The following is a 121,896-nucleotide window of genomic DNA, read 5'->3' on the forward strand; positions in this document are numbered from 1 at the left end:
CTGGCCACGGCCCTCAGCCTCTCCGAAACGCAGGTACGGGGAGCGGGGACTGGGTCTGGCACCTGTCCTCACCCCTCATCCCGTCCAGCATCCCCACATGCCGAGGAACATCCCCTGGATCACTTCGAGCATCCCCGCATCCCCTCCAACATCCTCCGAATCACATCACCCCGAATCCCCACATCCCATCCACTCAGCATCCCCCGGATCACTTCCAGCATCCCCCGGATCACTTCCAGCATCCCCACATCCATCACATCCAGCATCCTTCTTCCTTGAATTTTTATCGCTTTTTCTCCCCTTCGTTTTTTACTCAATCCTTCTCCCACTTTCCCTCCTCTCCCCAGGTGAAAACCTGGTTCCAGAACCGCCGCATGAAGCACAAAAAGCAGCTGCGGAAGACGCAGGACGACCCGAAGCAGGCGGGCGGGGAGGAGAGCGGCGAGCAGAGCTCCCCCGAGCCCGAGCTGCCCGAGCCGGCCGGCACCGAGCCCCGCAAGGGTCCCCCCGGCCCCTTCCTGCTGCAGGACCCCGAGGACGAGGTGGACATCCTGGAGGAGGGGGACATCTGCCCCCACCGCCTCTAGGAGAGCCGGGGCTCTGCTGCCTCTCCTTGGCTCTGCCCCGGCCCCGCAGGTCGCCCCCGCCCCCCCACCTCGGGAACGCGCACAGGGCAGGGGGGCACGGCTCGGGAAGGGGGTGCGGATGCGGGGGGAGCCCCCTCCCCTGCCCGGTCCCCGAGGGGCCGGGACCCCGCCGTGACCCCCCAGCATCGCCCCAAGGCTGGGCTTTGCTCGGAAATCTGGGGCGGGGGGGGAAGAAAACGAGCCGGGTTTGCTTTAGGTTCCCCCTTCCTTCCGAAGTGTCGGACTTTTCCTCGTTCCCCGAACTTTCCTCGGGTGTAAAATAAATGTATACTCGTGGCAGCATGTTGTGGTTCCTGGGAGCGGCAGGCAGGGCGAATTTCACCCTTTATTCCCCGAATCCTTAAATCCTCGCCGCTTTTTCCACGCTCGCCGTCTCCATCCCCAGTGCGGGAGGTCGGGCAGAGCTTCCAAGACACGCATAAATAAAAAGAATTGTAAGAAAAGCCCTCCGAAGAAACAGGTAAGGCAAAAATTCCCGTTTATTTCATTCCGCTACGGGGAAGTGAAGGGGGAGCATCACCAACAACTCGATCCCACCACGGCTGCATGGAGCAAACGGCGCTCCCAGCCAGAAAAAAAGAGATTTTCTATAGCTCGGAGAAATGTCGGCAGCCTGATTCCTGCCCCGGCTTCCAGGTGTGGATCCCGGATAATTCCCTTTTCCTCGGAAACAGCCCCGGAGCGGGTCCCGCGTTTGGTTCCTGTTCCCCCCGCCTGCATCTCCCCCGTTCTCCCTGCGCTCCGAGCCGCGCTCAGCTGGAGCAGCCCCGGCCGCGCTCGCTTTGCCTTTGCCTCCCTGCCAGGGAAATGGGGTTCGTTTCCAGGTAAATTCAGATTTTCATAATTTATTTTTTTTTTTTTTGTTTTGGGCTGAGCTGCTGGCTGGGAAATGCGCCGGGTGCGCGGCGGAGGCTCAGCATCTCCGGGGAGGAGATGTTGGGATTGGGAATTTCCCCGGGAAAATCCTGGAGCTGGAGCTGAGCTGCTTCAGGTATTCCCTGCTGACGGCGGCGTGGCGATATCTCGTTATTTAATTTATTTCCTTATTTTTTGGTTTTTATCGGGAATTCCATTTGGTTGTCTGGCGTTCTTAGCACTTTCAGGGCATTTTGGATTATGGGACATGTCGTTTTGTGAGGGGAAAACGTTTAATTTTCTTGTTTAATATATAAAATATAAATGATTGAAATGTGTATGTTTGCTTCCTTTTCTGTGAGTCCACCTTCCTGGTTTTTTTACATGTAAAATAAAGATCACACCGTGTGTGTAGAGAAAAAAACCCCAATCCACCTCTCCAGGAAAAGCTGCTCGTCTTTAATAAATCCTTTCAGGACAATAATTTCCACCAACAAAATGCCACCCAACTCCCTAAAAATCCTGAATTCTGAATCTGAATCCTAAAAATTCGGATTCAGAAGGCAAAGGAATCACTTTGCTCCTGAAAGCTCGGCGCGGTTTGAGGCGGAGCTGCCTGGAAATCTCCCAACTCCCGTGGGCAGGGATGCGATGGGAACTGAAAAACTTGGAATTTTCACACTTTTTCTGTGCTCCCCCACCGAGTATTTTGCGCTGGGATTATTGTCAGCCTCCCCCCAGCACGTGTTTTATTGGGAATTATTAAAAATAAATCAGAGAAAAGATCCACATGAGATTTCTGGGATAATATTTTTTTCTTTTCCACGCCTGCCGCTGCTGTTCCCAGGGTCGAGGGTGGCTCGGGGCTGGCCTGGCTCTGCCCTGGGGTGCCAGAGCTGTGAGAAAATGTCAAAATACGAATTAAAGAACCCTCAAATCTCTGCTCTTTCTCCCCTGCCACTCCAGGAACTCCCTTCCCAAAATATTTCTGCTGATCAATAAAACAAACCCCACAACCGCCTTCACCTCCGGGCGGTTTTAGGCACCTTGGCTGATAATTAAATCTCCAAATCAGATTAAAAACGGATCCCTCAGTGACAAACACAGGCAGAGTGTGAATATTCCCAGTCCAGGGATGCTCCCATCCCAGCTGGATAAGGAAGATTTGGGAATCTGCTCATCCCACAAAGTTTGGTGTAAAAATCCCCGAAATTGAGACAGCTGAAGCAAACACTGACATAGAGAAATCCTGTGTTAGCAGCCAGCTCCTGGCCAGCTGGAGATGGGAAAATGTCATTTCCAGAGGGTCTGGACAAGGGTTTGGGTTATTGGAGAATGGAGATGGTCCTGGGGAAAAGGAAGGGCTGGGTAGGCGTTTTTTTCTTGTTCCTTTCAGAGATTTTCTCACTTGGAATAAATGAGTTTTATTCATGGATCCTGACTGATTCTGTGACGGCAGCCGACTTTTCCCTGCTCTTCCTAAGAAGCTTGAGGAGTAGGGAAGATCTAGAGCTGTTCTCTCTCTCTCTCTCAAAAAAAAAAAAAAATTGAATATGTTCATTTAGGGAATGCTGGAGTGGAAGTAACTTGCAGGAAATAATTGCTGGAAACAGGAAATGTCGGTGGATTTCCTATTTTCCAGGAAAATTGATTTTCATCAAAATTCTTCAGTGAGTTTCTCTGAAATGAAATTGTGTCCTGGTGATTAATTTAAGACTCAATTAAGACCAAGATCCAAGTGGTTAATGCTTTTTTATTGTTGTTGTTTTCATTATAGAAAATCAAAACCAATCTATAAAATCCAGCCATGAACCTTTGCCTTCTGTTTTGATTTTGAGCATTTTCCTGCATGCTGCCTTAAACATTTAGAACTTTTATAGGTTTGGAAAGCAGTTCCAACCCCAATTCTTCCATTCTATGGCCAGACCTCCATAAAAGCAGATCAGACACAGCTTGTAAGGGCAGTTATAGAGCAAATAATTTGAATTTCTTGCTTATTCACTCACATGGAGGGTCACTACTGTGGGGAAGGAGTAAATAACCCAAGGCCAAGCCCAGCAACGACCTGGGCATGATGTAAAATTCTTTCTATGATTCCTCTCCTCATTTCTCTCTGCTGACTGCTGGATTTGGGGCATTTTTTAATCACTGATGTCCTGAAGTGAAGCTCCTGCAGGTGTGGGCTGTGCTGAGGAGCTTCTCCTCTCTTCTGGTCACAACAAACTGCATCACCTTCATCAACTGCAAACTCCTGCTAGGATGGTCCTGGCTTAGGAAGTGGCTGATTTTGGATTTATCTTGCTCCTAGATTTCTTGTTTCTTGGATTTATCTAGTTCCTCTATTTCTTAGACTGATCTTGTTTCTAGATTTCTTGGATTTATCTAATTTCTAGGTTTATTGTTTCTTGGATTTATCTGGTTTCTGGATTTCTTGTTTCTCTTGTTTCTAGAGCTTGGCTGAGCCACTGGTGGCTGCACTGCAGGGATGGGGACAGCTGCTCCCAGCATTAATGCCTGGGAGGGCAGGATGGTGGAAATGTGTGATCCTGATCCCGATCTTGATCTTCATCCTGACCCTGACCCTTATCCTGAACCTGATCCTGATCCTGATCCTGATCTTCATCCTGATCCTGACCCTTATCCTGACCCTTATCCTGACCCTGATCCTGACCCTGACCCTGATCCTGATCCTGATCTTCATCCTGACCCTGATCCTGATCTTGATCCTGACCCTGACCCTGACCCTGACCCTGATCCTGACCTTGATCTTCATCCTGACCCTGATCCTGATCTTGATCCTGACCCTGACCCTGACCCTGACCCTGACCCTGATCCTGACCCTGACCCTGACCCTGATCCTGATCCCACAGGATCTTTTCTACCTGCCAGGGTGCATTTTCTCAAGGAAGAATTTGGTTTTAAGGTTTTATGGCCCAGGTTTGTGATGCCAGCAGTGCAGGTGAGCTGCTCACATTTCAGCAATTCCTGAATCCACTCCAGGTGCTGCCCCAGCCTGGGATTCTCTGGTGTTGGCTTTGCTGGAGCTGCAGGATAAACCCTGGAGTGCTCCCAGGACACAAACCCAGCTCTGAGCAGCACCTGCAGCTCCCACTCTGCACCTGGGATTGGGCAAAGCTGGAGATGCTCCTTTAGCTCCAGGATTTTGGCTCAGCATCACTCCTGACCCACCAGGATGTTCTTACCCATCACTGGGCTCTGTGTCTCCAGCTCCTGCTCACACCAGAGCTGCTCCTTTCTCCTCATTCCTGCTTTTCCTCACATGGGAAACGCTCAGGTTTGGGCACCAAGGAACAGATTGGATCCCTGGCAGGAGAGAACAGCGATCAGGTGCCTGGTTTGTGACAGCTGAGCTCCTTCGTGGCTGTTTCCAGCATTCCTGGACTGGCCAAAACCTCTTCTGGTTTCAGTCCTCATCTTTTTTTTTTTTTTTTTTTTTTAGAGCTGGAATGATGGCTGTGATGTTTTGCTTTTTTTAAATGGATTTAACTGATAAAATTAATGTTTTTGAGGGTGTCAGCAGCCTGGGAGTGCCTTTTGTGAGGTGCTGGGAAGGCAGCTTTGGCTATTTTTGGAAGGAATGTAACTGGGATGTTATTACAGCAACATTTTTTAGATAGAACTGACACCAAGTCTTTGCCCACTGAAGGTGATCTCAGCTGCAACACCTCCAGAACCTCAAATATTGAGAAATGATGGCACTGGGAAGGTGGTGCCAAGAAAATGTTGGGAATTTCCTTTGGGTGCACAGACACCTCTCTGTGCCCAGTGACACCACAGGACCATGGCAGGTCCTCAATACTTAATTCAACATTTAAAGCTGATTTTTAGTTAAATATTTTGCCTTCCTAATCTGAAATCCATTTAAATTTGGCCTTTGCCTTTAACCAGGTGGATGCTCATTGGTTCCCTTTTTGTATCTGTGAAGTGCAGGGAAAAATCTGAATTTGTATTGAGGTAGGTTGAAAGATTTTTCTTTCCATGTAAAAATGTAATTTTCTGGGATTTAAAACACCCAAAACAGCAGGACAGACAGAATTTCTAAATGGTTTGTGAGATGATCATGGTCAATGTTTATTTAAAAAAAAAAAAAAAAGGTTATTAAAATAATAATAAAAATATAAAAAATGTGCTCCTCCAGATGCAGCATCATAACCAAGTTTTGCACAGCTTTAGTATTTAAACGCTTCCTAAAAATTCATAATTTTATTAAAAAAACCCCCCTAATGAACACATTTCTCCCCTAATTTCTGGCAGGAGGATGCCAGCAAGGGAGGAAGGTGATCAATTAAGACATTAAGCATTTTGCACCACATGGACACATCTGCATGGCAGCCAAATAATGCAGCCATCAGCTCATTTTCAGGGGGCTGTTGCCTACTTCAACTCAGCCCTCAGATCAAAGAGAAAATGTCTGCTTGCATTTTCTCATCAGAAAAGGGATGCTAATTTAGGTTCCTTAATGTGTGGTGATAAGAGACTTCTTCAATTAACTGAATTCTATAGGCCAGAAAAGCAAAAAAAAAAAAAAAAAAAAAAAAAAAAAGGGGGATACAAAGGGAGTCAGGCTGGAAAGGCAGAAGTTCTCATTAAATCAAAGGTCCAATATTCATTACCTCCAGCATCTGGGGCTAAACACTGAACATGGAGCTCATCAAAGGGGGTTTAATGGGTTAAATTGAGAATATAATCTAATTAAAATATTAGATACGAGTAAATAGCTCTTTGATATTCATCTGAAGGTTTCATTAAAACAGGCACTTGAGGTTTGGATTAAGGGGGGGATTATCACTTTTAAGCAGGAACAACAAGTTGAGGTGCCTTGAGCAGAAATGCTTCAAAGTGGTTCAGTTTGGTTTAAAAAGAAAAGTAGGAAAGCAGAGCATGGAACCATTTCCCAGCCTGGCAGTGCCCAAAGGAAAGGGGAAAAGAGGCTGAGGAAGAGGAAGGTTCAGTTCCAAAGCTGGGATTGGATGCTGTAAGTGACAAAAATGTCGTGGAAAACATTCCCCTGCAGCCTGAGCCACGCTCCCATACTGGACAGTGCTTCTTCCACCAAGGCTTCCCAAAATATTCTGAATATTTCTCAACATTCCCCAAAATGTCCTGAACTTTTAGCTGGGAGTTCAAGGGGCTGATTCAGCAGTGGGGAGAGGTTCCTGCCCCTCGGGGGGGTTTTAAAGCAAGGCCAGGTCCCTTTTCCATGAGGAAGAGCAGAATTGGGATCACTTCTTCCAAAATTAAATTGGGATCACTCCATGAAAAAGAGATCAAATAAATGGGATAAAACAATTCCACTTCAACACAAGGTGATTGGGTGGAAGGGCAGAATCAAGATCACTTCTCCCAAAATTGAATTGGGAGCATCCCATAAAAAAGAGACCAAATAAATGGGATAAAACAATTCCACTTCAACACAAGGTGGTTGAGTGGAAGGGTAGGGTGGGGATCACTTCTCCCAAAATTAAATTGGGATCACTCCATAAAAAAGAGACCCAATAAATGGGATAAAGCCATTCCACATGATCACAAGGTGGTTGTTGTTTTTTTTTTTCCTTTTATCCAGCCTGTTTTCCAGGGGATTTTAGCCCAAATTCCCTCGCTGTGTGCTCTAATCACATTTCATATGGTGACTTAATTCATAATTTACCAAGTTAAAGAAATGGAAGCATCCTAAGAAACCCATCTGTTTGTTGTTATTTTTACAGCTTTAATCTGTTAAAAGCTGTTTCCTCTCAACCATGCAGCTCTCAATTATCCTCAGTTACTCAATATATTTTCCAACTGCTCCTGGCTAATCCCAGATTGTCTGCATGCTCAGCCAGGACTTCTTTGGATTTTTTTCTTGTCCCAGACAAAGCTTCAAAATTTTGATTTTTTTTTTGGTGGAAAATCTTCACTAAGAGATAACAGTGTAACAGTTAAATAATTAGCATTGTGTCATTACCAACTGCTGTGTTTGGAGCATATTTTTGTTCTCTTCTTTAGTAGCAATGGATCATTTTTGCTTTTATTTCTGGCCAGAAAGTTTCTTCTGCACCTCAGAAAGAGAAATATTGCTGGTGTTAAGATCATCAGATGAAACAGAAGTTTATTTTTAACGTTTTGTAGACATGTCTGTGGGTTTATATGTTTAAAAGTGATGCAGCTGTGACAAGCCAAGAGTTGATTGGTCTGAAAGATGCAATTTTCACATCACTAATTTCAAAGAAAAAGAACAGAGGACTCTATTGAAAGTGCCTTAAATGCAAACAGTCAATTTATTAAACAAAATAGGAACAAGCAGAACCAATTCTAACATTTCAAAATAATTAAACCAATTTAAATTGCAGTGGACTGGGAAGTCAAGATGTGATGGTGACAGCTGAAAAGAAAACAATTCAGGCGTTTTTGCCTTGATCCCTGAGATTTCCCATATTTCTAGAAGATATGAAGGGATTTGAAAGCAGCCACAACTTCCTTCTCCTTCTTGTGCCTGTTCCACAGCGACTCCAGGGTTGGGATTTGGGGTAAACTGGTTCCAGTCTGAGCCCGGGGCAGAACCTCTTTCACCTCTTGCTCTGGTGGCCTTGAAATGAAAGTCTTTGGTCTTGGAATCTTCTTGGCATATTCCAGAGCCTAAAAACAGGAGAACTGAGGTGAGTGAGTGACAGAAAACCTGGCCAATGTTCCCAAGAATATTTGGGTGGGTTGGGGAAGATATCTCTGAATTCCTGATCCTGTTTCTGACAGAATTCAATCCCAGATTCTTCAGTGGTGACAGCAACATAACCCAACCCAAGATTTGCTTCCTGACACCACTGGAAGCCACCTTAGACACTGATTTTATTTTAAAAAAGAAAGAGCAACACGGGTCTATTAATTTATAAATATTTTCTCCCAGTCTCATTAAGCTCTCTCCCTCAGGCAGGGAGCTCTGCAGGTTAACAGGACAAGCTCAGCTTCTCCTGCAGGATGCACTTAAACCATCAAAATTAAAAAGCAAAATGATGCCTGGAACGTGGGAGGCTGTCTTGGAGAGGGAATGGAAAGAATATCACAGAAATTCTGGAGCTGGCAGAGCCCTGCTTTAACCTGGGGTGGGGTTTGGTGCCTGTTTGTTGCACAGATTTGGAAACACCTCCTGTCTCCAGTGGAAGTTGCATTATTTCATGTTGCTGCTGAAATCTCCTAAAAGAATCCAAACCCCTTTTGGACATCCAAACAATAAAGGTTTGCATTTTAGTGGTTTATGTTTGGGAATAAATGCAAGGAACTGAGGAATTCTGATGCTGAACTGCAGAGTTTGGTCCTGCAGCCCTCACTTGTCCCCCTGCAGAAATCCCCTGGGCAGGGACCCAGCTCTTACCTTCTGCCTGGACACTGAGGACACCTGGGCCTTTGCAGGCAGCCTCTGAACCACAGTAATATTTTTCATGTTATATTCATTAATTTGCCTGGAATATTCCTTTTGCAGCTTTAGCTTTTCTTTCTGAGAAAAGCAGAAAAGAGATGGAATTTAATGGCTCGGGGGATCCATCAATGAAACCTTTTCCCACCAATATTCCATTTCCATTTCCACCTCTGCTGCTGCTCAACCTGGCTTGGCCATTGATCCTTCCCCAGCACACAACAGGAACCCCTGATAAATGGCACAGATTTTTTTTTTTTTTTTTTTTTAGTTGCTTTTCCCTTTTAAGAGCTTTTCCCTGGACTGAATAGAGGATGGAGCTCAGCAGAAAAGTGACAGGTCCATCTTTATCCTGAATGTCCTGAACAATCTGTCTCCATTTCACCAGAGTGCAGCCAGACATTTTCTTGTGTTTATACAACTTTTACTTCCCCTTTGAACATTTGGTGGATCTTTACACTGGGAATGACAAGTCAGCCACTTGAGTGTGTCATTTCCTCATGTGCAATTAGCCCTGATTAATTCCTATTTCTGGATTTTAAAAATTAGAGGGTTAAAATTATCCCCAGGACAGCTGTCTTTGCTTTTATTTGAATTTTCCTGTAGGATCTCCAGCTAGCCAAGGATATAAAGTCACAGATAATCATAAATTATGATTTCTCTGCCACTCTCCCCTGCCTAATTTTGGTTTACTCACTTTCTCTTTGATTGTTTCATAGTCAGGTCCAAGGCCTCCAAGTTTCATATTCAGATTGATGTAGAATTTGGAGCCACACATCTGAAAATCAAACAGCAGACAGATTTTCCTTGCTAGGATTTCACAGAGAGAATAATTCAAGAAAGTCTTGTAGTGGAAAGCTCAGGATTTAATTTGCAATCTCAGTCCTACCCCTGGCACGTCCCATTTGAAATAAGTGACCAACAGGACTGAGTTAATGGCAAAAGTCAAATGACACAGAATTTTCTTTTGGAACCAGGTGGGAAATTGCCAATTATCCCAATCACAAAGTGATATTTTCTCAGTCAAAAATGACCTTTATTTTGAAACAGCTTAAAGCCATTCATTTGACTGTGATTAGAATGAGACTCCACAGAATTTTTTTTTTGTAAGAGAAGCAGAGAAAATTACCTGACTTTGGTGGCAAAAATCAGGCAAATGATGTTAGTGAGAATAACATTTCCTGCTTCTCAAAGCTGCACTGCAAAATTGTCCACAGGCAGCTGAAAAATTCATGTTTTGCTGCACAGCAAAGGCTTTACAAATGCAGAGTGAAGGTGGGTGATGCCATTCCAATACTTCAGGACATCACACAAAGATTCCAATGCCTCCATAATATTTTTATTCTCTTTCAAGGCCATTAAATTATTATTAGAAGGGAATTATGTTTGAAAAACTTGTCAGTGAAGCTCATTATGATCAGCTCTGTGGTAATTTCAACCCCAGAGTAATGCAGGAACATCAATTTCTATATGCAAATAAAATGGGCATTTCTTCAAAACACAGGTTCAAGTTAAACTCAACTGCAGAGAAATTAATTCTATGCACTAAATTTCCTATTTGAGGTTTCTTTATGCCAGCCACGCCTGTTCTTACATGCTATAACTGACTGATTTTTAATTACAGGTACAGTGAGGAGTTAATTTCCTTGTGTCCCCAAAAAATCAGGGTTTTTCTCACTTCTAGCAATGAGCACGAGTGCATTTGTTTATTGGGAAAAGCTGGATTTTCCTGGCAGACACAACCAGCCTGATTCTCTGTGCATTCCTCACATGTGGAGCGTGAGAAAACTCCTGCAAGCACAGGATAAAAAAAAAAAAAAACAACAAACCAACAATGGTTTGAACAGAAAGGGAAGAAATCTGCCCTTCAGTTACCATCATAATCCTAATTCTTCTTAAAGGCACTCAGGCAGCAATAGCCAAACTGGATGAAATCATTATTCCAGCTTAGTTTGTCTGCCCTGAGACTTGGAGCAAACTTCTCAAATGTTGAATTTGTCATGGGCAGCTTTGTGCTGTCCCCCTGCAGCTGGGCTAAGTGGTGGCACCAGGAATCACAGAGATCCAGGTTTTAACAAGGAGCATCAGGAGCTTTGGGATGATGTTTGTGCTGTTAGCTTTACAAACCCTCCAAGTCTTGGGGGGTGCAATCCTTTGGGAAGCAGGAGATTTGAGCTGGACAATAAAATGAGCACGAGCAGGATAATGAAGGGCTCAGATCTGAGGCTGCTGCTGCTCCAAACCAACAACCTGACCCCAAATAATTTTATCTGTGGATAAATTACAGGACAAACACTGCTCTGTGTGTTCCTGGAGCTAAAGCACACTGATCCAGGTGGATCCCTTTGCTCTTTGGATTAAAATGATTTCAGTGTCTGTTTGTACTTTTGTTCCATGATTTTTAATGCTCTGCTGTGTGTCCATGTGCTTTTACAATAATTAAATATTTCTCACTCCCCATTTATAGTTTTTTAAAAAAAAACTTTTGGATTATTAAGAAAAAAACATTAGAGGAGGTTTAGAAATGTTAAACCACCCAACCCACATTTATTTTCTCACCTTCTTGCTGGCTTTGGGCTGTTTTTGCTTTTCCATTTGCAGGAGAGATCCTTCTGAGCTGCTTCGTCTCATTTTCCTTGGATTTCCTTCAGCTCTTCCTGAATTTCCCTGTGAACCCCTCTGTACTTGGGGCAGGGGAGGTGGGAGGAAACCCCAGAACCACATATCAGCAAAATCATCTCTAAAATCAGAAATTCTTGGCTGATGCTGCTTCATCTTTTCTTTAACATGAGAGGTTCTACAAGAAGCTGTTGGTGAACTGTGAACAAAACAGGGAAAAGGCCTTAAAAAGTGAGGGGGAAAGAGCAAAAATCTTAATTTTAATAATCTGAACATGGAATATGGGAGCAGAGAAATGGGAAGATGAGGATTTCACAATAAATGACTTTGCTTGCACCCAAGTGTATGGAAAATAAATGGAAAAAAAAAACCAAACCAAATGGGGAAATTTCAGCCTGATGCAAAAGAGCTGAAGCCAATGAAAGGCTTTGGCTCAGGCCTGCTGAGCACTGATAAAATTATTTATTTATGTGAAATAAAACGTTCATTTTTTTTTTATTAAGACAGGTGAAATTCTATATAATTGAGGCTTTTCCTGCTCTTCCCTTTAGGGACAGGACTGACCCTGGATATCCACCCTGCAAAGCCAATTTTGCTACAAACTCTTCATTTGTGCACAACACCCTTTCCTATATTTTATATATATTATAAAATATAGATCCTATATTTTTTATATGTGTATATATATATATATATATATATATATACACAAAATTTTCTATTTTAAACTTTCCCTCCCAGCCTCCTAGAAGGAAATTTTCAATTGTGGAATATTCCATACCTGGAGGACAGAAGTGTCCTTTTCCAATGCCATATTTAAAAATCAATAATTATAATGAATCTTCAATTAGCAGTAAATGATAATGGCAGGTTTGTAGCAAAATAACTTTTAACTTTGGACTTTGAAGCATTTTCTTATCCATTTGTTTATTTTCTGGGCATCACAGGGTTATGATAATATCATTTTATCACTTAAATCCTTACCACAAGGTGTTTTGATACCTGTTATCCTCATGAATATGATTTTTGAAATCTTGAAGTGGTTCTTGATCCTTCACCCTTTCTTGAAAAATTGCATTAAAATCAGATGAAATATTCCCCAGTTCTGGATGTGCCTGGTCACTGGTGCTGTTATTCCTGGAAAAATGGTGCCCAGGGATGCCATTGGCTGGGGGTTGATGTGGAATTCCACTTGGAGAGTCAGGCTGGAATTTCTTCTTCTCATTACTGGGATCCTCTGGATTTAAAACCTCTGCTGGGTAAAAATTCTGGAATATTGGGAGAAAGTGAGAGGTAGGTGAGGTAAGGAGTGAATTTGGGAAAGTATTTAAGCCCCTTTGGGATTTTTCTGCTGAAGAAGAATTTGGATTCAGATATTCCTGCAGTGCTGGGCTGGGAGTGGGAGCAGCCTGAAATCCTGGGATTTTCTGGTGACTCCTGTGCCAAGATTTTGCTTCTGCTGCTTTTCCTGGGGGTTCTTGGCCATCATTCCTTGGGAGAACTCTTCCACTCAAAGTCTGTGTTTTATTTCTCTGGAAGAACTTGTGCTGCTCCTGAAACAAGTTACCACCAGCTGGGTGAATTTCATGGTGGATATTTTCGATATTTATTTAGAAGTTTCATCACTCATATCAAAATCCCTTTGTGCTGCTTGGATCTAACTCTGCTCATGGCTGGATTTAAGCCAAAATTCAAATATGGAGGAACCCTCAGTCCAGAACAGGAGCAGAGATGTTATTCAGTGTTGGACAATGAATAATTCTGCATCAAAATTTTGCTTAATGGCCTGGGACAGATCCTGCAGCACTGGACTATAAAATCAGGTCCTTGCAGATGCAAACCAGATGTGGTAAATGTGGATTGAGGGAGTTTTATCTGCATGAGGTTTCAAAAATGGTGCCCTTAAGATGTAACCCTGTGGATAAGTGATACCTCAGTCAACCACCTGAAAAAAAAAAAGCTCCAAAAATCAAATCAGCTCTTGCTTTTTATGTGCCAAATTTCAGGAGAAAATGGCTTTGTACACACAATTAGACTGGCCCACGGTAGAACAGCCTGATGCCAATTATAGAAATAATCTTATTTCTAAACCAAGCACTCCTCCCTGCAAAACACAACCCAGAACTGGAGAATTCAAACACCCCAGGACTGCTAGAGCCAAACTGCCACAAAATCTGTCACCTCCCAATTACAGCATCACGTGCTGCCCCCTTGGAGGAAAGACTCGGATTTCCTTCCCAAATCCATTCTCTGCCCATTAAATCTCTGCAAGGGCTGAAATTCTCCACCTCACCCTCCTGCCTCTCCGGGGTTCTTTTGTGAGCAGCCCCTGCAGTCAGCACGTGGCAAATGCACTCAAATATCTCATTAGTGGAGGTGGGAAATGCAAACAATTGCAGGAGGTTTTGGGAAAAGCTTTAGCCCTGGGAATCCTGGCTCCTGGAGTTTCATGTCCTGGCACAATGGGGAATTATCTGTTTTGGTCTGCTCCCAGTTTGGATGCTGCCAGAATTATTCTCTGTTTAGGAGATTGTTTGGTTGTGAACCAAAATTGTGAACTGGTACGTGGTGGTGTTGGATGGTTTGGGAGGATTCTGAGGCAGACCTTCACCATTTCTGCCTGATTTGTCCCCTAAAATTAAAGGAGGATGCATTAATTAATTGCCATAAACCAGACAATGCAACCTCCAAGAATCCTCCCAAACCATCAAACACCACCAAGTACCAGTTCATAATTTTTGATTACCAACCAAATAATCTCCTAAATAGAGAATAATTCTGGCAGAATTCTGGCATGAAAATGTTTTCCCAATTAAATAAATAAATGAATACTTCATTCTGAAATTCCACGGAGAAAGCAAATCTCTCCCAATGAACAGCAGCATAAAATCCTGTTTGTATTTTACAGCAGTGCAGCTCCCAATCTTTAAATTCAAGAATTTAAACAGTTCCTGTTTAATATTTGTAGTGCACAGAGACTAACTGGGATTGTCAATAATAATCCTTATTTTTTTTATCAGTGTTGATAACCTGGATCCTTTATTGCCCCAAAGACTGAACATTGGTTTAAAGGCCAGCACAAATCAGATTTACAGATTTAGGAGTGTGGAGGAAGTGAGTGCAACTTCTACTTGGCACTTTTTCTGGTTTATGGTAATTAATTAACTCTTTTTTAATTTTAGGGGACAAATCAGGCAGAAATGGTGAAGTTCTGGCTCAGAATTCTCCCAAACACCAAACATGTACTAGTTTGTAATTTTAAATTATCAGCCAAATCATCTCCTAAATAGCCAATAATAGATTCTGTGAGCTCAGAATTTCTTGGCATTTTGCTTTCAATTAATTTAGTACCTAAAGCACACATACATTAAATTACAGCAGTTATCTATTGATCTATTTAAGGATTTCTTGTCAGTAATAGTTACTTTAAAAGCAACAAGATGACAGCTTTAAACATTCCAATTCATGGCTTTTATAGACATATTCCAACTATGAAACTCGATTGAATTTCAATTATTAAATTCTCTCCAAAAGGAACCTTGAGCTGCTGTCCTTTTGGGCACCATTTGTCTTCAGGCTTCATTTTCCCAGTTTGGAATGCTGGGACACTCTGGAGTGATTCTTCATCAACTGGTGTAGGATCTATGACCTAAAAAAACCAGCAATGTTCATGGTCACAGCAATCAGGTGAATGGATTTTAAAATTCTTGGGAAAATAATGAGAAATAATTTGTGGCCTATTAAAATTAAAATGCTCAAGTTTGGCATTATGGAATGGATGACAAGGAGAGAAATGGTTAAAGGAGAAAAAGAAGCAAAACCCAATTAATGGGAAGGAAGATTCCTTCTACTTTTAAGAGGAATAAAAGAAAAGGAAAATTGCAGGAAGTGTGCAACACAGAAACTCTCAAATGTCTGGGCTCCTCCATTTCCATGAGAGCCACTGGATGCACCTAATAACAGAAAAACAAGCAGAAACCATCCCTGGCCAGGCAATCACACACATCCCAGCCTCAGCAAGAGAGCCTTGCAGGAAAAGCTGGCAAAATACAATAATGGGGGTGAAAAGCACAGGAGGAGCTGCAGAAATAAAGTGTGGAATACAGTGCACAAAGCCAAGTGGAAATACAGCAATAATTCCATTTTTTCTTGAAATAAACTTTTTTTTTTTAATCTACAAAACTGCAGCAAATCCAATTTTTAACTTTTTTTTTTTTAATTTCTATTTTTTGTCCCAAATTATCCTGCTGAGTGTTTTAGTTGCTGAAGTGTGTTGGGCAGTGTCACTGTGCCAGGAATCTCTGCTCCAATGCAGAGTGGTGCCACAGGAGAACCAGCAATGAGAAGATATTTATGACCAAGAGAATTATCAACTGACAATCATGAGTGGGAAGAAAATGTGGGAAGCTGAGCCTCTCACTTTGGGGGTAAGAGATTAGGGCAGCTAAGAAAAGGTTTATTGCTGAGTTTATGAGTGATCTCATGGCTCCAAATTCAACATAAATCCCTGGAAAAAAATTCACCAGAAAATGAGAAAAAAAAAAAAAAATACCACAGAGGTTTTCCTGAGCTGTGGACAGACACAGCTTTGCAGTGAATAAGATGTTTTTGGTGGAACCAAGTGACTGAGTGCATTGATGGAGTGCTGGGCAGGTAAAACATACTTCTACATTATCTCTTTGAAAGAGGAACAGGACACAACCTCTGCCAGCAATTTTTTTTTTTTTTTTTTTTTTTTTTTTGTGAACCATTCTATTAATACCAATCAAATTGAGAAAATGATCAAATGAAATTGCATTTTGAGAATCATAAGCTGTGTAATGCCTATTCTGTTAAATTGAGGCCCATAATTGCTTCTCCACTGAAAAGATACAACAAAGGCAGCAATCATGGCATGTCATTATCCCAGACTGGCAAACCAGCCTTTGCAGGGAGGACTTCAAAGGCTTGTGGTTCTCGAATTGCATTTGGCTGCTATTGTTGAAGCACAGGCAATCTTGATTAGGTGTTTACACCGAGGGAAGGCTCAGTGCACAGAGAGCCTGAGTGCCTTGCTCTAGAGCCATTAAAAAATTGTACATTATGTTCCTGGCTTTGAAGTAAGGGGCTTGGAGGTAGGAAAGCAACTCGGATTGAGCACAGCTGAGCTGGATTGGGCCATGCTTCTCCTTCTTGTGCGTCTCTGTCTCTCAAAGAAACTCATCGTGGGGGTCTTTGAGAATCAGGCAACACTGCAAAGAACTTGCTGCTGTATAAAATGCGATATAAATTAGTAAATATACAGATCAGCATCAGGGTTTATGGTGGGTTTTGGTACCTCCAGCACAGGGAAAAATCTGTAATCTGTAAATCTAAATCTTGCAGAACAAGGCTGGAAATATTTTAACTCGTGTTATGTCAGCTGTGCACGAAGTCCTGCCCTCAAAGCAAACACTGTTTCATTACCACAACCCCTGGCAGTGATCTGATCAATAAATTCAGCTTCAACCCCCTGCAAAGCTCAGAATAATCAGTTTAGCAGAGCACAGTTTGATTGGTGACATGGGGCTCATTTGTTTCTTCACATACTTGGTGGATCGAGTTTTTCCAGGTGAGGTGACCAGAGTTGGCTCCTGGATCACCACAATTCTCCCCTCAGGAGTTTTTTCACCCTTTCCAACACGACTGAGCCATGGATACCTTGGTTAGGAATCAATAAATTAACTGTAAATTAACAGCAAATTAATCAGTCACTTCTGCCTGCCCTGCAGCAGACCCAGAGGTGACAGCAGCTGGTGATGCTGCTCATGGAATCACAGAATTCTGGAATGCTTGGGTGGAAGGGACCTTAAACTCATCCCTGCCATGGGCAGGGACACCTTCCACCATCCCAGGTTGTCCTGGAACACTTCCAGGGATGAGAAGTCCACAAGTTCCCTGGACAACAAGTGGTTGAAGCTGTATTCAGTGGTCCAGGTCAGGAACACACTTTCCTGCACACCCTCTGCCTGCTGTGTCACCTCTCTGCTGTCCCCACGGCCACTTCAGCAAGAGAATCTTATCTCATAACCCTGATTTTAACAGATTTCTTTGCCTATTCCATATTTTTGAACACTGTCTGCACAATGAATTCCCAATCCCAGCTCCAACACTTAGACAGGAAAGATTTCCAGAATTCCCTGAATAGCAAACATAATCATATCAACATAGCTCTAATTAGCATCCATCTACACTCATTATTTTTACCATCATCTAAATTAGAACTGAAAAAAACAAGTGCTCTTAATAGCTCTAGTAGAAAAAAAAATAAAAATCCTGTCCATCATTCCTGCCACTGGAATGAAGTCAGCAAATTCCCTCTAATGTTGTGTCAACTCTTCATTAGCCTTGGCAGAGGTGTCACTTGAAGCAAAACGTCCCAGGAGCTTTCCAAGGTAAGAATTTTCTGTGTGGAGTGATTCAGTGACCCCCGCCCCCCCCCCCCTTTTCCTATTATGCATAATAAGTAGCAAGGAAAAGCAATAAATTCGTTTCTAATGGTTCATTAGGAACTGTAATTACATTTCCACTCGAACCTTGGCTCAGAGTGTGCACTCAGTCAGGAATTCCAGACACAAGTGCTGATGTCCAGCATCAGATTTGGGCTGGGATCCTGACAGGTTTGGGACATCACCTGTGGAAATCTCATGGAGTTCAAGGCCAAGCACAGCCCAGAGGAAACCACGGAGCTGCTGCAGGGCTGGAGCCCCCCTGGAGCCAGGCTGGGACACCTGGGGGTGCTCACCTGGACAGGAGAAGGATCCAGGGACAGCTCAGAGCCCCTGGCAGGGCCTGGAGGGGCTCCAGGAGAGCTGGAGAGGGACTGGGGACAAGGGATGGAGAGACAGGACACAGGGAATGGCTCCCACTGCCAGAGGGGGGGGTTAGATGGGATTTTGGGAAGGAATTTTTCCCTGTGAGGATGGGGGGGCCCTGGCAGTGCCCAGAGCAGCTGTGGATGCCCCTGGATCCCTGGAAGTGCCCAAGGCCAGATTGGACACTGGGGCTTGGAGCAACCTGGGACAGTGGAAATGTCCCTGCCCATGGCAGGGGTGGCACTGGATGGGCTTCAAGGTTCCTTTGAACCAACTTTGCATTTGCTCCATTGAGAAAAATCTGGAATAAAGCATTAGCAGAGAGAATCATGATCAAACTCATGTTGTCCAAGCAGAAAAAAAATGAGAGGCAGCATAAAAAAAAGCCACTGATAAGGGACAGTGCAGATGGCAGGAAAGAAGATAGAATTTCTTTAACATCAAGATTAAAAAGCAGTGTGAGATCTGGGACACTTTCCTGGCCAGGAGCAGGCAGCTGGAATGTGGCCACCACTGGGCTGGGGACTAACTGCACATTTGTCAATTATTCCATGAAGAATGAACAAGATTCTCCCTGGAAATCCAACGTTGTCACTGACATGATGGATTTCAAATCTGCTCCTCCCCTCTGCAAAGCTGAGAGTTTAACATCAGACAGACCTAATCCATAGAAATTAGGGAATTTATAAATTTACCCACCTGCCCTTGAAGAACTTGCTTTCTATTGTGCAGCTCCAGATAGGAATTCTTCTCTGACTGTAACCCTAAAGTCTGTTTATTTTTTTTCACAAAGTTTTTTTTTGCTCTCTGGGGTGGATCCTGTTGGTTCTGAGGAGGAAAAGCACGGCCAGGATTATTTTTGGAATGAAATCCATCTGCAAGTTCCTTCCTTTTGGTTTGTGGCCCAACAGATTCATTGCTGGCCACATTTGCTTCATAAAAGCTGAATAATTCTGGATCAAACTCTGAGAGTGAATCCTGGGTCTTTGCCTCTTGATTATTTTCTGAGGAGTCATCAGAATGGAGATAAAATGAATCCACTGAAAAGTCCCCACTGCTTCCTCCAGAAATTTGGGATGCTTTCTCTGCTTTCAAAAATTTTGCTCCCTTTTTTGCACTCTTCCAATGAGGATTGTACCTCAGGTTGGAATATTTGTCCACAGGCAGCATTTTCCTAATTATAAAACAAACACCAAATTATTTCTGCATAAATTGTACAAACTCTGTGTTATTTTCAGCGTGCAAACATGTCCTGCTGTGGCCAAATGAATTATTTCAGTGCATTCAGTATGGGATCAGGATCAGAACAGTTCTACCAAAGATTTTTAGGAAAAAAATTAGGCAGGACTTCCTCTTCCTTTTTAATTTTCATCATCAGTGAGTGATAAATTGGTCCAACACTCAGATCACAGTGGAATACAATCACTATCCTAAATTTGCCATAGAAATTTTTAAATCCTAGTAGAATCAGTTAAAAGGTGAAATGATAAATTGCAGTGTTCTGTGTCTCCTTAAAAATTATGTAGTCTACAAAAGGCAGTTTGTGTTGTTCCTTCTTCAAAGGCTCTGCTGAGTGAAATAAAAGTGAAATTGCTGCTAAAATCAGATTTTCAAGTATCCTTTTGAGACTGTCCAATCAAGAACAGCCTCCATCTCTGTGTTCTTATTTTCTCTCCTCATTCCTGTGAAACATCATGATGCTTTGATTTAAAAACTCCTTCTAGAAAAGATTTAAAATGACTTTTTATAATAAAACAGGCAGTGATTAGATAAGAGTAGAAAAACATAAATGGAAAGTCTGTCTGTTTGACCATTTTTTAACAAGTGGCCAAATTAATGCTCTGAGTTACATCTGTCAGAAAGCAAAGCCAGATGCTCTGCCTTAAAAAAAATCCACAATTGATCCAATTTGTGATTTAAGATCTGATCCAATGGGAGGAAAACCAACTGCAAGAGTCAAATCCATCCAAGCAGGCTGCCAGGAGATGTGCAGGCAGTGGCAGGAGGAAGGAATGGGGCAGAAAAAAAAGCTTTTAACACAATTTTTTCTTCCCTGGACCTGCAGTACAGCTCTGGTGACTCTGCCAGAGGGACATTTAGAGGCATTGAAACCTGGTTAATTCTTCAATAAATCTGCTGGATTCCCCAACCTGTGGCCTAGTTAATGATATTAACATTTCCACAAATCATTTATTCATCCTTTCTCAACGAATTCCATGCCTCTGCCTATATTTCAAGAGGTTCCTAATAACAAAATAATCTGTTTGTCTTTGCTTTTCAGGTGAGCATGGATGCCACGATCTCCTGGAGCTGATTTCCACCAGGGAAAACATCTTTATTCCCAGCTGGCAGGGGCTGCAGGTAAACAGCACAAGGTGAGGCTGTTGTGAAGTGAGTACAGAAATATGTGAGCTAATTGCAATGATTGAAATGGCAGAGGATAATGCTAAAGAGTCCCTTTGTGCTGAAATGTGTGCACAGAACCCAACTGTGGGACTCAGCCCAGGTCACTGCACGGGGACAAAATGAGTGTGAAGAGCTCCTTCATCCCTAATCATCCTCAGACAAAAAGGGCACCTTTTATTGCTGCCCCCAGCTCCATGGGGAGGTTGGATGGACTCTGTGCTCCTCAACAAAAGTGTGGTGAGCAGACAACAGCTGCAGCATTTCCTCTTCAAATTCCCAGGTTGGTAATGGATGTAGAGAGGGGGTTTCATATGTATGTGCTGTGATATTTGCTCTGCTTAATGGACTGCACTGGAGTACTTACTGGGCTAAGTTCAAACAAAATAAAATCAAATTTCCATTTAATGAAGAGCCTCACATTCAGCACAGTATTCAGTCCAAAAAAATTACTAAAAATTAGAGCATGTTTCTAGTACAATTAACATCATTTGCACTCACAATAAAATATTCAATAACTGGCCATTTTGCTTGTTGAGGAGGTGAATAAAAGCATGCTATTAATCATTTAGCCTTCATTTGTTTGCCATTTTATTTTAAGTAGACTATTAAATTGAAACTGCACATTGTTATTACTTTGGGTTTAATGTAATCCCTTTAAACTCGAGAATTATTCCCAATTTATCCAGAGTTAAACCTTCCATGCATATGACAGGATATTCATTTTTATTTTATGTACCGAGTTAACGCTTTCTGAAGGGAAATGTCAGAATTATTCTACTCCACTGAACTTTTTGCCTTACCTTCCACTGCCATAAACCTTTGGTTTTCCTTTCTTATTTGGGTCATACTCAGCTGCTTCCTCTTCAGAACTCATCTCCTCCAAGCTGTCCTCTTCCAAGCTGTCATCCTCCAGGGTGTCCCCAGGATCCTGCCCCATCATCTCTTGATTTTCCAGGATCCTCTGCTGCAGTTCCAGCTGGTACTGCCTCTCCTTTTCCAGGCTCTCAGGGTTGGATTCCTGGGAATCCTCCAGGCTGGAGGAAGAGCTCCTTTCCCTTTCCCAGCTGGCAGGTTGGAAAACGGGTGGCACGAGGATTTTTGGAGGGACGTGGATGTTGTTCATGCTGTGAGTGTGTGGGGAAGGGAGTGGGATGTATTTCATGTTTGAAGAATTCATCCCGTGTTTTGCACTGATGGTTCACACCAGCCCTGTATTTGGAGAACACATAAACATAAAACTTATAATAATAATTAAAAGCTGCATTTTGGGTGCCACCATTAGGCTCAGAATCTGACCTTCTATTGTTCAAACAATTCTCTATTCTCATCTCTCCCACTGATTTTCCTTTAAGCAATAATGTCAAGGTCTCTACATATCAAATACAGGATTTACTGCTATGAAATCTCCACTATTTGTGGTAATAAATAATGCAAAACCAGCATGTGACAAAGGAAATGAAGCTGAGACAAAGCAACACGATGTTATCTGTTAACTTCTGAGAGCCAAAATAGATTTTGTTTGTTCTCTTCGTGCAACTTTATACCCTCTGGACATGTAAAATCAGCAGGAAGGTGGGACAGGGAACACAGTGAGAACTGGAGCTCCTTCTAAATTAGCATGAGAGTTTCTTTACTCCAGGTTGAAGTGCTCAGAAGTCGTTTGCTCTGCCAGATATTCCCAAGCTGAAGTGGGAGGGAGGCAAAGGAGTGTTCAGTGCTGAAATGTGTGTCAGCCACAGCACATCCCCGGGACCAGCACGGCTCCAGGGCCACAGGCACTGGCACTTAGCACCTGGGGATAAATCATTTCGGATATTTCGGATATTTCGGATATTTTAGCCCTGCTGGTCCCATCCTGCAGGCAGCTGTGACACCTGGACCGTCCCGTGTGTCCCTGTGTCCCCTGCAGTGTCCCCTGCAGCGCTGGGAGCAGGGTCTGCCATGGGCAGGGAAGCTGGGATCTCCTGGCCTGGAGCGGGACCTCAGCCCCCCGAGGAAATCCACTGTGTCCCCCCGAGGTGTCCCCTGTCCCCAGCCCCCTGTCCCTGCCTCCTCTCACCCCCAGTCCCCTCTCCCATGTCCCTTCTTCCATGTCCCTCACCCAGTCCTGTGTCGCCTGTCCCCAGTGTCCTCACCCACTCCCAATCCCACCTTCCCTGTCCCCTCACCCAGTCCCCTGTCCCAGCTCCTGTCCTGGACCCCCATTCCCTAGTGCCCTGTCCCCTCTTCCGAGTCCCCATCCCTGTCCAGTGTCCCTGTCCCTCTCATCCGCTCTCCCGTCCCATTCCCGTGTCCTGTGTCCTATTCCCTTGTCCCGTGTCCCTGTCCCGTGTCCCATTCCCGTGTCCCATTCCCGTGTCCTGTGTCCTATTCCCTTGTCCCGTGTCCCTGTCCCGTGTCCCGTGTCCCGGTCCCGTGTCCCATTCCCGTGTCCCATTCCCGTGTCCCGTGTCCCATTCCCGTGTCCCTCACCCGCTGTCCCGGCCCATTCCCGTTCCGGGCCCATTCCCGTGTCCCCGCTCCGTTGCCACGGTAACCGCGGAGGACGCCGGCCGCACCCACCAGGCGCGGGGCCGGGGGGGGGAGCGCGGTTCCTCCCCTGCCGCTGGCACTGTGGTAGCGCCCGGGCGCAGCCGCTTTCCGCTGAAAACTGGAATTATTGCCATTGAAATATGGAATTATTGCCATTGAAATATGGAATTGTTTCCATTGAAATATGGAATTGTTTCCATCTGAAAGCGGAATACGCATGGTCTCCTATCTCATTTGGTATTCAAACCGCAGTTTCCATGATTTCTCCCTACTTCCAGTGAGAAATAATAGTCTCAAATTAGTTTTATGTAATGAGATTAATGAGATTTACAGTGTCTGGTTCTGGGTTTCTCGGTGCAAAATAGACAGGGAGGAAGTGGAGGGGAAGAACTTCCTTCCATGGAGTTGGCAGAGCTCTGAGCTGCCCAGGGCTGTTTTGGATTCCTCATTTGGGGCCATCCCAACCCCACCTGGATGTGTCCCTGTGTCCCTGCTCCAGGTGTGACCCTGCATGGCCTGGGGGTGGCTCTGGGTGATCTCCAGAGCTCCCTTCCCACCTCAACTATTCCATGAGTCTGCAAATGACAAAAATCGTTGTAATTCACATTTCCTTTATTTTAGGGATTCATTCCTGTAAAGTCCTGGAGAACTCCCAGCTCTCTGCTGCCCTGACCCCAGGATTTGGGCAGTCCCATGTGGAACATCTGGAGACTTCACAGAATCCTCAAATCATAGAATAATTTGGGTTGGATTCCTGTTGTATTTAATTTAATTTAACCCTTTGGACATCAGGTTGCTTGGTTCAATGCAGCTGGAAATTCATGATTGGGATGACACACAGGGAGAAAATAAAAGCCACAGTTGGTTTGTAGCACCTGGGATTCCCTGGTGTCACAGAGGAGGTGACAAAACCAATCTTAAATCTCTTTATTGGGGCTGGGTGTTTTCCCAGGCCCCTGTTTGGGGGGATGAGCTGTTGGTGGCAGTGGCTCCTGAAATCCCCTGAGGGTTCCAGGGGACTCAGTCCAGGTTTCCAGTCCCATCTCCCTGCCCTGCTGGGTGACAAAACCAGCCCCAGGTGGCTTTGGGATGGAGCTCTTTGTGCCTTCTGCTCCTTGAAATCAAAATCCTGGAAAACTTGAATACAAATATCAGCAAACTGCAGTTTCCTGCCCCTTTTCCACAGTTATACATCTGTCTCCCTTCCACACTGAAATATTTTCTCACTTATTGCCACTGGATTGTTCTCTGGGGTTTCTGGATTCTTCTCTGGGGTTTCTGGATTCTTCTCTGGGGTTTCCACGTGCTCTTCTGTTACATATTGCATGTTGGATTTGGGATTTACAGCTAAAACACAACACATATTTATTAATTATTATTAATGGCTGCCACCTGCTCTGGCCACCGTCGGCAGCAATTAAATAAAACAAGAATTATTTCTGTTAATTAAAGTTTTTTACCTTGTCCATTCCTCTCATGGCCTGGACTGTCTTCGTTAGATCTGGATTTATAACTCTCCAGTGTCTGCTCTGAAACATCATTTTCTGTAGAAAAAACAAATTGAATTACAGAATGAGATTTTTTTTCCCCATGATTCTTTCTCACCCTCTGCCTTGAGCATAAAAATCCCGAGAGAAAAGTTATAAAATAGGGATTTCTTGAGCCAACAATTCCAAACCTCACCTCTCTTCCACACCCCGTGGGCTTTTTTCAGCTTCACCATGAAAAGCAGGACAATGATGAGCAGCACAAAAATCAGAGCAGCCACCAGCATGGGCAGCAGGAGGTTCTTCTCCTTCTTTACAAAGCTCTTGGATTCAGGATCTTGCTCTGGAACAGAGATTTATGTTGTTAAATTGTGTCTGGTAATGAACACAAGAATGATTTCATCTGGATGGAAATGGTGAGAGAGCAGAATTCACCCAATGAATGGTGAAGAATTCACCTGAATGTGAATAATTCACCTGAATGTGAATAATGAATTCATTTTGTGAATATTGAACTCACATTCATTAAATCTTGGACTTTACTTTAGGATGTGAGGTCAAGTTTTTTGTGGGATGAACAAGAACTGATTGAACGTGGAGGGCTTGTGCTTTGGCATAGCAAACAGCAAAATTTAGCTGTTATTTTTTTATATAAAAAAATTATTTTTTATTTTTTTGGGGTGTTACAGGTTTCTGTGGGTTAGAGGTCTCAGGGTTAGAGGATTAACCTGTCAGAAGATTTGGAGGGGTTTGTGCTCGGGGACAATCAGGAAGCTCAGGGCAGGTTTGGGAACTCACTCAGGTGTCCATACCGAGGGTTGGGGTGCAAATCCCTGTGGTATTTTCACACGGTGCTGGCACCTCTGTCCTGGCAGGTTCCTCCTCAGTGCCATTTCCACTGGGTGCTGCTTCAGTCCCTGGAGGAAGGGAAAGGAGAACAAAATTTCTCTGGAGGGATGTTTAAGAAATGTTCATTTCCCCAGCAGCTTCAGGGCTGCAGGTACTGCCCCTGATATAAGGTCTGTGTTCACTTCCCTAACTCTGCATTTAATTTTACTCTTTGTATTTTATTGTTTAAAACGCTTGGCATTTTATTTTATTAATTATTTAATTGTATTTAAATTTATTATCTTTATTAACACATCGTTAGAGAAACAATTTACAGCCAAATTAAAACCAAGCAGAGCTTGGTTATTTTGGAACTTTCCCTGTCCATCAGTTTGCTCCTCTTGCCTGAAAAACCAGCAATGAGCAGAAATCCTTCTGCTTGCAGCAGATATTTTGCTATTCCTGTCCTTGATTCCTCTTTTCCTGACAAACCCTGTCCTTTGCCACCACCCCCAGTGTCTGGTGAGGAAATTTCTTACCATTGAAACTTCCAGAAGTCGATGAAACTCCCAATTCTTCTGCTGTTGTTGTTTCTTCAGGCCCTGTGCAGACAGAGAGGTCAGCTCTGATTTCTTGTGGACACAGACAATTCATCCTTAGGTATAATTATATATAATATATAAATATATATATATATATAAAATTATATATAATATATACATACATATAACCATTAATTTCGATCTGCAGTGCTGAAATGATGGTGTGATTTCTTATGGACACAGACAATTCATCCTTAGGTATAATTATATATAATATGTAATATATAAATGTATATATAGCCATTAACTTTTGATCTGCAATGCTGTGAAATGTTGTAAAACTTTGCATTAATAAGAGATTTTCCTTTCCTTTTCACACTCAGTAAAAGCCACAGAATTCCAGAGTGGTTTGGCTTGGAATGGACCTGAAATCCCCTCTGGTTCCATCCCCTTTTAAGAGATTCAGGTTCCCTTTCCGTGGACGTTGTCCTGACACGTGTCTGGATTTATCAGACTGTATTTATCAGGATTTATTAATTTTATGCTGTCTGCAATCACTGATATATCACTTTTAAACCAACAGAAACCAAGAGCTTGGACATGTCTAAAGCAGCAGATTTGTCACTGCTGTGCAAAAAAACTCTTGGTGAGGTTTTGGGCGATTTATTTGGGTTGTGGAGCTTTTGATTGTGCCAGAAAAAAAAAAAAATCCAAAACAAATTAAAAAAAAAACCTCCCGAGTTTGGGAAGTGCAGGCTGATGAAGAGTTGTTGCACAGTGCCATCTAGTGCAGCCCACCCGGAGCATCCCAGCCTGGCTGTGCCCTCCTTCCCCCAAGGACAGGGATTTGGGCTGCTTGCAGAGCTGGGAAATGGAGAGAACGAGCAGCGAGTGCTGTGCTCTGTGTCCCGCACTCCTCTGTGCCACGGGGTTGTGCCCGGCAGCATTTCTGTATTTATGATTTCAGGTTCGAGAAATTCAGTTTGATAAACTCACCGGTAGATGTGACATCTGGGAGGTTTGGCTGGGCTGGTGTTGGTGCTGAGCTGGAAACTTCTGCATCTTTTGGGGATAAAGAAGGGCTGGAAACTTCTGCATCTTTTGGGGATAAAGAAGGGCTGGAAACTTCTGGATCTTTTGGGGATAAAGAAGGGCTGGAAACTTCTGGAACTTCTGGGGATGCAGAAGGGCTGGAAACTCCTGGATTCTCTGGAGATGCAGAGGGACTGGAAACTTCTGGATCTTTTGGGGATGCAGAAGGACTGGAAACTTCTGGATATTTTGGAGATGCAGAAGGGTTGGAAATTACTGGATCTTTTGGGAATACAGAAAGGCTGGAAACTTCTGTACTCTCTGGAGATGCAGAGGGGCTGGGAACTTTTGCATCTTTTGGGGATGCAGAGGGACTGGAATCTTCTGGATCTTTAGGAGATGAAGAAGGGCTGGTACCTGCTGGATTCTCTGGAGAACTGGGAGCTGCTGGATTCTCTGAAGGGTTGGGACCTTCTGCACCCTCTGAAAGTCTGGTTGGTTGGTTGCAGCCTAAATAAACCCCCCCAAAAACGACAAAAGTCAGAAGAGGCTTTGCCACAGAACAGATCCTTGAAAAGGCACCCTGCCCTGCCCCATGCTCTGCATTGTTTGGGTTTTCTGTCTGATCCAGGGTTTCAGTTTCAGTCCCTCAGCTTTCCTGCCCTCAGAATATATTTGCTGCTCTGAAATGAGGAATAAAACGAAACATTTTTCCTTGGGGAGCTTGGGGCAGGCGCTGCTGCTCAGATCTGCCACCGAGAACATGTCCGAACCCTTTTTGTCCCAAATTCCTCCTTTAAAAGCAGATCCCATATGCAAAGTCACAGACTCTGGGCTCCTGGGTGTGTCTGCATCATTTTCACACCTGAGGGCAGTGGAATTGGAGAGGCAGAGCTGCAGTACCTGGGCTGGGGAGGTCCTGGAAGTGGAGAGATGCCATCAGCCTCTGTCCCCTGAGTGCAGGGTGCTGGAGGATGCAGCTGGCTGTCACCTGGGGGCTGTAGCTGAGGATCCTCAGGGTGCTGCTTGTGCTCCATTTCTTCCCATCAGCTCCCAGCTGGTGCCTGGTGTCACCTGTCACCCGTTGGGAAAAAAAAAAAAAAATAAAAAAAAAATGAGGGTTTCTAGCCCAGAGCAATAAATAAAAGCATTTTTATCACCCTGAAATCCTGTTCTCCATCTCTCCTACAGCACAGGTTTGACTCTTCCCCTTTCCCAGCTGCTGGAAGTTAAACACGAGGATTCCTTGCCTTGCCACAAGGAACTGGGGGGAGTCTGATGTGATTCCCAGTCCTCCAGGTAAACTGGTGATATGGAAAAAGAAAGTATTTGATGTGGCCAGAGATGTGCTTGAACAGCCCTGGTGGACAGGGAGGTGTTCCAGATATTTACCTGGAGGGCACAAATATTTCTGTTTATAATGCAGAGGTTCTGATTCTTCCCCTTTTTCTGTTACCCTTAAATGAAAGAAATCCCCTATTTCCAAATGAACCTTTACAGATCAGCATTTCTCAACCCTCTTTGCCATCCCCAAGAGCTCCAAAAGGATTTCAGAGTGGTTTTGCTGGGAAGGAAATCATCTTTGTCAGCACCAGCTCAGTAATTACAGCTGGTTTGCCCCTGCTGAGCCCTGGTGCAACTGTGGTGTTGCCAATAATTAAGATTTATTAACTATTTTCTGATTAGTGTAAATATTTGCAGGAAGTGATTAAAGCTGGGAATGGAAGGGGGAGGATGGAGAGTTACTCCAAGCCTTCAAAAAATGGAGAAATACACATGCAGAAAGTTGAGAAATAGTGGATTAAGGCAATAATTTTTTTATCTTTCAAACAATTAAATTTGTGTCTCCAACCTCTTGCTGCTCTGAAAGCCAGCCCCAAATAAACCAACCCAGCTCAGGCCCTGGGGGCTTTGCTGGGGGTGTGAGGTGACAGCTCAGGTATTTCCTCTGCTCCCAAGGCAAGGAGGAGGTAAAGATAAGGAGAGGTTTTTGTTAAAATGTTGGAGAAATGCATTGCTGGCTTGAAGGAGGTGTTTAGAGTCAGAACTGTGAGTTGTGATGTCACAAAAAATTCACTTTTTCAGGGTGGTCTCAGGATTGGGGAACCCCCTGGTTTTAGAAAAAAAACAGAGAAACAGAGATAAAAAATCAAGGGGGACATATTGAGGTTTTTCTGATTCCCCAGACCCTCACAGCCAACTCTTCCCAAACACAGGCAGGATTTTAAAAGCTGCTTTTCCACTGCTCTAGAGCACCTTTTTTCATTAATACCCATCTATCTGCCAACCCGATTTATTTTTATTTTTAACTCTAATTTCTATCTACATTCAGGCCAGAAAACACAAATCTCTGCTGTTTTCTAGAGCTCTGATTTTATCTATTTAAAAATAAACCATCTTGGGGCAGGGGAGGTGACAGCTTCACCTTTAAATCCGTTGTTTGATGATGCAAAACACAAGGAAGAGCTTGTTGATGTGTGAAAGAAAAGCCATTTGCATCTGTGAGTGTTGTTCTCATATTTTGATACAGATGTGCACTGGAGCTGCTCAGGCAGTGATTTTTAGAAGAATTCTATTTATAGCACTGTTAGAATGGCAGTTATTTGTGTAACAGACAGGTTAAAGGAGAAGAAAAGCTGCTGGGGCTTTGCAAATCGTGGCTCCAGGATTTGGGGTTTGTTTGATCCCAGTGGAATTCAGTGCTGAGGTTCCAGGATTATTTGGTTTCTTTTATTCCACTGAAATTTAGAGCTGAGGTTCCAGGATTTGGGGTTTATTTTATCCCTGCAGAATTTAGTGCTGAAATTCCAGGGATTTGGGTTTATTTTATTCCACTGGAATTCAGTTCTGAAATTCCAGGGATTTGGGTTTATTTTATTCCACTGAAATTTAGTGCTGAAATTCCAGGATTTGGGGTTTTTTTTATTCCACTGGAATTCAGTTCTGAGGTTCTGAGGTTCCAGGATTTGGAGTTTATTTTATCCCAGTGGAATTCATTTTTTTGTTTATTTTATCCTAGTGGAAATTGGTGCTGAGGTTCCCAGTGGAATTCAGTGCTGAAGTTCCAGGGGTTTTGGTTCATTTTATCTGGGTGAAATTCAGTGCTCAGGTTCCAGGATTTTGGGTTTATTTTATCCCTGTGGAATTCAGTGCTGAGGTTCCAGGGGTTTGGGTTCATTTTATTCCACTGGAATTCAGTGCTGAGGTTCCAGGATTTTGGGTTCCTTTTATCCCTGTAGAATTTAGTGCTGAAATTCCAGGGATTTGGGTTTATTTTATCCCTGTAGAATTTTGACTGCTCCCCAGACCTGCACCAAGCTGGAGGGATGAGTGGCAGACCCAGCTGATATTTCACCTCCACTATCTTTAAACCACCCCAAAAACTGATAAAAACAAATTTTAGTGCTTAACCCTGTTTTTTTAACTCTTACCTGAGAGCTCTATCCCATTGTCCAACAGCCAGGAAATCTGGGGCTGGGGTTTGCTCCCCTGGGTGTAGCAGGAGAGTTTGATGCCTTTTCCTGCATCCTGGGACACTTCCAGCACTGGATGGGAAGGAGCAGCTGCAGCAGGAAGATTTAGGATCAGTTTAAGGGCATTTTCTACTCGTTTTTATGAGATTATTGGAGGGGACTGAGCTAAAAGCAAAATTATGTGTTGAGCGCCATGGAAAAATGCAGGTTTTGATTTGAGGAGCTGGATCTGTGTCTGCTCCTCTGAAAAAAAAAATAATTTACCCAAAATCTCCACCTTCTGCTTCTTGCTTTGGAAGTGCCTGCTGTAGTAGAAGCAGCTGTAAATTCCTTCATCCTGCACTGTCACGTTGGACAGCTGGATGGATAATTCATCCTTGGAGTAATGCAGGAGTTTGTACCTCTGGTCTCTTAAAACTGCAAGGGAAAGAAACCACGGGGGTTGGTTCAGAAGAGGAAGTCAAAGCATGAGGAGAGTTTTTATTGTATGGCGTTTTAAAAAGTCAAGTTTTCAATGAAAGCATCTCCTAGGGCACCTCTACTCTCCTTTTCTCTCGATTTTCTTTAATTCTTTCCTCCTGCTGCATAATTTACAGGAGCCCTCAGGGTCAGCCCAACAAGTCCATGAACTTCTCCTACAATTGCAGCACAGAAAATGCAACTTTCTGCCCTTAAATTAAACTGAAACTGGGGGTTTGTACAATCATCGGGGGAAGGAGACCTCAAAAACTCTCTTTTTATTTCAATTTTTTTTTTTAAGCTGAAGTTTTGATAAAATACTGAGCTGGAAGGAAATTCCAGCAATTTCTGGATTAAATATGAAAGGATTTTGAGACCATCATGCTGTAAGACTCATGTAAGACTTTATTTGTAGATCAAACTGGAGGGAACTGATTCCCAAAGTGGTTCTTTGGAGAAGCAATGTGACAGAGGCTCCCAGTGGTGACTCAGATGAAGAATCAAAACCTCCATGTGCAGTGCCAGGTTTGGTTTCTCCCTAAACAAGGGGGAGAAACTTTCCTTTGCATTGCAAAAGGAAAATATTAAATGTTCTCCAGGATCCAAATGCTTTGGGAACTCCAGCCCTTGTGGGTGTTGCTCCAATGGACACTCAGTTCCTTCCCTACCCCTAAGAAATTGCCTACCTCTGTGGGAAAAAATACTGAGAACAAAAAATCCTAAGAGCATAAATACATGGAGATAAGTGATGGAGAGTGATTTCCTCCAGTTAGTAAATAATCAGATTATTTGACTGCAGCAGGGGATTTGGGGAGCCTGGATGTCCCAGCAGCACAGGCTGGGTCACAACAGCTCCAATTCCAAATGGATCAGCCCCATTTCCCCTGGCAATCAAGGACACCTCACTGCCTCAGGCCTGAGAGATGGAAACAAAAGGGAGTTGGGGGCAGCAAACTTGGGGTAAATGACTTCATTACCTGGAGCTGGAATTGGAAGATGAACCCCCAAAATGCAAATGGCCCAAACTTATCAAAGTGTGCAAACCCGGGACCCATTGTCCATTTTGGTTTGTCTGCCCTAAATGTACCTGAATAATTCAATTCCTAGAACTGCTTTTTATTCCCTTAATTTTGCCTGCTCTCTGTTTTTAGGTAGCCCCAAAACCCATCAGTTTCTGGTGCCCAGGAAGGGACAAAAAGGATCCAAAGGATTCAGACCCAGCTCCAGCCCCCCCAGAGCCCCCCTGGCCAGCTCAGTGTCCCCAGCCCTGGAGGGAAATGTCACCACGCTGGGGTTTCACACTTACCCCGCTGAGCATTGAAGAAAATGGTGAAACCTTTAGGGTTTAACCACTGCAGGGTAGAGTTGTTGCTGCTGAGGGTGCTGAAGGTACAGGAAAGTTTTAGGTTTTCTCCTTCCTTCAGAGTCACAGAGTCACCAGGAGCCCCTGGAAACCCCCCTGCCACACACCAGGGGAAAAAACAAGTGGGGATGGTGACACAAAGCAAAGCAGTGATGTTTTGCACAAAGTAATGTGTTAATTTTTCTTTTTTGCAATTTTTTTTTTAAGTATTTCTACATTGCCAGTATGGTTGTAGGGATATAAATAAATTATTGTCATTGGACAGGTTATCACAGGCACTGTGTGACAAAGGTTTGGGATCTTCACCTGCCAGCACGACCAGATTTTATTATTAAACCAGTTTTAGTTATTAGCCAAGAAAGCATTTCACTATTAGCCAGCAAAGAAGTGAAGCAGACCCATTTCATGCACTCTCTCCCTATATTTAAACACAAACATTCCATTTTCACGTATTCCATTATTATACCTAAATTATTTAAGGTGCCTTCCAACCCAAACCATTCTCTGATTTTATGTTCCATTCTGGAGCTGTTGAACCTGATTTGCTCAGTGTGTGACTGAGCAGTGAATCATTTCCCAACACCTCTAAAAATGAGGTTTTTTTATTCAGAAATGAAACTTCTTTTGAAAAAACCACCAAACCTGACCTGGCACAGGTTACTAAAATGAAATTTCACTCTCTCTTCTCCCAGCTCATTTCACAGGCGGGCAGTAAAATGGATTTTTTCTCTCCAGACATTCGAAGGCAGATAAAACACTTTGTGAAAATATTTGATGACCTGGAATGAATTGCCTTCTCCATGCCCTGGAGAATACAAAGATCGGTGCCTGGCTTGGAGTTAAGCAAATAGGCAGCAGCAGAGTTTTGTTTTCATTCCTGTTTTGTGTGTTTTGATTTGATTTTCCAGGTAGCTGCTGGCTGCCAGTTCCCACTGCAGTTTGGGGAAATGAATCTTTCTGGGCTTCGGGGAAGATTTTAACATTCTTATAAAATTTAAATCGCTCAGAAATGAAGGTTTGTTTGTTTGGTTTTTTTTTTTCTGGAGCTGATTTTTGCACCTCTGGAATCAGCCTTGTGTCCCTGCAAGGGCAGTTTCTCATGGGGACGGTGGCTGTGCCTGTCCTTGAGAGGAGCTGTGGCAGGAGGTGAGAGTTGTTTAGAGGCAGCTGGGGGTTGTCTGTGGTTTTCCACAGCCCCCTCGGGTATTTCTGTCCCCGTGATGGTTTCCTGTCCCCAGCAGCAGCCTGGGGTCTGGCACATCACACCTTTGGGGGTGAGAGCGGTGAGGCTGAGCAGGAAGAGGTGTTGCTTGCTTTTCCAAACCGGGGCAGAAAGGTAATTTCCATGGGAGACCACTGGAAATTTATTTATTCAGAGTATTACTCACAAAGCAGCTCTCCCCTGCACAGGGGCTCTGCTCTGCAGCCACTGTGGTCACTAAATGTGGGAGATGTCCCCCCATGGCAGCTCCAGGGGTGGTGGCTTTTGTGCCATGGGGATCCCACCTGCAAAAACCACTCTGCCATCAAGATCCACCTTCTGGGCAGGAAAAGGCAGCAATTTCGTGCTGGGAATTGCAGGAGGCACTGAGCAGAGTGGTTCTACCCTGGTTGCTATTCTTGGAGCCCCCAGGAAGTGACTGAGAGCTCCTTGCACTGAGACTTGCACTGAGCATCAGTGCAGAGCTATCTGTGAGCCTCTAACCCAAAATCAACCTCATTTCATGGGTTAGTTTTGGTGCAGAGCTATCTGTGAGCCTCTAACCCAAAATCAACCTCATTTCATGAGTTAGTTTTGGTGCAGTTATCTGTGAGCCTGTAACCCAAAATCAACCTCATTTCATGAGTTAGTTTTGGTGCAGTTATCTGTGAGCCTGTAACCCAAAATCAACCTCATTTCATGAGTTGTTTTTCTTCTGGCTGCTGACCAGTGAATGGAGCTGAATTAATTCTGGAAGCCAAGGCAGCAGCTACAAATTCATCGTGCAGGAGTCCGTGTGAAATAGGGAAGGGGGTTGTACTGGGAATTAGCAAATTATCAGCAGCAGCCCTGCAGCAGCTTCTGCTGCAGAGTTTGTGAAGGCGGGAGAGGGAATATTGCTCCAGCCCCAGGATCGTGCATCCATTTCTCCTGGAGGTCAGGAGTGAAGCCTGCAGGGATCCTGGGTGTGGATTCCTGCCTTGCTCCTTCATTCCTTCCTTGGATCTTCTGTTAGATCCTCCTCCGTTTGACACAGTCAGACATGATCCTGTCACCCTCTCCTGTGTCTGAATTACAGCAGATCCAGAGGAGCTGCCTCCTCTAGCAGGGCTGAGGAGATTGAGCATCCAAAGTGCTTTTCTTTTTCAAAGTATTTTGCAAGTTCTCCTTAAATTGTTCTGATTTCTATCAGCCTCTTTTTACACAATGCATGAACACACGTGGATTTCTGACCCAGGCAAAGCAAGCTGAGATCCTCTGCCCAAATTTAAGGCAGAATCTCCTGATACCCCAATGCTTTGTCACCTCAAGCTGCCAGACTCGATCTTACTGATCCTGGCTTTAGGAGCCAGCGAGCTTTGGGAATGAGGTGACAATATTATTTTGTCACCCAGAGACCAACAGCTGGAGCTCTGGGAGCAGAGTTTTGCCAGCTGGACTGGAAAGGAGAGCTGGAAGGAGCTGAGCCCGGGCTTACCTTGCAGCAGGAGCAGAGGCAGGAGGGTGAGCAGCACCCTGAGGACGGTCATGCTGTGCTGAGCTGGGCTTGGCTTCCTCCCTCTGCGGGGCTGCTGCCACCACAGGTCCCTTTTCAGCACGGGGGGAGCACATTTACCGTGACTTCATCACCCCGGGGTCTCTCCTCTGTCCCCACCTCGTGTTTCCTCTGTGTTGGTGTGTGCTGAGAAATCAGTGACCTCACGGGTCCCTCCGAAGGAACTGGTGGGTGACAGCACCGGGGGACTTGGGATTTCACCACGCCAGCCCTGCCAGGCTCAGCTCAGGGAGGGATGCACGGAGGGGGAGAAGGTAAAAAATTAGAGAAATATGGGTTTGGGGTCACCCTGATGCTGTGATGGTAAAAAAAATAGGGAAATACGAGTTTGGAGTCACCCTGATGCTGTGATGGTAGAGAAATATGGGTTTGGGATCACCCTGCTGCTGTGATGGTAAAAGATGAGAGAAATAATGATTTGGGGTCACCCTGCTCTGTGATGGTAAAAGATTAGAGAAATATGGGTTTGGGATCACCCTAATGCTGTGATGGGAAGAGATGAGAGAAATAATGATTTGGGGTCACCCTGATGCTGTGATGGTAAAATATTAGAGAAATATGGGTTTGGGATCACCCTGCTCTGTGATGGGAAGGGATTACAGAATATGGGTTTGGGGTCACCCTGCTGTTATGATGATTAGAGAAATAATGATTTGGGGTCACCCTGCTGCTGTGGTGCCACAGGATTTCATTCCCCAAGATGAGGAGGTGCCCAGGGTGGCAGCACTTAGGTGGTGGATGTGCCTGAAAACCCATTTGACATCTCTCCATTACAGCAAAGTCACTCTGTGCTGTTGGCCCGGGGGGTTTTTGGCTGGCTCTGCCTGCAGGGATGCTGCAGAAAATGGGAAAAGGGAATTTCTGCCTGGCCTTTGTGGCTCTGCAGGGAGGAGGGATGGGGACATCAGCAGGGGACACGATTTGGGTTTCCCCTGTCCCCTTGCAGGTCTGATTATTGCAGGTTTGTGTCACCCCAGGTGTGTGATAAGCACTGACATCACATTTATCCATCTTAGGATTTGTGATTTCCAAAAAAGAAATTCTGGCAGATCCTCTTCTGACCCTCCTTTGCAACTGCTCAGAATTTGGTGTGGACAGTTTTACTGTCAAAATAAACTGAATTTGATGAGATAATTATGGTTTAAAACCTGTGGGTGCTTGAGGGGACAAAATGGTTAATTATACACATTGTGTGCTTTATTCCTGATTTATTAGGACCTGTTTCCATGAAACTTTCAGATGTAGGGAAATGCATCACTCAGTGGATATTTGGTTGATAAAAGCTGTGGCTTTTGTGTTCATCATTATTAAACAATTTTACTGGAAAACAGAGCTGCAGGTCATGAATTTAAAGCAGCTGGGTTGAAAGATAAAACTCTGGTTGGATTCAAAAATCCAGATTAAGAAAGATGTGTTGGAAAAGTAAGTTTGGTTTGAAAGTTGTGCCTTCAATTCCTCACATCCAAACCTGAGAGTGAAATAACTCCGGGGAAAAACTGAATCCAGAGGGAAAAACTGAATCCAGAGGGAAAATCCCATCCCCGAGCATGGAAAACCAGAGCTGAGAGCATTTTGTGCCATCTGCTGTCAAGTGAATGAATTTCAGCCTCAGGAAAAGAAAAACTGCAGCTCAAAATTCCTGCACACTCCAGAGGAAATCTGAAATAGGAAGGGTGCTTGGCATCTTTATTGAATCACCTATGAGATCTTTTTGTCTGACTTCTGAGAATTCCATTTAATGTGAGAAGCAAATTAAAATGCAGTGGTTGTTTTAACAGTTGTTAGCACTCAAAACTGAGATTAAAAACAACCACCCACCCCCCTGCCTGCCCCACCCCCAAAATAAAAAAATACAGATGTCACAGGTAATTACAGCTATTTTTGGCAATACAATTATTGGGTTTTTTTTAAACAGCAAACATTTTTTTTTCCTCAAATAAATACAATCTGCTCACACGAAATAAAAAAACCAAAAACCGTAATAAACAGAATGATACAACAGGTTGAAAATGAAATAAAACAAACAAACAAAAAAAGGAGCTGTTGGTAACATCAAGTCTGAAGAGATGTCGTGGAGAGAAAAGTTCAGAAAATGCATTTTCATGGGAAAGAAGAAAGGAACTGGCTGAGGATTTTCTGTTATGGGTTTGAAGATTCCCTGGGGAAGGAATTTGAGGGAGTGGGGAGCAGCAAGAAGTGATTCAGAGCCTTTGCCAATCGCAGCCACTGTTAATTACATTTATTTTGTTCATTGATCCCCATCCCAAGCACGTCTGCTCCCCCCTCACTCCCATTTGTGATTTCAAAATCATTTCCTCTGGGTCTCTTTTTACAGAAACGAACCCAAACCACAAACCAGAGCCATTATTTGGGGATAAAAATCACCACTCTCATTAAATTAACCAGAATTTGATCACAGCAGGAGGCTCCCGGCCTCAGCCAACTTCTGTCTGAAACTGCTCAGTCGGACTGAAAAGGGAAATACCAATTTTTTTCTGAAATTATCACGGTCTGGATCCTCATTTTGCATAAAAAAAGCAAAGCTCTGTTGATTCGAGTGTAATGTCAATTTAATGATTGTCTTTTTCTAAGCAAATTATGAAAATTAACCATTTATTCCTGGCAGGTTTGCAGCTTTTTTTCCTTAATTGTGGAAAGAAGGAAAAAATCTGTCAGAATAAAACTTGGGATTCGATGCAGCTCACAGTGGAGGAAAAGATTTTGGAGAGATCAAGTTGAATGTTCAGGGACAAAACACTGGAGTGGCATTAAATCCACATTAATGAGCAGCAGTGGGGTGAAAGTGAAGCAGCAATTCTTTTGCCTTCTTTACCTCTCGATTATAAATTTAAAAGGAACAACTTTTTTTTTTTTTTTTTTTTCACTTTTTTCCCTCCCAAAAGACAGCTTAACACAAAACCCCCCAGGGAAAACTCAAAATGCTGAAGAAAATAAATTTTTTCTCCCTGTGATTCTTGACACCTAATTCGAGACAAGACGACAATTGTCAAAATATTTCCCAAACATCCAAAAATATATATATATATATTTAAAGAAGAGTATTTAAACATCTACCTCCTCAAGCAGAACACTTCTTTTCTCTATTACTGTATCAAAGAGCAGCTACCACCACTCCAATTGTGCATTCAGCTTTTGCTCCCTCTCTGTTTAAAAGAAACTCCTTTTAATTCACTCAACTCCAGCAGGATCTGAGCAGCCTCCACTCTTCCTACAGGCAATAAATATTAAAATATAACAATATTTCTTGCCCCAATTTGTACCTTGCTGGCATGAAACAAAAAAATCTGGAGAATTCACACGCCTCAGCAACCGATTTTTTTTTTTTTTTTGTATGATTGTCAAATATTTAATTTTAAACTTTTTTTGCATGGAGGAAAACAAGCCAGAAATTCTCTTCAGAATGTCTGTACACAGCCAAAAATAGTTTAAATGACAATTCAAAATTAACCTGACAGCGACAAAACCACACATGGGCAGGTTGGGTTTTGTTTTTTTTTTCCTGCCCTGTCCTAAATTTTCTCCCTGACTTTTCAGTTCCATCCCTGCTATAATAAAGCACTTATGAGTGGCCTAAGGTGTGTTAGACAGTCCTAAAGGTAGAAATAAGGGAATATTCCTGTGGGATATTGGCCAGGATGGGCTCTGCTCTGCTCCAAACTCACCTCAGCCCCTCGGGGTTTGTTCCACCCCAATTATTTCACCTCTTTTGGGAAGAGGGAATTGCAGTTTGTCACTCCTTGCTTCTTGTGGCAGCTTGAAGGAGGTGACAGCAGCTCTGCCCAAAGGGAAAATCCACCAGAACAGCAGCCAAAAGTTGATTTTTTCTATGATGAATCAACACCAAATGTGGCCAGTGTTGACTCCTCTCACCCCTTTCCAAGGAGGGCATCGAGCTTTGAGCAGAGGCAGAGCTGGGCAAGGATGGCACAAAGTCTCTCCTGCCACACCCCAGCCTGCCCTGGCTGCTGCTTTCTGCTTTTTGTGTTTTATGTTTTCCATCTGCAGCTGAGGCTGCCCCATCCCTGCAAGTGTCCAAGGCCAGCCTGGTCTGTCCCTGCTCCTGGAGCTGCAGGAGCTTTAAGGTCTTTTCCAACCCAAACCGTTCTGGGATGATTCTGTTTCTGGGAATACTCAAACTTGTGGCCCAAACCAAAAAAGAGTGTGCCTAAATCTCTTTCATCCCATTTAAACTCATTTTTAATACCTGCTGACAGCAAGCCTGAAGTGCCTGCAGCAACTTTTTGACCCAAGGCTGATAATTTTGAATAATTCTGATCCTAAAACCCCCTGCTCTGATGCCACTTTATGCTATAAATACCCACTGTGGAGCATTTGGGATGCTTTTAGCATCCTGCAGGCTCTGGCACCAAGAGGATCCCCCTTGTGAACCCAAAGATCTCTAATTTAGAGATGGAAACTCTCCTTTTCCAATTTCCCCCACATCCCAACCCTTCCCTCCCTGGACAAATAGCATTAAATGCTGTTCCTAAATTGAAGTGTGCTGGGGAATTTTTGGCTGCTTTGTCTTTATGACAGATGGCACTTGGGAATGAAGGGGAAGGAAGCAAAGCACTCAGAATTCCAGCTGAATTCCAGCAGCTTTTTCATCCCATCACTCCTGGAGCAACCTGCTGGCTGCACAATCTCACCAGGACTGCCAAAGGGACACAAAGTCACTGCTGGGTGTATGGCCAGCACAAAAAATCCCAGTACAAAAGGGAAAACCCCTTTTCCAAACCTTCTGAAGGGAATTTCAACAGCACAAACCTTTGAGGCTGTGTCTGGTGTCTTCTTCCCCCCCCCGCCCTTTCACTCCTGGAACCAGTCTTAAAGTTGCAGAATTTAATATTCAACACCAACAGAACAGACGATTTGGGGATATAGGCATCATACAGTCACCCCAAGACATCTGGGAACACAGGTGGATTTCAATAACCAAAATAAAGGACTAAAATCCCAAATCTGAACTTTCTAAATCCCTCAGGTTTGGTTGGAAAAGGCTTCTTTTATCTCCACTTCAAAGAAATTCATCCCACCTTTTGTTGCACTGACTTTTCATGCTCAAACTTCACCTGTAACTGATGTGAAATTCGGAATTTTCCTCAACATCAACCAATCTCTGCACAATATCCAACACATTTTGGGCACTCCCATCTCTGTCTGCTCAGGCAGAGGAGAGGATTGACCTGGTTCATCCTGCAGAGGCAATGCTGGACTCATTTCCAGCCTGGAAATTTGATTTTTATGGAAGGTGCTGAGGGTTTGGGGGCTGGGAGTGGAGCAAGCACGAGGTGCTGAACAAGCCTGCAGATGCTTTGCAAAAATAGCAGTGAGAAAACAACCCCAGCATCCTGCCTGACACAGGGCTCATTGTTCCTACCCTGCTGCAGGTGGCAGTGAAAGTGTCACCAGAGCTCCCTTCAAGGTGGGGAAACCAACCCTGAGCTGACTCTGTGCTGTGAAAGAGCCTCAAGCTGCATTTTTATTTTTTTTTTTCCCCCTTTTCAAATCAAACCCCTTTTGCTGTAAATGAGACTTTTGGCCTGGCTGTGGCTGTGTGAGATATGCTTTGAGTGACCCACTGGACACGTGGTGAGGGATTTTTTCCTGCTGTCAATAAAACACAAAGAAGAAGAAACATTCTCCAACGCTGGGAAAGGCCATGGGTTGTCCTTGCTGGGCTTTTCCCTATTCCTGCAGGAGGGTTTCTCTCCAGTTAAAGCCTCCAGTTGGTCCATGTGTGAGAGGGAGGATGGGAGGGTCTGTGAGCTGCCAAACACCAGTGTCCCCCAGTTCTTCACAGGAGCAAAAGCCCAGGTAGGGAATCTGTGAGGAGAGAGATGGAATTAAGGCAAAAAGCAAGGACTGGGCTGGGCAATCCCAAGGGATGAAGCCCTGCTGTGCTACTCCAGAATTTCACCCTTTTTCTCTCTTTCCCCCTCCCAAAGTCCATTCTCAGATGGTGATTGACAGACTGTGCACCACTGCCTGTGCAAAACCAGATTATACCCTCGGGATGTGGGCTAAAAATGTGGTTTTGAATGGAATGTAGTTTTAAATGGAATGTAGGTTTAAATAGGGACCAGCTCAAACCCAGTGTGGTCCCAAACCAGCACAGCTCTGGGGGAAATAGGGATGTTCCTGCAGCTCAGGGGTTCCCAGGTAAACCCTGAATATCCCAGGGAGCCTCTGCAAGGCTGGCAGAGGGCAGGGAAGGAGAGGAAGTTAAAAAACCCATTTTAATTTCCAGCCTTTTGGTGGTTAACATCTCTTTAGGTGAGAAGGGGAAGTGCTGTAGGGTTGAAGTGCCCTTCTTACTGTGCTGGAGGGATTTGGGGCTCCCTGCACAGCTCCTGGTACCCACAAAGCACAAAATCCCTGCAAACCCATCTCAGGTGGACACCTGACCCCACAAAGCACAAAAAAATCCCTACAAACCCATCTCAGGTGGACACCTGACCCCACACCCTGTCCCAGCCTCTCAACCCCTTCTCCTTCACCCTCCTGACTCCTGAAATGAGTGAAACTCAGAGCAGAGCCTGCCCCAGCACGTTGTAAATTGATTTTTCTCTCTGCAGAGCCAGGGCTCTGCTCCTTGCTGCCATTTACCTTTCGGACCATCTGCACAAAATCCTTGGAGTTCTGAGGTGACAGCCCTTGGAGCTGGCAGGTACAGGCCTCCAGGGAGGATGCATGAGCCACGATCAGGATGTTATTTCCTGCAATAAAATGACAAACACAGGCTGAGGAGGGAGGTAAAGCCACATTTAGGGGTTGGTGCCCAAGATCAGGCAGCCATGTAAAACATTTAATGGTATAACAACACATCAAACTGTGAATGGAGGGGAAAATGTGATTTGTTAACACGTTTAGAGCATTTCTCAATTTCAGGGTAATGGTTTAAAAATGCTTTCTGGAGAAAACAAGAATTCCAGTGAGATTTCAGCTGTGTTGGGAAGCAGATGCTTTTTGCCTACGCAAAAATTAATTCCTATTACAACAAACACTTTAATTTCACTTGCTGGCTTTCCACAGTGGCAGCTTTACATTTCCATTTCCGAGATCTTTTTACAAGCAATGCCCCACTGTGCTTTTGAATTTTGTGTGCAAACCATTAAAATCAAAGCTTAGAATGCAGAGGCAGGTCAGTGAGATAAAATCAGTGACAACACCAGAATTTAGGAATTCTCAGAACGTTGTGGATGAACAATAACAGCTAGGGATTTTTTTAAAAAAAATCAATATTGTGTTTGGAGAACAATAAGGTCTTTATGGGAATATAATTTGGAGAAGGAACTCGGAGAGGGGAGGGAAAATGCCCCATTTAATGTTGGGAATACACAGCAGAGGGCAAATAATTCATTTATTCCCATGGGAAACAGCTGCCATTGGGTCAGAATCCCTAAAATAATTCTGCTATTTAACTTTATGGCCCTCTCTTATAAGGTGAGTGTATCTGAAATGATAGTTCTGGTGCAGGACTTTGCAGTGCTTCTGGGAGAGAGATACAAGTGTGGGAATTCATCCCCTAAGAGAGAAAGATTGCTCAGGAATGCTGGAATTCAATACTGGAATTTTCAGCCCCTCTGCAGCACTCACCTTTGCCTTTACATTCACTGATGATTTCCTTTGTTACTTGGTAGCTTCTGCTTATGTAGGTATCATAGGACTCTGAAACCACCAACTTGCTGACAGGAATATGAGGTCTGTGAGGAGAAAAACACATCCAGTAAATTGTAAAAATAAAGAATTCCAAGTGCAAGCTCTGTGAGGAGAAAAACACATCCAGTAAATGGCAAAAGCAAAAAAAAAAAAATTCAAAGTGCAAATCGTGATTCATCTGGAAGTATGTGTTCTTAAACTGATCCTAAAAATCCAGAACTGGGGGGGGACTGTGGTGATCTCTAAACTTCAAGAGTGATTTGTTGACCATTCCTGCATGGAGATATTTGGGGAAATGTGAAGAGCTTCCTCTGCTGGGGACCAGCCCATGGAGGCAGCCTCTGACACTCCGAGTGTGCTCCTGTTCCTTCTGCACTGGAGATGCTGCTCTGGGCTGAGCTGGGCTGGTTTGGGGGAAAAATTCCCTCCTGGGAGGGTGGGCAGGGCTGGCACAGGGTGCCCAGAGAAGCTGTGGCTGCCCCTGGATCCCTGGAAGTGTCCCAGGCCAGGCTGGATGGGGCTTGGAACACCCTGGGATAGGGGAAGGTGTCCCTGCCCATGGCAGGGGCTGGAATGGGATGAGCTTTAAGGTCCCTTCCAACCCAAACCCTTTGAGGACTCTCTGAACACCTGAGAGACACGAGGATGTCTAAAATCACCTAAATCTGTGATTTAAATCCTGTCTAAATCTGTGTTTAAGCCTTGGGTCCGTGAGTTCAGAGCTCAGGGTAAATCCTTTCAGCTCCTGTCCCTCTGCTCTCCATGAGCATCAATGAACACCTGATGATTTTAGCTCTTGGCACATCCCAGGAAAGCTGCTGAGATGGTGCAGGGGAGATGAAATTCCAATTTAGCTGCCTGTCAGGAAAATCCCCTGTTAGGGACTTCTGCATCTGAGGGGAACTGGGGACTTTCCTGAGCACAGGAAAGCGTCCAGGCTGGACAGGGCTTGGAGCAGCCGGGGACAGTGGGAGGTGTCCCATGGAGCTGCATGAGATCCCTTCCATCCTGTTTGATGATTTTCTGATTCTCTGTGTCCTTTGGTAAAGGATTTCAGGGCTCTCCCACCCAGATCAAGTCAGGGAGAGGCAGAGAACCTGTCCAGCAGGAGAACCTGTCCCAGCAGGAGGGGACAGGGGGACACCAGGTGTGTCACCAGGTGTGGAGCAGCAGCTGCCCCAGCCCTGACACCCCTCAGGGGCTGGGCCAGAGGTCAAAGTGCTGCTCTGGCCTCTGCAAAGCTGGGCAGTGCCTGCATGATCCATCCTCTTCCCAGCCAGGGCTTTCCTGGGATTTCCCTGGCCACTTATCAGCTGCAGGGCTTGATGTGCACACGGCCTGGCAGCAGAAGCTGCATTTTCCTGCTGGAGTGCAAAGAAAAAATGTGATTTTCCCTCCACCCAGTGATGTGATCCACAGGAATTCTCCCTGGGAGAGGGGGCAGAGCTCTCTCTCCCTGCCCCACCTGAGCTGACCACACAAGAGCTGCTCTTCCCTCACAGAATATTCCCATGTGAACCCATAGAATATTCCCATAGAAACCCATAAAATATTCCCTATGGGTTTCCCCATAGAAGACGGGGATTTTTGGAGGCAGAGACTCTCCTGACTCACTCTGCTCAGTGTCAGCCACGTGATGCCCTTCCAGGGATAAATACAGTGTGAGGAATTTTATTTAAATATCCTGGAAGTGCTGGAATTTTAACTGCAGGCTGCAATGACACAGCACAAGTAGCTCCTGATGGAAGTGGTCTATGGTATAATTAGCTATGAAAAAAATCAGTTTGTTTTTTTTTTTCCCTTTATATATATTTTTTTTTAAACTTTTAGTGGTTCAATTGCTTATTCCACCAGAGGGTTCTTAAACATACACGGGAAACACCAGGATTTCATAAAGCTCAGAAGCTCTGACACAAAATATTTGTCACCAAGCCCTTGTAAGTGGCACTCCTGTGTGTATTAGCTGAGCCCAAACTCCTAAGTTTTAGGAAAAGTGTTAAAAACCCTAGGAAATCTGAAAGATCCCAGAACAAGAAGTGCAGGAAATAAAACCTGCATGATCAGGAGGAATTGCCAGTGACGTGGGAAGTTTGGTTTATAATAAGCCAGATTTAATTTTATACATATATTTTATATATAATTTTCAGGTCACGTTCAGCACGGCAGCCTCGAGCTGCTCCCAGTTTATTTTGAGATCCTCAGCACCTCTCCCAGTCAGTGCCTAAACCTCCAAACCCAGCAGAGTTTGATGCTAAATCTTCAAATAATCAAGGCCAGGCTGTCTCAGCCCTGCTGAGTGTTACCTGTAGGTTGTATCGACGCTTAGAGTGGCTGCAGCTAAATCCACAGGGGGGATCCAGGCTGGCAGGCTGCTCCCAGACACCCACTTGGTCCACTCAAACAAGCCTGGCTCTACCCGGATCTTCAGGTTGTTCTCCTGCTGCATACCTGGCAAAAAGAGGGAGAAGAGATCAGGTAAGAAGAGAGCAGCTTTAATACTTTGGATTGTTAATTTCTTTACTTTCGATGGGAAATTAAGTGTTTCATGCAATTATTTAATGTATGCCAGGGAGTGTCAAGCTCTGGCTGGCAGCTGGTGCAATTAGAGAAGGGTTCCTTATGGATTGTGCTAATATAAAATATGTTCCTATGGAAATAATAATTACCATGCACTCAGGTCCACGCATTTTATCTGCTTGTCAGTGTTTTATGGAGAAAATGAGGAGAATTCAGCCTCTCCCTTGTGGGTTCTCACCTTTCAGGATGTTGTGAGCTGTCTGGACACAGCGCAGGGATGGGGAGCTGTAGATGTAGTCTACAATGGTGTTTGTTTCTAGCAAGGCTTCACCTGCAAGAAAAGTTTTGTTCTTTGTGAATAAATCCTGGTAAATGGCATTGCAAGGAGCTCTTCTCATGGGTCTGGCTAAAAAGCAGCCAGGAAAACTGTCGAGGTCTTGGATTTAATTTCACTTCATTTGTAAGCTGTAAATCAAATGATTCGACACAACTCAAACCCAACTTAATTCAATTGGCTGGATTCTCTGCTAGCATAAATCACCATTTCATTACACAGGTGGGAGATCACTGCAAACGAGATCAGAATCAACTCCACTGTCAGGGTTTTTAATATTCCTGCATCAGGGTTTTCAATATTCCTGCATCAGGGTTTTTGATATTCCTGCATCAGGGTTTTTGATATTCCTGCATCAGGGTTTTCAATATTCCTGCATCAGGGTTTTCAATATTCCTGCATCAGGGTTTTCAATATTCCTGCATCAGGGTTTTTGATATTCCTGCATCAGGGTTTTTGATATTCCTGCAGTGCCTGAGGGAACCAAAGGAGAGCAGGGATCTGCTCAGGCTTGCAGGGAGCAGCAGCCACATTTTCCTTCTGTTGGAAGAGCAGGACAAAGGAGTGGCAGCCAGGAGGGGACAGTCACCCTGACAGTGGCTGTCACCAGAAATGTCCTGGGGTCATTTAGGAGAGGGACATCTGGCAGCCCTCTGTCACAGGGAGCTGCCCACGGGCTTTGCTCATCACAGGAATGATGTGAAGGTCACAATGGTGCCACCACAGCTGCAGCTGTGTCCTTGGACCCTTGAATGCCACAGCAAAGAGTGTCCTCAGACCCCTCAAATGCCACCAGCAAAGTGTGTCCTTGGACCACTTTAATGCCACCAGAAAGTTTGTTCTTGGAACCTTTCAATGCCACAAAAAGTGTATCCCTGGACCCCTTTATTGCCACCAGCAAAGCGTGTCTTCAAACTCTTTTAATGTCACCAGCAAAGTGTCCTTGGACCCCTTTAAAGCCACAAATTGTGTGTCCTTGGACCCATTTACTGCCACCAGCAAAGGGTGTCCCCAAACCCTTTTAATGCCACAGCAAAGCGTCCTTGGACCCTTTTAATGCCACAAATTAGAGCTCTTTACTGCCATTAGCAAAGTGTGTCCTTGTCCCCTGAATGCCACAGCAAAGTGTCCTTGGACCCCTTCAGTGCCACCCAAAGTGTGTCCTTGTCCCCTGGATGCCACAGCAAAGTGTCCTTGGACCCCTTCAGTGCCACCCAAAGTGTGTCCTTGTCCCCTGGATGCCACAGCAAAGTGTGCTGTGCCACTCACAGCCTCCCTTCTGTCCTGTGCAGATTGCAAACCCTGCTGCCATGTGGCCAATGGCTGAGCATCCTCCTGCTGCTGCTGCACCGTGATTTATTTGTGTTCAAAGAAGCCAGGATAATTTTAGCTGCCCTAGTTTGGATGTGGCCAGCAAGGAGAGCTCGGGAGGATCTGGTTCAGAGGAAATGCTCAGGGCTGAGCTGGTGTGTTTGAGGGGCTGGGACCCCTCACCAGAGCCCTCAGGGTGAGCTCTTTCACTGCCAAAGGATTTTCTCACAAAGTCCTCAGAAGTCAGGGGTGAGGATGGGGAGGGTGGGGGAACCCTGGAAGTGATTTGGGCTGTGTTTGTGACAATGTAAAGGCAGGCAGACTGATAAAAACTGCACAAAAAAAGCGCACATTTTACATGAGGTGACAGCCACACTGCTGCATTTCTCCCCAGTGTGGATAATAACAAAATCTTCCCAGTGCACCCATCCTTTGATGGCTCTGGTTTCACCCATTGTCCCACATTTCTGCTCTGCCTTTTCCTCAGCTGCAGCAGCAGAAGGAAATGAGGTTTCCTTTGCAGGAGGGAAATTGCTGGGGAAGGTGAAGGGACTTTGCAAAGTTCCTTGAAAAGATTTTAATCCTGTTAGCTCAGGACACCCAATCCATTTTTTCCTGCTTTGCACTTTTCCTTTCTCTGATGGGAAGGCAGTGAAGCTTCCTGGGCAAGGTCTTCATGGAATCATGGAATGGTTTGGGTTGGAAAAAAACCAAAAACCCCGTGGGCAGGGACACCTTCCACTACCCCAGGCTGCTCCAAACCTTCCATGGATGGACAATGTGTGCCAGGGCCTCCCCATGAAACGTGGAAAAGACTTTATAACTTGTGAGAAATGAGAGTTATAAACCAGGTATGTATTTATTTAGTGTTGAGGTGTATGGGGATAATTTCTTTTCAAGTATGCACATTGAAACTTAAAATTATTGTTGTATTTATTTTTTAAAAGCTTAGGATTACACAATATGCTCAATACATGTTTATATCTTGGCTTTGCTTCGTTTTGCTTTGTATGAAAATGAACTGAAAGTTTTTTTGTCCTTGTGCCTTTTTAATTTAGGGGTCATTTTGGGTTTTTGATGAAGGCTTTTAAACTTTTTATTGCACTTGAACTTTTTAACTTTGTCTTTGGAGTGTGCATTTTAGCTTTTTGGGCTCATTCCAGACCTTGAGATTACTTTTTGTTGGTTTAGTGTTTGGGGTTTATTATTTATTACTGGTAGCCTTGCACCCCTTATTTTGTTTGCAAGTTTCGGTTTTATTTATTATAAGTTAGTTTGTTTCTCCGATTTTTTACAAGTATAATAAATGTTAGGGATTTTTTTTGTTGGTTTGGTTTTGATGAATTATTTTTTAATTTTGTCTCACCCACAATCACAGGGAACAATTACTTCCCCAAATCCCCCCTTCTCCAGCAAGAAGCTTTGCTGAGCAGCACTTACCCACGAGCCTGGCCTGGGTGCAGCATCTCTTATTTTGTTTGCAAGTTTTGATTTTCTTTATTATAAATTATTTCTCTGATTTTTACAAGTACAGTAAATGTTAAGCTTTTTTTTTATGAATTATTTTTTAATTTTTAATTCTTTGTCTCACCCACACTCACAGGGAACAATTCCTTCCCCAAATCCCCCCTCCTCCAGCAGGAAGCTTTGCTGAGCAGCACTTACCCACGAGCCTGGCCTGGGTGCAGCCCAGCACGGTGATGGGAGCATCCTTTTCATAATCCCTGAAACCACCACTCCTCTGAGGTAAGTTGTGAGGCATATTCAGGTTACTGCGCATGTACCTGCCTGCAGGGAGAGGTGCCAAGCTCCAATTATTCCCTTACACACGGGCAGCAACATCTCACCTGATTTTCCCCTCTCCCACCACCTCAGCTGTGCTTTGCAATCCTGGCTCTTAAGCAGTTGTTTTTTGTTTTTCCCCATGTAAACCCATCAGGAATCTCACAAAATTAAATTAAACGCCTCAAAATCAGCACAGAATGTTGCTAAGGTTCTAAAACTGATTTCCCCAAGGGAAAGTCGTTTCCATCCACAGCAAACATTACACTTTTACAGGAGGCAGAACATCAGAGCTCTTCAGTCACAGTTTAGAAAGAAGGGAGTTGTGAAATCATCCTTTCACCACAAGGTGTTTTTGAATAGAAGAAAGGCTTTTAGGACACATTTCTGATCAGCTCTAAGGCCAACAGAGCCTAAAGTTATAATTTGTTTATTATAGTCTGAAACCTGTGCACAATACTGGGTTGAAAACACCAATGTATGCCCCAAAACCCCACTCTGAGCAGTGTTATTTTCATTTAGGACTGAGAGCCAGCAATACAAAATTTTTTCTTGATGGCAGCAAATGTTTTCACTGAACACTGGCTACCAACATCGTGACTGCACTTTCTCTTTGGTGATGGAACTGAAAAGCAAATCACTCCTGCAATATTTTCCCAAATATTGGCAAATGGAGTATTTCCTCTCTGGATGACTTTCTGCTGCTGGCTGCACAAAAAGCATCATTTTATTATTTATAATTTTAAGTTAAAACCTACAGCTTCCACCAGGCTGTGGCCACTTCTTCTTCCATCAAATCCTGGGGCACCCCATATAACAATAACTGAATAAAAATGGGCATAACACATCAAAGTTCCAGCAGCAAAGGCTCCACTTTAATGTTTCATCCTATTTTTTATCCAGTTACTGTGTTTTATTCTAAATGGTTATTCATTTCCTTGCTACTCAATCCATTGGTCAGACTGTGTGTGTACATGCTAAGTCTCTCTTTACACAGGTGTTTACTTTTTTTTTTTTGTGGATTCTCACAGGAGAGAATTGTTCTTTCTCACAGATGCAAACTGCCTTGTGACAAGAACAGTGTAAACTGATTCTCATTCTCATGATTCTTTTTCATGGGAACTGAACAGGCTAGCTTTAATTCAGCTGAAACAGCAAGGCTAATTTTATAAAGCTTTTATTTTATAAGGTTTTATGTGGTTACTGTGCTAAAAAGAAAGGACAGTAACACACACGGGGCTCTTTGGGGAAAAAAGGCCAATTTATTTAAAGTGTGTCAGTGCAGCCAGGACAGGACAGGAGCTCATTGGACAATTGGGAAAAACATCCTTGGGACAGCACCTCAGGATGTGTCCCACGGGAAAGACACCAGGGGTTAATGTTGGTGATGAATTCCATTCTGTTTGTCACCGTGTTCTCACCCTGGGAGACTCCTCCCTAACTGAAGCTGCAGTCAGCTTGTCAGCCTGGGAATGGAGCTGAGAGCCAGGAGAAATCCAGGCCTGGAAAGAATTTCCAAGCTGTGATTCCCCAGCTCTGTGAATGTGTGTGTCCACAGGTTTTAGCAATATGTAACACCTCCAGGCTCACCTTTGGCATCGAAGCACTGGGACAGCCAGTACTTCCCAAAAACCACATCCATCCTCTCGCCGTGCCTGCACACGAACAGGCAGCGCTTCTGAGGGCCTGGCTGGCTGCTCGTCCTCAGGGGCTGCAAGGGAATTCATGCCTTAAGTTTGGGCTTTCACATTTTCCAGATTCTCTACTGTGTTAATATATAACTCTGAACTCCATATCAAGTGTTCCCAGTTCTCCTCCCAGCTCAGGCACACCAAACAATCCTTTTCCAGCCCCACAACCAAGGACACGCTGCAGCTCCAGCCCCAAAAAGTGCAAAGAGCAGAGAACTGAGGAGAGAATCTGGGAGGATGGGACTGCAGAGCCTGGAGCTGGGATTGGACAATGAACCCCGAGATGGGAATGGACCCAAACTGATAAAAGTGTGAGAACTCGAGACTCTGAGCCCATCCTGGGTGGAGCCATGCCCAGGCTCTTACACTGCCCAAGGTGAATCCTTTGAAGTCTTTTAATAAATCCCTGCTTTATTCCTTTAACTCTGCCCAGCCTCTGTCCTAGGTCGCCTCTCCAGGCATCAAACCCACAGGAGCCAGCACCAGGCTCCTCCTGCTTTGTCCTTGTGCAAACATGACAGGGAAGGCTCCAGGATTTATTGCATTTATGGCTCTGTGGAGCTCTTTGGGAATTTATAATCCTGGTGGATTTATGGTGCTGAAGGGAGCAGAGGATGGGGCTCTGCCACCTCAGTTTGGGGACAGGGTTGTGTCATTCAAAAACTCCATAACTTGTGCTGCAGGGAGTGAAAAGATAAATTTTTGGGAAAAATCCATTCACTGGAAGCTCGTCCCTAATGGTTTCAGGGTCCCTACCTGCACGTTCTGGCAGATGATGGTGAGTGGCCCAGCATCCCCTGGCCCTTGGTCCTCCTGCTGCCTTCTCTCCAGAGCTCCATCAGCGAAGGCTTGAAAGGATGGGGAAGGTGTGGTGTTCAGAATGGAGTAGGACCTGCCAAAAATAGAAAAAATATTGTTTTTGGGAATGCTTTTTGTGTTCAAGCTGCTCTCAGGAGCCTTCAGGAGCCGGTGGTAATTACTGCTGTGATGTTGTTTCATTATTATTTGGGTTTTAGTGCTGCCCAGAGAGCGCCTTGCCAGGTGATGCACACACGTGAGGAGACAAATTCCATCTCCTGGATGTTTCCTTAGAAACAATTTACAGAACAATTCCCAAACCTTGGTCTGGGGGGGGCTCTCTCCACCCTGGAATATTCTCATGGGAAATGCCAGGACCTTCCTGATGACAACAGGACACTCACTAACATCACCTGGGGACCAGTCCATGTCACCGCCCATGGATTTGTGGTCCCAGATTTGGGAATTAATGGCTACAGGGAGTTTTCACTCACCTTTCTAGGACAATCTGTGGCTTCAGCAGAAAGCTGAGGTCTCTCCCTGGGCAGTTTTCAGGGTTCCTGTGCCCAGAGCAGCTTTGGGCAGGGACCTGGCACACTCAGCCCTGTTTTCCTGCATTTTTCAGAGCTGCCTATTCCCCTTCCCACCTGCCTGGGAATTTATTCCCCAGTGCTTCCTGTTAAGTGCAGCCAAAGGGATTTAACAGCCCCCACTCTCCCTCGAGGGCCTTGCCTAATGATGGTCCCTCTGAATAAAGCTCTTATTCCCAGATATTCAAAGACTTTGACCAGAACCCTGGGGACTAAACTGTGACAGGCAATTGCAGAAGCTGCCTCGACCCTCTGCTGACTGTTACCTCTGCTTAGTCATTAAAAAAAAAAGAACATTATCAGGTAATGGATGTGGACAGTGACTCTGACAGAAAGTTGCCAGAGCTGGCACTTTTCAGTGCCTTAAATACATCAGGAGCTGCTTCCTGCTAGCAGCCAGTTAGGATAAAATCTCAGAGGGGTTTCACAGCTGTTAAAATAGCCCTGAGTGGCTCTGCCAGTGGGACAAAAATAGGTTACCTGCATGATTTATATGATTTAAAGGAGTTTAAAACCCACTGATGTTGGTCCTGATCTATTATCTGGTGGAATTAGGGTGCAAGGATGACACTGAGCTAAGGGATTATTCCTGAATTCCCAATATGGGCTGGCCCTGCCTTGAGCAATTGTTCCCCTCATTGCCCAAACGCAGGTGGAGCATTGGAGTCAGCCCTGATCCATCCTCAGTGACCCCAGAACTTGAATGTCTCAATGTGAACAGAATTTCAGTTCTTATTTAGGACTCATCTGTATTTCTGTACAAAGAGAATTTCTTCCAGCTGTCAGCCCTTCCTCCCATGTAATCCCTTTCCTGCCTTGCCCATATGACATTTTTTAAGGACACTGGTCTGGAGAATATCAAGGATTTTTTGGTTACCCCACTTCCCTTTGCCCCCAGGAGCTGCCACACAATTTCTGAGCCTTTCTTTCTCTCTAAGCCTTTTAATAAAGGCCACAAACACTTCACCATCTATTTATAGATGGCAGGATTTGCTGGGAATGGTGATGAGGCAGAGGCAAACTCTGAGTGTGCCTGGAGAAGAGCCACCAGCCTGTCTCCAGTGCTGCTGGAAAACACAAACTGCTGAGCCCGTTCAGCTTAGTCATCTCCTAAGGACAGGTCATGGTTTGGAAGCTTTTCCCCAAAAATCCTGGTTCCAGCTCCTGTCTTCTGGATGCTGCCTTGTCTGCCCTGCTCTGGCAGGGATAAATGAGTGATGTCAGCACCAGCATTCTGTTTAATGAATTCCCACCAAAATCAAGGGGTATAACATCATTCAAAAGGTGAGGGCTGCATTCTCATTGAAGCCAACGGCAGGCTCCTAAAAATCTTGCTAAATATCCTAGGAAATGTTGCTGATGCAAAGTCCTTTTCAGCAGGGAATTATGCACAGAATATGCCTCTTCCCGAATGAATGCTCAAATTTACACCTTCCTGATGCCAGCCCACCGCAGAGGTGCCTGCCCAGCAGTGCCTCCAGCAGCCATCTGCTCCAGCTCCATGGACCAGCAGCAATCCTGCGAGTCACAGTGAGCTGCTGCAACATCTCAGCTCCAAAAATCACCTTGTCCTCTAATCCCACGCTAAGGGAGAGCATCTGCTGCTCCTTGGCTGATGGGATGAGGCTCTGTGTGCCAGCTCCTTGCCCTCAGTGCCCTTCTCAGCATCCCTCCTCACCTCTCCAGCTGAAATCCCAGCTGCTGCTGATGCCTTAAGTTCGAGCTTTCACATTTTCCAGATTCTGTGCTGTATTAGTGTGTGACTCTGAATTTCATATAAAGTGTCAGCAAGTTCTCCTCCCAGCTCAGGCACACCAAACAATCCTTTTCCAGCCCCACAACCAAGGACACGCTGCAGCTCCAGCCCCAAAAAGTGCAAACAGCAGAGAACTGAGGAGAGAATCTGGGAGGATGGGACTGCAGAGCCTGGAGCTGGGATTGGACAATGAACCCCAAGATGGGAATGGACCCAAACTGATAAAAGTGTGAGAACTCGAGACTCTGAGCCCATCCTGGGTGGAGCCATGGCCAGGCTCTTGTGCTGCCCAAGGTGAATCCTTTGAAGGCTTTTAATAAATCCCTGCTTTATTCCTTTAACTCTGCCCAGCCTCTGTTCCAGGCATCACTGAGCCCCTTTTTCAATGGGAAGGGGAGAGAACAGCTTGACCTACCCATGGAACACCCAGGTCCCACATTCATCTGCCTTGGTGATGTAGTTTTCAGGCAGCAGCCCCGAGCAGCCAGTGGCAAGGGAAATGCCATAAATCCAACCCTCACTCGTGCTGGTTTGCTCCACTGGGGACATGAAAATGAAATCCCCCGGCACCAGCTCCAGCTCATCATCATTCTGGGGGGTGTAGGGGTAGATCACTTGCAGAGTCTGGGGGAGAAAAAGCACAGAAGGGTTGTTAGTGGAAGGGGATCTGCAGCAGAGTGGTGATTTATTTTTTTTGGGGGGGGAGGATGAAGCGAGCTGCAGGAGGTCACCTCGTGGTTGACGAAGCGAATGTCGCGGGAGAAGATCGCGGCCACCCAGTCACAGCCCAGCTTGACATCGATGCTCTGGGCCAGCTTCTCCAGCGTGGGCAGGTGGCTGCTCTGGAAGTGATAGGCCAGGGTCACATGGAGCTGCTTCTTGTGGGGCTCCACGTGGACATCTGCAATGGGGAGAGAAGGGTTAAAAACCCCCTGTCTGCCACTCAGCGGGAGCTGGGCTCGCAGTGATGCCCAGGTGGAACAAACTGGAGTGCAGCTGGAAATGCTGCGAGTGTCAGGTCTCCAATATTCCAATTAATCACAGATTTGGGGTCTGATTCAGCCCTGAGTCACAGCAGGGTGCCAGACAAGGCATCCTTACAACCTGCCAAACAATGCTGTGACAATCATTATTGCAACTCTGGACACACATCCTGCCAAAAATAAAAAGGACGTTTTTCCAGGTAGGAAAATCCAGGAGGCTTTCACAAGCAGCTGAGGTTCTTTCCAAAATAAAAAGGCTAAAAAAGCATAATTTTCACTCTCCCTCCATTGTTCTTTCTGCTGCACTAAATTACAAATCCATGGAATTTGTGCAAGTTGATTAAATCTTTTCCCTGGACATTAGTTGGATTATCAGTTTAACCACTGAGGGTGAGGTATTCCCAAATTGTGGAAATATAATAATGATTCAAAATGATCCTGCAGAAAAAAAAGAATCTGTATCAGGAGATGATTCCAGGTGAAAATATGTGAAATATTTGGGCTCTTCCAGTAGATGTGGAAATCATAGGATACATTGTTTGCATGTAATTTATTCTTGCTTATTCAACCAAAAATTGCAATTAAATTTAACTGATTATTCAGTCACAATTGCAGCTTTTCAAAGACTTGGCTCCAAGTGCCAGCCAGGGGTAGCTTTGCAAGCTCATCCATCTTTTTTTTGTTGTTGTTTTTCATCAGCAATAAAAAATATGTTCAAGATCTCTGAAAAAACCCTAGAGATTTTAATGGGATAACCCGACCAAGCTGTGGCTGCAATGCAGCAATTTCCTTCCCCTAAAAATCCCCAATTTGGCCTGAATTGGAACAATCTCAGGGGCAGAAGATTCTTAGAAGCCACCAATGCTTCTTTATTCTGGGTCAGTGGGGTTTTTTTTTTGGATAAAAATTACATTTTTGGCTGTGCTGCAGGGAAACACTGATCCCACTCTCACGTGGCTGCAGTGTCCTTGCACCCACCCAATGTTTGCCTTCCAAAATTTTCCTTTTAAAGATAAAATTCCCTCCCTCTTCTAAAGGGAAGGGAAGTTCTAGGTCAGGTGAAAGCAATGATTCCAGAGGTTCTGGACACTTCTGGCTCCCTCCTCTGGAGCAGGGACAGACTCCCAGCACTCCTGCATGGTTGTGGGGTGCCTGCCCGGCATGGAAACCCCCCAGGAATGCAGAATTTGCTGATTTTTGATGCATTTTAGCTCCAGGATAAGCCTGGGATAGGGAAGGACTAAAGCACTTGTGCTGTGGGCAGTCCCAGCTGAGCTCTCCAGTGATGGAGAGGGGGAGGATTATCCAGGGAGATGTTCCAGTGCTCCCAGGGTGTTGTGAATTCCCAGTTTGGAGGTGACTGGAGGACACTCAGCAAGGTTTTGTTCAGCAGTGGAGACCATGGAGGTTCTGGTTATTCCCCCTCCAGAAGCAGCAGAGGATCACGGACACAGCTCTGGGAGCACTGAGGTTGGGAAGGACACTTGGGGTCCTCACACCTCAGAAATGCAGTAAAATAAAACAACCACGGCCTTGAGATGGTTGGGGGAAGTTCTGTGGTGGTGGCTGAGCAGGAGACACCGAGCCCTGGTCAGAGCAGCTCTGGGAAAGGTTAAGGTGAAATGTCAGCTTCCCTTTCAGAAACAGCTCTGAAAACTGGGGGTGAGAGATCTCCCAGCTGAAAAGCCAAAGCACCCAGTGGGGTGCTGCCCTGAGTTTTCACTTAAAAATCAGAGATTTGCTTTTGAGCTTTACTTCTTGGTGGCATCAGAGCTTTGGGGTTCTGAAAATGCCCAAAATGTGTGCTGTGACAGCTGCTTTGCTTCCTCATGGCATCCAAATTTTGTTTTTTCTGACAGTGCCCAGGCTGGAGTCACTCACCTGCTTTGGAAGCTGCCTCTGCAGCGAAGTCTGCAGCAAACTTCTTGAGCACCTCAGCACTTTCCTCTTTGACAAAGAGCCCGATGAAGTTGGAGGATGTGTAGAGCTCCAGGGGCAGCGGGGCAGGGAATTTGCATTTCCAGCGCATCACCGTGGCCTGCAGGGCTTCTGTGAGAGCATCGACCTTGCAGTCCTCACACTGCCAAGGAAACAGGACAGGCATGGCTCAGGAAAGGAAAGGATGGGGGTGGGTGCCAGTGGTCTACCCTTCCCCTCGTGCAGTGAGAAAAAGCACAGGGGCATGGGAAAAAAAAAAATTAAAAAAAATCTATGTTTAGAAATCCTCGGCCCCTCCCTTGTCCTCAAAGCAGGATCAGCTATCCCCAAGTAACCTTCCCAACCTCCCCCCACCCATTCTCACGTTAAGGATCGCTGGAGAGGATGAGAATTCAGTCTTCTGCTGCTGCTCTTCCCTGAAAACAACAGCTTAAAAACCCAAAGCCCAAGCATCAGCAAAATCCCCCCAGCTCCCCCCCGAGCCAGGATGAATCTCCAGGCTGAGCCTGGCAAGGAATGGCTAAAGGAGAGAGGAGAGAGGAGCTGTGCTTTACCATGAAGAACTGGCAGAGGGTGATGTGTGGGAAGATGTTGTGAGCTTTGTTCTTGCCACAGATCTGCTTCGACTGCTGCCAGAATTCCGAGAGCTTCTGTGCCAGGGGCCCGGTGGGGCGCAGGTACAGGACGTACTCCCGGGGCAGGGTGTCATCCAGGAACGGGTCACCCACGTGGGAGAAGAGCCTGGCAGGCAGGAAGAATTGTTAAACGGAGAGATAATGACACATTTCTTCCCCCAACAGAACCAGCTTCCCCTGTGCTGGCTCCCATTCGTCGTGCCCTGATGGGAAAAAGCAGCTCTGCCTCACTTGCAGCCCATTAGCACTGCTCAGTAATAAAGAAAATTGGGTTTTACTTTCAGGCAGACGCTCTGAAGATCTAACCCAGGTCACTGCTTCTGCCTTTCCTGCCTTTCAGAGTGCAGAGCACAGGGAGGAGAAGGCAGCTCTCAGCTTCTGTGCTCAGCCTCGCAGAGTGGGGGGCTCCTGCTCTCACCTGCTCCTGCTTTTGCTGCATCACAAACCCTCTCAGAGCAGGCTCATTTCTGGATTGTTTATTTCCAGCCCTTCAACAGCACCTCACTAATTCTGCAGGTGCTTTTCAGACAACACTCCTGTTCAAACATTCCACATTCTAATGGCTGGAATCCTAAATTCACCATTCCTTCTACTTTTGAACATTTATTACTTCATACCAACCAGTCGCATGCTGCTTGAACACTCCTTCCACCTGTCGATGCCAGCGCTTTTTGTCTGCAGAGAGAGCAAAATAAAAAGAGAATTTCAGTGCTGCTGGGTGTTTGGACACTCATGGGATTCCCTTTCTAACTCTCCAGCCCCTGAAGCTTTATTTTTTTTTTATTTGCCACCCATCAAATCCCCATAAACTGTTTGAAGGGCAAAGTCATGCAGACAGCACAAAATATCAAATATGGACCTCGGGGTTTTCCCCACTTTTCCTGGACAGAGAAACACCAGCATTTGACAGTCTCTTTGCTGGGAATTTCAGCATGAAACCCCAAAGATTTGGGTCTGAAAGTGCAGGAGTTGCACTGAGGAGAAGAAAAATTCAACTGCCACGAGAGGGCACAAATCAGAGATTTTCCAGTTTAGAAAAGTTCCCTTTAGTCTTTATTGTACTCAAAGAGCTCTTTTGCTTCATTCCCTTCAGGATGCCTCAAAATCCCTTTTCCCTCCAGCTGGGAACACCCAGAGCTCCTGTTCAGAGAGTTTTCCAGAGCAGATCAATGTCACAGAGAGAGAGAGAGAGAGAGAGAGAGAGAGAGACTCACACTTGACTCCAAGGGAGTCGAGCAGGAAAAAACCTCTTTATTTACATTACATGTCTATTTATAGAATTCCAACAATAATCATGGATTGGACAGTGATAGTAAAACCTCTTGAGTTCACTGGTTCATCACATGTCCTTCAGTTTTCTTGTCTTCCAAAGAGGAATGCAAAACATCTACTGTTTACCAAAAAAAAGGGTGAAAAAAAGTAAAAGAAAATCTATCAACATCAGAAGGTCAAAACACAAGTGCAACAGACCAGCACAAGTTACAGCTTTAAACGTGGAATTGTTTTCCAAATGCTCGACACCAGCACGGGAAAGCAGCTGTGGATCAGCTCAGGAACAGCCAAAGGGAGGGATTCACCCAGAATTCACCCAAATGGAGCAAGAATTCTGAGTGAAGAAGGCAGAAAATGACAGAAATTTTAGGGTCATGGGGCAGGGACAGGCGCTCTGTTGGGGAAGGTGCAGAATTCCCATGAATTGGTGATTTCAGAGCTCCCTGCCTAAGGGAAAGGGGGCAGATCCAGGGTCCAGCCCGTGGCTCTGGGATCAGCTGGGACCCTCCAGGACTTGTGACCATGTTTGTGTCACCCCTTGTGTCTGCAGTGGTGACTTTCAAAGTGCTCTGACAACTGAGGATATTCCTGAATTATTACCCCCAGCCTCAGCCATGTGCTGTTGACTCAGCTGTGCCTTCCCCACCCCTTGAATACACATTTTTGTTCGTTTGGAGGGTAAGAGGAAGGCAGAAAGATAACACTGCAAAAAAAAAAAAAAAAATTAAAAGAAAGGGCTGTGTTGCAAATGTGTGATGATGAAAATCCTTCCTCCCCAAGTGGTTTTGCTGCCCTTGTCTGCCAGCATTCCCTGGAGATCAGCAGAGTGCTGGGCCCAGCACCTGCCCTCTGTGGGGATGGATTTGGGGTGGTGAACCCTGGGGGTTGGTGTTTCTGCCTGGCTGACCTTGCTCTGCTCTGGAAAATATTCTATGCAAAGCAGCCACTGCTTTGCTTTGGAAAGCAGCTCAGGCAAAGGAGCTAAAAGATAAGGGGGAACCTCTCTGAAAGATAAGGGGGAACCTCTCTGAAAGATAAGGGGGAGCTCTCTGAAAGATAAGGGGGAACCTCTCTGAAAGATAAGGGGGAGCTCTCTGAAAGATAAGGGGGAACCTCTCTGAAAGATAAGGGGGAGCTCTCTGAAACTTAAGGGGGGAGCTCTCTGAAAGATGAGGGGGAGCTCCCTGGGAGCAATGCCCTGGGATTTTTCCTGCCCTGCTTCCATCATTTGTTGTGCTGCCCTTGCTCAGTTCACCTCCCCTCCTGCCTGGGTTGTTTCTTGCTCTTTAAAACAAACCCGAGATGTGACTCTGCAAAAGTCTCCTCTGGAAATCTGTGAGTGAAAGCTCCCAGAACAGCTCTGGCTCTGAAATGAGCATTTTCTCTGGGATTTCCTCTGCCCAGACACCAGCACAGACCTCTGGAGGAGCTGTGCACAATCCAGGCTCCATCACCCACCCTGGGGACTCTGCTCCTTCGTGACCTGATGATTCCTTGGAATAAATCACTCAGAGAGCTCTGCTGGAATTAACTGCAGCTCCCTCAGTGCTTGGGGACCCCGAAGGGCAGCAGAGAACCTGAGGCTGGACCCACACCTTTGTCCAGGTGTGATTTCCAGAGCTGCCTCCATCATCCACAGGGACAATCAACTCTCCCTCTTCCATTTAATTTTCAGCGTGAGGAGGAAATGCTGCATAAAGCAAACAAAGCCAAAGGGTGTTTTTATCCTGGGACCTGCAACTGAGAGATTTCTTTCTTTCTTTTTCCCCTTTTTTTTTTAATTTAGTGAAAGGAATAATGCTGATAACTGATTAGTCTCTGCTTCCATCCCAAAATCCCACCCTGGCCAAAAGCTGGAGAGGACCCATCCTCCAGCTCCCAAGCCAAAATCAGCTTTTTAGAAGTTGAGTACTCAAAACTGGTCACAGCCATGCAAAAGTGGCCTGATTTTCACAACTGCTGAGTGCAGTGGGAGCTGGAAAACACATCCTGCTCCTGAGAAAATCAGGTCACTTAATTAGGTGACAAATTATGGCTTAGGTGCTCAGATTTCCTCACGCAGGGCAGCGAGCGTTGGCTGGAGCATTGTAGAAAAAATTGTGACTCAGATGAACCAGAAAAGAGGAAAAAGTAAGAAAATAACTTATTTTCCAGAATTTACTCGATGATATCACTGAGTAACTGTTTCTGGTGATGCAAAATTGGTTCAGGCAGGGCATGAGAAGCTTTGAGCAGCATTGCTGGTCCCCTGAGCCACCCAATTCCTCCATCTCTTGGCTTCTGAGATGAAGTGCAGGGAAATCATTTAACAGCACCCAGCAACATGGAATAATCATTCTGAACAAACAGCAAGGCAGAGTTTCTGTGCAGGTCTGGAGAATTCAGGGAAGGGGAAAGAAAATCCTAATTACAATGTTTTCCAAATGCACAGCAGGTATTTTATCCACCAGGAAGAATTCAATGTGTTCAAGCCCTCCCTGTGACACTTTTCAATGCCCAAGGAAAACCTTTCCCCACTCAATCACTGCTTGAACAGGATGAAATATTGCCAGGAAGCATCCCAAATAAAAAGCTGACCCCTTGGTCCAAAATATTCCAGCAGAATTGGTGTTGCTGCCCTGGCCCACACATTAATGTGTAAATGGTGCCTATTTTAAGCCCAGCCCATTTAATGGCAGAGCACAGAGCTCTGAGTGCTGCAGAACTTCACCCCTCTCTGCTGAAGGATTTTTGGCTTCCTGTCACTTCTGGCTTGAAGAAAAAAAAAAAAAAAAAAAAAGGGGAATGTCAATTCAGCTCGGAAATATATATCAATAAACATAAAATATAATGGCCAAGCCCCATTTGCTTCAGAGGAAATGACTGTAATGGGGAATGAGGCATTAACCATAACGAGAACCTTCGGCCTCAGAAGCACCACAAAAAAATCCTCCCTCTGCTGAGGGCTCAGCCTTCTGCTTCTAGTCCAGTTTAAAAAGTGTTTGGCTTTATTCAAGCCCAGCTTAGAACACGAGGGGCTGCCAGTGGCAGTGGGGAAGGCACTGCAAGCAGCAAGAGCAAGGCAAGGGGGGAACTGTGAGATAAAATATAATGTAGATAAAGAGACATCACTAAAATGTGTCCAAACTTCGGGGGTTGATGCCCCAGCAGGGATTTCCATTGGCCCTTCTTTAATTTCACTAATTGTGCCATCAGCAGAGCTCTGCCTATGAGAGGGACCTGGTTTTATTTGGAATTTCTGCTCTCAGAGGCTGCAGAAACCTCAGCTCCACAGGCACCGAGGGATTGGGGAATGAGCCCTGGAGGGATGGGGGAAAGAGAGGGAAGGACCAACCCTGCCCTTTCATCCCATCCCTCAAACCCACACAAACTCCTTCCCCCTGAGCAAAACCCCTCTGGGGGATGAATTCATCACCTGAATCTTTGGCCCATCAAATATTTCATTGTATATATAAAGAATTTGGTTTTTTAAAATATGATAGAAATACTTGGCTCTCCTCATCAGGTCCCACTCACAAGCCTGCCTGACAGGGTAAAATAGGAATTACAGCCCATAATTTATGCCAAATAAGTTTGAAAGAAGGATGCTGTCAAACAGCATTCCTATTCCTTAGGAATACAAAATAAGCACCTTCATTTTTCCTTATATATAAACATATTTATATAAACATATATTCAACTAGCTCTATATATCTATTTAAAGCTTGGCTTTTTCCATCTCTGTTGGTTTCTGGTAAAAGAATAGAAAGCAAAATGCTGGCTGGCTCCAGGGAATGTGGAAAAAAAAATAGGAATTTTCTGCAGCTGCTGTTTGGAGCAGATGTGTCAGTGCAGGTACAGGTCAGGAGCCCAATATTTAAATTTCTCCTTGCCTTACGTGTCAAAGTCATGGGGTGGGAGGTCCCAAATTTGAATTCTGCTCTATAAGCTACAGTAAAGCTGTAAAATTCTCCACAGAGAGTAAAAGTCTCAGTATTTTGGTTTTTTTTTTTTCCAAATCTCCCATTGAGTGACCTTTACAGATTCCTGAATTTTTCCAGTTTTCATCAATTGTTTATTAACAGTCCAACGAGGAGAATGTGTCTGTTTTAGGCTTTCACTAAACAACTGCACATTCAGGAACGGTTTTGCAAGGAAAATTTCTGTGCATTTAATGACTTGGTTTTGTGATGTGGGAAAAAAAACCACCCAAATTCCTGGGTGCCATCAATTCTTTAATTATTCTGCACACCAAACCAGCCACAGTGAGGTGTTCTACCTAAATGTGCTGTGCCCCTCTGAATCCTCAACATGCAGAATTCACTCGGCCACCCCCCAAAAAAAAAAAAAAAAATCGTGTGATGACGTTTCTGGTCTTATTTGGGTGACCTTCCTGCTATAAATAGGGACAGGACAGGAAGATCCCACCAGGGATCCAGTTCCTGTTCGGGGCAGGGGGTTGGGGATGTTCCTTTTCTGCATCAGGGAAGGAAAAAACAACAAAACCCCGCGGTGTTTTTGCGAGGAGAAGGACTCTGATGTGAGAGCGTGGCAGGATAATGAATTTCTCTCCTTTTGCTGAGTTTTGCCTTCATTTCTGCTGCTGTTTTGCTGCCTGATGACAGAGAGAAATCCCTGCTCGCATTGGATTCACTGATTTAACTGCAGCCACGTTAGAGCACGAGATGGTTTTACACCTCAAGATCCCCTTTGGGAACGTTCTGTTCCCAACCCCTGAGGTCAGCAGATCCCAAAAACACCCAGGTCCTGCCTGGAATACAGGAACTTCCAGAGGGGAAGTTCCTGGGAACACGGGGACTGTGAGATCTCTGACTCTGCTGCATCCTGGAGGTCACGTAAATGTTTCTGGGAGGTGCCTGGTGGGGCTGGAAATTCCCTTCTTCCCCTTTCCCAAGGGCTGGCTGCTTATTCCCAGCTCTGGAACAGAGGGAAAGGGGAAATGTGATCACAAATAAATTTGGGAATCACGCTGCCGTGTCTTTGTAGTCCCCACAATTTCAAATCTTCCTTTTTTTTTTTTTTTTTTTTTTTTCTCCAGAGGACAAGCAAACTGCAGCCTGGCCGCAGGAGGAGGAGGAGGAGGATGAAATGATGATTTTGATGAGCGAAGAATGAGGGCCTGGGCATGTGTCTCTTGCTTTTTGGAGTTATGTAAGGTTTTGAAGGCGGATTTCTCTCCCCACATGTGCACCAAGTCATTCCCTAATCCCCTGCTCAGCCAGCTTGTTAAAGCACGAGGAGAGGGAAGCACAGGCTCGTAAAAAGTGCCCGGGATAAAGGCAGGAATGTAGCAGCCATTTGCCATTTTCAAAGAGACAGAGGGTTTGAGGAGGAAGCAGGATATTCCCTTCCTCAGAACAACAACAGTGCAGATTTTCAGGAGACGTGGGCTTGGCTGTCCAGCCACTCCATGTCCCTGCAGGATGGAGGAGGAACAAGGCCCAGGTTTTGGGGCTGATTTGAATTGGTCACACCCCATTAAAATTCCTCTGGCCTTTCATTCTCCCCTTCAGCTGCAAAGCCCTGTCGTTAGTTTTGCTTATAATCCTGATATTGGTTTTCTTTTTAATTTCTGTTTTGGATGACATTTGCTGTCTGGCTTCCTGGTTCACTTCCTTTAGCTTCTCTCCCCATGTGCTAATCTAAAAGTGCTGCTCAAACAAGCTCTGAAAATAGCAGGAGGCCTGAAGCTGGGAATTTAAGAAAATGATGTCTCACAATTCCCTAATAAACCCACAAAAATTGGCAGCACCTCAGCTGCCTGGTTCAGATTCAAAACTGTGATTGCAGGGCAGTGGGGACTCGGTTAAGGAAGGTGAGAAATAACTGCTGCAGGTTCTGCAGAATTAGCAAAACAACCAGATAAGAGTTAATACAAATAAATTCACACGGAACTGGAGCACATCCAGCAGGGGCTCGTCCCTTTCCAAGCCCTGATTTTAACAGTGGCCACAACGCTGCAGTGACCACGAGCTCCTCATCACGGGGAGCAGCTTTCATCTCAAAGCTATTACTCCATTTTTAGCTAACCAGGAAGACAATGTCCTTGCAAGGAGCCAAGCTGGAGGTTTAAGGATGCTCCAATGCACCATCTGGAGGCTCAGAGATAGCCAGGAAAGGAAGCAGTTGTCACGCTGATTGGAAAGAAATGAAGTCCCTGTTTGAGGCAAACACGGCTTTTTCTCCTCCCTATCCAGGAGATTTGCCACAGCTCTGTGTTTTTTTGTGTTTTTGTTATTTTTTTTCAAGGTGTTCCTCATTGCCACTGCCCCTTTCTCCCAGCAGCAGCGGGGTTTAGGTGATGGAGCTGCCAGGGGATTGGGAAGCAGGGCCAGGTGGCTGCTCCTGGCACCCCACGAGTCACCAAGATCCTGCTGCCACCTCGGCACTCCTGCCTCTCCATCTGCCACAGCCTGCCCTGTCCCCACAAACCCAAAATTCAGGATGCCACAGCTCCCTGTGCTCCCTTTCTGCCCCCAGTCCTCCAGCCAGCCCCGCTTCGCTCCTCTGTACATCGAATTTTTTTAGTAGATCTTTAGGAAGAGAAGGAAAAGGAAAAAAAAAAACCAACCAAACAAAAAAAGAAAAGCCACAAGTAGCACTTTAAAGTGCCAGTGTTAACATTTTCCAGCTTCTTGGGGTTTCAAAACAGGAAGTTTGGGGGCGGTGCAGTTGCACAATTTGCCAGAAAGCTGCTGTTCTGTGAAGTTGGTGACACCAGGCTGTACCAGGAACTCGAGCCCCGATGGCCACCAAGGCTGTGACTTTCTGGGACTAATTCTCAGCAGGTTTTGATGTGCTGCTCCTGTCTGAGCTCCTCTTGGCTGCCCGTGCAGAGCTGAGCAAAGCTGTGCTCAGGGCAGGTTTTCCCAGGCTGGGAGAGGAAAGGAGCAGAGATAACACAAAAAACTGAAAACAGAGCACTGAGCTGCTTGGGATCTGTGAGGAAAACCGTGATGGAGAATTCCCCCAGGTGACAGTGCAGGTTTTTGGGTGCTGCACACCCTCACAGGGGCAGTCAGAGCTGCTCTGAGCTTGCTCTGCTCGACAGCCACGAGATTTGGATTGAGGTGCAAACAACAGGTTTTGGTCAAAACTCTGTCAGGTTGGGTCCTGCACAACCAGATCATAGAATGCTGGGATGGTTTGGGTTGGAGGGGGCCTCGGGGATCTCCTGGTTCCTCCAGGGACCCCTTCCACTGTGCCAGGCTGCTCCAAGCCCCATCCAGCCTGGCCTTGGGCACTGCCAGGGATCCAGGAGCAGCCACAGCTCTTCCAGAGCCTCACGGGGAACAATTTCCTCCATAAATCCTTTCACTGTTCCAGTCCCTCTCTATCCAGTGAAGAAGGGAATATTCTGTGCTTTCCAAAAATGGGTGAGTTCAGCCACTCCCATCCCAACATCTGCACTCAGCTTAATTTGATGTTCTTAGCCCTGATCAGGTTTTGCTTTATCTCCTGCAATGTTCATTCTGACCCCTTATTTTCCCCCCCAAATGCTGATTTTCCCTGCTCTAGGGGCAGTGTCTCCCCTCCCTGGGGACTCTCAGAGGTTCTGTGTCCCTGTGGGCTCACAGCTCTGCTGAAAAGGCAAACCCTAGAGAGGGAAAATGGGAAGTGGACGCCTGGCAAGAAGCTAAGCCTGAACTCACACCTAAAATAGACTCAGCAAAGCAGCAAGAAGGAAGTCTAAGAAATTAAGGAAGGTGGAAGGAAGAAGAAGGGTGGGGTGCTGAAATAGTTGGGTCAAAGGCAAGAAGAAAGACTGAAAATAGCCTCCAGCTCTAGACAGCTCTGTTCAGGAAATTTTTGAAGCCTTGTTTTCAGTACTACACAAAATCCACAATATTCCAAATTAGTGTTCCTCACTTTTTTTTTTTTTTTTTTTTTTTTTGGTTCATCTAGAGAAGACCAATATTCATTATGCCAACATTCATTATATCAATATTCACTAAGAAGCCCAAAATGCTGTAGGAAATGGGGGACAAGAGGTTAATGCAGCAGATGATGAGGAATGTTTGCCACTGACTAAAACAACCCCTAAAATAGAATTGGGGCTGGGAGTCCCCTGGTGCTATGAGCTCCATTTGGGGGTGAGAAAACACACACAGGGCTCACTCAGCCTCTTGCCTCAGACATTCTGAAGTGTGTGGTTACAGCAGTGAGCTACAGCTAAAGTCAAAGTTTCCACCAGGGGAAAGAGAAAACAAGTGAGGCAGCAAGCTCTGCTCTGAATTTCAATTTGGGGAGCTGGATTTGATCTTCAGCTCACTCTGGAGTCCTCAGGTGATACAAAAGCAATAAAATGTACAATTGTTTTGCTGTTTTAACCATGAAAAGTCATAAACTCGTGTCCAGAATTTAATCTCTAATTACAGAATAAATATTAGAAATGACCCTGCAGTGTCTGGCTCAGTAATCTGGATTTTTTTTTTACATGAGGTTAAGCCAAGAGACTCCAAAAAGTTTCAATCCTCACAAGGGAAGAGTTAAAAAAATCCACATTAAAAATAAATATGTTTGAAGCCTAAAAGGGAACAGGAAAAGAAGAATTGTGTTAAACTGAGAAACAATGAGATAAAGAAGGATCTAAGAATCTAATGAGAAAACTTCACCACAGACTGGGAAGATTTCCCTGCATACTTTCCTGATTCTGTTCTGGCCTGTCAGCTCTAAGTGTAGAGCCCTTTTATTCCTGTATCTGATCCTGCAGAATATGTCAGTGAATTACAAAAAAAAAAGCAATAGGAAGACTTCAATGAGACCTGGATTTGGTAATTATCCCTACACCAAAGAGTACTCCTGCATCTCTTTAACTCCAAGCGTGTACTTACAGACTCCAGCCCTGCTCTTATGCAAAGCAGGTGCTGCAAGATTATTGCAAATCAAGGCTTTGGGTCCTTTCTTCCTTCCAGCACAATTTCCAAGGATTTTAAACCAAATGTTTGCTGTGATAAAAGGAACTTTGTTCAGCTCCCTGAAAACCTGGGGATTTGATGCTGGCAAGAACACAGGGGTGTGTTTTTGCTGGAGTGTTTGCTCACAAAAATCCCCTCGAGCAGCAAAGGTCTGGCACATTCCCCTGCGTGGTCCCACTCCATCCCCTGAGCACAGCATCCCCCTCGACCCACTTTAATTAAAAACTCCCCAATCCAGCAGCTATCACAAAGCACTGCTTTACCCCAGGGCTTAATTCTCGTGTTTGTGGGGGGAAAACTTCACCTTGCCATGCCCCCAAACGTCTGTTCAACACTAAACTGATTCTGCAGCTGTGTCAGAGACCTCAACAGGGCACAGCCATGGGATGGATATAAAATACCAGCTCAGCACGTCTGTGCCTCCATCATTCCAGTCTCTGCTGAGCCACCTGGGTAAACACAAGCACTTAAGCTTTAAAAAGTGCCCAGCACACGGAATCATCGACCACAGGGGATGGGAATTCCCAGGGCTCCAGCCCTGCTGAAATCCTGCCAGTTTTACAGCACTCACCATAGAGGTGTTCAACTCCAAATCTCTCTTTTTGTATCCGGAATCAACGTGGTGTGGGTACTACAATCTAATGAAATCTCCTTTATCCCCTTCTCTCACCATTATCATTCTGATTTTTGACACTTAAGAGGCATCAGCAATGGGGTGGGAATAGATAAAGATAGAATCCTCATTCCTTTTTGTGATGTGGGTACTACAATCTAATGAAATCTCCTTTTTCCCCCTCCTCTCACCATTACCATTTTAATTTTTGACACTTAAGAGGCAGCAGCAATGGGGTGGGAATAGATAAGGACAGAATCCTCATTCCTTTTTCCTGAGAAAAACTTGTTGTGTGTGAGGATCAGAGACACAGCCTGGCCTGTCCTCCACCTCCTTTATCCAGATCCTTGGCCAAAATTTCCATGGATGTTCTGTGATTGCTTGGCTACCTAAATAATGGGAGATTTGGGGTTTCCCTTCAGTTCAGACCTCAGCCCACGAGGACTCCCAGCTGAGCTGTGCTGCCTGAGCACGAAGTGGTTTTTCCCATGGATTTTTTTCCTCCTTTCCCAGCCACCAAACCCAGCTCACACCTCATCCTAGCACCTCTCCAGCACCGGGGACACATTTCCTGCCCTTGCCAGGGCTGTGTGGGAGGCTGGGCTCTCCTTGGAGCCCTCGTTATGCAGGCTGAGCTCTGCAGGCAGGTATTGGCAGACAGACAGACAGACAGACACCCCTCCCCATGAGCAGCACCTCATTTCCAGAGCTCAGCTCTCCCCCGCACCTCGAGAGTGCTGCTGTGGGGGTGTGCTGCTAAAATTATTCATGGGGGGGAAAAAAAAAAAAAAAGCCTTTTACAACTGAGAGCTGAGCCCCATCTTCTCTGGGTTTTTGTGTGTGGCTGATATCTAGAAAGCAGCCTGAGAAGTGCAGCTTTTCTTTCCTAAACACAGAAGGAGCCTCTTTTTTCCATCTGTTGCAGCCTCTCTTTCCAGCCTGCTGAGGATTCCAGCCTGTCCCGGGATGGAATCACTGATCCAGGGACAATTCCAGCCAGGCACTGGCATTAACAGCAGCTTTAGGAAAGAGGAGAACACCTTGAAGTGTTGCTACTTCAAAATAATAACTCTGCTCCCAGCAAATACCCCTCCCTCCACCTCTCAGAGCAGGCTCCTGGGAGCTGGAACAAGAAAAATAAATAAATTAAATGAAATGAATGGCAGGTGCTTACAAAGGTTGGTTGTAAAGTCCTCTTGGTTTTTAAAGATAAGTTTGCTCTGCAGCATCCTGTGGTCATGCTGAAAGACCTAGGCTCACAGTGAGCTTCCCTTTTGGTAAATATTTAAGAGCTGCCTCGTGAAAATTAGGCAAGAAAGGAGAATCTGTCAGTTGAGAGGAATCCTTTGCAGTAAATTTCAGGGGCACACAGCAAGGTGTGCCTGTAAGTCACAGAATCATGGAATCACAGAATGGTCTGGGTTGGGAGGGACCCTAAAAATAATTTCATTCATCCCCTGCCATGGGCAGGGCCACCTTCCACTATCCCAGGGTGCTCCAAACCCCATCCAGCCTGGCCTGGGACACCTCTGAACCTTTTCTGTGCAGTGAGGCCTCTCTTAGGTCTGGTTCTCAAAGGGGCTGAGGCTCACAGGGCTGTGCTGCTCTCCTGTGTGTGTCCCTGGGTGTCTCCAACTTCCTACAGCAACTCCTGATCTTAGCAGGATATTTAAACCCAGTGTGGCAGAGCTGCCAAGGGCATTTCATGTCTTGCAGCTTCTTATGATAGAAAATAAATAAAAACAGGCTCTTGGATAGATACAGGGGTGCCCCATCTGGAAAAGACTGGGAGGTTATCCTGGTTATCAGTGTTAGAGGATCCTGCCCCAAGCCAGGCTGCAGCCACAGGGAAAGCATCAGCCCCAAGCCAGGAGAAGGTTTTGGGAGTGGTCCTGGCACTCCCAGAGCTGCTGCTCCCAGCCAGGGCATGTCCAGAGGCACCTCAGCAGCTCCAGATGTTCTCCTGCCCTGATCCAGCATCGAGGCAGGGCTCAGATCCGAGAGCTCCCAGAGCACAGCAGCACAGGGAGAGGGGAGGGTTTGTAGGAAATGCAGGAAACTCAGCCAGGAGTGCAGGTGAAGGCACCCAGGGCCAGCTCTGCACGACCCTGCCCTGCCAGGGCCAGCAGCTGCAGCTCAGGGTGGGCACAGAGAGGGGAGAGAGCCCAGCCCTGCCTCCTGCTGCTCCCCAAAACTGCTCCCAGCCGCCAGCACTGCCACACAACAGCCCTGCAAACACACAACGGGAGCCTCCAGCAAACGAGGACTGCTCGGTGTGTGTGCAGGTGCCTCTCCTGTGCTTCCCCACATCCCTGGGGCAGTACAGGATTTCAGGCTGCAGCTGAAACCAGACCCTTTTTTTTTCTTTTTTTCAGTGCAATCCTCTTTGTTCTGCAGTTTAACATTTCATGCTTTCTCTCAGCGAAGCACGTTGGCAAACAAGGTGCAAATAAATCACGTGGAGCGAGGCTGAAGTGAATTATCAGGGCGAATTCTGTATTTAGCAGACAGAGCTCGGTACCATTTGGGGGTTTGGGGATTTTTTTGGATGCTGAGCCCAGCTCTGCCTGGATTCCTGGGTGGGAATCTGCCAGGCAGGTGAACGTGCAGCGTGCTGAGCTGCACAGAGACCACGAGGCTTTTCACAAGAGCTCAGCATCAGCCTAATTTTGCTCCCAGTGGCATTGAATGAGGCAGAATTAGGCTGGAGCTGAGCTGCTGAAAGCTGTATCCTATCCTCCTCTTGCTGGAGTTGCCTAAAAATAAGGAGTCCAATTAAATCTACAGCAGTACAAAGTATGAGGGAATGTATAATTAATTTAAAAAATCAAAGGCTGTCTTACAGCGCTGATCAGCATTTAGCAATGCTGCCACCAGCTCTTACTCTCTTCATTCTTCCTTTTTAATCAGTGATTATTGTTGGATCTCCTGACAGTGTGATCACATATTCTGCTGGTTTTTCAACAACTGCATTCCCTGGGAGCTGTAAACATACCCACAGGAGGAGAATGAGAGGGAAAAATTTATTACCCAGCCCAGCCCTGGTCCTGACATTTAACTGGAGCCCTGAGAGTGGTGAAGGATAAAAATTTGCTCGCTGTGATAGTCAAGGCTTTCATTTTCAACCCAGCCCTGACGAGAAACTAAAAGCTGAGAGAAGAAATTGCACGTCCAAGGTCATCTCCCAGAGTTATCAGTGTCCTTATCGCTGTTTTTCTGTATCCAGCACTCCCAAAAACAAAAAAGGTTTTTTTTTTTTTGGTCTACCAAGAGAGCATAAGGCAGCCACCCGTGAGCACAGGGCTTTGTCACCTCCCAGACAAGTGTTTCACACTTGCACTGTCCCCGTGCAGCCGAGGGAGGCTGGGGAGGATGTGCTCTGTGCTCCAGCTTTTCTCCTGGCAGCATCCCCAGGAGCTGCTCTGGATTCACAGCGAAGCTGCACTGACTCCATCTGGGCCCCCAGAGCAGAGTCTGGCTTTTATTTTGGGTGCCAGCTGTTCACAGTGGGACAACAGCGAGGCTGGCTTTGTGTCACCCCTTCCTGGAGCCTCTTCCCTGGGTTATGCCCACATTTCCCCAATTTTCCCTTTTCTGGTTGAATCACATCCTTTGTGACTGGGCTATGCTCAGATTTCCCCAATTTTCCCTTTCCTGGTGCCATTTCTGGCTCAATCCCTTCCTTTGTGACTGGGCTATGCTCAGATTTCCCCAATTTTCCCTTTCCTGGTGCCATTTCTGGCTCAGTCCCCTCCTTTGTGGCACAATTCAAAAACCTCCTGCTACAGCAAGGGCAGAACTTTTGCCTGGAGGAAATTCTGAGTGGAAACGACTCCAAAAAGCAGCGGTGGTGGCAGGGGTTGTTCACTCTGGGAGGTGCTGCCATCATTCCATTCCCTCTGAGCACACACCTGCTCCAGGTGCATTTTCACAGGGCTCAGACGATTCACAAGCCTGGAAAAGGAATGAGATGCAACCCAGACCTGGAGATCACCCGCTGCCACGTCAGGTTTTGTGAAATTCCTCCTCCCCTCTGCCTTTTCCCTGCCTCTTGCTGTGCCCCATCCATTTTTCCTGCATATTTAGCCCACGGATTCCCCCTGGCCCTGCCAGTTCCTGAGGTGGGTGATGTTATCCCAGGGCTCCTTCACAAAAATCACAGTGCAAGGCTCTCTAATCAGTCCAGGCAGGCAGAAAAGAAATAATTGTGAGAGGTAAATTATTCCCAGCGTGGTCTCTGCACTCCCCAGGGGGAAAATCTCTCACCTCAAGCCAGAAAAGCAGCTTTGACATCTGACTCACCATTTCTTTGTCCTCAACTAAATAACTTCTGTAAAAAAAATGATAAAAAGATTATTAGGGGAAGATCAGCCATCCCTAAGTGCAGTGAAATTCAGGAGGAAGGTCCATCCTTGCTGGAGGTTGGTGTAGAGCAGCTCAAGGAGGACAAAAAGGGATCTCAGAGCCCTCAAGGGACTTTTATTTGTACAAACACCAGCCCTGGGCTGTGTTGGAGTTCTTCTGTCTATTAAACAGAAAAAAATTAAACTTTTCTTTTCAGTTTGAAACATAATTTCCTGCATTATTTAATATTCTATTTCTGAAGGATCACCCCTCCCAATAGATTCAGGGTTCCAGGATCCAGCTCTGCTGCTGTCACATTTAAAAATAAAAATCTCTACAAGAGTTTTTTTTGGGTTTTTTTATGTAAGGAAGAGTAATTTTTACTTCTCTGCTGCCTTTGCTGACTGGGCACTGGTTTCCAGCTATAGGCTCTGCTCTGAACTACGCATTTGAAGTTATTTTTGCAATGTGTTATTACCCTGAAGTTGCATCTCTCCCTTTTTGATGCATAATTTAGATTTTAGCCTCTCATAAATTACATGCCTAAGGAACTGCTGATGCTTCTGGGAAAGAAAAGAAAAAAATAAACAACAACAACAACAAAAAAACCAACTCCACCAACAATAATAAGACTGTACAAAGTATTCTTTGTGGAGACTGTTCTGGATGTGAACACATTTATGCTTCTCTGAGTTTTCCCCTATTTTTGTCTCTGGGATGTTTACACAAATACAGAACCTCTATTGTTGGGTGATTCACCAAGATCAGGGAGATCTCGTGAATTCTCCCATCATCTGCAGCATGAAATCACAGCTCATCGTGGCACCCAGATGGATGGATGGAGCAGAAAAGAAATCAAAGTCAATTTGGCTTTCTAATGGAGAAGGTTCTTCCTTGCAGAGCAGCAAGGCCAGGCAGAAAATCTCAAGGAAAAAAAAAGGATTATTAAAGTAGTGAGGGGGTTTGATGCCTCAGTCTCATGCTGGATTTGGTTCTATTCTGCTGCTTGATGTTGACAAATCTATTTATTTTTGGGTGCATTTTATCCACTGCTCAAAATAGAGGTAGGGAGGTCTTTGCCTGTTGCTGCTTTTCTTTAGGTTACCAGAGAATTTCTTCCAAAAGCTGCTGGAAAAAAAAATTCCCAGTGGCTTCCAAATGGCTCTGGCCTTGACATCTCTAATTAAAGGTGTGAGCATTTTGGACAAGTGTATGAAATGCCACAGCTCCCTATTGAACCTGGCTTCAAATCAGTGATGCCAAGTCGGAATTTGATTAAAATCAGGGAAATAAATTTCCTGTTGCAAAGCAAACTGAAGATTTCTGAAGGCTCTGCATTGTACCTGAGTAATTGTAACTGAGTTCATCTGCTGCTCCTGAGGTTAAAAAGAAGAAGAAATTATTGCCTGAAATTATCTAGCAAAGGAAAACTGAGATACTAAGGGGGGGATGGGGAAAAAAAAGTAAAAAATGGGATTTTTTCAAAGTATTGGAGGCAACATCAGCAGGTTTTTAAGTGAGTAATTTATAAGGGAAGTGATTCAAATGAAATTAGGCACTTTAAAAAATCAGCAAAGTGTTGAGGACATAATAACCTTTGAAGAATTTTAAAAGCTTTTTCACATTCATATTATTGGAGTTACTCACTCCTGTAATTTTACCTTTTTTTTAATTTTGTTATTGCTGTTTTAATGGCACAGCTCCTAATATCAAGTGATTATTCCAGAATCAACGAGTTCCATTAGAAAAGGCAAAGTCAATCCACATCCTTCCTGTCTGGCAAGAAAAACTTAAGAAAAACAACTTCAGTGTGTCCTAAATCCTTATAGGGGAAAAAACCCACAAAAAACCCTCAAGTTTTAATCTTCTAATAATTAAATCTCAATGTCTTTAAGCCAGGCTCAGGAGTTTCTCTCCTGAGCCAAACCCTGAGTTTTGCAGATTTCTGTTGGTACAGGATGGAAAGAAAAAAAAAAAAAGCTCAGAAACTCCAACCCTAAAACTTGGTGGCAGTTCCTCAAAATAATGAAAAATCAATGGCATTTTTGGTGAGGATGTGGCTGAATTTCTGTGTCCCTCTGTGCCATTAACAGAGCAGCTCCAAGGGCATTTTTGGGGCAATCCACCACCGTGTACAAACCTCCTCATTAAACTTCCCATCATTTCCCTCCTCTCAAACCGACGTGAATTGAATTATTTCAGACATTTCCCACACAGAAAAATCTTCCTCGAGGTTTTTTAAAGCCTTTGGCCTCCTGCAGCAGCCGTAGGATCTTTGCTAAACCCAGGAATACAAAATCCTGGATAAAAGCCAAACCAGTGACAGCATCACACCTTGTCCGAATCCATGAGGATTAAGAACTTTATGTAGCCTGAAAAATCAACTTTTTTCCTTGTGTGAGACCTCCACATTTCCAAACCCAACACGCAATTTTTTGGACAAGAGGTGAAATTTCCCAACCGGGATTTATTTTTAGGGATTTGACGACAACAGAAAGTTCTGTTTGAACATTTCAGCCTGGCCTCACCTTTGCGATGGAAATGTGGAGATGCTGGGAGCTCACCTGGAGGCAGGTTGGGTTTGTTATCCCCCAGGGAGAGGAAAGGTAACAGCACAGCCCCAAACTCCAACAACAGCCGGCACTAAAAGGGCTGGAATGTGCTTCAAAAGGGGCTCGAACAATAATAACCTTTCAATGGATTCCATCACTTCCCTAATCAACAAAACATGATTCCCTTATCTGGGTGCCAAGAGCTGTGCCTGCACTACAATGGCTGCATTGTTCTTGCAGGCTGCAGGCTAAAATGTATTTTGGTAACTGCTGCTCTTTAGAACACAATTGTCTGCTGACAGTTATTCCAGCAGAGCTTTAACTCCTTCCAGCCACAGGAACCTCTTCCAAAAAGATATTTTTTATTATTTGTTATTTTTGTGTTTTGTTTGGTTTTTTTTGTTTTGTTGTTTTTTGGTGGTTTTTTTGGTTTTTTTTTTGGTGTGTGTGTGTCTTTTTTCCCCCACGAAGAACAGAAAGGAACCTGCGACTCTCAGTGTTAGATAACATGTAAATGATGGTGAGTCATAGTGGAAAATCGTAGATAAAAATTGCACAAAGGCTTATTTAAGCACCATCTCATGATTCCTTCCCTGTGCCTGAGCGTGTGAGATGTACTCACACACACACACTCCAGAATAATGCTACTATTTGTCCATCCCTCTGCCCTGCAGCTGCCTTGGAAGAGATGAGATCCAGAATAAAAATGTACATTTGTATCCATATTCATGTTTTCATCTCCATCTCACATTCCCCACCGAGGCACGAAGGAAGCCTGGACCAGCTTTAATCCCTGGTACATTTGGGACAAACACCCCAATTCCCACACTTCTTCTATGGGAAAGCTTGCTGGGTTTTTGCTGGGTTACAAATGGGATATTCCTAATTTCCAGTCTGGAAAACAGACTGCTGGGTGATCCTAAGAACCCAGAGACTGGGGATGGATTCCAAGGGATGATTCCCCAAATTTCACTCCAAGAACTGCTTGGAAAGAAGGTCAGGACAGGCAGAAGATCTGCCTTGTGGCAGGAAACACTGAGAACAAGGTGCTGGGGCTTTTTTTTCCCTCTGTGCATGTGGTATTTCTGTAATTCAAGCTCCAGCAGCAGCCAAGCTCTGAAAACAAACCCAAAAGAAGAGCCAAATATGTCAGTAGGATTTGGAGAGCAATTCCAGAGTGCCTGGGAGTTTAAGGATGGGAGATATTCCTTCCTCCTGAGTCAGAAACCTGCGGGAAGTCCTGTGCTGAGGAAACATCCAGAGAGGAGAGAGAAAACAGCTTGGCCAAAACAAAAGAAGATTTTAATTCCTGAAGGACACAGGTTCACAATAAGAGCCAGAAACCGTGGCTGGATTTCTGGAGAAAGGCTGGAAAAGTGCATTATGTTGTAGAGAAGGAGTTTCCATCTTACTCATCCTGCCTGGCTCCCCACAGCCCAGAATTGTTCCCAGAAGGATCCTTTTATTTCCCTCTCAGCTCAGCTCTGGGAGGCTGAAGGAACAGGGCCAGCTGACCTCACAATTAGAAATGTTCTTCCTAATGCTCACCCGTAATTTGTCTGCTTATTTTCATGCATTAGCCTTTATGAGCTTCACGAGGCCACCTTAATTGCATTCCCTTCTGCTCAGGGAAGGGTTTTTTCTTTTCTTTCTTTCTTTCTTTCTTTCTTTCTTTCTTTCTTTCTTTCTTTCTTTCTTTCTTTCTTTCTTTCTTTCTTTCTTTCTTTCTTTCTTTCTTTCTTTCTTTCTTTCTTTCTTTCTTTCTTTCTTTCTTTCTTTCTTTCTTTCTTTCTTTCTTTCTTTCTTTCTTTCTTTCTTTCTTTCTTTCTTTCTTTCTTTCTTTCTTTCTTTCTTTCTTTCTTTCTTTCTTTCTTTCTTTCTTTCTTTCTTTCTTTCTCCCTTTCTTTCTCCCTTTCTTTCTCCCTTTCTTTATTTCTCCCTTTCTCCCTTTCTTTATTTCTCCCTTTCTCCCTTTCTTTCTTTCTTTCTTTCTTTCTTTCTTTCTTTCTTTCTTTCTTTCTTTCTTTCTTTCTTTCTTTCTTTCTTTCTTTCTTTCTTTCTTTCTTTCTTTCTTTCTTTCTTTCTTTCTTTCTTTCTTTCTTTCTTTCTTTCTTTCTTTCTCTCTCTCTCTTTCTTTCCCTTCCTTCCTTCCTTCCTTCCTTCCTTCCTTCCTTCCTTCCTTCCTTCCTTCCTTCCTTCCTTCCTTCCTTCCTTCCTTCCTTCGCTTGCTTTTTTTTTTTTGCTTGGATTGAAAGCAGAGTTTGGAGCCAGAGTCCTGGGAGCAGGGAGCTCTGGCAGGAACCATCATCATCATCATCATCATCATCATCATCATCATCATCATCATCATCATCATCATCACCCCTCGTGGGGAACATCACTGGGTGCCAGTCCCACGTCCCAGCCAGCCCCTGTCATTCACACAATGCCCATTTTATTCCTGCCATTCCCTCTGGATTTCCCTGCTTTGCCCTCAGCTCCCTCCTGCAGGTTCCTCAGTGAAGTCTTGGCCATTCTTTTTTTCCTGAGCAGCTCAGCTGGGATTTTCACAGGCATCCTGAAGTGGGAGCTTCCCAAATCCCAATCACCTTGCTCTGCCAAGGTCTGCCTTGCTCACCTTCTTCATCCTCATCCCTGAAAGAATTCCTGAGCCCAAGCTCATTTATATATCCATGCTGGAATGGAGCTCAGGAACTCCCAGAGGGAAAGAACACACAAGGGCTCATATTCCTGTTTTTTTTTTTCAGGAATCTTGTGGATGGCCAGCCCTGCACTCCCAGCCCTGTGCAGGATGAGGAAGCAGCCAGAGCCTCCTGCACTCCCATCCCCACCTCTCCTCACTCTGCCCACACCATGCCACCCCTCAGTCCTTGTGTGGAGGGGTTTATTCCAGCCAAGAGCATCAATAAATAAATGTCTGAGCACAGCTCAGCAGCCTGTGACCTCGCTGGCAGGAGGAGGCTTTTGGTTCTGCCAGTGAATGCATTATTAATGCAAATATCCTAACGGGTTGTGAGGAACCAGAATTTTCCTCCTTTGCACCGTGGAATATTGAGGTCTGTGAGAATGGATTGAGCTGATTTATTTGGATTTTAAGGAGCTAGAGCTCCTTATAACACTGGCATTTTCTAAATTTCAATAGATTTTCTAATTAACTTGAGAAATTGCTTTCAAAACAATGAGCATTTTGTATAATAAGACAACAAACCCTGATTGTGGCCATGCTGGATGGTTCCCCATGCTCAGCAGATTGTGGGGAAAGGCAGAAAATGTGTCCTGGGCTTGTTTTAGGTTTGAGGGGGGCAGTTTAGCACCAAATAAATACCAAGAGCCACTGACAGGAATGACATTCAGCCTTCACAGTGATGTGGCTCTTCTTGGTGCAGGAGCCTCAGCTCCTTCTCAATCCAGACCTCAACCAACCACAAATGGATTTTTCAATCCTCCAGGAACCTTTCTGAGAATTTTTTTTCCCAGAGTATCATTGCTTTTTATCTATCATTGCTATTTGCCTGATTTTCCCTGAAATTACATCCCACTCGTACTGAAGTGGCAAAATTTAGATCTTGGGTTTGGTTGAGAATCAAAGAATCCCCAAACTGGTTTGGGTTGGGAGGGACCTTAAAAATCAACTCATTCATCCCCTGCCATGGGCTGGGACACCTTCCAGTATCCCAGGGTGCTCCAAACCCTTGGACACTTCCAGGGATGGGGCAACCACAGCTGGTGCCAGGAATTCTTACCCTATATCAAACCTAAATTTCCCCTCTTCCAATTAAAAACAAAACAAAAAAAAACAAACAAAAAAACCCCCACAAACAAACAAACAAAAAAAAACACTAAAACCCAAAAATCTCAAATTGTCTGCTAAGAATTTTTCCTAACAAATGTAACTCCCAAGCATTTATAGGAGAGGAAATAGAAGGTAAAGAAATGTGGCAAAATGGAAAAAATCCGAATTGAGGTTTTGTCACTTGCAGCAGGAAGGTTTGCACTGCAGTGCTGAGGTGTGTGATGGATGGGGAGAGAAACGGGCACCGAAATTTGGGTTCACTCAGGAACATTCACAGGGGCTGTAATTCAGGATCAGGAAGGATTTTGGAGTTTTGGCTGCAGCCAGGTGAAGTTTCACGGGGAAAAAAAGCCACGAGGATGGCACGGGAATGCTCAGGTTTAGTGCTGAAATGGGAAGTGGAGAAGCCAAGAGTCTGACAGGGGCTCATCATCATCATCCCCCCGCTGGGACAGGGCCAAGCTGCTCCTGTTTTGTCACCAAGTGCCATTTGCAGAGTGCTCGACTCTGATCAGGACCTGCTTCATCGTCTGCATCTGGGAGAGGAGCTGAAAAAAACCCAAAAATGCCTTTGTACAGGCAGAGGAGCTGAAAAGACCCCAATATTGCCTGTGCACAGGCAGAGGAGCTAAGAAAAAAACCCAAAAATGACTTTGTACAGGTAGAGGAGCTGAAAAACCCCAAAAGTGGCTGTAGAGAGCAGGGGGAGATGCAAAGGCTAAAGGCTGCTCCAACCACCAAGTATCAGCTTCATCCCCCAGCTGCCTCCCACACACAACCAGAAATAACTTGAAATAATTTATTGCAGTGTGTCTGTATTGCAGTTACGTATTTAATGACTTAAAGGGACGGCATTTCACTTGGGACTCAAGGTGGGATTTTCATCATTTGAGGGGAAGCATCGCTCCTACACCAAATTTCCTGAGTTTTCCTGAATGCTTTGCAGCACTCGGTGGATTGAACTCCAGGCTGCTGTTCTCAGGTAGTCATTACCCTCATTAACAGAGAGAAAACCACAGCACAAATGGGTTCAGCAGCTAAACTTAGCACACAGTAATTCAGTGAGAGAACAAGGAGCGAGATAATTCTCCCATCCTGCTTGCTGAATATTAGATGGGGGAAAAAAAAAAAAAAAGTCTCGTCTTCCTTCTGCTCCTGTTGTTTGTCTTTTTGTGGATAATAATGCATTGAGGGCAAAGAGTTAAGCAGAAATGTTTATGGCAGAATGCTGGGGACATCTTTAAGAAAGGAGGGGTAGGAGGAAGCACACACAGGAAAATTTCATGTTGGAATTATCCAGGCTCACTGGGGATGGAAGCATCAGACTGAGTCACGTTCTGGTATTAACATGGTGAAGAGTCCAAAGCCCTGGAATTGTCAACCCTTTTCTCTAAAGACTTTTGCTGTGACAACAGCCACAGTCTGGTCCAGCTGCTTCCAGGAAATTCTGATTTTCATGTGTTTCAGCATATCAGTACCTTTGCAGCATTAATTTGGATTTTATCAGCACAGGAATATCCTTGAATGTGTTCTGGTTTTGTTTTAATGGGCTCTGCTCATTTTGACCTTGCAAATGGGCAGGAGAGCTGATAAAACCAAGTTTTTGCTGTTTCTGCCACAGCATCACGACTGAACTGTAAGAGAGAAAACTGAAAGAACTGAAAGATCCAACAACTTCTTTGGTGGTTTCTGTGCTCACAGCTTGGCAGGGACGGGACACCCCAAAAAAAGGAGAGGATTTCAGCTCAGACTTTTGGCATCATTTTTCCCATCCCCCTGAATCATTTAGGTTGGAAAAGAGCTGTGAGATCACCGAGTCCAATCCTTCCCCCAGTGCTGCCAGGCCACCACTGACCATGTCCCCAGGTGCCACATCCACAGTCACTTTTATAATTCCACCTGCTCTTTCCTTCTGCCTCAAAACCACGATTTAGTGCATGGCATCCATCCAGGGGTTGGGAGAAATGATCTTTAATGCCCTTCCCAATCCAGACCATTCCATGATTCTGTGACTGTGGAGCAGGCAGAAGTCTGGGATGCACTGGGGACGTCCCCACGTGAACACAATTCCCCTCAGCCTTGTGTTCTGCACCCAAGATGTGACATTTGGGCAGTCCTGCCCTGGGAGTGTTTCCTCCTTGCAGCTGAGTAGGAAACACTCAAAGAACCACTTCCTGTGCTGTCGGTGGGGCAGGATGAAAGTTGCTGTGAGTTTTGCATTTCTCTGAGCCCTGAGAGCCTCAGCAGAGAGCAAACAGCACGTGGCACTTGCTCTGTGCTACCAGAGGGAATCTCCTGATCTTTAAAGATTTACCATTTCCCCCTGTTTACAGTGAAAAAAAAAAAAAAACACAATTACAACCCCCAGGCTGACAATTCCCAACACCACACCCCCCCCGCCCCAAACAAACCCCAGAGCTTCTCATTTCTCAGAAGTCACAGGAACGCTCTTTTAAAGGCACAACACCTGAGCGGGGCTGCCAGCTCACATTTCAGCTTGCCTGGAACAAAGCAAGGAGGCAGTGGAGCCCTGGCAGCCCCTGAGCCTCCTCTTGCTTCCATTCCCCTTCCCTGGTGGCAGATGGCAGCTTTGCAGGGGTGTTAAATCTGCTCACAGCTAACGGGGGGGTGTTGCTTCTTCGGATGCTCCATCCTTTTCCACAGGAACAACCCAACAGTCAAGAGACTAAAATGTGACTGGGGGTAAAAAAAAATAATAATAAAAAAAAAATTTAAAATGACACCACCTACATCCCCCAACCCTCTCTCAAATAAACAAGGTTGTTTACTATGTTTTCTCATGTCTTTTGTCAGTTTAAGAGTTGAACCCAGTGTGCTGTTCTCTGCCAGGCAGCCCAGGAATGCTGAAATATGCAGGGTGGGAGATGCCCTGATTTTCTTCAGGCTGTTTGTTCAGAGGAGGAGGCACAATCCCTGCCCTGAAGTGCTCACAGCTCAAAGAGAGGAAGGAATAAACAGTCCATGGGACAGAAGATGGAATAAACCATCTCTGGGATCTCTTAACTCCTAGACAAAGTGGGTCAGGTGTGTTGTGCAGGTCTCAGGTGCTGTTTTATTGAGTTTTCCACCCCCAAAAGCAGTGTGGTTTCTGCAGCAGCACCATCATTTTATGTTTTCCCCGTTTGTCAAAAGCTTGGCAGTGTCTGGGAAGGTCCAGCTGGCTGACAAAGCCACCAAGGAGGCAAATCCAGAATGGTTCCAGCTGCTGTGTGGAATTGAAAGCCAAGCTGGAAGCAGGAGCTTGCAGCACTCTTAGGGACAGGGGGATGGGGATTTGGAGAGCAGCTTTCACCCAGGACACCCCAGTCTGCACCCCCAACACCCTTACCCGTGAAACACCCTGGGGTTTTTGCACAAAACGCTCTTTTTTTCAGTGGAATTGTTGTTAGAAATAAGCAGAGGGGCTTTCTGTGGCAAATATTGAGGGTTACACACGCTCCAGGCCCCGTGTCAGATGTGTGCAGGATGTGACTGGGGGGTTGGGTGGGGGCAGCCAGCAGTTATAAAATGGCCTGATATTTGGTCACTCACATGACTCTCAGCTTTGCTCCAGAACTGAAAATTGAGACCTGTCTGTGTGACTCTTTTTCCATCCCGTCAGCAGCTGAACCTCGTGTCAGCTCCGAGCGCTGCACCTGCTCAGAGCAGAACCCCAGAGCAGCTCCAAACGCTGCTGAGCCTTCGAGTGGCCCATGGTCAGATGAGATTCTGCCCTCCCTGCCTGCAGGGAGAAGTTTTGGGTTTAATCCCAGCACCTGGAGTGCATTTGGTTGCAGAATAAAGGTTCACTCATCCTAAACATGCAGATTTCACCATCAAAATCACCATCGACATCAAAGTGCTTCTGCCCCAACCCATCTGGGTGGAGCCCTCATCTCCACAGTCCTGCTCTTGTCCCTTTTTGGCCTCTCGTGATTTTCCTACAAGCTGTGGTCAGGGAAAATCCCCTTGCAGTGGATCAGTTCTGAAGGAAGAGGGCTGGAAGGCAGCTGGCCCCGGGCTGTGCTCACCTGGCTGAGCTCTGGGAACAGGCTCTGCTATGCAGTGTCAGGATGAATGAGCACACAGGAGAGGCTCAGCTGCATGGAAGGAGTGCTCCCACCCACGTAGCAGACACAGCAGCACCTTGATCTGGCACCAAGTGACAGCCCAGCTGTTCACTGCTCTCAGTCACCCCTGCGGGCTGTGACCTTCCCTTCCAGGCTGGAGGAAATGGGGTGGCAGGGATCCCAGCGAGGTCACAGCTTGGCTCTGGCTCAGCTGCAGGCTCCATTTACTGCAGGGTTCATTGTGAGCCCTTCCAGCTCCGTGCTGCTGCAGATGTCAGCTCACATGGGGCTCCTTTCTCCTGGAGAACGGGGCAGAATTTCCTCCCAATATTCCTGTATTGCTTCCCCTCCACTTCCAATTCACTGTTATCACCCGTCCAACAACGAGCTCAGCTAAGAACCCAAGGAATTAGACTGGGATTTGCTCGTACCACACTGCACCACGGCTCTGTAAACTGGTTTATAACTCTGCTCATCCCAGGGCTGGCTCAGAGCACAGCCTCACGACTGCTCTGCCTGATAATGGCTCGCTCCTGCTCTTCCTGAATAATTTCTGGGGTGTTCCAGCAAGGCTGGGCTCTGAGTATTTAACAGTGAAGTGTGACACAGCCATGCTGGCAGCCAGGAGAACAGGGGAATACCGGGCAGATAAGACTCTCACGCTGAAATGTTAAGATAATTTTTTTTATCTAAAAGGGAGGAGGGGGATTTCCCACTTCTGCTAAATGCCTTTTGGCTCGCCATCAAGAGGGAATTAAGCTCAGTAATACCCACCAACGTCTTGCTTGCAGTAACTTGTGTCCTCAGATCTCTCCTTCTCCTTCAAAAATCAGTGAGATTGAACTCTAGATTTTAAACTGTACTTGCTATGAGTTAATTACAAGCCAGACCTCTGCTCCCATTGATTTCACGTGTCCTTGCAATCTTATCTTTGAAATCTGCATTACACTCCTGCCCTCAGCCTGGGCTCACAGCAAGGAAAAGCCCAGCCCAGATGAACCATGGCTCTGTTAATCCCTCCTGAAGGCCAGGGTTTAAATCTCTCTGACCCAGCTGTCAAAACTTACACTAAGATGAATAACTAAACTCTTCCAAATGCTTTAAAAATAGTTAAGGCCACGTCCATGCTTTTTCCAAGGTCTCTCAATAAAAATGTAAGAGCAGCACCCACACAAGTGTTTGAGGAAAGCAGAAGTTTGACTTCATTTTACCAATAAAACTCAGTCCTCTCTGCTGAGCCAGAACTCTGGTTTGGATGCTTCTCGATGTGGCTTAAGCCACCTAAAATAAAAGCCCAGGAGCCTTGGGCATCCTCTGGAGTTGATGCAGATCTTTATTCAGACAGCCTGAGATCTGAGCTTGAGAGGTTTTGTGCTTAAAAGCAGAAGCAAACACTCTGGAGTGCTTTGAAGATGATGCAGAGTGGTGGGACTTACTGGCACACATTGTGGTTAAAGTACACATGCACTAAGGAAGGGAAATTAGAATTAGGACTGGCTAACAGAAATGTTAATGAATGTGCAAAGGTGAGATTTTATTCATCAAGCTCCTATCAGTGTGGTGGGCAAGACCTACAAATATGTTGTAGGACAGGTTTGTGTTTCCAGAGGCAGCCTTTGCACACAATTTCCTGCTGGCTGAACCATTGCACCCCACAGACCCCCCATGATAATTCACTGGGTGACTGAGATGCATTTTTCAGTTTTATTGAGTGATGTTTGTCTCAAGTCTCGTGTTCTTTCCCAAACCAACAAGCTCTCATGGTTTCTACTTCTTATTCTGATGGTTTGTACTGTAGAGAGGGGGAGAAAAATAAAGAAGAAAGCAAACCACACATTGGCCACAAATGGCTGCTAAACTTCAAATATCTACTGTAGGAGCATTGTGTCTGTGTGGATAAATGTCTGCATATGCCTGGATATATCTAGAAAATAGGTATTTTCTGTGTATTTGTACAGCTACCAGCCCTAAGGACCCTCAGGGATTTTCAGCATTACAGATCTGTTTTTGTTTGGATAGATTTTCATCTGCCTCAGGATGTTTTGGAGGAGCTGCAGAGTTACAGAAGTGCTGCAGGGATGGAAGAAGCCATTTCCTTTCCCTCCCCAGGTTCAGGAGTGCAGAGGAGACAAAACTGCCCCTGTGCTGGGTCCTGACAGCTCCCCTGGGACTGGGAGGAGGCAGCAAGGAGAAAACCCAGAAACCAGTGCTTGGGTGCAAGAAGGGGCCTCCACTCTCTTCTACCACTCTCTTCTGACTTGTAAAGTTGATGGAGATACTGAAAGTCAGAAGTGATCAAGAAACCAGAAGAACATGACTTAGAAAAGGTCAGAGCAGTTCTAAAACTTGCACATTTCAGGAGAAGGAGAATCATTGTTCCTCTCCTTTGAGTGCACCATGAAGAGCGGGGGGAGAGGGAGGAAGACCCAAAAATCCTGCATTTCAACATTTCTCTTCACCTAAGGTGGGCCAGCAGCCAAATCACCTGTCACCAGAGCAGTGCTGTCACCAGAGCAGGGCTGCAAGCAGAGCTGACCCCAGAAATAAGCACTGCTGGCAGATTTACAGCTCCACATTTCTGACCTTTGTTTCCTGCCCTGAGCAGGAACAGTTTCCTGCTGTGCTCCCTCCGACGCTCCCGGGAGAGGGAAGGGATGGAAAGCAAGCCAGGGGCTGTTTCTGGGATGTGTTCAGTGCTCTGAGCCTCCACACCATGGGAGTATGAGATTCTGCAAAAGCAGAGAGCTTGAAAAAGGAAAATACTTGTAAAAAATGCCGAGGAGCACGGCTGGGAAGCGTTGATGTGGTGGGGAGGAAAGGTGGCCACGTGCTCCCAGTGATGCTGAACGGGCTCTGTGGACAGGGCTCTGCTCTGCAGCTGGCTGGGGGCTCACAGTGGCCATGGCCACCTCCACATCTGCTCTTCTTGCTTCCCCAAACCTCTGCAGAGGTGTCCCCTGGCATGGGGAGCCTGCTGGGGTGACGGTGACCCGGAGCTGGGTGCTCACAGGGATTCGGGAGCATCCTCAAAGTCAAACCCAAAGATGATTCAGGGCTCCCTGCAAACTTTAAGCAGTGCCAGCAAAGCACAGAACCCTCTGAGAGCCAGAGGACTGGGCTTGGTGGCTGTTTGCTGTGTGGAACCATTCTGGACACATGCAGAGTGGGGAAATGACTCTGTTCTTACCAGGCTGTGCTCAGCTTGTTCAGGGAGGCAGAAACAAAATATTCCTTTACCTCAGTCCGTGCCATTCACTGAGATCAATGGCACGTTATTATCAATGGCATAAATATATGTTTAGAACCTAAAAGTCCTTCTCTGCCTGCCCCAACAGATCCCATTCAGCCACCAGCACAGGAGATTCATTGTCACCAATTACTGCAAACATTTCCACGTTCCTTTCTCAGCCTGGCCTTCTGAGCAGCTGAAGCCCTGCCAATCTCCTGGCCAGGCTTATCACATTTCCAGAGCTCACTGGGATACCAGCAGCACACAAGCCAGGCAGGAAAATCAATGCTTCCAAAGGCTGCTGGATCCAAGGGAACGATTCCTCTTCGAGGCAGCGTGCTCTGAATGAGGCTGGATAAAGGCGATTGATTTTTCAGGGAGAGGAGCTGCGTCTTTGGCTGGGCTTGAAAATGAGTTGTTTAGAGGTAAAAGCAAAAAAAAAAAAAAAAATCCATGCTGGCTCGGGGAAGGTGCTTGTGGCCGTGCAGAGGGTGCAGGGATGAGGCTCCTCCTCTAATGAGGGGAATTGAGAGGGGCTGTGCTGCAGACACAGGAGTGCTCTGCGTGAGAAACGAGACGGGGAGAGCTGATAACGAGAATGAAGAACTTCCTTTGATTATTGCCTCTCATTTCCTATAATGCAATCTACATCTTGAAAGAAAGCTCTTGTGTTCCATGTTAGATCCCCCTCCCTCCTCCACGTGGTCAGAAGATCTTAAGCAGCAGCATTGAAAGGTTAGCCTGAAGGAGGTAGAATGTAAACCTCTTTTTTTTTTTTCCTGAATTATGAGATGCAGTGTATCATCACAGGTACAAGAGGAGCCAGTTCAGATGTGCAGCCAAATCTGATAGGGCAGGAAAGTGCAGAACTTGGCTGTGGGAGCAGCCAAGACAGTGCTGAGAGAATCAACGGGAGGGGATGGAATTGTTGTCTGGATGCCTGAATCCTTTTTAAAATCTCACCCCAAATCGCCACTGAAAGCAGCTACTGAATTCCTAGATTATGTCAGACATCCCATCCCAGGTTGTGTGCTCAGACTGGACTGGTGATTTAGCTTTGGGCAAAGGACAGGCTCAGCGTGCCACGAGCAGGTGCAGATTTTGGATGCTCCCCTCTCAGTTGTGGAGGGTTTGAGGAGGGTGGGATGCACCTGGCAGCGCTCACACACGCCTGCTTTGCCATGCTGAAACCCGAAAAATCGACAGCCAGTTGGGAAAACAGAAGCTTAATCCTTCTGTCCTCGCTGCAGAGGGGGATGGAGATAACACTTATCACCCTGCTGATGGCAGAAAAGCTGCTGGAAATTTCTCTGCCTTCCTCACCCTGCGGTGGGAGCAGAAGAGCCACAGCTCCTCCAGGGCAATGCCTGTGCTCAAAACCCTGCTCCTTTCACAAGGAGATGAGGGCCATGGGCACAGCAGCGAGCAGAGCCAGAGGATGGAATTGCACATTTCAGACCAAACAGGATGCGCCAACACATCAGAGAAAAACCCTCCCTGACCAACACCCAGGAGGAAATGAAATGAGATAATCCAGATAACCCAACCGAGCAGCTCCAGTGTGGGATGGCAGTGAGCTCACGCTAACACCAGCACCAAAGGACTCCCAGCAAAGCTCCACCCTGCTCTGCACTGAAAACCAAAACTGTCCCCAGGCTGTGCTGAGTGAAACCAACTGAGCTGCTCATGTGTTTGAACTTGAGCTGCACCTTTGAATCCTCTGCCAGGTTGGCACCCAGATCCATCCTGGGTTCTTTCCCTGAGGTGGGACCCGCATGTGGGGACCTGTGTGGCTGCTGGGAGCTTTCCCTCTGCCCGACTTTGCCCTAAACTTCAAAAATCACAGGAATGTTTATCCCTTAAACATCCCTCAGCAGCTCCCAAACCTGGCTGGGATGCTGCTGATATTCTCTGCTTGTTTTACCACCACCACCACAAAAGCCACAGTTTTCAGGAATTCTCATTGCAACCAAAAACTTGTCTCTGCTTTGAGTCATACCTTGAAGCAAAGGGACAATTATCTAATCAAAACACTCAATCCCATTTTCATAAGCTCATCTAAATTGTTCAACTGCTTCAGATTACTTCAGTGATTAGAGAGATATTCCACAAATAAACTGCCTGAGTGTTCCTGACACTCAGAACTAATGTGCTGCAAGCAAGGGGAAGATAAAGCAGCATGGAAAAAGGATTCCTTCCTTACCATCACTTACACCCAGCCTGAGAAACCACAAAATTTCACGTCTATTACTGAAATGAAAGTCACATCAAAGGTCCTGGAAGGTTTGGGGATGTGCTGCAGCAAAATTGAGATAATATCCAGTGGGTGGAAGGTTGAGGTGGATGCCTGGAACAGCAGCTAATTTCCACCTAAGAGCACATTTTGGGGTTATTTATGGCCTGATGGTAAATCCAAATCACCCAGCTCCAACCCCAGTGCTGCCAGAGCCTCTCTTTGTGTCCTCAGGCAAAAAACTTAAAATGCTTTCATGTTCAGGGAGGTGCTTAATTTGCAGAGACACTGAGCATCCCTTAGCCAAGATTTCCCAGAGTGGCTGCTGACTCCAGCTCATCCATTCTGGACTTGCAGAAAGCCTTGGCTTCCAGACACTGCAAGGACTCAGGTTTCATAATTAGTTCCTTCCAGTGAATGAACCCAAACCCCAGCAACACAACTTCCTCCTGGGTGCTGCTAAGTTCGATTTTTAGGGGATTTTTTTTTCTTTTTGCTTTTGGTGATCCAAGGAGGAATCCTGCCGTTTTTATGGTCCAGACACAACTCCTGTGCCCCACCACTGTCACAGCTCGCATCTTTGATAGATTTATCCTCCAGAACACCCATGAGACAGGCAATTACTGCACTGCTGAAGCCAAAAAACGCAGCACCCTGCTCTTGGAGCTGGCTGTGGCTCCAGGCACAAAGAAGATGCTTCTTCTGGGCTGGTGCCTCAGTTGTGTCATTCGTTTCAGCTTTCTGCGAGATCTGAGAAGGTTTTCAAGTGACTTTTTGCTGTCAGAAAGGATTAAACAATCCCTGTGAGTGTCCTCCCCACTCCCACGGAGGCACGAGAGGGTTTTGGGTGCTGGGTTTGGTGCTCTGGCACTCACTGCTCTCATCCCTCCCCAAGCCTGGCTGTGAGGTGACAGCTCTGCCATCCTGCTCCCCCAAAACAAGCTGCTGACAGCAAATATGGAAAATTCCTCAGCTCTCATCCAGGGAAATCCCATGCAAGCTCCTGGTCCTCTGCTTGAAAGCAGCAGCTCCAGGAGAATTTTATTTCAGTTTTTCACAGAGATTGGCAGGGGTGAGCAGAGGGAGGAAATATTAACATGGCAATCCTGTTGCCATGCTTTGGGATCCCAGAATTTACTTCCAAACCCAGCCCTGCCAACCTGGCCTCAGGCTCTTTGGGGATGACACACTCCTGTGAAAGATTCTTCCTTTTCTCTGGGCAGCCTTAGCCCTGCCCTTTGAAAGTTCCCTTTGCAGCAGATGGGTCTTTCTGAACACCCAGAACCAGCACAGAAATCAGAGGCTGCTCCCTGGAGCTGCCCAGGAGAAGCTGGGAAGGATCTCAGCAGGTCCTGTGCCCTTGGTCAGGCTGAGTCACAGCAGAAGCCTGGCAGGACACAGCCAGGGTGATGCACCAATTCCTCCACGTGGGATGCACTTCCACAGGAGTTACAGGCTGTGCCAATAAAAGCTGGCAAATTTTAATAGGAATATGTGAGTCCAGCTGAATCCCAGGCACACTCTGCACTTCCAGCACATCATCCTTCCCCCTGCAATTGCCAGGGGCTGAAAGTCTTTTGATCTCAGCGAGGATGAGCAGCTTTGGGGCAGGAAGTGGAGGAAGCTCGGAGATCCCCGAAGTCAGTCAGGGTGTTTGTAGGGAGTTCAATGCTCTGTGATAGCATCTGATGAGCTTCTTTGGGAAGCTGGGTGATGAAATGAAGAGTCCTCATAAAAGCTGACCTTCCCATGCCAGTAAAAAATTTTACCTCAGGGAGAAAACAGGAAATACCAGGGGGGAGCAGGTCGTTTCCCCCCTGCAAATCAAACTCTTTTTACCAAATCTAAGCAAGACTTTAAAATTTCCCCAAACAGCTGGTGTCAGGTTGGTGTGAGGGGTTCTGATTGTGCAGCTCAGACCTCATGACAGAGATTAAGTGGTGGCTGAACAGGACAGAGGGTGGATTCCCCTGTGTTTGCTGTGGTTCTGGAAGGGAGCAGCAGCTGTGCTGTGCCATCACAGCTCTGGGGCTCTCTGGGCCCTTCCTGACTCATCCTCTGCTGTGCTTGGCTGATGTGACACCCAAATCATCAGCGTTCCCACGGATCCAGCTGCCTGGAAAAGCAGGATTATGTGCCTGGAAAAGCAGGATTATGTGCCCCAGCTCCAAGCAGGGAGCTGGAGTCACTATTTATAAAATACTGCATTGCCCCAAAACATAAATGTGCTCTGAAACACCTGAGTTTATATTTTCCTTCCCAGGGGCTTTGGTGCTGACTCTCATTTATTTGGTTTGACTCTTATTTATGCCCAGGCTTTTTAGCATTCTCTGGGTATAAAATGGATATAAAATACCCATTTCTCTAAAGGAAATTTTGCTAGCAATGAAAGTTGGGTTATTTCTGGGGAAGATGCTCAGCTGCTGTGTGTTATTATTGCTCCAACAAAGGAAATGGTGCTGGGCTGATTTACACTGCTGGAAGGCTTTGCCCCTCAGAACATGAATGCATTTATGATCCAGCTATGAAGAGACTGTAAAAGGAGCAGAAATGTGATTTGTAAGGTGCAGCTGTAAACTCCATTTACTCCCAGGCTTGCTCCTGTTGCCTATGGACTGGTGTGAATATAAACCAGCTCCAAATCTGGGTTAGCTGGAGATTTCTTTGAATGGAGCCTGGGAGAACTGGCTTCTCCCTGGCTAATATATTGTGATCTGACACTTACTGGGGCTTGGCAGCTCCTCTCAGAAGGAAATATCGATTGTGAGGCAAAAATCCAATATAATTGCAGAACAAGAGAGCAGGACATCATTGACACCACTTAGAGCCTGCAGCTCTGGAGAGCCCTTTGTCTCCAGTGGATGGCAAATGTTAATTAAGGAGCCCTCTCTGCCATCAGGAGCTCCCAGGTATTGTCTCAAGCTGCATTTTTCTGTCTGTAAAATGGGAATGGTGTTTATCTGGGAGTAGCTGTTCCTCATGCAGCTCTGGATTTACCCATCAGTCTAACTCACTGTAACCACTGGGATAAAAAGGGATTTTGGAGGCAATGCTGGGATCAGGGCTTGGCTTCTTTCTTCCTTCTGGAGGGTCTTTCTGGCTCCTATTTAGTGTCAGCTCCTGGAGCAGGGAGGATGTTTACCTTTCCTCCTTGCACAACGGGGCTGTGCTACATCAATTCAGGTTTCTGCTCACAGGAGTTTCATCTCAGCACTAACTCAGGGCTTGAAATTTGCATCATGAAACTGCAAACCACTCTCAGTAAGATGGGGAAGGGCTCAGAAGAGCAGCACCTCATCGATTTCAGGTCCTCCCAGGGCCATTTAATGCCTGCTGGGGTGGAAATGTTTGGGACATCTTGGTCTCAGCCACCCCAGTATGTGCTGAGGGGCTTGGCCGAGTTACCCCATTAATGGGATGAGTCATGGAAGAACTTGCTGGATTTCATTAAGCACAAGGGAAAGAAAATAATCGTTTTTATGCATCAGGAGATGAGAAATCTCCCCTAAAACACCCCCAGCTCTACACTGGCAAATGATGTCACAGTCAGCAGCCCCAAATGATTAACTCTGCACAATCATGGTGATGCTCTCATCACTAATACTTCATGAAAGGGTGGAAAGTGGCACTTGGCTTGTGTCTGCTAATGGCAAGGGGTGAGAGGTGGGAGTGAATCAGTTAAAACCTCTTTCCATGCCAGGCTGTGGGTGTCTAACAGAGCTCCCAATCTTTGGGCTTAGCACAGAGGCCAGATATCCCAAGGTTTGCTCAGCCACATCCTTCCAACAGCATTCCCAAGGTGTTCTGCTGACAGGGACATTGCAAGGTGCTGGCAACGCCAGAACTCAGCCTCAAGGGCACAGATTTGGTGTCTGGGGAAAGCAGAGACATCAAACACATCTCCTCCCTCATTCCAGGCTCAATTTGTAATTACTGGTTTTCTGTTTCAATTCCATTCCTGTCCTGACCATACCTGAAGGATTTTGTCATACCTGCACAGGCAGCCGTGTTCTTTTGGGAATCTTTGTGAGAAATGGGAATCCTGAGGCTTCCCAGGGAATGGAGGAGCCCTCCTGCTCCCCAGGTGTGTGAGGCTGGTGTGTCAGCTCTGTACCTTGAGTTGTGGGGGGGGTTCAGGAGCACCTCAGGCCCCACCTTTGGCTGCTGGGACTTGCTAAACTTCAGGAGAAAATTTTAAGAGTGGGTTTAAAGGTACAGCAACTTATGAACACGGACAAGAGGTTTCAAACACTGTTTATGTTATGGCAATTTCAGCAATTCCCTCCATTTCTCAGCTTGTTTTTTCCTTTTCCCCTTCACTTTGCTGCTGTCCAGCCTCATCCTTTGTGCACAACCAGAACGTGATGGGGACAGAAAAACGCCCAGGACTCTCTTGGGGTGTGTTTGTGCAGGGGGTGAGCGAGCCCCAGCGTGGCAGGGCAGCCCATTGTGGAGCACAAAGGCTGCAGAGAGCCCTGGTGCTGGAATCCAAAACGCTGTCAGCTGCTGAAGCACAGCTCCTTTGATGACTCTGCTTGTTGAGGATAATTAGACTGGTGCAGCACAGACACACACACGGATGTCTCTATTCTTTTTGCAATTGCACAGCACATGCTGTGAATCCGTGATGAGCTCTTAGTCAAAACCCAGGGCAGCGTTTTCAACGCTGAGCAAAATCTGGGAGGCCAAATTCACTTTCAAAAGTGGCTTAAAAACACAAAAGTGTCCTCAGTAGCTAGCAGGGTTAGTATATGATATTTAAAAATACCGAGTTTTTAAGATTTTTAATTTTTTTTTTCTCATGATCTTTCCAAGAATGGAATTCCCTCCTGACTTCTGCCAGTCCCGAGGGCTTGCAGCATCCTCTGAGCACAGGCTCAGAAAGCAGCAGCAAATAATCCAAGGATGAACTTCCAGAGGGCTTTACAAGAGGCACAATTCTGCAGGAAACAGCCCAACAGGCTGCCACTGCCCAAGGGGGAAGGAGAACCAACATTTAGTGCCAACAAGGCTCCATTCAAACATGCTGGATATCTGAAATCCTGACTTCCTCCTGCCACTCTTTGTCTTGAGAATCTCATCAGTACATTTAAGCTGGCTCCTGACAGTGCTATCAGGTCTGGAGATAGGTGAAGAGAAAGAAAAAGAGACAGAAAAGATAACACTGGGATCTGTTTCCCTCGAAGCTGATAGGGAGCTTGAAAGAGAATTGCAAGGTAAGGATCAAGTTTTTAACACAGAAGGCACAGGGCAATTTTTCAGGCTCCCTCAGTGACATGTGAGGTCTGGGTTGCACTTTGTGAGCTCCTTTTCTTCCTAGAGCAGAGGGTAGGATCAAGTTCAGGACCTTGGCTCCGAGACAAGGAAATCATCAGAGGAACGGAAGCCTAAGGAAATGTTTTCTTGTCACCATGTAATTTTAATACCAAAACAAACCGAGTACTCAGGGACCAGGAAACTCTCTGACATCTCAGTCAGTGTTTGCCAAAGTCAGGCAGCCTTGAAAACCACATCTCAGCAATCCAGGGAATGCTGGCTGCTGGCTGACCCAGGACCTCACTGCACATGGACATGCTGCTCAAACACTCAAATACGAGATCCCAGTGAAGTGTGGGCTGTGAGGGCACTAGAAAGGAGTTCGCTTTTTGTTTTCCTCCCTGAACACACACGAGCTCGTTCTCGGGGCCAGCAAGTCCTGCAGGGACTCCCTGACCTTGGCTGAGCAATCTTCGTGCAGGGCTGCTCTGTCCTTAAACTCTGTGCTCGATGTTTGTAGCAGCAATGTTTTCTCCGTGGATATCAGCCCCGAATATCTGATTGTTCCACTGCTCCCAGCCATCAGATTTGATTAATGGCAGTTGTGTGTCCACTTGATTAATGGCAGGTCTGTGCCCAGCATCCTGAATCACTGAGGTAACACCAAGCACTGCAGCTGCCTTTATCATTTTACAGTGTGATCTTATCACAGCAACGACTCCTTTGCCTCTGATAAGAGATCTCCCTCCCTCTGAAAATGTTGTACCATGTCATGGAAATTGTTGTTCTACTTCCACCAGATCTGAGTCTTGTCATGAACAGACTGAAACTCTACAGATTCAGGTGCAAGTATCAGCCTAGCTATAGATTTGATGTCTAAGCTTCTCTGTGCCTTGGTTTTCAGAATATATTGTGGAAATAAAGAGCCCTGTGTGGTTTATCACTTTAGATCTTTAAAGTAAGGAACTGTCTCATGGAGATACCCCAGACACACCGGAGCCACTGGCACGGAACAACCTGAATCCTGCAGGAATCATCTCAGTCCCACAGCAGAAATCTGCAGTAAAGCCAATGGAAAAAAAAAAATTTAAAATCCATGTGCAGAGCAGCCACGGGACTGAGTCCCAAATGGATGTTTCTGAAGCCTTCTGAGCACCTCCCTGGCAGCTGCTGCTTTATCTCCCTGTCCCTGTCCTGCAGACCTGCTGGATCCCCTCCAGCACAGATGGACAGAACTGCTCTGAGTGCACAAACCAGAGAGTTCAGTGCTCACACTGCTCCAGTCTCACCCCTAAACCCTGACGTGGGCACAGAGCTGAGTGCAGGGGCCAGGGGCTTGTGCAAGTGACTTCCAGAACTTGTCCCTCTCTCACCATTTGGGAACAGGTCACAAAGCCTTCCTGGGAAGCTCCTGCTCACAAATGTCCGTGGGCAGGACTGGAAATGAAAGTATTTTGCTCAGATGGTTTCTCTGCCACAATGCAGGGCTCAGTCCGAGCCCCAGACTCCCCACCTTGAGTGATCAGCACAGACAGAGCATGAGGGGAAGCTTTTCCCTAAACCCTCGTGGCTGCAACACCTGGATTTTCCATTCGAGAGTTCAAGATTCCCTCCAGTGCTGCTAAACTTGGAAATCTCTCTCAATGGAGCCTCCCAAGCTGCTGCTTCCAGCAACATTTCTGCCCATCAGCTCCTTCCCTTGGGATGGGGTTTTCCTCCACACCCTGGGCCAGCAGAGTCACTGGGAATCAGGAAAATCCTTCAACTGCTTGGGCTCAGGTGGGACCGGGGGCTGGTTTTGGGCAGGATGAGTTTCAGCCAGGAGTATTTGCAGAAAACAAACACCATGGAGGAAGGGAAACCACTTCACAATTGAAAATGATGAGCAGCACTTCTCTTCCACGCAGTAATTTCCCAAACCCAGCTCCAACCCTAGAGGAAGGAGCGACTCCCAGCCTTGCTGTGCTGAAATCCTGAGATGTTGCTAAGTCTGTTACTAAGCAAAACATGTCTTAGCAGGAAAAAATCCCTTTCCAAACACCAGAGAATCTTTTACTGTTTGTAAACTGGATCTGAGCTTCATTTCTTCAACAAAAATGAAACCTTTTATACTTGTAAATTCTCTGAGAAGGTAAATCCAAGTCGGACTGGTTTTATCCAGGTCCAGGGGAATTAACTCCTCCATGAACACAGAGTTAAACCCTTTTGCAGGCCCAGATGAGGGGATGGAACATCCATGTAGTTTTGGAAAGCTCTGCCACCTGTGTCATCTCTTCTGCTTATCAGAGACAGCACAGTGACAGAAAAAGCACAATATCTCCAATTTAAGTGTTCTGGTTATGGGCAGTGATTTACTCAGCCTGAGTAATGGCAGGCACCAGGAAATTATCTTTATTTTCTTAGGGCCTGGATCTCTTCTGAAGCAGCATCTCAGAGCTGTGGCTTGAGTTCAGAGCTGTACACAGCAATTGAAACATCTTAAATTTTATGCACATATGTGAACCCAGAATTAAAACAAAGACAGCAGGATTAATTCTTTTTCCTTATGCTAGAATTTTAACTTTCTGGTTTTGAGCATATTTTGGAGGAGTTTAAAGGTTGACATGAAATTTTTAAAACTGCAGATTCTGGAGCCACATTGATGCAGGAAAAATAAGTTTTAATAATTCAAGTTTGGTAAAATGTCTGCTTCCATCCTGAATGAAACTGCAGTCCATCACTAATTTTTTTTCAATTTTAGACTTTTATAGACACATTTTGGATATTTTTTAAAAAATTGTTTCTCCATGCACAGGAGTTGTAAATGATCCCCTGTGGTTTTGATGGCCTGTAAATTACTTTGTGCTTTTCTTCTCTCTGTTCTCAGGGATATACAGGAATTCCAAATGATAGTGGGAGGTGCTGGCAGGCAGACTGGATGACAATTAGGTGGAACCACTGATGGGAGATTCATAACAAGATGATAAATAATATTTTGGGGCAACTGGGAAATAATATTTGTATGACTCTTTCTGGAGGAATCCTCTTGTTGTGTTTAGGGCATTGAAACACTGGGGGTGTGATCAAACCTTTGTGTGAACAAGGGTAAAATGTTTTCCTCAGTGCCCAAATTGCAAAATGGGAATTAGAACATCACCTTTGCCTTCCTTGCTTGCTCCAATCAGAAACTTCAGGGGATAGGGACAGCCTGTGGGACCAGACAGCACGTAACCGAATGGGTTAATTGCAAAATAAAATAATAATAATAATAATAATAATAATAATAATAATAATAATAATAATAATAATAATAATAATGGCTGTGTGCTGGCAAGAGCCAGCAGGGCAGAGCAGCAGCTCGTGGTGATGGTTCAAAGGGATGACACACTGCAGTGCTCAGGTAAAAGCTTCCAAAAGTGGTTTGAACATCACCTTGTGATTCAGAGGAGCCCTGAATTGAAGCTGGTGCTGGGAAGAAGGAAAACAGAAGGGCCTGGGCCAAAAAAAAATCTTCAGAGGGGGGAATGGGGAAAATCTCCAAGGTCTCAGTGTGAGCTGTGGGGCAGTGACATGGGTGCAGATCCATTCATTTCAGTAGAATCTCAGTTCACAAAGGAAGGACCCATCCTTTGATGGGCCCTTCATGCCCAGTCCCCCATAAACCACCTGCAGATGGACAAATAAAGGCTTTTCAAAGAACCCCTGGAGGTGAACCCAAGATCCATGGCAGTTTTGTATTTGCTACCTGCCATCCTCTCTTGGCTCCTGCCTGCCTAAGCCCAATTTCTCCCCTCAGCTGAGCCATCCAGCACCACTTGGAAATCACATTTAACCACATTTACCTTTGATTATTTTAACACACACCGGCTAGAGCTGAAAAGTCAGGCAATGTGAGTTCTGCCCAGGATGTCACTCCTCAATACCACCCCGGGGATTCCAATTCCAGCTCACCCCTGTGTGTGTGACCCTGCCTCTGTGTCCCCTGCCCCAATCAGTGCCCCCCAGCTCTACCCAAGAGCCCGGAGGCTGCTGCTGCCAGCAGCCATGGTATTTTGTGACATGCCTGACAGACTTGTCTGACAACTTGGAGGTTTGTTTTGCATAAGCCACCCAAACAGATGGTCACCACTTTTAAGTACCAGCCTGGCTCGTGTTTGTGTGCACAGAACTGAAATCCCATCTCACTGAATTCCCTGGCTCCTGCTGGGAATTGTGGCTTTGGGGAAGGAAACAGAGGTGGGAGAGTTCTGGGGGAAAACTCTCCAGGGCTTTAAGATTTCTCCATGCCATATCTGGCAGGGAGATGTTTTTACCTCGCTGGCATCTTGGTAATTCTCATTCCCTCTTACAGAGAAATCCTCTGTAAGGACTTTCCCACTTACAAAGCATCCTCTGGACCATTAGGGAATGTCTTTTTTTCCATGTGCTCCTTTTCTCTCAAGCTCCCAAACCTGTGTTCCATCCACATCCTACCCTTGGTGGCACTGCTTGGATTTTATTTGCTTTATTTCTGTTTTGCTTCTTGTGTGAATTTTAATGATGAATTATTTGTAGCATGGCCAGCAGGGTGGAACAGGGGCACTCATTGCTCCTTCAGGTGGGATGAGAGGTGCCTGTCCCAGCAGAGAGCTGAGTTGTCACACAGGGTTATCCTGAACTCAAAATCAAGACAGCTTTACCCCAATAAATATCTTTTACATTTAGGGGTATTTTGCTCCTTTTTCTGGCTTGCTCCCTGTGTTTAACCTTCTCTGCTCTGCTGAGTTATCCCACAGGGTTATCCTGAACTCAATATCACGACAGCTTTATTTCTCTGCCCGGTTGCATTTCCAATAAATACTTTTTGCATTTAGGGATATTTTGCCTATTTTTTCGGGCTTGCTCCCTGTTTTAACCTTCTCTCCTTTGCACGATGAAGCTCTGAGTACATTTGAACAAATGTCAGTGCTTTTTGGGCAGGAATGTGACCCATAGACACAGTTCCTGAGTCAGGGAAGAGCAGGGCCGCCTGGCAGCCTTGATGGCACTGTTGTGCAGGTAAGAACCACTTTCATTCATAGGATCAAGCTGGCTTTTTCTTTTATTTTTATTCCAGCTTCACTGAAAGATTCACATCTTTTCTTCCAATCGAGCTAAGCATGAAGTCACCAGAGCTCTGCCCTGCTCTTCATTTGCATTCACTGTGTCTGAAAGCTGTGTGCTGAGCTCAGTACATAACTGACAGCCATAAGGAGTGCAAAGCAGCACCGTGGAACACAAAAATAAGATTTCCTGCATGTGCTGGTGGATCTGTGCAATCCCACGAATCCACAAGGAACATATGCCCTTAAACTGCATGTGCCTGTCTATATTTATAAAAAAAACCCTGTGACAAGACAGGCTGCAAAATCCCGGAGTTCTGATTGGTATTAAGAACAAACAGAAAACTTAGGGAGATCAAGGAACCATCCCAATCCCCACCGGCTTCATTTGCATCCCAAAACGAGCAGTCCCACTTCAGGAGTCACTTTAGTTATCATTAGTTTGCTGCCTGATTAATTTAAAGCATGAACACACTCAGGGAGATTATACCAGGGCATGAATTGGACGAGAAAAAACCGAACCACTTCGGGCTACACATTGAAATCGACTTCTGCTGCTCCGTTGTTTATAGAGTGACTTGTACACGGCTTAAAGAAAATCCCCCCCGGGTGTCCGAGCTAAAGCAATTTCAGTTTGGCTGGCAAGAGCTGCCTCCCTGGCGATCCCCAACTTCGGGACCACACGGGAGGGCTGCGGGGACGGGAGCCGGGGGCTCCTGCCACCGGGAGATGAGAACGGAGCATCCCGCGGGTCCTCCAGCATCCCCGGGCATCCCCCTGCCCCAGGAGAACATCCCCCTGCTCCAGAAGAACATCCCCTGCCCCGGGAGAGCATCCCCTGCCCCGGGAGAGCATCCCCTGCTCCAGGCGAGCATTCCCCGCTGTCCGGGCCGTTCCGAGAGGACATCCCCAGGCCGTATCCCCCTCAGCCCGGGAGAGCATCGCACCGCTGCCCCGGCAGGGCATCCCCCGGCTCTGGGAGCGCATCCCCCCGCTACCGGCAGAGCGTTCCCCGCTTCCCTGGCTGCTCCGAGAAGGCATCTCCGGGCCGCTCCGGGAGCGTATCCCCTCGCAGCCGGGCAAACATCCCTTTGCAGCCGGGAGAGCACTGCCCGCTGCCGGGAGAGCATCCCCCGCTGTCCGGGCCGCTCCGGGAGAGCATCCCCCTGCTCCGGGAGCGCATTTCCCTCTCCGGGAGAGCATCCCCCCGCTCCAGGAGCGCATTTTCCTCTCCGGGAGAGCATCCCCCCGCTCCAGGAGCGCATTTCCCTCTCCGGCAGAGCATCCCCCCGCTCCAGGAGCGCATTTTCCTGCTCCGGGAGAGCATTTCCCTCTCCGGGAGCGCATTTCCCTCCCCGGCAGAGCATCCCCCCGCTCCGGGAGCGCATCCTCCTGCTCCGGGAGCGCATTTCTCTCTCCAGGAGCTCACCCCCCGGCTCCGGGAGCTCATCCCCCCTCTCCGGCAGTGCATCCCCGCCTCTTCCCGGGCTGGATCCCCGGCTCCCCGGCCCCGCGTCCGGCCCCGCGCCGCTCCGGAGCGGCTCAGCCGAGCAGCGCCCGCCGCTTCTCTCTGCCTCTTTCTCTCTCTCCCCTCCGTCCGCAAAGCGAAAGAAAGGAGGGGGAAAACGCCGCGGGGCAGCGACTCACGCCCGTGCTTTGGGGAAGCCCATGGAGAGCAGGATTTCCAGCGACGAGCCGTGTTTGATGGTGCCGGCGCGGTGCTGGCGGTTCCGCCGGGGGATGACTTTGCTGTAGAGCTCCTCTCTGGCAGCCATGGCGAGCGCGGCGGGCTGGGCCATCAGCGCGCAGCCATCGCCGCCCGCGCAGGGCCATGCACGCCGAGGGCTCGGGGACAGCGCCCGGCGACAGCCACACACACACACACACACACACACACACACACAGACACACACACGGCCGGGGAGCCGCGGTGACACCGCCCACAGCGGCGCGCCCCGCGCCCGCCCCCCGGCACGGAGCGCCCGCGGGATGCGGGAGAGAGGCCGGGATGCGCGGGAGGGGGAGGGAGAAATGGAGGTTTTCCTTTTTTTATTAAAAAAAAAAAAAAATAAAAAAATAAAGAAAGCACGTGCACGCGCGGTTATTTTGGGGTTTTGTTTGTTGTTTTTTTTTTTTTTTTTTTTTTTTGTTCGGCCTTTATTATGATGGTTGCGTTCGTTTATTTATTTATTGGGTTTGTTCTTTTTTTTTTTTTAGAAGTCTTTTGTTTATTTGATTATTTGGTTTTGTTCGCTTGGCCTTTACTGTAATTTTTATATTTATTTGTTTGTTTATTTATTTATTTATATTTTATATATATATATAAATTCTTTCTTTTCTTTCTTTCTTTCTTTCTTTCTTTCTTTCTTTCTTTCTTTCTTTCTTTCTTTCTTTCTTTCTTTCTTTCTTTCTTTCTTTCTTTTTTCTTTCTTTCTTTCTCTCTCCTTTCTTTCTCTCTCCTTCCTTCCTTCCTTCCTTCCTTCCTTCCTTCCTTCCTTCCTTCCTTCCTTCCTTCCTTCCTTCCTTCCTTCCTTCCTTCCTTCCTTCCTTCCTTCCTTCCTTCCTTCCTTCCTTCCTTCCTTCCTTCCTTCCTTCCTTCCTTCCTTCCTTCCTTCCTTCCTTCCTTCCTTCCTTCCTTCCTTCCTTCCTTCCTTCCTTCCTTCCTTCCTTCCTTCCTTCCTTCCTTTTTTCCCCCTCTTTCCTTCTTTCCTCCTTTCTTTCCTTCTTCTCTCTCTCTTTCTCTCTTACTCTCTTTCATTTTTTTAGGAAATCCTCTCTGTGATCCCAACCAAACTCCTCAAAGAGCAAAGAGGGGAGGTCAGGGCTCTCCAAGTCTCCACTTCCACTGTCATGGAATGAGCTGAGTTGGAAAAACCCAAACTCAAATCTCATCTCACCCCCCCCTTCCATGGCAGGGACATTTCCACCATCCCAGGCTGTTCCAAGCCCCAATGTCCAACCTGGCCTTGGGCACTCCAGGGATCCAGAGGCACCTCCAGCTTTTCTGGGCCAGGGCCTGCCCACCCTGCCAGGGAAAAATTCCTTCCCAAAATCCCATCTAACCCCCCCCTCTGGCAGTGGGAGCCATTCCCTGTGTCCTGTCCCTCCATCCCTTGTCCCCAGTCCCTCTCCAGCTCTCCTGGAGCCCCTTTAGTCCCTGGAAGGAGCTCTGAGCTCTCCCTGGATCCTTCTCCTGTCCAGGTGAGCACCCCCAGGTGTCCCAGCCTGGCTCCAGGGGTTCTCCAGCCCTGCAGCAGCTCCGTGGTTTCCTCTGGGCTCTCTCCAGCAGCTCCACTCGATTCTCTTTGTGCTTCACCTGGACGTGCTTCAAGGCTAAAGAACTGTGCTCCAAAATTTTTTACCTCATCCTTGTGTTTCCAGCAGCTCTGCTCCCCTCCCTGCAGGTTCCTGTGGGCTGGGTGGAGCAGATATTCCTGCTTTTCTCCTCATTGCATTTCAATTCATCCTTCTCATCCTTCTCCTCTGCCCATTTTTCCCCCCGACTTTCTTTTTTTTCCCCACTTTTCCTTTCATTTTTAAGGCCAGGCAGATTCTGCTCCTCCCAGAGCAGCCTGAAATCCCAACCCTGCCAGCAAATAAAAACCCATTAAGAGGCATTTTTAAAAATAGTTTATGTTGGGGAAGGAAATCAATACTGGCAATGACAAATCTATCACTGCAGTTGTTATTATTCACATTAGGGAAAACCAATAGCCCATTTCCATTTTGTTGTATCAATGAAGGGGAAAAAAATTCCCCTCACATCTCTCTGCTCATTCTCCTCCTGTGCCAGTTGATTTTATCCACAGGGAAAAACCATCCCTGAACCAAGGATGCTACAGAAATTCCAGCTCCAGGAAGACATGGCACAAAAAACCAAAACCAGAGTAACAAAAGTTCTTCTTGTTCCTCTCTTAAAATCACTTTTATCTCCTCTGATGTTGTGGAGGTTCTTTAATTTACATCCACTTTTAATTGGTAAGGACTTCATTAAAGCCAGAGGGTGAAACCAACGAATGTTCAGTCGTGGATTTCAGCTGTGAAATCAGGATCAGGCACCCAATCTACTCCATTTTAATTCAGGAGGACAATTGAGGGTCTTAATAACAATATTTTCTATTCCATTGTAATGCAGGGGGAGAATTGAGGGTATTAATAACAATATTTTCTATTCCATTTTAATGCAGGGGGAGAATTAAGCGTGTCAATAACAATATTTGTGCTCAGATTTGGATTGCTGGAGCCCCCAGAAGGGTTTGGCACCACAAAGACACTGAAGGAGAAAATAAAAAATCCCAAATTAACCCTGATCCGAGCCAGGCAATCCCAAGGACCTGCAGCCAGCAGAAAATGTTTGGACTTTTCTCCCTGGGCCTCCCTCCTGTGCTCCAACTGAATTACTCAACCAGGAAATAACAATAAAAATGAAATTTGCTATGGAAGCAGCTTCCAGGGACTTTGCCCAGATGGGAATCTCTTTCCTCTGGCTGTGACAGATTCACACAATGAATTATCAAAGAAATAAATCCACATTAGAGAAGTTGCAATATTGAAGTTTCTTTGGTTGGATGATTCAGTGCAATCAAACAAGAAGGAGCAGAAATAGGATTTTTTTTTTTTTTTTTTTTTTTTTTTTAGGTGAGACTGGCTGGAAATTATTTTCCAAGCCTGCCAAGATCATGTCCTTGGAACTGTAATGTCCCTGCACTTGATCTTTTTTACTTGGAAACCTTTTATTTGGGGAAAAAAAAAAAAAAGGTTTCTTTTTCTACTCCCAGCTATCACATGTGTGCCTGGAAATAGAGCTGCCACCCACCTTTTTTCTTCTTTTTTTCTTTTTTTTTTTAAATTTTTTTATTGTTAGCTGAAAATGAAAGCTGTCACAGTTATCAAATAGGGAAAGGGAAGAAAGTAAAAGTAGAAAGCAAATTTTTTTAAAAGGAGAACACCCAGAAAAAAGTGTTGCAGCCTCCAAAATTAACAACAATTTTAGCCAAAAAATCAAAATATACAAAATTATTTGGCTTTGCATTATATCTGTGATATTCAGTTTATTTAAAACGCTGTCAGATTTTCACAGAAAACCTTTCTAGTTTGGTTTTTTATTTTTTTTTTTTTCACAATGCCTTATGTTGCTGGCTCCATCCCAGATATTTCTACGTGTGCTCATGTATTGCTGCTCACCATTTTCCTGCTTAATGCAACAACTTTTGGGTGCCCAAAACCAGAAAAAGAATTGAAATTCCTGCAACAAGAGCCTTGCCTGTGCCCTCTGTGAAATCCCACCGTTTTCCTGAGTGAACTCCAAATCTTATCCCTTTACCTACAGGAAAATGCATTTTTAGGGGATTATTTTTATCATTTCCTTTGGTATAATACAGAATTGGGGGGGAGTGTTTTAAAAATCCACACTGGACAGGGAGGGGGGAGGTTTCAGTAGGAAGAGCTCAGGGTCCTGAGGAATTTGAGCCAAATTTATCCCTTTTCCCAATTTGATGCTTTGCTCCCAAAAAAAAAAAAAAAAAAAAAAAGGGAATATTCTGCAATAATCAGCACAGCAGCAGGAAATGGAGCAGAGACTTTTCCCCTTATCCCAGCTCCATCCTTGGCAATTCCATCCTCTTTTTTTTTTTTGTTTTTAATTTTCCTGCCTGCTCGAGGGGTGGCAACACACCAGCAAGGATGTGCTATAAAAATAAAAAGAAATTGAATTGAAAAATAAAACTCAGCCCACCCTCAGCAGTTTCCCCTCCTCTCACACCTCCTTTTATTTATTTTTTTTCCCCCCCCCAGTCTCCCGAGTTTCCAAGTGTCAAGGAATGGTGATTTATGGCTGAGGAAAATCAACAGCTGCCTTGCACTTGATTCAAAACAGCATGCAGAGGAGAAATTATTATTTAATTATTATTTAGAAGTTTTTTTGGTTTTTTTTTTTTTTTTTTTTTTGTGAAGCTGGGAGCAAAGCAACAACAAATTCCAGCCCATTTTCTATGCTGAGCCTTGGTGGAAGTGGAAGAACAACATTCCTGAGAGCAGCCTTGAGGAATAAATCACCTTTGTCCAGCTTTGGGACCTGTTGGGGCTGGATGGTGGAGCTGGAATCAGCATTTCTTCTTTAGATTTTTATATTTTTATATTCTTTATATACTTTATATTCTTTGTATTCTTTATATTTTTAATATCTTTATATTCCTTGTATACTTTATATTCTTTATATTTTTATATTCTTTGTATTCTTTATATTATTTATATTTTTAATAGTCTTTATATTCTTTATATTCCTTATATTTTTTGTATTCTTTATATTATTTATATCTTTTATATTCTTTATATACTTTCTCTTCTTTATACTCTTTGTATACTTTATATTTTTTATCTTCTTTGTATTCTTTATATTCTTTATATTTTTTATATTCTTTATATACTTTATATACTTTATCTTCTTTATATTTTTTATATTCTCTATATACATTATCTTCTTTCTAGTCTTTGCATACTTTATATTTTTTATTTTTTTATATTCTTTATATAATTTATATTCTTTGTATATTTTATATTTTTTTTTTTTTTTAATATTCTTTATATACTTTCTATTCTTTGTATAGTTTATATTCATTATATACTTTATATTCTTTATCTTTTTTATCCCTCAGGGACAATTCCCTTCCCATCCATCTGCCCAGGTGTTTCCACGAGCCTCCCCTTCTCTCATCACTGCAATATCTGAGCCCCCAGAGTGTTTAAAAATAGAAGGAGCAGCTGCTTTGTGGATGCTGTGCTCTGGCCAGAAGTTTGGGAAAGGACTTTTCCCCCATTTTCCCCTCACCTCAAATCCCTGCCACGAGGTTTGGGCTCTGGGAGAGTTATTAGGGCTTCAGGAATGGGGATTTTTTTATCCATCCCCAGCTTTTATTGCTTTTGGGGCTGAGGCTCCAAATTCAGCTGCAGATGTGGAATTGTGGGGTGAGTGAAGCACCACGAGCTTCATTGAGACTTTGCTTTTCTAGCTCAGATTTCCTTCCATTTTGGAGTGTTTTCCTCATTAAAATAATTTTTAAAAATTTCAAAATTTAATTTAATTTAATTTAATTTAAAAATTTCATCCTAATTTTTTTTTTAATTTCATCCTAATCCCTTCATTTGGGTTTAGAGTTATGCAGTTGAGCAGGGGTAAGTCAAGAAATGTCCTTCAGATATTTCAGGGCAGGACATGACAGGTGTGGCCTGAAAGTAAAAGAGAAATAAAAGAATACATTCATTTTTAAAGGATTTTAAAGTTATTTTTTGGCTCTGCTGTGAGAGGATGGACACTGACTCAGTCCAGAGCTGGGTTCTGTGTGTCCCTGGAGGATGACCAGGGCAGGATTTGCTTTTCATGGGTCATTAAAAGCCAAGCAAGCCGTGGATGTGGCAGCAGAGAGTGGCTGAGGCTTTGTAAAGTGAGGCTTTACCCTCTCCTAACCAGGGCTGAGTTCTTTCATCTACCTGGAAATGAGTTACATTCAGCAAAACTTGGTTTTAATTTCTCCTGCCTTGGCACAGCAGCTGGGGGAGCTCTGGACAGTGAGCTGGGACAAACCCTCCAGGTGAGATTCAGCTAAAACCCACTGGCAAATTAAAATATTGGTGCAAAATCCGCTTTTATTGGTGTAAAATCTGCTTTTATTGCTATAAAAAACTCCACTTTTTCTGAGCTGGAGAAGAAGTTGGGCTGCTCCCTGCAGCCTCTGCTAGCAGGAGAAGAGTTGAGTCAATGAAATATTTAAAAGGCCCCAACTTGCAGCCCATGTGCAAGAAACCCCCATGTCCTTGGCTGTGTTATCTCTGTCCCCTGGCTGTCCCTGCTGTGGATCCAGTTTATTTCCACCATCATTTCTTTGCTGGGGACTGAGCCAAGAATCAACGTGGTGCAAAAGAAAGCTGCTGGGATTTCCCCAACTCCCCCACACAGCAAAATGTGCTGAGCTGCAGGAGGTTGTACAAAGTCTGCAAATCTCTTTCTTTTGGGGCTTTTTATTGCTTGGAATTAATTTTTTTTTTTTTTGGGTGGTGGTGATTTGTTTAGCTGCGTTCCTGAGCCCTCCTTGGATTCCCTCGAGAAAAAAAAAAAAGCTTTTGTTTAACAGAACATTGGAAAGGAAGGGGATGGGGTGCTTGTGGTCATTGAAATAATTCTAATTCTCTGGTACAATTGGCTGAAATGGTAGAATTGTTTGGAATAATATGAGAATATTGTATGAGGATATTGAAATAATATGAGGGTTGATTTCATTTGATCTCAAAGACAGGCAGTAACCAGCTCGAGTCAATGGAGTGATGCTTTGGTTCCTTCCCTCATTTTCCTTTAGTTATTTTTGCTTTTTAACTTTCCTCTCTTTGTGCATAACAACAACCTTTGAATGGAGAAGAGCCTGGAAGTGCTTCTGTGAAAATGCTCAGCCAAGTTTCACAAAGTTCATTGAAACAGAAATAATGAAACAGCACATGGCAGAGATAAGCACGATTTGAAAAGGAAATATTTCTAATGTAGTCATCAAACAGGCTTAGGGACATAGGAGACCGATTTTTAATGGTTTTGATAAGAATTTTATCTGGAAAACATCACTGTACAACGATTAGAGGATTATTTTACATGTACGTGTGTGTCCATTATAAACACATTTCTGTAGCTTGAGAGGAACTTAAAGCTGTAATTTCAATATGAATGAGCATCATCCAACATCCTGCTCCTGCTGGAAGTGTCTGCAATTTATTTCATATTTAAATCTTCATTAGATGAGTGGCTAAAAGAGAGAGGCTGCTCTGTGTAAATTAAATTCCCCCGTCTGTGGCTCCACGTGTAACTCTTTGCAATCATTTACTCAAATGTTACATTCATCTTTTGGAGCATAAATTTCCACGGAGCTTTGATTTCAGCTGCTTCTCTCTTCAGGTGAGTGATGCAGAGAATTAAATACTCAGTCCAAACTCTGATCTGGATTGATAATATTTAGCATAAACCGTGCTCTTGTCATCTCTAAAAAAAAAAAAAAATAAATAAAAGAAATAAACCAAATTGCCTGATTAAAAGTGCACACGTGTGTTTAATTTTACTACTCAGAGTCTCCTTGTTGTATTCCCAGCAAGGAAATGATTCCCTGGATCTGCTGGGCTGGGGCCCAAGGTAAGACTTGATGCCTTACTCGAGACATCCCATCCAAAATAAATTTGTCAGAGCTCTGCAGCTCTGGAATCACTTGCAGTTGTTTCCCCCTGCTTGTGTTTTGCATTAGGATTTTCAGGGATAAACAAAACAAGGGAGGCAAACGAGGGAAGAGAAGAGTTCCTGTTTGCAAATCCCTGCCCATCTGTTTCTCATTGTGTGAACATTTCCCCTCTGTGCACATCTCAGACAGAGCTTCCCCCTCCTGAGCTGCAGCCCCAGAGCAGGGAGGTGACACAGCCCTGGGGCAGTGCCAGCCCAGCTGAGGGATGCTGGAGGTGCTCCCTGGTGAAGGGCAGAGATGTTCAGGGATGGGGAAAGGAGGGAATGGAGCTGGGGTGGCAGCAGGGCTTGGTGGCCACCAGCAAATCTGATGTCACATCATCAATTCCCTGCCTGGAGCGATGCTTGTTGGGCCACCTAAAAACAGAGACAAGACAAAATCAAGAGAATAAAAAGCAGTTCTGTTTATTGAAGAGCCTTCAGGTACATTTAGGGCAGACAAACCAAAATGGACAATGGGTCACGGGTTTGCACACTTTGATAAGTTTGGGCCATTTGCATTTTGGGGGTTCATCTTCCAATTCCAGCTCCAGGTAATGAAGTCATTTACCCCAAGTTTGCTGCCCCCAACTCCCTTTTGTTTCCATCTCTCAGGCCTGAGGCAGTGAGGTGTCCTTGATTGCCAGGCCTGGAGAGGAATTGTTGTGTGTGCCCCAAATGGGAGAGCAGCAGCTCACACTGGATATGGAGTTTAGAGTTCTGCACTAAAGAATTGCAGGGTTACAAATAGATGGAAAATAGAAAATATAAAATCCTAAGGCATCAGGACAGAGGTGCTGCTTCAGATATTCAAGATATTGAAGCACAAAGATCTTTAATCTTCTGACAAAAGTAATTCTAGAGTTCCTAGAATATGCTTCTCCTCTGAGGTTTTTTTTTTTTGGAAATGCAAAGGCATCCTGCAAAAATTCTCTTTACACCCTCAAAATAAATAATCAGAAATTAAAAGAAAAGGGAAGGTTTTGTTCAGCAAGGTGTTTTTGAGTCATTCCGTGGTGCTGTTAAGATGGAGAGTTGTTGTGGCTCAAAGTACAGCCTGAAATCTCATTAGTCCCGTGAAATCTGGTAGGATTTCCTGTTCCAGCTTCTGAAACACGGGAGGAAAAAGTCCTGAAGTGGCTGGGTTCAGATTCCTGCTCTAGGTTAAGAAGTGTTGTCATTTTAAGGCCACTGTGACAAAGAGCAGCTGATGGAATAGCTGAATTTAGAGCAGAAAAAACGGGATCATTATAAATGTACCTTGGTGCAGTCCAGAACTTAAGCCTGACTTTAAACGACTTTGAACTTAAGCCTGGCTTTAAATGACAGCCTTTGCTCAAGTATTTGCAAAGTAAGTGAAATAAACGGGATCAGCATCACAAGGGGAGGGGGGAAGGCTCCACCAGGATTGTCCCAAATCTTCCACACCCCAAAGCCCAGACTGGATCCTGCTGCTCTTTCCCTGCCAAGGGCTGGATTTTGGTGCTGCACTTCCCTCTTGTGTTGGCTGCTCATACTGGATTTCCTCTGCCTCGAGTGGCCCCCAAATCCTGCTGAATGCAGCTTTAGTTTGCCCTCCTGTGATCCTCCCCTTCCCTAAGATTTTCTGGGATAATTGAATAATTCCCAATGTCATTTTTGATTTTTTTTTCCCCACAGTTTTTGTGCACTGAGGGAATTTTTCCCAGCTTGGCAACCACATGGAGGAGGCCACCAGAAGAGGAGTTGCCCTGGGATATTTTGATATTTTTGATTTTTTGATGAATAAAAAGAACAGATTTCTCCCAAAAGGGAAAGGCCCTCCCTGCCCTTTCCCCCTCCAGTCCATGGACTTTAAACCAGTGCCAACATCAGGCTCTGTCCCAGAGCTAATAAACCCAAAGCAGAGTTGTATTTCCTGACTTTTTTTAGGAGTGATGAGTTTTTCCATCAGCTGTTGTGTCCCAGCCCTGGTTTTTCATTCTTCTTGTAAAGAAAAATCATGGAGTAGTAGAAAAATCATGAAAAATGAAGCACAGTGACTCCAATTCTTTATTTCTCACTGGGATTAAGAAAGAGCTTGAAGCTACCTAATCCCAGTGTGACTAAAAGTGGCTTTTTTTCCCCCTGGTTTGGCTGTTCCTAAGCTTTTTTCCTGGAGGTTAAGGTCTCAGAGAGGCATTTCAAAGCAAGGACCCACAATATTTGCACAATATTTGGGTACTTTGGCAAATCCCAAACCTCCAAGCAACCCATACCTGTGGTTTTATGGCAGATGGGGCGTTTAGGGCCAGAACCCCTTCTGGCACATGCAGAATGATGTCTGGATGTGACACCATAAGAAAGGCAGGGTTGGGATCAGCTTCCCTCCCTCAGCTCTGCTGGAAGGGATTTCTCACCCTGAATATTTTGTGGGAACGTTTTCCACTCGTGTGGAAAGCCTGGGAGCTGCTCTGCTGAAATTTATCCCTCTCTGGGGTGAGATGCAGTTGCTGCTTGGCAGAACTTTCTCCGTGGGTGTTTAAATCTGGAATTCCTTCCTGCCTTCCCCACCCAAAGCAGGTTTGATGAGTCCACCCCACTGCTCCCACCTATTGATTTGGAGCAGGAGGAACTTCCCAGCAGCTCAGGGAAAAGAAGAATTGAGAGCACTTGGTTTTAATGCAGCTCTCAAATGTCTCCTTTCCATTTCTCCTCCTCCTTGAGACCTTGGCAATTATGTATGACAAAACAAGGAGGAGGAAAAAAAAAAAAAAAGAAAAAAGAATCGAGGTGCAGGATGTGCAGGCCAGGAGTGTGATTGAAGATGAGGTTTGCAGACATGACATGAGGCTTTTAATGGGGCTGCATTAAGGTTTGGCTGGGATGGGATCCTGAGCTGCCTCTTGGAGGAGTCCAAGGAGCTCTGGGAGTGCTGGAGGAAGGGCTGGGGCTTGATGGGAATGGTTTTTCCATCCTTGGAAAGGCAGGAGAGCTTTCAGCATGGAAATAAGAAACCCAGGGCAAAGGGAATGAAGTGATTTCATTCATCTGTGCTCTGCTTCAGGCTGAGGCTGCTCCTCAGTGGAGATTCCTGTTCCCTACCTTGAAATGATCCCTGGTAAAACACGATTCTGGCCAGGAGCAGCTGCAGCTCAGTTGTGCAGCATTACAGTCTTGTCTTTTGGTGTTAAATCAGGTTTTCTGTGCATTTTCAAGAGGTCTGGTGGGTGAATCCCTGCAAAAGCAGGAATTAAAACCTTGATTTCTGTGCCAGGTTGTGCACAGGTGTCGAGTGTAAGGAGGAGTGGGTGAAATGAGGCACCCAGCAAAGCTGTGTTCAATAACGAGCTGCAGGAGCACAGCCACTCTTTTGGTGCATCACACATCAGATTTCCCTGGCTGCAGGGAGTGGAAGGTCCCAGCTCCTCAGAACTGAGGTTTTGGTTTATTTTTCATGGAGCTTCACCAAGTTTTATCTCATTTCTCATGCCGTGGTCTCGTAAAGCGTTAAAGAAGAAAAGGAGTCTTTGCAGGTAGGAAAATTTCATTTGTCAGCTGGGAATTCTGGGTGTGGAGAGGAGTCAGTGGTTACAGGAAATTCTTGTTTTGTTATGTACAGGTTGAGGTCCAGTGGGAGCAGTTTTTGCAGGGATTGCTTGGAGGAGAGACATGGGATGAATATCCCTGTCAATATTTGGTTTTTAGGCACGGAACTGCTCTGGGATGGTGGGGTTTGGAATTACAGAGCAATTGGCCATGGGATTTCAGCCTGCACAACCTCCCTGAGACCTGAACTTCACCCTCCAGGAGTTTTCTAGGAAGGTTTTGAGAAAGAACCATCCCAGGGTGTCAGGAATCTTGAGTTTCTCTTTGGGAGATCAGTGGAAGCTTCTCTGTAATTCTTACACACTTCTAAGATCTTTTCCCAATCAGGGCCAGGTGAAAGTAGTGAAAGGAGCACCTGGAGACCTTTTTAATCAGAATATGGCTTTTTTGCCCCATCTAGTGGGTACAAAATGTATTGAGCCTGGAGTTTGTTGTGTTTTAATCCCAGCACTCAGATTTCCAAGGCAGCTCGAAGTCCCTGATTTCTGTTTTGCCTTCTGGCTGTTTGGGCAATAATTGTGTGTGGGAAATGCACAGAGAGAGGTGGAACTCACCCAGAAATAACTCAAGCATTACTTATTGAGAGAAGTGAATAGGGCACATTTATCCCAAAAAGAACAGCTCAGAAAAGGCCAGGATTTTCTAGATGAGGGCACGGGGTTAAAAGGATGGGTGTTCAAAACTGAGAAAGAATAATAATAATAAAAAAAATTGTTCAGCTCCAGCTTTGCAGTCCCTGGGGTGGAGAGCAGGATCAGCTGAGAGCTGAGCACAGAGAATTGTTGTGTGAAGGAACAGCCTTTAAAACCTTTCTTGTGGAAGCTGTATATCCCTAATTTTCTTTTTACATTTTATCCTTGCAAATGAATGTGAAGAGAGGACAGCAGCAATTACAGTGGTAGGCTGGAGAAAAGCTTTCCAGCTTCTCTTGGAATATCTGATTTATTTTTTATTTTAAATTTTATATTCTCTGGATTTCCTTTGTGGTGGCAAGTTCAGCTCTCACCTGGTTTTCTCTGCCTAAGAAAATCCCTGGAGTCAAGGGCTGGAAAGACAAAGCATGGGAAGATGTCTCTGTACATATCCCATTCATGCAAACCAAATTATTTTCCTGTGCTGGAAGTTTGAGATAGCAAAGAAAATTTTGTCCTGTCCTAAGATTTTTGAGCAGTAGGTGCTGGTCTGTGCAGGTTGGGATGTGTTAATAAAGTGTGGGTGGAATTGCAAACCATCCTCTGCTGGAAAAGGTGAAGATCCCGGTGATGTGCATTCCTGGCTGGAATTCAAGAATGACAGGTTGCTTTTAAAAAAGCCTGTGGTTTTATCACTTTCTTCCATCCAGATGTTGTGTCCAAGCTGTGATTTTTTTTCAGGAAACTTTCACAGGGAAATGAGATTCCTTGAGCAGAGCAGCTGCTGCCTCAGGGGGGCCAAGTTCTCACCTGGGATGTGAAAGACTCCAGTCTAAGTCTGGCTCAGAAAACAGACCTGAGCCTAAATCTGGCATTTTCAGAGAATCCCAGAATGGTTTGGGTTGGAAGGAACCTTAAAGTTGATCCTGTTCCACTCCCCTGCCATGGGCAGGGACACCTTCCACTATCCCAGGTTGCTCCAAACCCCTTCAAACCCAGACTCACCCCCAAGGGAATTTGGCTGGATGGGCTCCATGATCCATCCCGTGCTTTGTTCCAACAGGGAATATCAGACCCAACATCCTTCACAACCCTTCTTGGTGTTCTGGCAAAGTATTTCTCAATGAAAGTTGCAATAAAAAAATTCAGGCCAGCTGCTGTGGCTCCTGCCAGCCCCAATTGGCCTTGCTGTGACAGGGACACAATTGCTGACAGGAGAATAAATAAATCCACCAGGGAAGAGAGGCTGGACTGCTGATCTGCATTGAGGAATGTTCTGGGTTGGGACCAGCTCTCTCATATTGGGGGACAACAGGGTTCAGGTCATGCAAGAGCTCTGCTGGGATTTTTTGAGGTTTGGAGTGTGCTTTGTCCTTAGACATCCTCGTGGAGCTTCCAGTGCTTGCAGGGGGCCTGGAAGCAGATAGCACAGAAGGTTACAATAATAATAACAACACCCTCTCCATTTCATGCTCTGATCAAACATACAACACTCGAGGGAGCTCCTTGGTCAGAGTTCAGCTCCTCACACTTCCACTCAGCTCTGGGACACAGGGGGAATTTAGAATATCTGCTTCACTCCTCATCAGGCACAAAATATCCAGTTACCCACTGGAGAGCTGCAGCAAAGGTGGGGAAAAGGCACAATTGTAAAGCACTGCTTAAAAAAACGAAAAGAAGAGGAAATCAATGCTGCTGGCAGTGTCCAGAGGTCTTCCCATGGCTGGTGTAGGCATTAATTCCCAGATTTTCACCAGGGTCTGAGGGGGAGAGATGTGGTTAACATGTTAGCAGAGTGCTGGGAGAGAATCTCTCTTGTGTGTCAGCTCAGTGGAAACTTGCAGAAAACAACAGAAACAGAGGGAGGAAAAAAAAATAAATATAAATTCGCTGCCTCAGGGCGTGCCAGACGGGTCACCTGTGCTGCAGGTCACTTCTCAGAGCTGCTGCCAGCGTGAGGCAGAGTCAGAAATGTCAGTGGGAAACACAGAGCTTTTGGTCACCAAAGTTCCAGGTTTTCATCCTGTCAGCCCAGGGCTCCTCGCAGGAATTGCCTGTTCTGGGGGAGCAGGGACAGCCTCCAGCTGCTGCTGGATGTTTGAGGGACACACAGGTGGCTCAGGGTTGCCTCTTGCAGGATGGAGCTGCAGGCACCTTCAAAGAATGGTGCCCTGGGATTTATTCAAGGTCGTGCAAGGAGTTTGTAGCAGAGCCAGGACCTGCATACAGCTCCTCCCAGCGTGATGCCTCAAGAATAAAGGCTATCTTTCATCTAAATTAAAACCCCACAATTTTACAGAGGCTTCAGGGCCTCTGTCTAATCTATTCACACAGCATTCATCACCATGGCATCTAGGTGCCACTCTCCTCATCCCTTAACCTTGCCAGAGCCTGTCATGAATATTCCCAGCATCTTTTATGGGTTTCCAAATGAGACGAACACACTCTTCCACTCTCTGCCTCCACCTCCACTCTGAACAGCCTGCCTGATAAACAACCCATCCGTTATGCCCACAAAAAAATATTTAAAAATATAATAAAAAAATAAAGATAAAACACCGAGAGGGTTTCCAATTAGCAAACCTTGCACTTGGCCATATTTTGGAGCGTCTCTGCTCCCCTCCCCATCAGAAGTTGGGCACTCTAACAACACGGCCTGTCACTGCTCAGCCTGCCAGCTGCATAAAATCAAGGCATCAGGCTTTTTTAATTGAATGCATAATGAGGTGACTGGCAGGTTTAATTAACAAAACTCATCCTGTGTATGCACCTGGAGGTGAAAATAAGTTTAATCAAGAGGACTTGGCAAGTGCCAACAGCTCTGTCATGGTTGCCCCCCTGCTTCCCCCCCTCTTATTTTGGTTTGTTTCAACCAGGCTTTATATTTGCAAAAATGGCTCTGGGTGCTGATTAATTATCTTTTGCCCGAGATTGATGAGTTGTTGCAGCCTGCCTCGTAATGAGAGCCTTGCTCGTGGAAAAGCTGCACTGGAAGCTTTAATAATCAGGCTGCCTTAGATAAACTACTGATGGCAAACAATTACAGTAACCCTTGAGGACTTCATCCACGTGAGGAAAATTTCTCCTGAAAATGTGCAGGCTGGTACCTTATGGGCAAGGGAAGGTGGATTCCTGGGGAGCAGGGTGGTGTGGAGCCTCCTCAGGAGGTCAGGATTGAGGGAGAAGCTGTGAGGGGTCTGAATTACTTCTGCTTTGAAGTGGCATCACTGGAGGGACACTAGGTCGATAAAAAGTCATGGATTGAAGGTTAAAAAAAAAATAAAAAAATCCCTGCTGTTGAAGGCGAGGCAGGAGGAAACCCCCATGTGCAAGGACAAGCTGTGCCATCACTCCGTGTCCCCGCAGCACATCCAGCATCCCCCTGAACCCAAACTCACACCTGGGAGGGTGGAGCTGCAGCTCTGCAGCCCCGAGGTGACAGCGGCTCAGTGGCTGTCCCCTGCTCGGCCACATTTGGGCAGCTGGTGGCTCTGGGGGTGCTGCTGGTCCCTCTCTCACAGCCGGCTGGGGCAGGTGTCTCCCAAGCCGCGTTCTGGCAAAGGTTGTGGGCGTTGCACGGGGAGGTTAATGCATGCAGGCTGTCAAAATATTCTCCCTGCTGCTCACCCACTTAACATGCCCTCTCTTTCTCTTGCCTGAAAAGGCATTTGCTATGGTATTCTAATGCATGGTCTGTGTTGGAGATGTTACTGACAGCTGTTGTATGACTGCAGGAAGGAAATTATGACTCCCTAATGATAACATGTCACGGCGTGTCTCGCTGCTTTTCTTCTCCTCGAGCTGTACATTCCTCCTGCCAGTGCCTCAGTCACTGCACTCCTGCACTCAATTGTGGAGCTCTGACGTGGGTACCAAGTGCTGAGAGCAGGGGAAAAGGTTCTGAATGCTCCCACTTTTGTAAAGAACTGGGATGAATTTCCTCCCCCTCTGCTCCTGAGGCCCCTCCTGGAGTGCAGCGTCCGGGTCTGGTGTCCCCAGTGAGAGAAGGACATGGAAGTGTTGGATCAAGGTCAGAGGCTGATAAGGATGAGAGAGTTGTGGCTGTTGAGCCTGGAGGAGGTTTGGTGGAGATCTCACAGCACCTTCCAATACCTGGAGAGTGCCCAAGGAAGCTGGAGAGGGACTCTGAATCCAGAAATGTAACAAGGCAAAGGGGAATGGGTTCAAACTGAAATTTGGGGTGGATTTTGGGAAGGAATTCCTTCCTGTGAAGGTGGGCAGGCCCTGGCACAGGGTGCCCAGAGAAGCTGGGGCTGCTCCTGGATCCCTGGGAGTGTCCAAGGCCAAGGTGGAGGGACCTTTTCTAGTGGAAGCTGTTCCTGCCCATGGCAGGGGGTGAAATGAGATGAGTTTTAAGGTCCCTCCTAACCCAAACCATTCTAGGATTCCATGGAGCTGGCAGAGGAGATGCCCTGTGTGCTAACCTGGCCTTTTGTATTTTGGGATGCTTCATATCCCAACATCCCATTCAGCGTTTTTTGGAGGTGCTGAAGCTCCAACGTGCTCAGCTAAGGATCAGGGTAATGAATGTGTGAACTCAGTCCTGCCAGTTTAATCTCTCATGGGAGTGCTATGGCTTTTCCCTGATAAACACTGGAAAATAAATATATAAATGGCTGAAAGCTGCGGGAGAAGGAGCCTGTGGAGCACACTGAGGTGTCTCTCCCTGTGGGATAGCACAAGCCCCTCTCTGCTGTGCTTCAGCTGTGATCTCACACCTCCAGCCTTTGCAGGGGATCTCGTCACGAAAATCTAATGAGAAGTGACAAAAAAAAAATAGAAAAAAAAAAAAAAAAAGAAAAAGTCTTTTACATGTGCTTTAAGGAAGTGACTGGAGTGACAAGTGTGTTTAACCTAGATTTGAATTCCCCTGGTGTGGGAAGGTTCCTGTGGCCAGGCAGAAGGCCCAGAAGGGTTATGCATCATTTACAACCCCCTGCTCCAAACCAGGGGCAAGACGGGGGCGGCTGGGAGGGGAAATGCAGATTCACAATTCTCAGCTCAGCAGGAGCCCCTGTTCTGTGCAGGGCCAGAACCCGACTGATTAACAGCTTCTGGCAAGGCCAGGAGGGCTTGGTTCCCTCTTGCTGCCTGCTGGCACGACAGGGAAGTGTCCTTTCCCCATGGCAAGTCACAGCTCTGTCTGTCTGTCTGTCCGAGCAGCTCCCAGTCCATATCTGTGGGACTCTGACAGGTTTTGGGGTCCCCTAGAGCCACCCAAGAGGTAAAATCTCCCTCTGTGTGGTGTGCTGAATTCCTGCTTGTCCATGTGGGGGAGCGTTGCTGCTGCTCAGGGTAGAAATCTTCTAATTCTGGGTTATTTTAAAGAGAATCCTGAAATATTTGAAGCTAGGGAGGGGCAGCAGCACCAACAGGTGTCTGGTGATATCTGGAGAGTCAAAGTGGGGCTCAGAGAGTGTGGCTGAGCTGCTGGTGCTGCAGTCATGGTTTATCATAGTCCTGCATGGAGAAATTCCCTGAGGGATCTGCTGCCTGTTTCCTCCTGTGAGATGATCCTAGAGCCCTCTTCATCTTGGGATTTTGGAGATCTGAGGCGCATGGCTTATACATTTTTGGAGCAGGAGTCAGATTTTGGAAGTCTTTATCACAGTGACCTTTTAGAACCACTTGAATGTGCTGTGAGATCCCACGTTTTTGTGGGCTCTGAGCTGCAGAACAGGCCAGCAGGATTTCTCCTGCACAATCTACCTGTGTCTCCCAGAAGGGATTTTCATCTTGCCTCTGGTTTAAGAGCACCAGCTTGCAGGGAGGGAAAGCACTCTGTGGAAGTTGTTTCAACACCTGGTGGCTGTGACAACCACAAAAAACCTGATGAAGCTGCCTTGCCTTCCCCTCTGCTGCTCAGGGTGGTGTCTGTGGGAATGCCTGTGCATCCTCACTTCTCCCAGATCCACTTCCAGCACAGGCAAGATCCCATTTCTGCTTCAATTTAGGCAGCTGTGAGAAAAAAACAGAAATTACTTTATCATTGCCATTGAACCAGGGGTGGAATCCACCTGTTTGTAGCAACTCCAGAAGAACTCTGCACAGCACACACCTTGTTTTTTAGGAATACAAAAAGGAGGAAGTTTGATGTCCTAAAAGTTGGTTTTCTTTTGGCATTGATGCCATTAAAGGCACGTTTCCCCTTCATCCCCTTTCTGCTGGGAGACACATGGATGACAACACAAACAGATGTGCACAGGGCGAATTTTTCAGGCTTTTTTCCCTCCCCAAGAATAATCTAAATATGGATCAGCTGTCTGGGAGAAGGGAAGAGCTGCTCTGGGGCAGCTACAGCCACAGGAGGTCAGTGTTGCACTGTGGAAATGGCAGCAAAAAGTCAGCGTGGCCTTGGAGGAAAACTTGACCCAGGAGAGAGGTTAATTCCTCTCGGGCACTTCGGGGGAGTTGGACACCCCAGCAGAGAGCTGGTGAAGGATGTGATGCTGGGAGGAGCAGGGATGTGTCCCAGGTGGGGAAGGAAAAGGACAAAAGGAGAGCAGTGTGGATTTTGGGGAAGGAAAATGGCAAAAGGAGAGCAGCGTGGATTTTGGGGATGGAAATGGCAAAAGGAGAGCAGTGTGGATTTTGGGGATGGAAATGGCAAAAGGAGAGCAGTGTGGATTTTGGGGATGGAAATGGCAAAAGGAGAGCAGTGTGGATTTTGGGGATGGAAATGGCAAAAGGAGAGCAGCGTGGATTTTGGGGATGGAAATGGCAAAAGGAACATGGTGTGGATTTCATGCCTTGGGGAGCTGGGGTGGATCTGGGATGTGCAGCCTCTCCCCTCCATGTGCTGCTTTTGGCCCAGGTGTCCCCTTGGAGTTGTTTGATGGAGTTTAACCCCTTTCATCCCGTGTCCAGCATCCCTGCAGTCGCTGCCTGGCTCACACACAGCCTCACTCCACTTATCAAGGCTTGCCAAGCCCTTCCATGGCTGATCCCAATCCCTCCTCCTGCCCTTCCTCCTTCCAGGGTGGTCCAGGGGCAGGTTGGAGCAGGAGGAGTGAGGGATGCTCGCACAGGGCTGGCTGCTGAAAGGGGATTTGCATTCCAGGAGATTCCAAGGGCTGTGTCCAGCCACTCTCCTCCCTCGGGGCTCTGAAATATGTTTTAAGGCCCATTCCCAGGGAGCTCTGGCAGCTGTTTGATGTGGTGGCAGCGCTTTTAGAGAATGGCTGGGCCGGTGACAGAAGTGAAACTCGAATATTCTCCAGTAGGCTCTGCGGTTCCTTCATTAAAAACAGACAGATAAACAAACAAATTACAGCCCATTATGAGCATGTCCTTCAGTTCCTCTTCAAACAGCTTTTTGCTGTTTTAAAAAGCCTTAAATAAGGACACAGCCTCCCCAGTCTTGGCCATAAACTGTTGGCTTTAAGCTTTCCCTGTGCCTCTGGATCTGTTGTCTTTGCTGTCTTCGAAGTGTCTGATGTGAGCTTTTAATTCATTTGGCTTTTCCTGGTGAGAGGCTTCAGAACAAGATTCCTTGTGTGCAGCCTTTGATGTTACACCACAAAGAATCTCCCCCTTTTTCCAAATGCTCTGCTGAACCCCCATTAAAAACAAAACAAAACAAAAAAATAGAAGAGTTTCATGTAGCCAAGCTGAGAGGAAGTGGGGTGACCCATGGAAATGGTTTTTGTGTCCCTCACAAAGGCCCCAGTGCTATGGTGATGGGCTCAGCCAAAAGATCTGTGCTCATTTGGGCAGGGCTGGGCTGAGTTGTCTTTGCAGGCTTGGAAACATCACGTGAAACACTCTGGGAAAATCCAGCCGGAATTTTTCCTCCTCCAAAAGTAGATAAAGACTTGTTTTGCTTCCTCTGACACTTAGTGGCTTCTGCTTTATTGGCACCAAGCTCCTGATGTCAGGACTCTCCTGCTCTCTCACATCTTTGCATTTGGGCACCTGGGACTGCTCCCACTCCTGAGGATGAGGGAGAGGGAAAACCATTGTCTGCATCACGGACTGAAACAAAGCTCTCCATTTTCCCACTCGGTGCCTTTGGCTGACTGAGAGGGTTTGGGACTATTTTGTTTGGGCCCCTGCTCGGAGACTAAACCCAGAACAGGTGCCTTGGGTGCAGCCTGTGAATCCTCAGCTTGGTTAAAGGGCTTTGTTCCAAGTGTGTTTCTGCAGAGGAGAAACCTAAGCACTGACCCTTTTCAGGAGCATCTGATGCATGCACCGTGATTAGAAAGAGTAGGGGAAGTTAAAAATAACCTGTGGAGGAGGCATTCTAATGAGCAATTATCATTCCTTTCCATTGACTTTTTGCAGCAAGACTCTCCATGTGTTTAGTCTTCTCCAAAGAACATGCCAGATGTTAGAGTGAGTGACTTGTTAAGTCCCTGAATTCTATTCTCACTGGTGTTCTGAACTATTGTCAGGTTCTTTTTTTTTTTCCTTTCTTTATTATTTTTTTTTTTGTAACTATTAAAATAATTGGGCCCTGAACATTCTGACCTGATAACGCAAAAGAATCTTGGCTGGCTTTCCTAAGGGTCAGGATTTGTGAATAGAAAACTAGGGGAGGGTTTGCCAGAACAAAGAAATGTTTCTGCATGCAAAGATCTTCAATAAGTTAATCTGAGGTGGAATCATCTGGCTTCAGAAATCATGCCTCCTGGCAAAATCTGACTTTTGCATTTCAACATCCTGAACTTTAGTCTCCAAGGAAGCTTTTGTGCTTGTGGGGCTCTGCTTTTCTCCCATTTAGAAATGATTGACGACGAGGCCGATTCCACCTTTGCAAAATTTTCATCTGGGGGAAAGCAAGGAGGAAAAGCAAAGGTCCCTTTACAAAGCCACCAGAGCCCTTTGCCATCCCCCTTCCCTCGCAGGAATCTTAATTGGATTAAAATACAAATCTGTATATTGTGATTTTGCATGCCATGGATCCCACCCTCTTGTTTTTAGGCGCATTGGCCAAACTCAATGAAGTGCACGGTCAATGTTTGAGCTCTGCCTTTGGTGTCCCTCGGTTGGAGCTCATTAAGCATTCGGGGAATAATAATTCTGGGACTTGAACTTTGATCTGAGGAATCTGGGAAAGAAAGGGCCGGAAATTGCAGCAGCCTGATTAGCTACCCCAAGTTGATCAACTTTTCTGCCAGATGCAGGCAGAGCTCCCAGAGGCTCCAAGACAATGGTGGGGGCGAGGCGGAGCCGCCGCGGCCGTGTTGTGTCTGCGCTCCCATCACATCCCATTACTGTCTCCCAGGCAGATGGCACTTTGAACCACCCCACAGCCAACCACAGCCTTTGTCCAAAATATCTACTGGGCAAAAAAAAAAAAAAAAAAAAAGAAATTAATAATAATTAATTTTTTTTTTTTTAAACCTTAAGTGTTTGCTGATTTTCGCGCATTTGCGAGTTGCGCGGTTTCGCTTGAGCTGGAAGCGTCAAATTATCTTGAGCAAACTTTTCCCTCAGAGCTTTGCCTGAGCTTTTCTTGAGCCTGACTCTGAATTTGTGGCAATTTCAGTGGGACACTGTGAATTGAAGTGAGGCAAAACCGACCTAGGCTGTGGAGTTTTACATGAGCAGTACTTTACTCCCCTGGAGGAAATTTAGATTGGGGTATAAAACCTAAAATGCTTAGATTTGGAACAAGGCAGGGGTGGTCACGTATTTCCATTTCCCCAAAAAATATCAGGAGAATCGCAGCTGGAATTCAAGCACGTGTCGTGACAACCCAAACTCGATGAGGAACCAGATTTGGAGCTCTGCTGTGTCTGGCTGGGGATTTTGTGACTTTGGCGTGGAAAACTCCCAGCTGTAACTGAGACAGGACTGGAATGGAGCTGCTGCTCCCAGAGCAGAGCT

The 121,896-nt window shown here is 45.6% G+C and overlaps 4 protein-coding genes and 1 long non-coding RNA gene across 8 annotated transcripts in view; 2 read left to right on the forward strand and 3 right to left on the reverse strand.

Moving 5' to 3' along the window:
* The window catches only part of BSX (brain specific homeobox), a 1,948-nt gene extending 1,361 nt beyond the window's left edge, over positions 1-587 (forward strand). The window contains 2 exon segments of the mRNA XM_014883577.2: positions 1-33; positions 348-587. The exon segment at positions 1-33 is cut by the window's left edge and continues 164 nt beyond it. Of these exon segments, the coding sequence (XP_014739063.2) occupies positions 1-33; positions 348-587 (273 nt within the window).
* A 7,170-nt stretch (positions 588-7,757) lies between these two features.
* JHY (junctional cadherin complex regulator) lies at positions 7,758-23,306 on the reverse strand. Of its 4 annotated transcripts, none has more exons than XM_088177753.1 (9): positions 23,241-23,306; positions 21,569-21,977; positions 19,062-19,536; positions 15,068-15,178; positions 12,532-12,797; positions 11,470-11,728; positions 9,608-9,688; positions 8,869-8,991; positions 7,758-8,138 (listed from the first exon to the last, which is right to left on the reverse strand). In XM_088177753.1, exons 2-9 carry the CDS (start codon positions 21,943-21,945, stop codon positions 7,941-7,943), a joined length of 1,890 nt encoding a protein of 629 aa, XP_088033879.1. In that variant the 5' UTR covers positions 21,946-21,977; positions 23,241-23,306; the 3' UTR covers positions 7,758-7,940. The 4 variants fall into 4 exon arrangements, with proteins under 4 accessions (XP_088033879.1, XP_088033877.1, XP_088033880.1 ...); XM_088177751.1 differs by having other exon boundaries at positions 12,532-13,082; XM_088177754.1 differs by lacking the exon at positions 15,068-15,178.
* On the forward strand, positions 20,371-21,332 carry LOC148221352 (uncharacterized). The gene is made up of 2 exons (XR_015808147.1): positions 20,371-20,737; positions 20,844-21,332. It is a non-coding gene; the product is annotated as an uncharacterized LOC148221352 (long non-coding RNA).
* Positions 23,307-23,927: 621 nt separating the features above from the next.
* On the reverse strand, positions 23,928-35,214 carry CRTAM (cytotoxic and regulatory T cell molecule). The gene is made up of 11 exons (XM_088177769.1): positions 35,163-35,214; positions 32,428-32,580; positions 30,927-31,079; positions 30,621-30,752; positions 28,093-28,263; positions 27,154-27,699; positions 26,155-26,217; positions 25,600-25,704; positions 24,984-25,130; positions 24,761-24,844; positions 23,928-24,647 (listed from the first exon to the last, which is right to left on the reverse strand). Exons 1-11 carry the CDS (start codon positions 35,212-35,214, stop codon positions 24,487-24,489), a joined length of 1,767 nt encoding a protein of 588 aa, XP_088033895.1. The 3' UTR covers positions 23,928-24,486.
* Positions 35,215-38,744: 3,530 nt separating this feature from the next.
* On the reverse strand, positions 38,745-100,504 carry UBASH3B (ubiquitin associated and SH3 domain containing B). The gene is made up of 14 exons (XM_088177756.1): positions 100,246-100,504; positions 57,880-57,933; positions 57,178-57,364; positions 56,567-56,765; positions 54,434-54,603; positions 54,118-54,326; positions 51,315-51,450; positions 50,458-50,578; positions 48,751-48,873; positions 45,679-45,771; positions 45,227-45,371; positions 42,861-42,967; positions 41,871-41,980; positions 38,745-41,087 (listed from the first exon to the last, which is right to left on the reverse strand). The coding sequence occupies exons 1-14, from the start codon at positions 100,395-100,397 to the stop codon at positions 40,950-40,952; spliced, it is 1,944 nt and encodes a 647-aa protein (XP_088033882.1). The 5' UTR covers positions 100,398-100,504; the 3' UTR covers positions 38,745-40,949.
* Positions 100,505-121,896: the final 21,392 nt, after the last annotated feature.

The sequence above is a fragment of the Sturnus vulgaris genome, chromosome 23, assembly GCF_052056855.1.
Source record: "Sturnus vulgaris isolate bStuVul1 chromosome 23, bStuVul1.hap1, whole genome shotgun sequence".
Classification (NCBI taxonomy): Eukaryota; Metazoa; Chordata; class Aves; order Passeriformes; family Sturnidae; genus Sturnus; species Sturnus vulgaris.

Excerpts from the sequence above, each read along its gene's own strand:
- JHY (XM_088177751.1), bottom strand. The coding sequence starts at position 21,945 with ATGAATTCTTCAAACATGAAATACATCCCACTCCCTTCCCCACACACT. Across the intron at positions 13,083-15,067 it reads CAAAAGGACAGCAGCTCAAG|GAGCAGCACAAGTTCTTCCA; the intron begins GTTCCTTTTGGA and ends AACTTGTTTCAG. Across the intron at positions 11,729-12,531 it reads CATATTCATGAGGATAACAG|TTCACCAACAGCTTCTTGTA; the intron begins GTATCAAAACAC and ends TTTTGTTCACAG.
- UBASH3B (XM_088177756.1), bottom strand. The coding sequence starts at position 100,397 with ATGGCCCAGCCCGCCGCGCTCGCCATGGCTGCCAGAGAGGAGCTCTAC. Across the intron at positions 56,766-57,177 it reads CCCTCTGCCAGTTCTTCATG|TGTGAGGACTGCAAGGTCGA; the intron begins GTAAAGCACAGC and ends TTTCCTTGGCAG. Across the intron at positions 45,772-48,750 it reads CACCCAGGCCAGGCTCGTGG|GTGAAGCCTTGCTAGAAACA; the intron begins GTAAGTGCTGCT and ends CTTTTCTTGCAG.
- CRTAM (XM_088177769.1), bottom strand. The coding sequence starts at position 35,214 with ATGACCGTCCTCAGGGTGCTGCTCACCCTCCTGCCTCTGCTCCTGCTG. Across the intron at positions 27,700-28,092 it reads CCAGGACCTCCCCAGCCCAG|GCTGCAACCAACCAACCAGA; the intron begins GTACTGCAGCTC and ends GGGTTTATTTAG. Across the intron at positions 24,648-24,760 it reads CCATGAGAGGAATGGACAAG|CTGTAAATCCCAAATCCAAC; the intron begins GTAAAAAACTTT and ends GTTGTGTTTTAG.